The sequence below is a fragment of the Ahaetulla prasina genome, chromosome 1 (assembly GCF_028640845.1).
Source record: "Ahaetulla prasina isolate Xishuangbanna chromosome 1, ASM2864084v1, whole genome shotgun sequence".
NCBI lineage: Eukaryota > Metazoa > Chordata > Lepidosauria > Squamata > Colubridae > Ahaetulla > Ahaetulla prasina.
In genome coordinates this window covers 281,087,357-281,231,535 of record NC_080539.1, presented here as the reverse complement: position 1 = coordinate 281,231,535, position 144,179 = coordinate 281,087,357, and the positions used below count along the sequence as shown (strand labels likewise).

Here is a 144,179-nt window from a genome sequence, read left to right as displayed (position 1 = left end):
TATACTATATATATATATATATATATATATATATGTAGGTCTTTGGTTCAGAAAACAAATATATATATATATATATATATATATATATATATATAAATAAAATAATAATGGGCGTGCATAAGAGCACCAGCGTGCCTACCATTCCTATCCTAATGTTCCCTTTGGTTGTATTCAATTTGTGTGGTTATTTCATGCTTATACTTATATATATATTGTTGTGTTTGACAAAATAAATAAATAAATAAAATAAAATAAATAGTACAGTACAGAACAATACATTACAAACATTTCTACTGTAAACTGGCTGGCTGGAGGGAGAGAATTTCTTGGGACATAATGGGGAGGTAGGCTTTAGATCAGGTGGATCTGGTCTGGATCAGGGCTTAGTGCTTTACTATCTGTTTGAAAAATAAAACTCATTTATCTAAAGCAGCTTTAAATAGGCTTTTGATTCAATACCTATGGAAATCCTTTGGAGACTCAATGTCTCCTCAATGGATTAGAGACTCAATGTCTCCTCAATGGATTGATCCTTCCAAAGACCTCACATGAGTTTCATACTCCATAGCAAAGTGCCTATCTGCACTTTGTAGAAGCCTTCACTGGCCCACCCATGCTCTTTAATGCCCACCTGCAGCCCTTGCTGGTCTCCCTATGACCATAGGTGGCTTGCGTTTAGCCTCCATCTCCCACCACACTCAGATGCAAGTAGTGGGCCAACTGTGATCCTCATCGACTCACCCACAGTTCCCACTAGTCCAGGGGTCTCCAATCTTGGCAATTTTAAGACTTGTGGATTCTGGGAGTTGAAGTCCACAAGTCTTAAAGTTGCCAAGGTTGGAGACCTCTGCACTAGCCCACCCACACTCAATGTTCTTTAATACAGGCAGTCTCTTTCAGCTGTTGAACTATTTCCAACAAAATGTAATAAGAACTTTTCTTCTTCCTCTCTTCCATGTTGTGGACGTGATGTATAATATGACTTCCTTTTGGTTTCTGCAGTGCTAAAACAGCTGTTGTCCCATTGGGGTTTGTATTTCACTACAGGGGCATTTTAAAACGTTCTGCTTGTAAATCTTGAATCAATGTGAAATAGTTTCATTGATTATTAGCTTACGGATTATGAGCTCTCAGACTGCTCATGAGAGTTTCATTCCCAGTTTGACCCAGTGATGCAGTTTAGGACTACTTTACCAAACAGGATCTGGTGGTAACTCAAACCTTGGAGACCACCCAAGGCACAGTATTCAGCTCCTGCTATATGCAGAAAGAACACACATCTGACATCTGCTAGCATATATTTTAGGGGACAGAAAATGTTCCTTAGCTTAAACATGGTCTCCACACCCCATTTCCGTTTCCTTCCACAGGAACCACAATAGCTAGTTTGGTTCAGACCTGGTTAAGATACTGTGCAGCTGCTTCAGCCATTTCAAGGTTGACCACAGCTTGAATGAGATATATTGATATCCATCTGATTATTTCCCGCATTAAACTATGTTGTAGATGGCACTCTCTCCAATTTTTCCCATTGTATCTCCCTAAAAAAAAATCCCTCTGAAATCTAGAAGGATTTGCTTCCCTTTCCACAGATCCATCTGTCTTCCACATTCCTCATCCCTGATCAAAATAGTCAAACCACAATGCTGTCCAAAGATTTTGGGAAGTCCAACCTTTTTTCAGGGCAACAGCTTGATGAAGAATTGATATAGAATATTACATGCTTACAAATATCTATGGTAGCGTCATGCAAGAACCACTGCTGCTGCTAATGCTGCTGTTTGTTTTTCTTTCCTCTTAATTCCAAAACGTTTCCTGCTTTTCCAATGACCACAGCGGAAAAGAAATTACAAAATAATTATGTCCTATAAATGCCAATGAGGCGGTGTACCCATTGCCTGGCTAAACTAAGAAAGTACCAGATGTTTGCCTAGCAATTTTGTACCTTGCCTATATTTATCCTGGACAATAAATTAGGTATCCTGATGGGACAAAGTAGTGGAAGGGATATTGTTGCAGATAATCTGTAGATTAAGAAAAAGGCCACCAAAAAAAGGAAGAAAATTTGTGAATTCTCTCTGGGTTTTGTGATGATAGATCTTCTCTTCCTAAGGGTTTGAAGGCCAAATCTGTAAAGTAAGAGGAGAACCTAATAAATAATAACAAAAAAAAAAGTCTAAGTTATTCATGGGTTATTCCACATTACAAATAATTGACTTGGGACATCTGTTTCCAGGCTCAAGGTTCAATTTACAGAAAATGAAATGAGAGGCAGTGATTATCACCCAAATGGCTAATAAAATCTGTGGTATAATTTGTGTAATGGTAGCACTTTAAGGGACATTCTGCTCTCTTTCCTTAGAGCTACATGTGAACTACTCATTGGCTTCTAAAAGGCTTGTAGTTGGCTTAAAGATGAGGAACAAATGAACCAGGTTAGCAATTGTTCAAGTTATAATGGACCCTGAAAAAGCTACTTATGACCCAGATTCAAAGTTCTGATGTGCACCTCCTCAGTCACACGACTGCACTAGTGCTGGGTTTCAAAAATATTTACTACTGAAAATAATGGAATGTGCAGAAATGAGTAAATTGACATTTGAAATTAGATAACAGGAAGATAAACAATAATATAGGATATGGGATTTATTTTAACAATGGCTAGATAAAAAATAGGTTGAAGTTTGACAGAGATATTTATAATGTAAGAATTGTTCAACCAAACAAAATATAACGTAATATCATTGGTTTGAATTAAGAAAAGGAAATGAATGATACAAATATAATTAATGTAAAATCTAGTACAACTTATATGAGGCAAGGGAAGAAACATACAGAATTAAACAAAAGATCAATCGATTAAAATATTTGGATGTATATTAGATTGGTAAAATGTAAAATAAGATAAATGACATTTTATGAATATGGTGAAATTGCACAAAAGCTTTGCAACCAACCAACCGATACATTGTCTATATTTTGAAGATGTTTTTATGTATGTCTGTCTAGAAAAACAATTTTTTTAAAAAAAAATGTTTACTACCAGTTCTGTGGGCGTGGCTTGGTGGGCGTTGCATGGCTTGGTGGGCATGGCTTGGTGGGCATGGCGGGGGAAGAATACTCCATTCCCACCCCACTCCAGGGGAAGGATACTGTAAAATCTCCATTGCCTCCCCAATCCAAGGGACGGTTACTGCAAAATCCCCATTTCCTCCCGATCAGCTGGGACTTGGGAGGCAGAGAATAGGTGGGGGCGGGGCCAGTCAGAATTTTTACTAACAGTTCTCCGAACTACTCAAAATTTCTGTTACCGGTTCTCCAGAACTGGTCAGAATCTGCTGAAAGCCATCTCCGGAGTGCACCAAAATAGCCTGCATTTATGGCTATATGTAACATCCCCCAATCATGAGACCACAATTTACATTTTTGCCAAAAATTGTGTTTAGTTTTGATTTCTGGCAAAACCCACCACATAATGAACTATGAGTTTACTTAAGAATGGTGGTGTTTGCTTAATCACTGTAACGTTCACATAATGATTGTGGCAAAAAGGATCATAAAATCGGGTCTGGTCATGTGGTGACTCAGTTTATGACTGTCATGACTTATGACCAAAATTGAGGGCTCAAACAAAAAAAAGGCAAGATGCCAGCTGCTATGGAACAATCAATTCTTTCCCTGCTTTTTTTTAAATCTCTGACACATATACAAGAGTTTTGACTGAACCTTCACGGCCACCATCTTTTTACTTCCTTATCCTGGGTATACACCTTGGGAAACAAAATTCAAGAGAAGACCAGAAAGAAGCCATGAGACCAGGTTTTGCAGACAATAGATTCAAACATTGCTGCTCACTGGAGGATTTCTAGATCTTAAAGATCAGACTGTCTTTGGAAATGATCCACAACAGGGGTGAAATCCAGCAGGTTCTGAGAACCGGTAGTGGAAATTTTGAGTAGTTCGGAGAACCGGAAAACGCCACCTCTGGCTGGCCCCAGAGTTGGGTGGGAATGGAGATTTTTCAGTATCCTTCCCCTGCCATGCCCACCAAGCCACGCCACGCCCACCAAGCCATGCCCACACAACCGGTAGTAAAAAAAATTGGATTTCACCACTGATCCACACTGTTCTTGAAAGTCCTGCCTATGGGAAAATCTTTTACCTTTAAATAGATTTTTATTTCTGTAGAAAACTCCCTCTGCATATGCATCCTTAAGTAGGGATGCAACACTAGGACTTCCATTCTCCGATAAGAACAACAAGGAAGTAAAAAAAAAAAAATTCAATATGGCAGACACAATGACATGAATTAAATGAATATCTGGACTTTTTTGATTCATAACCTGCAGACAGCTTTCAGACAGTCTGCTCTTTGATGCTAACACATCCACCCAGAAAGCAGACCCAAACCCACACTGATCAGGAAGCACGACCAAGGACCAGAAGCCAGACTGCAGCTGCAACATTAGCCATTTCAAACCTCTCCAATCCATACATACAGCAGACAGACACCCACTATGAAGATGTAGCACGACCACAAACACGAAGTCAAACAACAGCAGTGCAGCTCACCAACTCAAATCCCCCTGCAACTCAGACTAATCTGAGCACACCCAAACCTCCACCCAAACAGGGCACACCCCCAGCCAATCAGAGCACAAAAAAACTCCCATCCAATCAGAACACAGCCAAGCTCCCACCCAATCAGTTCAAACCCCCACTAGCAGTTAAAAAGGAAGAAACAGCTGCAATCACACATTGCTCCCAAAAGCACGAAGCTGAAGCCTGAAGATGACGAATGAGACTTCGTCGAAACGTCACCAAGACACTTCCAATTTTACGTGGGAGAAAACCCGAACAACCAAAGACCTATATATATATATATATATATATATATATATATATATATATATATATATATATATATATATACACACACACACACACACACACACACACACACACACACACACGGACTTGTTTTTACAGACAAATATATATTCATGATTTCAGCTACCTTATGAAAATATAAACATGGTAATAAATTTGGACAGTGTTTATTTGTTTGCTAATCTGCACATTAGAAAATGAGATAATTCATTAGCGCAAGGGAAAATGTTTCCATTTTGATATAATCCAACATACATAACCAAAAATTGTATGAAATTATTGCCTAGTTATGAAATTAGATTTGGAAGAACAGCAATTGAAGAAGAAAACAAGACATTGTCTGTTTATATGTTTTATAAAACTTTCCCAAATCTCTATATACTAAAGACGGGGGACAATAAAGTAGGGGAAAAACCTCAGAAAACATATATATATATATATATACACACACACACACACACACACACACACACACACACACACACACGGACTTGTTTTTACAGACAAATATATATTCATGATTTCAGCTACCTTATGAAAATATAAACATGGTAATAAATTTGGACAGTGTTTATTTGTTTGCTAATCTGCACATTAGAAAATGAGATAATTCATTAGCGCAAGGGAAAATGTTTCCATTTTGATATAATCCAACATACATAACCAAAAATTGTATGAAATTATTGCCTAGTTATGAAATTAGATTTGGAAGAACAGCAATTGAAGAAGAAAACAAGACATTGTCTGTTTATATGTTTTATAAAACTTTCCCAAATCTCTATATACTAAAGACGGGGGGGGGACAATAAAGTAGGGGGAAAAAACCCAGAAAACATATTATATATGGAGAAAATCTGTTAATCTCATTAATCAACATATAATTAAACTTGATAAAAAATATTTATCAGTCTTACCATTGCATGAATAAAACCAGAGTAAACCAGTAGTGGGTTCCACTTTCCTTCACTACTGGTTCGGAACTGTGAGCACGCGCATGTGCTTGCTTCACTCTTGCACAGCGCTTCTGCACATACACAGAGCATCCATGACGTCCGGGAATGTTTCATTTAATGAAACATTTAACTTGTTGAATACGTAATAGTATAACTTTCTGGTTATGGCCATGGTGGTATTTGTAATGGAACACTTGCATTCCATGGAGGAACTGAAAACAAACTATCTTAATAATACATCTGAAAATCATCTGAAAAACTTATTTCATCATAATCATAATTTGATGAAGAAAATCTAAAGCTCATCCTTCAATATCCTGATTTCTTTTCAATATATTTAAACCAGTTTAAATGAACGATTATAGCAATATAGCCATGCTAAAATATTAATCTTTTATAAGATTTATCTTCCCTCAACTCAACTCTTTTAAATATCTATATAAATATTTTTATATGAGAGCAGATAGTCAGGATATTTACATCCACAAATGAAAACAGTTTCCATGGAATAAGTATTACCCGATATTTAAAAGAATTCAAGCAAAAAGTAAAACAAATTTCCTTAAAAACATGAGAGTCTTTAGGAAGAATATGAGGCTATTCCAATTCATTGCTTGGCAAATTATCAAACTGTTGCACAGTCAATAATTTGATTTTTACTTAATATTTAATTTTCCATAAAACAAAATATAACATTGGCATATAATAATACTTTGCCTTCAACTCAACCCAAAGCATCCATTATTTATTTAATAAGGCAAAATATAGTTTTAACATGAAATTAGAAATAAGACATAAAGGACATCCTTGATAGCTTCTATTACATGTGATAGACAAAGGTGTATTCCTTTTATAATTATTATTATTATAATTGAATAATACATAAGTATTTTAAGTGCCTACTGTTGAAGAAATTAAGTTTCTGTGTAGCATTCCTAAAAAGTTTATATAATTCTGGTATAAGTTATCTTGCATATAGACCATAGATCACAGAATAATAGAGTTGGAAGGGACCTTATAGGTCTTCTAATCCAACCTTCTTGCTCAAGCAGGAGATCGTATACCATTCTGGACAAATGGTTGTCCAGTCTCTTCTTGAAAACCATCAGTGATGGAGCACCCACAAGTTTCAGAGGTAAGCCGTTTCCACTGTCAGAAAATTTGTCCTTATATCTAGGTTGTTTAATGATCTTCAACCTGTTACTTCTTCTCTTACCATCAGACTCTTTGGAGAATAAGTAGATTCCCTCTTCTCTGCAATAGCCCTTCAAAAAAAAATTACCATGTAAATTACAACTTCTCCACTGCAAAAACATATGGACTACTAACCTTGATCAAGGAAAAGCGATAGATGCAATTTACATAGATTTCTGCAAAGCTTTTGACTCAGTAGTACATGATAAACTTCTCCTAAAACTAAAATCCTACGGCATTTCAGGACCTCTTCACAATTGGATAAATGCCTTCCTGTCAAACAGACAACAAGTGGTCAAAATTGGTAACGCTTTATCAAATCCTGTTCCTGTCAAAAGTGGCGTTCCCCAAGGTAGTGTTCTTGGACCAACGCTCTTCATACTATACATAAATGATCTCTGTGACCTTATCTCAAGTTATTGTGTTCTCTTTGCTGATGATGTCAAACTACTTAATACCACTAACAATACCTTTACCCTCCAAGAAGACCTTGACTTTGTATCTGATTGGTCTAAAACTTGGCAACTCCAAATCTCAACCAGCAAATGCTCAGTCTTAGATATTGGAAAAAAGAATCCAAACAACAAGTACAAGCTTGATGGACATTACCTTACTGATGACCCCCACCCTGTCAAAGATCTTGGAGTTTTCATATCAAATGACCTAAATGCCAAAGCCCACTGCAACTACATAGCAATAAAGGCTCTAAGAGTTGTAAACCTAATCTTACGCAGCTTCTTTTCCAAAAACTCTACATTACTAACCAGAGCATACAAAACATTTGCCAGACCTATTCTTGAATACAGCTCATCTGTCTGGAACCCATACCACATCTCTGACATTAATACAATCGAACACGTCCAGAAATATTTTACTAGAAGAGTTATTCGCTCCTCCGAAAACAACAAAATACCTTATGCCACCAGACTTGAAATCCTGGGATTAGAAAATTTACAACTCCACCGACTTCAACATGACCTGTGTTTAACACACAGAATCATCTATTGCAATATCCTTCCTGTAAAAGACTACTTCAGCTTCAATCGCAATAATACAAGAGCAAACAATAGATTCAAACTTAATGTCAACTGCTTCAAACTTGATTGCAGAAAATATGACTTCTGTAACAGAGTTTTGTTAACGCTTGGAACTCATTACCAGACTCTATAGTCTCTACTCAAAATCCCAAAATCTTCAACCAAAAACTGTCTACTATTGACCTCACCCCATTCCTAAGAGGACAATAAGGGGCGTGCATAAGAGCACAAATGTGCCTACCGTTCCTGTCCTATTGTTCCCTTTCATTATAACAAATTAACATAGTTGTTGCATACTTTTGCTTATATATATATATTTTTCTTTTATAATGTGTTGATTTTCTTATATTAATGTTTGTGTATACTGTTGTGAAAAAATGAAATTAAAAAAAAAATATTGGAAGACTGCTGTCATGTCACCCCTAGTCCTTCTCTTTGTTAGGCTTGACATGCCTAGTTCCCTCAATTGTTCATCACATGATTTAGCCTCCGATGCCTTATCATCTTGGTTACTCTGTTCTAACAATTCTTTTTACTGCTTTTGAATGTTTTTTGTTGTTACTTTTTCACGGTTTTCCCATTAAGTGTTAGCAAAAATACAACTTCGTATATGATAAAGTAATGTATTAGCAGGTCCTTAAATTCATGTTCTCATATGTTCCCAGACCTGATTCCAGGTGTGAAATATAAAAATTTTCCCTACCAGTTCTGTGGGCATGGCTTAATTGATGGGTGTGGTTTGGTGGTCAGGTGACCGGGTGGGCATGGCCAATAACAATAAATAATAAAAATAATAAACAAAGTACAGAAAACAATAAGAGGTACCAAAAATCAACTTTCACACTTTACACACACACAACACAACACAACATAACGCAACTGACTCACACACAATGTAAAAGCAGCTGCACTTCACCCAAAATGGCCCCTGCAACAAGCAGGAACCTCACACAGCCACAAAAAGCTCAAAAACCAACTTTCACACTTTACACACACACAACACAACACAACTGACTCACACACAATGTAAAGGCAGCTGCACACTTCACCCAAAATGGCCCCTACAACAAGCAGGAACCTCACACAGCCACAAAAAGCTCAAAAACCAACTTTCACACTTTACACACACATAACACAACACAACTGATTCACACACATACACAAAATGCCACATACAGCTTTGTGAGATTTTGTGTGTTTGTGTAGTTAGAGTGAAACACTACAGAAAGACACCAAATCTCAGAAAGCTGCACAAATATTTTATTTCATTATTTTATTCATATTTTTAAATAAAAGCAGCTAAATTCAAAACTTCTTTAACTTTAAATTGCTATGTCTAAAAAAAAAAATCTCCTAAAAAATCCTGATTAACTATTTTTTAAAGCTTCCCCCCACCCCAGTTACTTACCCAATTGAAGGGACAAGGCAGGCAGATTGAGCTGCTCACCAATGAGATGGATTGCAGGCAGGCAGATTGAGTTGCTAGCTGATGCAATTGATTGCAGCAGCCGAACCAAAGCAAGGCAGCGAGCAAGCCCGAAAGAAGCAGCAAGCTGCCAAGTAGTCAAGTGGGGACTGGGCGATTGGGTGGGCATGGGTAAGGGTCCCAGGGATTTTTCCTACTGGTTCTCTGAACTACCCGCCCCCATTGCTACCAGATCGTCTGATCCAGTCCTAACCAGGAGCATTTCACTCCTGCCTGATTCCCAGAAATAGGAAGTCATTTAAACTTAGAGTCTTCTTCAGGGGTAAAAACAGCTACTACTGCTACTGCTGCTGCTACTACTACTATTACTATTACTACTATTTACTACTATTACAATACATAAGAATGGGACAAAGTTAATGCAAGTTCAAATTTCTTGATCTTATTGGAAGAAAGACAGGATATTGGAAGGAGGGGGTTAAACTGCTAAAATTAAGTTGCTCAAATTCTGATATAATATCTGAACCCCCATTTCCCAGGAGTTCTGCACATGCTTTGCTACTTTTGTCGGAGACAATAAAGAATAAATTTCCACCCTCCCTTCCCCCAAAAAAACAATTTTCTTCCATATCTATGATTTTTATCCAGGAAGTCCAGCCCTTTGTGCACAATAGTTCATGTGCTCCTATGCTCCATAGAGGTCTGCTAGCAGCACATAATAAAATATTTCATCTGCACTCTTCCTGGACTTTTTAAACTCCAGGTGACCCAGAATGAAATCTGTTTTAATGGGGCCTCCATGAAAAGAGTTATTTGAGTTTTTATTTAGCTAGGCAGCAGAATGCTGCAGATTTTATTTTTTTTAAGGACATATTTATATTTTTCTTTGAGCTTTAACAGATTAACAGAGTTGGAAGGGATCTTTGCAGGTCATCTAGTCCAACCCCCCTGCCCAAGCAGGAGACCCTACATCAGAGGTGGGTTTCAGCAGGTTCTGACCAGTTCTGGAGAACCAGTAGCGGAAATTTTGAGTAGTTCGGAGAAGCGGTAGTAAAAATTCTGACTGGCCCCACCCCCATCTGTTCCCTGCCTCCCAAGTGCCAGCTGATCGGGAGGAAATGGGGATTTTGCAGTAACCTTCCCCTGGAATGGGGAGGGAATGGAGATTTTACAGTATCCTTCCCCTGGAGTGGGGTGGAAATGGAGTATTCTTCCCCTGCCATGCCCGCCAAGCTATGACACGCCCACCAAACAGGTAGTAAAAAATTTCGAAACCCACCACTGTTCTACATTTGCCTCTACCTAGGATTAAACTCATAACCTCCTGATTATGAGGAAAGAGCTCCACCTCTAGGCCACAGTAGCTGATGGCAAGCTTAGAGTCACAAGGCAACCCATGGGCTGTGAAAAAGAGGAAGCAATTCTTTTATCCTCAATGACTTAACAGGAGATCTTTTCAGGTTATTCTCTCTGAATAGTCACTGCCCAGTCAATAAGTCAGCAAAGACTCTCAGTTGTAAGAGCATTTATTTATTTATTTTTGCCAAAGTGATGCAAGCCGGATTGGCATCTTGCTTCACCCTTCTAAGCTTTTAGGAAAGGGCCACAGCAGAATATCAGACAGGCAAAAGAAGCACCACTTTGTTTTGGCTAAATCAAGGAAGTAACATTTTCTCAACTGCCTTCTTTCATAATTCAGAGTTATTTGGTTGCCAACTGATTAAAAAAATATATATTACATGCCGAAAAGGAGGTAAGCCCAAAACAGAGCTCACAGAACTTTTTAAATCAGGGATGTTCAAAACTTGGCAATTTTAAGACTTGTGGACTTCAGTTCCCACAATTCGCCAACCAGTATGGCAGCTTTTAAAACTGAGAACGCTGAACATTCCTGATTTTAAATCTTTGTCCAGGGCTACATCGAACATGAGGCTAAAACAAAAGTTGACCTTCATTCCTCCAGCACAGGTTATCTGCTCACTTGTTCAGAGCCAAGACTTGGTTTAGCTATAAAAAAATATATATTTGAAATGGCAAAATCTGAACAATGCGCAGAACACCTTTACAAATGGAAAGGACCAGCTGATTTTCATTCAGAAAAAAACTGATTTTTCACATAGCAGTGCAGTATGACAGTGCCACAGAGGTACTTTATTAGAAAAGATACTTTGGCACAGGCTCAGATGTTCTTACATGAAATAACTGATTATTTCTATTCCTGAATTCCATCTTGTTTCTAGACAAGTGCACATCTATACCCAAATATATGTTCTTTGCCACTTGGATGTAAATGGTAAACCCTGGACTACACAGGAAGTAAGGGGGTTGCTTTAGTCTGCTATCATCTGCTGTTCATGCTACTTTCTTCATTATCTTGTCTTCATCTTCCAGTAATTTTTTTAAAAATCATTTGGTTCAAAGCCACAGATTCAGATTTGTGTGTGTATTCAGCTTTGGAGTAATTCCATCTGCTATCCAGCACAGGTTGTTCAATCATATTTTATTTATTTATTATTTTGATTTATATACCGCCCTTCTCCCGAAGGACTCAGGGCGGTTTACAGCCAAGTAAAAACAAAAATACAAACATTAAAAAACATTTTTTGTATCAAGCAACTCAAAGATTACAAAATGAACTTTTCTCTTGACACTGAAATGATTCAAAAAAAGCTCTCATGAACCAGGTGCACTCCAATGGGTTAGCTTATAAATTCCAGTAAAATGTTGCTCAGAGTCACATTTTATAGCACAAATATTCTGAAGATTTTTACAGGTTGTGGAAGGCTAGTGTAATTTTAAATAAGACTATTACATGTGTTGTTGCTGTTTTTTGTACAACAGCAACATTATTTCATTCCCACAATGTTTATGCTTTGGAGTTACTACCAAAGTAGCCAGATGGTTTTCAAATTATATGCTGAGGTTCAAAAAGACATTCTTAATCCAGATAGCAATCATCATTCCTAATTAGCTTGTTTTTTTTGTAACCTAAGATCTTTTGAGTTAATGACAAAAAAGTGACACTCTGTTTTGTTGGGTGATGAAACCACTACACTACACAAACACATACAAAAGGGGAGAAGGTGTTTGCGAGATAAAGTCCTTTACACTTACTTGTGGCATTTGATTTTAAATTTATCTATATCTATATATCTCTATATCTATCTATCTATCTATCTATCTATCTATCTATCTATCTATCTATCCACACACACACTACTTTGTTTAATTATGCTGTATATTTAAAGTTCATTAAGTGGATTAATATTTTTGGATTGATTTATTCATTTAAAAAGTATAAATAATAGCTTAGATTATATTAGATCTTAAATTGACTTCACAGAAAGGTTTTGTTTATTTATTTGGTTAGTACATTTCTTTTCTGTTTCTTTTTTTCCTTTTGATAATCCAAACAACAACAACTAAACATTAAAAACTGTTGATAGATTTCTTACTGATTGTAGCCAGACAGGTAGACAGACTTAGATAAACAGGAAAAGGTTTGAGTATTTCCATACAGTGACAAATATGCTAGGAAATCACTGTAATGGAAAAACTAGCAAAAAAAAGTAGACAGCAATATCATAATAACTCAATAGCTGATTTTTTTTTTACTTCGATTTAAATGTTAATTATGTGCAAGAAAGGCACAATGATTTTTAGTAAGCATTTTGATGTTAATGCTCATTTAATTCTCTCTCTCCCCCGCCATTCCCACCTCTGTGCAATAATTTAGAAACAATATTTTTAGGATCAGCTGTGGAAATCTTTTAAAATCAGAGAAGAGCAGTATTTCCAGCTTGAAACCAACCCTGATCCTAAATTGCTCTGAAAGTTGGATTTTGCTTTTTCTATTCTTTTTTCTATGTTTTTCTATTCTTAAAAAACCAAATTCAAGAGGGGAAGAAAACCTGAAACCAAATGCCATGGAATTGGGTCCAAGCATAACATATGGAAATCCAAAAATAACAGCAGAGAGATTGTGGCAATGCCTGACCTTCTGAATCACACACTGTCTGCATCACATGCCACACAAGTGACTTTCCAAGCCTGTTTATTAGAGATGCAGAACTATTATATGAAAAAAAAGGTTTACTGGAATTATATTTTTTGGAAGTAAAAGCAAAGGCTCATATTTTGAACATTTGCAAGTGGGGGGAAAAAAAGAGAACCAACAGATCCTTCCAACCATATAGCATAACAATACTCCTGCAATTTTCATTAAGTTATTGTGAATGAGAACCATTATTTAACCATGTGTTACTCTTACTTGAAAGTAGTGTCGCCCACATACAAGGGCAACCATTTGATTTTATTGAGCAAAGGAACAAATCTGGACAAGTAGGAAATGCCATTTGTAGGTTTGGCATTCAAACGAGTTATGAAAAATTCCCAATCGAATCAAGGAAATAAATAGGCCTGTTGATTCACATCTAAAAACATCTTAAAAATTGGTTTGGATTTTTTTTATAAAGCCAAGTCTTGAAAATTTCAGGGAATTGCTTTCAGATGCCAGAAGTGACATAATTCTTTAAAATGAGTATAAATGTTGAATGTTTATGTATATGAAAAAAAAATGTGGATGTTATCAGCATCTATGTAGGCAGTTGTTTCCTTTCCAAATGTTCCTTTTGGTTGTTTCTTTTTGTATTGTTTCTGTAGAGTCTTAAATCCTGGATCAATTTTTTTTAATGTAGAATAGAATAGAATAGAATAGAATTTTATTGGCCAAGTGTGATTGGACACACAAGGAATTTGTCTTGGTGCATATGCTCTCAGTGTACATAAAAGAAAAGATACCTTCATCAAGTACAACACTTACAACACTTAATGATAGTCATAGGGTACAAATTTAACACTTAATGATACAACACTTAATGATAGTCATAAGCTACAATTAAGCAATCAAGAAACAATCAATATCAGTATAAATCATAAGGATACAAGCAACAAAGTTACAGTCATACAGTCGTAAGTGGAAGGAGATGGGTGATGGGAATGATGAGAAGATTAATACACTAAATACCCTGCTGCTCAGGAACTTTCCTAATTGAACTAATAGTGTAATAGAATAGAATAGAATAGAATAGAATAGAATAGAATAGAATAGAATAGAATAGAATAGAATAGAATAGAATAGAATAGAATTTATTGGCCAAGTGTGATTTGGACACACAAGGAATTTGTCTTGGTGCATATGCTCTCAGTGTACATAAAAGAAAAGTTACCTCCATCAAGGTACAACATTTACAACACAAATGATGGTCATAGGGTACAATTTAACACTTAATGATACAACACTTAATGATAATCACAGGGCACAAATAAGCAATCAGGGACAATCAATATCACTATAAATCACAAGGATTACCAGCAACAAAGTTACAGTCATACAGTCATAAGTGGAAGGAGATGGGTGATGGGAATGATGAGAAGATTAACAATAGTACAGATTTAGTAAATAGTTTGACAGTGTTGGGGGAATTATTTGTTTAGCAGAGTGAAGGCATTCGGGAAGAAACTGTTCTTGTGCCTAGCTGTTCTGATGTGCAGCGCTCTATAGAGTCGTTTTGAGGGTAGGAGTTGAAACAGTTTATGTCCAGAATGTGAGGGGTCTGTACATATTTTCACAGACCTCTTTTGATTCGTGCAGTATACAGGTCCTCAATGGAAGGCAGGTTGGTAGCAATTGTTTTTTCTGCAGTTCTAATTATCCTCTGAAGTCTGTGTCTGTCTTGTTGCAGACAGTTATAGAGGTGCATGTATGTATGAATTATTTGTGCAATATATGAATATGTGAGGAGAGAAAAAGAGAAAGAGAGGGAGTGAAACATCAGCTGATATCCTCTTTTCCTTGCTAAAAATATTTTTACTAGGTTTTTAAAGGATTAGCTAAACCTCAGCATTTCTAAAGCTATCATTTAAAACCTCAAGGCTAACCCAGGTCTAGAAAGATCCTTTTCTAGAAACAATGTCATTAAGTATTATAGCATCGATAGCAGTGACCAAAGCCTGCAATTCTTAGCTTTAGCTCAGGCATACTTCCACAGAAAGTCTTTTCACTGAAAACAATGGAAGGTGTCCTAAATATTTAAGATAGAATTGTGGAACTGTATTTTTATTTTTTGTTGTCATTGACATCTTGTCTCAAATTCAGCTCCCCATAGTGACTATTAATTTGTTGCTCCTGTTTTTGTTTCTCCAATCTATCCCAAGTAGATTGTTATTTTTGTAATAATTTTGTTTCGATTTAATAATAGCATTACATAAGTTTCCTTATGTAATGTGGTGGTTTTGAAATTGGGCAATCTGGCAATTATTTTACTCTCTTGTGATTCTGGGAGACCCAGTCATGTCTTTCACATATGAAGTGTATCCTCAGTATCTCTTGAACCAAAGATTTTGAATTTGATCTCTCCTGTATCACTGATTTTTCTCCCTCTGCCACAAAACTAAAGACATTTTAAATGTTAATGTATGAAAGCAATTTTTTAAAAAAATGTGATTATCCCAACTATTTCATATTCTTCAAAATATTAATTATAATTCAAAAAGACAAACATTGTTTAAAATACCAAAAACAGAAAAGTTCTACTTTGCCTTTAAAAAAAGCATTAATTTTCATCCACTATGCAGGAAAGTTTAGGTCATTTTAATTGTAATGTTTAAAAGAGGAAGAGTACAGAGAGCTTGCAACTCATGGTAATTTTGATCGACCGTTGCAGTCTGAGAAAACAGTCTCTAATTTTCTGCAAAATTATCAGTAAATGTATGTTGAAATATTGCATATAATTAGAAGAATGTGCAATTAGAAATCATAACTACAATGCACCATATAGACAATAGCTCATAATTTATGTAATGTAGCCTCAGTTAGTTGGACTCGTACTTTCGTTCCAGTAGTTAGTGGTAACAACAATACAATATTATCAGAGAATATAGCCACAGAATATCTCTGGAAATTAATCAAGAACTTGGCAAATGTTATTTTGTTTTGAGAAATAGATTCAAAGGAAAAGCAGCTTTAATCAAAACCCCTTGGAAATCCACAAATCTCAAGATCAGATAGCATAAACCCCTGCCTGTTTCTTTATTTTTTTCCCACTTGGATCTCTATGGAGATTTCTGTTTCTAACTATAGATCTTTTGTTTTAATTTCCTGTCTGAGCATAGTGCCATAATTAGTACATTTCTAGCAACTCTCTTCTTTACAGCATTTTCATTAAATAAGCAATTTGTTGTCCACTAATTCAACATTTCAAAAAATAGATTCAGTCTTTATACACACAGCAGATATTACATTGGGAAGGCAGTGGCATTAATTCTAAACCAGGGGTGTCAAACTCGCAGTGTCACATTGTCGTCACATGATGTATCACAACTTTTTTCCCCTTCCCTAAACCAGGCATGGGCGTGTCCAGCACATGATGCATCCGGCCCATGGCGCACGAGTTTGACACCTCTGCTCTACACATTTCAATATTTGGCACAAATTGAACGCTTTTTCACTGAAAAAGTTCTCATTAAAGGTGACAGCTTCCCCTAATGTATCTGGCAAGAATGTAGCACTGTGGCTTTTCCCACCAACTGTGTTATTTGTGTAAATAAAAAAGAGAGAGCCTAAACCAGGTAGCATAAGGAAGGTCCAGGAAAAGATACTTTCTGGGGAAAAGCACTCATACTCCCAGCTATTCCCCAGTCAATGCATTATTGTCTCTAAACCAGAGGTGAAATCCAGCAGGTTGTGACGGGTTCTGGAGAACTGGTAGCGGAAATTTCAAGCAGTTTGGAGAACCGGTAGTGGAAATTTTGAGTAGTTCAGAGAACTGGCAAATACCACCTCTGGCTAGAGTGGGGTGGGAATGGGGATTTTGCAGTATCCTTCCCCTGAGTGGGGTGGGAATGGGGATTTTGCAGTATCCTTCCCCTGCCACACCAACCAAGCCATGCCCACCAAGCCACACTACGCAGTATCCTTCCCCTGCCACACCAACCAAGCCATGCCCACCAAGCCAGACCGCGCCCACCAAGCCACACCCACAGAACCAGTAGTAAAAACTGTGGATTTCACCATTGCTCTAAACAAAGCCATGTTTTCATGTCACCACTTTTGGCCAATGCTTAATCAGTTATCTTAATGTCCAAAGTTTTTTCTTAACATTATGCTCTTTGGCTGATTCCAGGCAATGTCCCAAGCCAAAACATGTCAAACTACCTTGTGACTTCTGTTATCCCAGCCACTGTGGTTATATAAACCATGGTTTATTTATGCAAACCTAGCAATTTAATCAACATATTGAGTGTAAACAAACCATATTTTTTTTTTAAAAATTAAGAAGTCACAATTTGTTTATGTCTCTGGCTTGTTGTTTCAGACTGGAATCTAAGGACAAATGTAAAGGTATGTACCACTTGTCGATCTTGGGGCTGAAATCAAGTGTATCATACTGGTGTCCTTATTCCACTGTAAGAATGTGATGCTCTGATTCTGATCATAACCACTGTACATGAAGAATAGAAAGTTAACCCTTTCCTCATCTGTAATCATCTTCAAAACCAGTGTTTCTCACAACTTTAAGAAGTGTGGATGCCCAGCCACTTTACTTCTTCAGTTTCTTTAAACAAAATCCAAACTCCCTTGAGTTCCCTCAAATTGACATGAGTTGTTTTTTTTAAAAAAAAAAAGTTTGAGGCAAAGAGTAACATTTTGGTATTAAAAAGGATATAAAAGAAGCTTTCTTTGCTCTCCGAATGTGAGTATGTCATAATTAAAATAATAGAAATCAGTATGTCTATGTGTCTATGTTTGTATGTTTATGCATTGTAAGCAAAAACTTTTAGGCATTACACATTTTATGTATTTTGTAGCTTAATCTCAATTCTAGAGAAAAGGTTGATCAGGGATAGCTAAAACAAGTATCTGTGTGTGTGGTACACTGCAAGAGCTGAAGAGCTGTGTACATAACTTTAATTTTTTTCATATGAGAAAAAAAGAGTAAAACTTTGCCTAGCTTCAGCTCATGAGGCCAAATGGGAATTGCTGTGACAAACATAAGCAGCAATGAAGGTTTCAGCATAAGCACAAACTTTGGTCTGCAAGCTAACCATTGCTACATTTTTTTTAAAATGCTCTTTTGTATTCTTTAGATGTGTTTATCATCAAGTAGCCCAGCTTTGGAGCAACCTGTCTTCCCCTTTTTCATCCTTTTGTCAAGTGCAGGGGCCTAGATGCAGGTTCATTCCTCCTGCATGATCTGAATGGGATTCAGAGCGCAGCAATTTACGAAAGGTAGAAAGGATTTAAGAAGATAATGAAGGTTATAGCAACAACTTTGTAGTTTAAAAAAAGCCTGCATTCGGGAGCATGTGCAAGCTATTTGATAGAATATATGTGGACAGCTATTGTACTAGAGTTATAACAAGACTGGTCAAGCTTTAACCTTCCAAAAATTACGAGTTGTGATATCTTCCACCATGGTGCATTCTTGCAGGGGATGCTAAGGATTGAAGTTCTGCATTAAGTGAAGGATTCAGTTTCCGTTATTATATTGAGAGGAATTGAAACATTATCTCTGGGGCCCTGAAGTGCTTCTTCAAGAGGCAACTGGACTTTCTGGTTTTTCTTTGAAGACATTCACTTCTCATCCAAGAAGCTTCTTCAGTTCTTCTTGGACAAGAAGCGAAATATATTTTCCATATTTTCTTCAAAGAAAATATGGAAACCAGACAAAGAAAGTCCAGTTGCCTCTAGAAAAAGCACCTATGGGACAACTACGACCTGGATGACTGAGAATCTCCATAGACATTATCAATTTCTTCTATACCATTTTCCTGATTGTTCATCCATTTCAGGCTCTATTTAAGAGAAAGTCAACATAGGATAGACTTCCCCAGTCCAGGGTCCTCTAGATTTAATGAGAATGTTACCTGCTGAATTTTTTCTTTTCATTTTCTTCTTTCCTATTTGACTCCCCACATCACAATATTTTAAATTAACTCTCAAGCTGATTTTCTTCCTAACAACTGGAAGAAATTGTATAGTTTCATTCACAGAGAGAAAAAACAGGGGCAGAAGTATCTGTAATTAGTTGTATGAAGGTAAACAGCCATTATCTTGTTCATGCTGCACTACTTTTTGTGTTTCTTCTTTGCTTTTTTTTTTTAAGGACAAGGTTTTATGCAATTATATTTCACATGGGATCATTCCCAAAAGAAGCAGAAAAATGCAGTTCATTCTCCTGAACTAAGATGGATGCTATTTTTATAATATTGTTGAACTCTTTAATCCTGAAATATTATATCCCAAAGCAAAGCTGTTTTCAAGAGCTTTTCCAGTGTCATATTATATCAGCATTAATGGCCCCACCTGCAATAATAAAATTATTATTTTTAATAAAAAATGATACTTTTGCTTGGAATGTTCTCAAACACAGTTGCTAACTTGGAAGGCAGTTCTGTCTCAAATCATCCACTGAAACCATTTTCAAATCAGTAGGAGTTCATTTCAAAGCGGCACCAGATTCCAGTGGAACAAACAGAACAGAAAATGAAATAAAAAGCAGAACATGAGCTTCCTGCTGACATTTTAGAATCAACTCTTTGTTGAAGAGTAAGATCTCTTTCTTTCATCAGATCCTAAGTTTTGGATCAGATCCATCATCCCCAGTATATCTGTCATCTGAACAATAGTGATTATGTGTAGTTGTGTTCTATCAAAATGCAATTACCATCATTTTGAGACAGTTAAGACCCCACCCCAAAATAAAATCTGTATATGGTGGGAAGCAAGATAGTTCTTCAAAAATGGACCCATAGGTATTTTTACATAGCATGCTCACTCGTTTTCAGGTAAATCAGAGTTTACTCACTCCAATGTTCTGGATCAGGTGCCACATTGAACTATCAGTGGGATTATTCATATTATTCTGCATCTATCAGTAAAATATACATAAAAATGCATACATTGTTGTTGGCAATATCCCAGTATCTGAAATCTATTAAAAATTTAAGCTTTTTTCAAATATGAGGGCTGACTAAAAGAAATATATTGAAACCAAACACCAATACCTTGATTTGCAGTTATGGTTTTTTGTCAACATTTTAAATTAGGATTGAGCTGGATTTTTGTTTGTTGTTTTTTTGTTTCTTTACATTGGGATAAGGAAGTTTTTCAAAGTGTGGGAATTGTATCTATATCAGTTTTCTTGTTGGAGAATATTTCCTCACAATGGAGAAACAAGATATTTTCCCTTGTTTCTCCAGTGATATTTGAAACTTTATTACTCAACTAGTACTGCCATATTTAATCATATTTTACTTCTCTTAATTAATTTAGTGTACTAGAATTATATTAAAAATGACATATTGAACCATAAGCTAATCACATGGGTGAGACAAAATTATGGCTGAATACTTTGAGGTTTAGTGTGACATACAAGCCCACAATATGTCTCATTCTAATGACTATAAGGCAGTAGATACAGAACTATTTAACTTTGAGTATTCCCAAGTATGTACATGTCCTGACTGGTCTAATTATACAGTAGTAGCCAAAATTGTGGAAACCTTTTGGGAAAAGTGTATTTTCTAAAACTAGTTAATAACACCACACACAAAAAATGGTGTTATTAGCCATCAAACCTCAAAAATACACTTTTCCCAAAAGGTTTCCACAATTTTGGCCACTACTGTACAATGTGTTTCTCCTTTGTATGAGAAAGATGGTGGTTCCATTTCTTATTTATTCTTTCCAATTCAACAGAGAGTAAGGAAGAAATTATGTACGAGGGGGCTTAGATCTCTATCCATCTGTCTGCTAGAGGATTACTCTACAAAACCAGAACAGAGTAGGATTGAACATAATGTGTTGAGGGAAGCTAGCAAGAAAAAGTTGAGTTTTAAAAGAGCAGATCGGGCTGAGGGCTTCAGGAAAAAGAATCCAGGAAAAAGAATTCCCCAACATTGTGGGGGTAGTGGTAGTTGCTAACTTTTCCATTCCAAGCCCATTTTCTCCTCCCACTTAGTTGTAGAAGCTACAGTGGAGTGTATACAGCCTTCTTTACAATCCCAGCATACTTATACATATAAAGAGATACAGACACAGGGAAAAAACAGAAAGGCACACAGAGTAATGCAAAATGTTACTTTGTGACACAGAAGAAAATACTGATACTTTTTCTAACCTCTGATGGAAAAGGGCAGGGGTGAAATGCTCCCAGTTCGGATCAGATTGACCGATCCGGTAGCGATGGTGGTGGTTAGTTTGGAGAACCGGTAGCAAAAATCCCTGCCCCCCCGCCCCACCCCAGCTGAGCCACGCGATCATCAGAGGTTGTTTTTTTTTAGTTTTAAAAACATTTTTTCTTTAGCCAAAAAAATGCTTTTAAAAGTAAAAAAAAAGAAGCCTGTGATGATCATGTGGCTCAGCTGGGATCGTCAGAACCCGTTAAAAGCATTTTTTCTACAACCTCTTTGGCCAAAGAGGTTGTAGAAAAAATGTTTTTAAAAGTTAAAAAAAAAGTTGGCCACACTCACCCAGTCACAATACCCCACTATCTCCAAGCCATGCCCACAGAACCAGTAGTAACAAATTTTACATTTCACCCCTGGAAAATGGTTAGAAAAAATTCCAGAAGCATGCTTTCCCCCTTGTCAATCCTTAAAGCTTATTTTAAAACACTATGATTTTGTTAGACATATAAGATAGTTGATCGAATGGAATGCAGATCATGTAAGTAAATATATTTTCTAAAAGCTAATGTATATTTTTACAATGTTCGGCAGATCTCTAGGTCTACAATTCCTTCAGACCCCACCCACTGCCCAAATCCCTCTTGCTCGTTGTTTGTAATTAAGTCTTTATGATTTGATTGGAGAACACTGATTTATTATTATTATTATTCCACCATTGCAACTTTTTTTCTCAAGAAAGGTCTAAGGTCCCTCTCTTATGATTCTGTACCGAAAGCATACAAATAGTATTTGTCTTGACTGATTATTTACCACAGAGTCAGTGTCAATCCTTACTTGCTGCATAGATAAATATTTTTCAGGATGATCTGTCCCCAGTCTGTTCCATTAGGTCTTCCAATGATCCAGCATTGCCACAGTAACTGGGTGGAGTCCATCCACTTTCTACTAGTCATTTTCTTTCCTTTCCTTCTACCTTTCCCAGCATTACAGATTTCTCTAAAAAGCTAGGATTTTGCATTTGTGTCAGAGAAATTAGTGTCATACAGTATGTGTCCTGAATGAGAACTCTAGATTGATTTATTCAAGATTTATTTCGTCTTTTTTTTTCTTGGCTATTGGTAGTCTTCTCCAACACCAAATATGTAATGTATGTAAGGTAACATAACTTCAGATATGACTAAGGAGCTCTATTTTCCCAACACCACATGCAGAGAGATGTTTTTTTAATTGATAAATGGCCATTTCTGCTCTCTAATATCTTCCACAATCATTTGAGGTCAGGAGACATGGATGTAGCCCTGGAATATAAATTCTTGTGGTGAGAAATGAATTAAATAATGGCAGAAACTCAAAATCAGTTGAAGCTCAGTATCCCTTAATCCTTCTTTTGGAAGCATTTCAGCTGTCCTTAGAGAAGCTATACATCAGTCATTTAAGATCTCGTGTTAAGAGTTCTTCCTCCACTGCGAGTAAAATGAGTCAGTCAAGGTTATGGATGCTAAGGAATCTGAAGATAATGTTAAATCTACTCAATAATTATCGTGTAGATCCATGTCGTCTTAATTACAGTAGTATTAAATTTAGTTTGGAAAAAAAATATTGAAATGCCCTTAAAAATTGTTCTGTATCATCTCCACATATCAGTATATGGACAAGTTTGTACCCCATGTGTTTGCAGTGCAAACAAATAGGCTTTTATTTGAATTTTCTCTCTCTATAATCGAAGTATTTCTTGCTTAGTGATGGTAGGGCGCCACCCTCCTATTACCTCTGATTACCCAAGATAGTCTCTCAGTTATTTGCTTAGCATAATTTGCATGGCCTAAGTTCAAGCCTAACGATAGGTAATGATCATCACAGTCAGGAAATTGGCAAATAGATCTGGCGTGAAACGTTAGCTGATGAAGACTTGCTAGGACACACTGATCAGATGACGCTTGCTGCATCTCTTTTTTTGCTATATGTGCATGTTGACAGTTAAAATGCCAATTTACTAGTTTATCTGAAAATATATTATTTTTTTAGAAACAATATACCATACTTACTTTGGAAAGTAAAATTTAAATTGCTTAAGTTGCAGTAGTTGGCATCTCTTGCAGCCTCCTGGTTTGTTTGTTTTTTAAAATGTATTCTCTCAGCTCTGTCTCTTTTCATTTATTTATTTCATTGATTATTGCTCTGTTGGTGGGTCTTGTGGGTAAAATTATGTGCAATTGCTCTACAGTTGGGAGAAGCATATAAGCACACTTCAAATATTCCCCATAGTGAATATACATGCTCAGTCATTATTATGTAATGTACATGTGTATGCATTTATGTCATAGTATTTGCAAAGCACCAGTTGGGACCTTTTTCCTAATGACATATCTGGTCTATTCTGTTCACTCAATTTGATCAAAACAAAATAAATACTTCTGGAATACAATATTATGGAGATGACTCTTAATCTATCTTAATTCTGTTTAAAATTGTTCTTTCTACATTCTACAATGAGTGATAGAGCAATATTATTATTATATTATATTATATTATTATATTATATTATATTATATTATATAATATATAATATAATATTATATTATATTATATTATATTATTATTATACAGGGGGGTTCCGCGGACCTTATGGGCATTACGGAGACCTGGTTGGGCACTGAAGGGGGCGTGCCCCTTATTGAGATGTGCCCACCGGGTTTCCGTGCGTTCCATCAGCCGAGGCCCAGGGTAGGGGTGGGGGTGGCGGTTGTGATTAGAGAGAGTCTAGAGCCGAGGGAGACCACTGTACCTCAGATTGCCGGGTGCGAATCCTCTTGTGAGATGGGGTCGAGGTGTCAGATGGGTTTGCTGATCACGCACCTGGCTCCTTGCTGCGTGACAGCCGCCCTGCCAGAGCTTCTGGAGATGCTGGCTGGGGTGGCAGTTGAGACCCCCAGACTTCTAGTCATGGGGGACTTTAACTTGCCATCTTCCGCTCGCCATCGACGGCAGCTCGGGAGTTCATGGCTTCCATGACGGCCTTGGACCTGACTCAAGTAGTTGATGGCCCTACTCACATTGGGGTGGCACTCTGGATTTGATTTTTCTCTAGTCAGTGGTTGAGAGATCTGGACTTAAAGGAAATAGTCATTGAACCTTTGTCATGGTCAGATCACTCTTCTTCGCCTGGACTTTCTGACCGCCATTCACCACCGCAGGGAGGCGGAGCCGACACGCTGGTTCCGCCCAGGCGCCTGATGGACCCGGATGGGTTCCGGACGGAGCTTGGGCCATTTCCTGAGGGTCTGGCTCACGGCTCGGCTGAGGAACTTGTTGCGGCCTGGGAACGGGCCGCGCGGGGCCTTAGACCGTGTCGTGCCTTTGCGGCCTCTGACCCGCGCAGGTCCCAACCGCCCTTGGTTCTCCGAGGAGCTGAGAGGGATGAAACGCCGGAGAAGACGCCTAGAGAGTTCCTGGAGGTCTGGCCGTTCGGAAGCTGATCGACACTAGTGAAGTCCTATACTAGGACTTACCTAGTGGCATTGAGGAAGCGAGGCGTAGCTACGCCTCCTCCTCATTGCATCGGCAGATAACCGCCCAGCCGCCCTGTTTCGGGTGACTCGCTCCCTCCTACACCAGGGGAGCGGACGACCCGCTGCAGGGACGTGCTGAGGAGTTTAACGGTTATCTATACGATAAAATCGCTCAGCTTCGGGATGGTCTGGACCAAGATTGCGTGATGCGGGTGAGATGCTCGAGGCGGTCTTGGTGACATTGTTTGGGATGAGTTTGACCCTGTGGCTCCGAGGACATGGACAGGTTGTTGGGTAGGTTGAATGCCACCACGTGTTTACTGGACCCGTGCCCTCTTGGCTGGTGCTGGCCACCGAGAGGTGACACGAGGCTGGCTCCAGGCGATTACGACCGCTTCTTTGGTGGAGGGTGTCTTCCGCCTGCCTTGAAAGAGGCGGTGGTGAGGCCCTCCTCAAGAAGCCGCCCTGACCCGCTGTTTTAGGTAATTATCGTCCGGTCTCCAACCCGCTCATGGCGAAGGTTGTAGAGAGTATGGTGGCATATCAATTTCCCTTGCACCTGGATGAAACTGTCTATCTAGACCCGTTCCAGTCCGGTTTCGGCCCGGCTACAGCACGGAGACGGCTTTGGTCGCGTTGGTGGATGATCTCTGAGGGCCAGGGATAGGGGTTGCTCCTCTGCCCTGGTCCTATTAGACCTCTCAGCGGCTTCGATACCATCGACCATGGTATCCTGCTGCGCGGTTGGAGGGATTGGGAGTGGAGGCACCGCTTATCGGTGGTTCTCCTCCTATCTCTCCGACCGTCGCAGTCGGTGTTGACGGGGGCAGAGGTCGGCCCCGAGGCGCCTCACTTGTGGGGTGCCGCAGGGGTCGATCCTCTCGCCTCCTGTTCAACATCTACATGAAGCCGCTGGGTGAGATCATCAGTGGTTTCGTGTGAAGTACCAGCTGTATGCGGATGACACCCAGCTGTATTTTTCACACCGGACCACCCCAACGAAGCTTTCAAGTGCTGTCCCGTGCCTGGAGGCCGACGGGTCTGGATGGGGAGAAATAGGCTCAAGCTCAATCCTCCAAGACAGAGTGGCTGTGGATGCCGCATCCCGCACAGTCAGCTAACCGCTGCTGACCATCGGTGGCGAGTCATTGGCCCCGGCGGAAAGGGTCCGCAACTTAGGCGCCCTCCTGGATGAACGGCTGTCTCTAGAAGATCATTTGACGGCCGCCTCCAGGGGAGCGTTCTACCAGGTTCGCCTGGTACGCCAGTTGCGCCTTTCTGGACCGGGATGCCCTATGCACGGTCACCACGCACTCGTGACGCCGCGCCTGGATTACTGCAATGCTCTCTACATGGGGCTCCCTTGAAGGGCATCCGAGGCTGCAGTTAGTCCAGAATGCGGCTGCGCTGGTGATAGATGGAGCCCCGTGGCTCCCGTGATAACACCCATCCTGCGCAGGCTGCACTGGCTACCTGTGGCTTTCCGGGTGCGCTTCAAGGTGTTGGTGACCACCTTTAAAGCGCCCCATGGCATTGGGCCGGGTTACTTACGGGACCGCCTACTGCTACCGAATATCTCTCACCGACCCGTGCGCTCTCACAGAGAGGGTCTCCTCAGGGTGCCGTCAGCGCGGCAATGTCGTCTGGCGACGCCCAGGAAGGGCCTTCTGTGGGGCCCCACCCTCTGGAATGAACTACCCCGGTCTTCGCCAGCTGGACCTCCGGACCTTCCGCCGCGGGCTTAAAACACATTTATTTAATTGTGCAGGGCTGAGCTAAATTTTAAATTTTAAATTACTGGTTTTTAAATTGGCTTTTATTTTATATTTTTAATTTTAAATTAATAGGCGTTTAGAATAAGTTTTTTAACTGTTTTTATATTTCTTACATTGTATTTATGTGTTTTAAATGCCTGTACACCGCCCTGAGTCCTTCGGGAGATAGGGCGGTATATAAATTTGATAAATAAATAAATAAATAAATAAATTATTATTATTATTGCCATTGTCCTAACAGAGACCAATAAAGACACCAAGATTCTGATTTCTTTGTTTTACTATTATTTAAACTAAAAGAACTAGTTGTGGTTTTGAACTTTGGACTTTGACTGTGAAATCTAACCAAAGGGAAGCAACAACCAAAAATACATCAATTGACATTTAATTATATGTAGAAGAGGGACATTCATAAAGTAACTGTTTCATTAAAATATTAAATTAGATGATGAAGCAAAAGTTCTGCCTTTTCATAATTGTGTCACAAAGTGATTCACAAATAAATAAGAGGTGACATTTGTGCTGTGGTGCATGTTTTATCACTTGTACGATTTCTCAGGTCTATAGATGTCTATTGGTGTCTCCACTACTGATGAATATTTCTTATCACGAACAATATAGTCTCTTGACCATGGGAAGGAAGGCAAGGTTCAACTGGCAAGCAGAAAAGATAAGGTGTGTATTCACTACTTCTTGAAGACTGTTGGGCAAATGTTACACATTCTATAGCCAACCTTTGTTTAGAAGTTTTGATCATTACGCTACAATCTTTGGGACAACTTTCCCTTGTATCAACCCAAAATCTTTTGCTGTTTAAAAAACCAAGAAAAGCTATACTGGTCACCATCTCCAAATCTGGCAACAAAATCCTAAATGGGACGCTTGTCCACATCTTCAGTCTTTCTGTCTTGAAATGGGCAAGTATTTGCCAGACATGTTCAGTTAATTATAAGTTGGTTTTTCTTCCTCTAAACCATCTGGCAAACTTGTCTAGCAAAGGTCTAACAAACAACTTGCCAACAGTCAGTATACCTTCTCCTGCTTGCCACAATGCCAGTAATGTAAAAAACAAAACAAAATTCATCCAGTTGGTACAGCCCACATAGTAGCCTGGAGGAGTGTCAACATTAGGATGCAACAAGAGAGCTGCACTGTGATTTCTGGACTCTGTAGTGTTTTTCTGATCTTGGTTGTTTGCTTGCAGATGTTTCATTACTCAACTACATAACATCATCAGTGTGAGTGTAGGGTTTGCTCCTTGTTAATATACAGTACCTTGCCCAGCAAATATTGGTGGAGGTGTGCTTTTCTTTTTGGGAGTTCCTTGGCTAGGATATTATTTTCTGCTTGCTTGCTTGTCTAGTGTTAATCCCTGCTTATCTTGTTGGACGAGTTGTATTTGGGTCTGTTTCCTTCATAATTTATTTCTGTGTCTTATTGATGGCTGACTTGTCTGAATGCCAAACGTCCAAGAATTCGCTAGCATTTTTGGATTTGCTTGATCCAGAATGCCCAGTTTCCTAGTTGGAACAGTGGTTGATGGTTATTGTATCTTCTGACTGCTTATTGGTATTCATGGATGCACTCTGCTGGCCTTCTACCTGCCTGTCATACATAGTGGCGGGTTACAGCCTTACACAATATGTTGCAATTCTTCCACAGCACACTAATCAAGGAATTGCAAGGAGAAAATCACACCCTGCCATTAGCTGCAGGGCAATCTAATTTATATAAACAGGGAGAAAACCTCACACTCAAGTAGTATTGATGATGTTAACCTACTTGGATAATGAAACTTCTGCAAGCAAAAAACCAAGCACAGAGAGTATCAAAGACACCATTATTAAACTGTCTCTTTTATTTGGGACTTTGAATTGTTAAGAATACTTCAAAGACCTGGCTTGTAGCTGAATCTTTCTTGACATTTCCTCCCTCTTTAGAGACCACATCGAGAGCAAAAATAAAACCAGGAGAAAAAGCTCACTGAAAAAGCTGGGAGATATTGCCACTTGCATATGACAGTTAGTAATTACAACATTTCGTTTTTCCAGTCTTTAAAATGTGTTTAAGATTGAAGATTCTGAGCAAACAGGAAGACTTTCAACATCTCTTAGGATAGCATTACACCAATATCGCACTTCCAGAAGTATTGCCTATTTAGAATTAATTGGATTGTTTTATTTTAAACCAACCACACTTTTTTCAATATTCCATCTTAAAATAAAGTTTCAGATGTATTCTTTGTATCATTTTGGAAACCAACCAAGTAATGCTTTTCTTCTCCCCTATTCACCAGTACATTATATTGACTGAACTGAATCTAACATGTACACTCATGACCAATCTTGCTTAAAACCTTATTCAGGAGGGTAGAAAATCATATTTGTAATGCCGTAGATAAGATTGTTCAAGAGCTTTCATTCTGAAGCTGCTATTTTTAGAAAAAAATTTTAGCTGCAACACATTCTACAAGCAAAGCAGAATAATACCTCTCTCTCAAGGAAACATGAAGGCAAAGATAAAATTTAATATGTAGAAAAAGGCCAATTTTTAACTGGTCCTCATCAGTATAGAATTGTTGGAGCATTTCAGATGGTGTGGTATCTTAGTATTGTCTTCTCTAATTTTAGTGTGTTTACATGAACTCAGGGTTGTTTGTTTGTTTAAGAAACCTATTACGTTTTGGATAATACAAATTAAACTCTAAAGGCAAAATGTAAACAAGTATTTTTAAAGAATAGCATGAAGAGGTATTTCAAACCTTTCAATGGTAGATTTTATTAGGACCACACCTTTGCTATATTCAGTAATTTCTAAATAAATTACTGTAAGTTTAATTGTAAGTGGCCAATTCATGAGTTCCTTATATTTAAAAATATAGGAGTCTTGATTAATATGCTAAATATATTTAAGGTGGGTCATAATTAAATCTATTTACTATTAGAGATTGTGTATATAAATAAGTCTAGGGACTTTATGGTCATTTCTAGACAAGACTTGGTTGAAATTAAAGCAATCGAGGTTTTTTTCCAATGCTACCCCAGACACTTGGCAAAATAATGACGACTACATTCAGAGCACAGGACTGTTTTTTACTAATGACTTATAGCATCTCCATGACATCACCCAGCCATCATTGAAGTGATACAAGGTCTGTCTTTCATTAGTTATTTTACCACAGTGATAGTTGTGTGAGTGTAGAAGTCTCAGTTGTTTGTGGGTCAATGACATTAACCTGTGTATTGACTTGATCATATTTTCTGGGTTCTTGGAAATCTAGACCATATATTAGGTTGCCCACAAGATCGCTTGAGGAATATGGTGTAAAATGTGTGATTTCTAATTTATTTCTTGTTAGATATTTGGGAATTTGAAATAATGCATTTTTTATTTTAAATATGTATAACAATTTTATAGAACTTTGTACTATATACTACAATCTCTGAGTAGGTGATGTGGAAGAGTATCTTGAAAAAGCAAAGTGTAATCTTTTCTGTCTAAAATTCAGTTCCTACATAATTCATTTTACCAAATGAAATTCCCTGCACCATATCAAAATACCTTATTTTCTTCTACATTTCTTTTACAAGGTATTTTTCTTTTTTACTGTGCGGGTAAAATGTATTGGAATAAATCTGGGGAGATCTGTCTTATACTATGCAGACTATGTGACTTTGGGCTATTCGCTGTTCTTAACCCAACCTAGTCCACATTTGTGCCAAATAAAATAAAGCAGCTATAGCCATAAAAATTATACTATAAATCTGGTTTTACCTCCACCCAGAAGAAATTACCTGATGTTATAAGCCCTGTTTGAACATTCATGAATATTCAGTGTATAATAACCGTGTTGCCAAAAGCATTTTAAAACCACCAGCTGCTGCAGGCACCCATGTGTTGAATGTAAATATTTGTAGCAAAGACACTTATTCACTATTAGTTTTTATTTAAACAACAATCCTGCATTATAAGGATTTTTTAACTCGCATGTAAGCCAACCTAATTTGACTTTTGCATCTGCAGCATCTGATTTAATTTGGGTGACATTCATGGGGAATTATTGAGACTATTCCCTCGTTCAGCATTTTCCATAATGAAAATGGAACAGCACTACAGTGGAAGGATTACGTGCATTTATATGCTCAACAGAAACAGTATAGGAAAGTTAAAATTTTTCAGACTCTCAGAAATACTTCAGTTGCGGCATTCATTCTTCATAACACTATTTAATCAAATTCCATTGGTTTTTACAAGCCAAATATAATATTTTTCTTTAGCTCTTAATAACGTTTAATATAACTGACTAACTCAGCTGCTGTTTTAATCATTGATCTCTTATCTAAGATTATATTCTTCTTGATACCTCGTTTTAAATATGTTTTAGTCTAAAATAAATTATCACTAAAAGTGTGAAAAGTCGTTCATAGAATTAAATTTAGGCTACAATTTTATGATGCATTTTCTTAACTAAAGTCTCTGGCAACAGAATTAAAAATCTTTAATTAAAAAAATTCAATAACAAATTAACAGATAACTTTTAATCCTATACATAGGGTTTTTTTTAAAACAATTTCATTCTTATTAACTATGACATTTCACAACATTCTCCTAAGCCCTTCAGTGATTTGAATGGAAGCTTTAGAGAAAACTGCTAACCATGTTATGCAAACAGAAAATCCATCGCTTTGGCCACAATTAGTACCCAATGCAGATACATGCATATTTCGCACATATACTGATTGGTTAGATCACAGAGTTCATTGTATTTTGCTTCCTCTTAAGTCTCAATAATATTAAATAAAGAAGAGACTGTTTCATAGCTTCAGACATGGGGAAGAAATAACTTGGATGAACAAAGCATTTCCTTCTGAAATTGTATTCCTTTGAAAACATTTAAGCAATGTTGTCTCTAACCCTGCACCCTCCATCTACTTTCCCATCAATACTACCTCTCACAGTAATGCTGTACTATGCCTTCTGTTTATTTCATGCATTTCATGCATGCTAGGGAAGGAAAGCAGAGGAATTAATGACTAACAGCCTTAGGTTCATGGTTCTTGTCTTCATCATTCCCAAACAGACGGGCTTGGGTTGAGATTGAAACTCTGCAATTACAAAGACCAGATTCAGTGAGTAAGATAAGATAAGTATAACAATCTGCACTTAGCGTATATAAAAGTATTACTTAACGTTATTTTAAAATAATTACCAATAACCCCTATCTAAGCAAGCCTCATATCAATACACTGAGCTGGCCCTTGAAGATTTGCTGGAAGTGCTTATATTTCTGCCCAGTGTTTGGAAGCCTGATGTACAAGCTCTTTATGCCCACTTTTTTTTCCATAGCATGCTTCTATAGTAGAACGTCAGAGCACTATTGAGCTGAGTATGGTATGCTATATTGTCAGCATAATCATTCTCAGACTTCATGGGATTTAAGATGAAGAATGAGCTACAGCATTCCAATACGAAGAATCTAATAATTAGAGGATAAAAACATACATGGCAATTTCAGCTTAGTTTTTTTCTAAGCCAGGCCCTGAAAATAGGCATTTCATGTACAGCTATTTTTTTTTTTTAAAGCTTATAAATCTTGACATGTTTGAAATCATCCAGTATACATCAAGGAAAAACAATAAAAGATGTAGAGGTAATGCATATATTTAGGGCTGCTGCCAATATGAGGTACTCTTGAGCAATTGCTTAAGGGACATTTTCCATTGCCTATATTGAGTCCTGCAGCACTGAGATACTGCAGCATCTGATAGTTGAGCAATCTCCACAATAGCCTGAAGTTCTTTGATATTAGAGGCATTATGGGAAATCAAGTTTGACCCAACTGCCCAATGTCACTGGAATTACTACTCTATTTACAAAAGGCCAATTTATACACAGCTGTACATGTTCTGCAAGGCAGTTTAAAATTACCCATAGTGTTTGGAACTACAGAGCACCATCTTTTGTGAATAGATTAAATTCTGTCAATAGCGTTGACGTCTCATGCTATTAAAAAGAACTGGATATGCTAATGAGATTCAAACTGAATTCATCTATGATTCAATTTGTATGAGCCTTTTTTATAAATGACTGATGCAATTTCTTCTATAAGGACAGAAAATGTGTAGGAAAAGGATTATAGCATAGTAGTTTCAAAAATTAAGCCTCTTTGCCTGGTTACTGAAAATATTAAAAAATAAAGCTCTTATAGTTTATTAAGAAAAAAAAGAAAAAAGATTGCTAAAATTATTCTTCAAACATTATAAAAATGGCCTGGCTCTCCAAGGTTTCTTGAACATAATATAATATTCAGAATGTCCAAAATAGGATTTCCAGCTAATGGCAAATGGATTTCATTCTAATCAATTTTCTAATGTCAGCATCACCAAATTGTATTTCTTGCTGCTTAATGTTTGTATTTACTTCCATGTTTATGGGTTTTAAAAGTGTTTAAAAATGTTCTATCAAACAGTTTTCATTTTATTTTTCAGACAATGTTGCAGTGACTTATTTTCTATAGAAAGGTTGTAAAGCCTATCTGGATAAATAGCCAATGGTGGGTTGCCCCCGGTTTGGACCGGTTCTATAGAACTGGTAGTAAAACCGGCGGGAGGCTCCACCCACTGACCCGAATGTCATCAAAAGTGGCTTGCACATGCGCAGAAGCACACAGGCACAATGCAAACTGGTAGTAAAGGTTAGTAGAACCCACCTCTGTAAACAGCCCTTGTTTTTGAATTATGACCAAACCACAGTTTCTTCTCTTTAGTACAGGTAAGTGTATTGTAACAGAATACACTTTAGTTGTGCATTATTTTGTTAAACTTATATGAAAATATGGTTACTGCTTGTGTATAATCAACAACTTTATGCTTTAATGTGTATTATATTCTATAAACCATTAATGAAAATCATTAGTCTTGTAACAATTTGTTTTATTCCTTAAACAATTGTTTTTAAAACATAAAATGCAACAATTTCTTTAGAAATTACAAACTGTATTTACTGGCTGGTGCACTATATACTGTATAAAAATCCTATTTTTTCTGCTAGTTTAAGATTTAAAATAAATATTATTTATACATTTAGCTACCACAAACGAATAGCATTATCAGAAAAACTAAGATGAAGAGAAAATATACTACAAATATAGCATATATCAATTTTCATATTAAAGGGATGCATTTCACAAATCAATAAATAGGGTATTAAAATGTTCAACTCCACACTGCAAGTCAATTTAACAAGCATAGTTAGATAAAACCCAATTCAGTTAATTGACTTTATAGGCCCAAATGGATTAAAATCCAAAACCTTAATTTTAGCTTGCAGTCACAACTTTGATTTATTTTTCCACTGTATTGTGGTGATCTCGTAATATTAGCTAGCTCAAAAAAAGCACAAAAGCAATAGAAGTTGCATATGTAACTATAATACTTTAAGTATTTAACACAAAGATATGGCTCACAAGAGATCCTATATAAAATGAAAATATTATCATTTATTTTTCTACTAGGTGCTTTATTTTAACAATAAAAAATGAAACAGTATCAAAAGCCAAGAAATCATAGATGTTTACATGTCACACCTAATATAACACTTTAAACTTCACTAATATTATGTACAAAACCCCTATGCTATTTATGAAGTCTGTGTAATGATCCAAGATAAATATTACTCCTGGATTTTTGAAAAAGCACTGATGAAGATCTATGGGTGTGACTGGATAGAGGCCTCTTATTTTTCTTCACTGAAACATACTTCTCTTCCTTAGGAGGAGGCGCAGGGATTGGTTTCCAAGGTATGGGGTTGTAAAAGGCTGGAGCTGGATAGGCATTTCCATCTGGGTATGCTGAAAAGTTCAGAAAGCAATAGTTAAGAACTCGTATGCAGGCTAAATTTTACCTTCAAACTGAAGAAAGCAGTGGATTAATTATAAAGTATTTGATAACCTGATTTAGTCATGATAACATGAAGATTTAGAGAGCTTTTCTTGACTGATTCATCTGGCATAAAGTTGCACTTTTTAGCCTTATCTACCTAAAACCATTGATACTCTTTTCAGCTCTGGTCTACAATTTACATAGGTTCTTTCAAATATTAATCAGAATTTGCTTTAATGACAGCAAGCGCTTATGGTATTTTTATATTGTTTAGCAAACAAAAGACCATCATACCCCTAATCATATCTTCTTAAGCTGCATCTGTCCCTTCTCTGGAATTCTGTAGTGTACCTCCACTCCTAGCCTGGGTTGCTCTCAGACAATCCAGTAATCATTTAATTGTTAGGCTGTGCGATACTATCTTATGTTTATCTTCACTGGAAAGAAAAAGAAACCTCGGTGTCTTTCTCTCTTCTTAGGCCAGGAGGATTTTAAAAAATGGCTGTTGTCACTGGTAACAGCAATACAATGTGACACATTTTAATCTATTTTCTATATATAATGAAGTTGCTTATATTTGAAGGCATGTGCAGAGCTCTATGAGGTCATAGGTATGCTGCTAAGTATGCTCTGAAGGCCTGCCTTGGCACTTAATGACCCTTCACATCCAAAATATTTACCACCTGGTTCATTAATATTTTAAAGAAAACTTCTGAAAATCAACATTTCTATACAAGTTGAGGAGATATTGTATTGCAGTAGTTGTCTGACTACTGATACAAACTTGCAAGTTTCCCATTGACATAGGCATAGCCAGCAGAAGCTGGGCGGGGCTTGTTTTTAGAATTCTGCAGCCATTCTTTGAACATCCTTTCTGATTTTTCTTTTTTCTCTTGTAATTCAGCTTCCCGTAGCTTTTCCTTTTCCTGCAAAAGTAACAAGCATGTAACAATATCTAAATATAAAATGCCTTGCAACCTGTAAAAAATATATTTCATCATGATAATTGGCTGCTCTAGAAACAATCGAGTTATAGATTACATTTTTAAGTCACACTGACCTGAATTGGATTATTTAAGAACATGCTTAATTCTCACACCGAAAGAAAAAGTTTTAAAGGTGCTTGTAACTTATAATGAGTTTCAATTTTCCGAACCAGATCTAAAACCAGCAACATATTTACAATTTAATCATTATTCTGAGTAGATACAATATACAGCATCTAGGGTAGCAGTACACTGACTTGTAAAGTAATCTTTAGATTAGAGATGCTGGCTTACATAAAATGTCAGCAACCTTAGGATAAGATTGGGTTTAGCTGGCCTATAACGTGCTAATCAAATCTGCCAAAGCCTACTGGTATTTTGTCCTTATTTAGAAGCAAGGAATGCACTATGTGTGCCATGGGAGAAACTCAACCTAACAACATAATCTATTTTTTCCTTATTAAAAATAAATTGACTTTTGTTTTTATCTTGGAAATGTTTTCTAAGCTACCAGATCTGCACTGTTCAAGTCAGATAACCATATATATTTTATAAATAAACGAAGTTTTGTGAAAGCCTCAGTAGACAATGTTCATGGCTGCACGTATTTATGATTATGGCACATGAAATACTGCAATTGGCAATGTAAGAATGGAAGGTTAAAAAGCATAATTAATGAATGGAAGTTTTAAAAATATGATACTTTATTTGTAAAAATAACAGAATATGGAAAGACACACTAGATCTAAAAGGTAGTGTGATTTTCTGGAATGGAATTGACGAGTACATAAAACTTTGCAAACCATCCTTGTTTCTTCCATGGCCATATACTGCCTTATGTTCTTTAAACTACTTGTCCCTTTCTGAGAAATTCACCAATTCCACCAACCTATAAACTTTTTGGTCTTCCTTTTCACCAATTTCTCTAAGAGGGAAGAGCATAATGAGTGTGTGTACATGTATATAAAATTATTTCAGCTACTCTTTTACTTAACTGGTTAATCATTTTGTTCACAGTAACAGATATTTCAGGACAATATATACAATAATTTAAAATTCAACAATAAATGAATATAGCACCAAATAGATATGTCTCAAACAGAAGGCAGATTAGAAAGCCTAGATTAACATGTTTATAAAAAGAAACCCCTGTGCTGAAAGAAACTGTCAAATATGCAAAATGAATTATTGTGGAAAAATATTCTACAAGTGTAACTTCATCACTGGAAAAAAAAAACATCTTTCCCCATACCTCACAACTGTGGATTTTTTGTTCAGTCTTAAACCTAACAAACAAGATCCAATTGTCTTTAACCAGAAGAAACAGGAAGAAACACATTCTTTTTTTAAAGTTAGTAACTTACACCAAAAAAGAAAATTCAGTTATAGGTTTTCTCCAAATAAAAAGCTAAGTTAAACTTACTTTGTCATCTTTCTTTTTTTGAAGATCTTCAGAGTTCTTTTTCTTCAGCCATTCCTTATACATTTCTTTCGCTTTTTCCTTTGACTCTTTTTCCTCAAACTCTTTTATTTCCTTTTCTCTCATTTCTTTTTTGAGCTTACGTTGTCTTTCTTTTCTTTCCTGCAGACAGAATTATTTTAGAAAATATAGGTAGAAATATTATTACTCAGAAAATGTAAGTTATTGATATCCTGATTATTCAATAATACCTGCACCTGAAAGGTATGAGTCCCAATGCAGATTTACTACCTGGCTTATATACTATGGCTATTTATAAGGATACTATACTCTCCTTTTGCCAATTGTACCTGTCAAAGCCAATCTTGGACATGATCCAATGAAAGAAGGAATGTTTCGTTTCCACTGTCTTCTGGAAGAATATGGAACTTAATATAGCACTTTTTGATTTTGCTACTTACCAGGGTGGATTTGATTTAAATCAAGTCAATTTAAATCATGATTTAAATCACTAGTAAAAAGGCTTGATTTAAATCCACTCAATTTAAATCATAATTTTTAAAGAGCAACTGTCATCTCTGTCCCACAGCAACTCCTCTGACCCGCTGTTGACTCACCAACAGTCCAGTAGTGGGTTTCAATTTCATTTGCTACCAGTTTGCTCGAGGGCATGCGCTCATGCACGCAATGCTTCTGCGCATGTGCAGAGACGTCCGGGCGGGTGGGTGGAGCCTCCTGCTGCTGCCACTACTGGTTCGCCAGATCCAGGGCGAACCAATAGTAACTCACCACTGTAAAAGTCCCATTCACTTTAATGGGATGGCTGGTGATGCAGCAGTGACACAACAAAGTGAGGGACGTGGTAGGCAGCAGGTGAGTGGATGCCTGCTAATAGGCGCTGCCATGATGGATCTGAAATGACAGGTGCTCTTTAATATTATATTTATAAGCTGCTTAAACGTTTCACTTTCATTGTTATTGCTTGTCCTTCCTCAAACTTAGAGCCTGGTGGTACAGATGCCTTTCCCTTCAAACAATCATAAAGTTTGTAGTGTACATAGATTTGTAAAACAATAGGATGAGGGATTATTTCTGAACTTTGTTTTATAATTTACTGTGAAATTGCGTGAATGCATCAATTCAGTGCATGTTATCTCAGCTTGCAGAACTTGGATTCATTGAATGAGTTTACCAAAAATGTAAATATTACAGAATATTTCATGCTATATAACTAAGCTCCATTTCATGCTGAATAAACTAAATTTTCAATATATCTTAAATAGAAAACTATCTTTAGATAAAAGTTTTACTCCAAAAGCATTTTATTAAAATAAATTTGATAAAAATAAAAAAATCCGATTTAAATTTTTTAAAAAATCCAATTTTTAATTTTTTTAAAAAAATCAATTTTTATCTACTCTGCTACTTACTGGCTTTATTACAGTTATTTACCAGTTTAATCAAGAAACTTTGGTTATGTATGTGTTGCTACTAAAACTGTATCAGGTACACTGGTAATGTACAACTTAAGCTTCTTTTAATTGAGCATGTAAAAAAAAGACTATTTTCATATTTGTAGGCTGACTAGGTAATACCTGGATGAGATTACTCAGTGGGTCATCAACGAAGAATTTCAAAAAAATGCATTTGACCATCTCCATTTTAAAGACCATCTTCAGACTCAGTGGATTTATATGTTTTGTCACTTTATGCTATGATTTTTTTTCATGTTTTTCTTAATAAATACATTTGTGAAGTAAGAGTCTGCCCATAAATATTAATATTACAATTGTGTTTCGTGTACAAGACAATTGTGATTGGTTTATGTCATGCCCAAATTAGCCAAGGTAAGACCAAAATTAGTCTGAAACAGAAAATAATGGGTAGTCCCTAACCAAATTCATGCCACTGTTCAAACCTTCAGAATGGCTGACATTAAGAACTATTCTTAATTTTTTCCATTTATTGTTGTTGCTGGGGAGGTGGCATTATTGTTTTTTATTTTCTATAATCTGTTTTCACTGCTTGTGAACCACTAGAGTCACTGTGAGTGAGTAGGTGTCCATAAAAATTTCCCAAATAAATAAATAAATAAATAGATTTGTATATCACAGCTGGCGGCCCCCAGGAGTAGGGCCTTCTCTGTGGGAGCACCAACACTCTGGAACGAACTCCCCCCTGGCTTACGTCAACTGCCTGATCTTCGGACCTTCCGTCGTGAGCTTAAAACATATTTATTCATTCAAGCAGGACTGGCATAAATAGTTGATTTTAAATTGGGGTTTTAATAATATTTTAAATTTTTAATTGTTTTAATTATCGGCCGTATAGTAATATTTCATTTTAAATTCTTTTAATTGTATATATTCTGTGTTTTTATTCTGGCTGTACACCGCCCTGAGTCCTTTGGGAGAAGGGCGGTATAGAAATTTAATAAAATAAATAAATAAATAAATAAATATTATTTTTATAACTAACTCAAGGCAGTGAACATACCTAATATATCTTCCTTCTCCTATTTTCCTCACAACTACAATCCTGTGAGACTGAGCTGAGACTGGCCCAAAGTCACCCAGCTAATATTTCATACCTAAGGCAGGGCTATAACTTACAATATCACGATTTCTAGTCTAATCATTAACCACTAGGTAATATTGAGCGAAATGCAGGGGTGAAATGTAAAATTTGTTACTACAGATTCTGTGGGTGTGGATTGGTGGTGGTGGGGGTAATGGGGGGGCGTGGCCAACTTTTTTTTTACTTTTAAAAGCATTTTTTCTACAACCTCTTCAGCCGAAGAGGTTGTAAAAAATGCTTTTAAAAGGTTCTGGTGATCAGGCAACTCATCTGGGATCACCAGCTGAAAAAAAGCTTTTAAAGGGTTCTGACGATCCCAGCTGAGCCGTGCAATCATCAGAGGCTTTTTTTTTTTTTGCTTTAAAAACATTTTTTTGGGCGAAGGGATTTTTGCTACCGGTTTTCTGAACCACTTGCCGCCATTGCTACCGGATCAGGCGATCCGGTCCGAACTGGGAGCCTTTCACCCCTGGCATAAGCCAAATATTTCTAGAATTAACCGTAAAAGCAATTTATATGCAATATTATGATGTACAGTATAATGTGTATCTAAGTTCTTAAGCAGATAAAGAGATTAAAAACAGCGTAGTGTGTTTTATTGAACCCATTGAGCCAACACTCACTGTCCTTTTGGGAAAAGATATGAAGATTTAGATTTAGTAAGGGGGCACCTGCATTAGCAGCAACTTAAATCAAATGTTTATTTTATGGGTTAATTAATTCTGCATATTGAGTTCAAAGTGTTCTGCTCCATTCCTCTTTATAGAACTGTTTCAGCTCATTAATACTCCCTCATTGACTGTAGGATGTCCAGATCTCAAAGTTGCAGAACAACTCTATACCAAGATATTGCCATTGCCATACTCCACAGAACTTCATACAGTTGGTTATAATTAGGCAAATGCAAAGAATGGAAGACAAATTTTCTTTTGAGTTGGAATCAAGTAGTTCACTTGGATAGCCAGAACATTTTAAATTTTATTCATTTTGGCAGACCAAAATTGAAAATGCCTCAAGTATTACAAAGGGAACAAGCACTCAAGCCATTTTAATGACTCTACCATAACAAATAATGGCAAATAACTCAAAATAAATCCTGTGTCTTTATCAAACTGCAGCATACAGTAATTGCCCTAACTGATGATTCTTTTTAAAAAAAGGAAAACATAAATTTCCACTTGAAGTAATTAAGACATGGTATTTGCAACACATTATTATGCTAAGCAAAGCAACTGCTGCTGGATTGATACCAATAGAGCCCAGAAGATAATAACAATAGTATCAGCCAGAGACTGCTGCAAGACTTGTTCCTTATTAAAATGTATATATACTTTTTAGTTTATGAACCTGGTCTGCTGGCATCAGCCGAAAACAACCTATGTACCATTGGAGGTTAACTATCTCTAAAGCAAATCACCAAGCAGCAGCACCACGTATCAAAACATCAACTCTGCACATCTGAACATGCCAAAACTAGTATACTTTGTGCTTTGTATTTAGCAAAAGCAGCCTGAAACTTCAGTCAACAAAACTAGTTTTTCCATTTGTCTACAGTGCCTCCACAGGAAAAAAATATAGCAAGACACAAGTGGCAAACAAAATATTACAACATAACAGTGAATAGAACTTATTTTATTAATTTCCCTAAAATAGTTAGAATTTTAGCCTAGCTGCTAAATCTCCTTTGGACCATGCCATTCTTGGATGATTTGGCAGCTTCTGGAAGATAATCCTGTGAGCCAGGAATGAATGGAGATGTCCCAAGAGTGATTGAGCCCTGAAACAGGTCTGTTTTGTCTGGAAAGTCATGTCTGGAGTGCTTTAAACTGCATCAGCTTTGGACAATAAACTGCCAAGCTGCCCACCTGGAAAAGGGCTGGCATTTTACATATCTGTAATTGATTATTTTGGAATCTTTCTGGGTATAATATATATAGGTCTTAATCTCAGTGTATGTCTTTGGGGCTCCTAAACTGTGTGGACAATTTCTATGGCCAGTACTCAAAGGTTAAGATGAATTATCATCAGATGAAATAGAAAGTAAAGTTTGATTCTATAATCGTGCTAAGTTATTATAGCGGTAAAATTTGAGAACAGAAGGGAAAGTGTTTTTGTTGGAGAACCTGGGTAGAATGTGGAATGCAGAGTTAACAGATAATTTTTTATTTTTTATGTATTATTTGAGAAGTTGCAATATTAGTCTTTTGCTGAAACCTAATATAGGTTGGTAGTACTAAATAGCATAGAATGTGATTGAACATGATAGTTGAAAATAATATGTATTCTTAATGACATAAAATTATAATATTTATAAAGTGTTAAAATAATTAGATGTTAAAACTAATACTAAGGTATTGAATAAGAAACAGGAATAATGATTAATTAACATAGATGAAACAGCATTTTGGTATCTTATGTGTTTCATTTTTACATATTTAAAATATAATTCAACAAAATATTTCATGCCTATGGGAAATTATGTAAGATGTTAGACAGCAACTGGTGTCTTTAGCTAATTATTGACAATATGATGCTCTAAGTATGTTATTTCATTAAAAGTGTCTGCATGCTAACCCTCTTGTTTTGACAATGTACTTCATATATTAATTTTATTCTACAAGGCTTACTAATTTTTATAGATATAATATTCTTTTTGTATAAGCATGGTTTATAAACTACTGTAGTTTATATATACAGGACTACTGTAATTAATATAACATTTGTATCGTTGCAAAGCAGCTGATGCTGCAAGACTGAAGGATCAATTATTCTCTATCAATTATGTAATATTCTAAAGAACTCACCTTTCTAAATCTGAACCAGAATTGTTTTGTTATGAATTCCATTTAAAAAAAATAATACATTTTAAAAGTTTATATCCTTAATATTTTACTATAAGCCAACAGACTTAAAATTTAATTATAAAATATAAAATTTGGAGAAAAATCAGTGTAATATTTTTTTCTGAAAAATCCAAAACATTTTGAATAATTTAATGTTATTTTTTAGGATGTACAAAATGTTGAGAATGTGTTTATCCCTCAATGATTTCTAATACACATTAAATAGGAATAAGATTGATAGTAGATGACCATTTATTTTTGTTTTTGTACATTGAACATAACTTAATGCCAAAGCAAGATGCAACTATGATCTAAAAGAGGCACCACTCTCACCAAATGGAAGCCGTATTTTTTTTTCAACTTTTTTCTTTTGTTGCGATTTTATTTTCTTTTTTCTGTTACATTATACATTTTTTTAGTTTTTAATCTTTTTGTTGAAAAGTTTTAGCAAACATAAAAATAAGTTTCAAATATTCTGAATAATCTAAATTTTTACATTTAAAGCAAAACCTGTTGATTTGATTAGCAAAGTATACTATGTGTAATAGAATTTGTGCTTCTAAATCAACAAAATTGATTTAAACATTAAAATTGCCATTTAAGCACTAAAATAGGGATCACAAATAATAAAAACCTGTTACTCCTATACTTTCTAAATGTTGATAATTTCGCATCATGGGTTATCAAAATAGATTAATTCCATTATATAGTTTGAATAAAAATATGTTTCAGACAACTAGAGAAAAGTTGGCCTGTTTTTAATTCTATCTGGTATCAAATAGTGCATATTTCCCAAATTTGCAATTTCTACATATCCCAAAATTCTTAGCAATAGCCAAGTTGGCTGGGAAATTCTATAATCTGAAATTCCACTTGTCTGAAAATTGCCAAGAATGAGGAAACACTGCTTGCTATATAGCAAAGAGTATTCTGAACTACTTGCAATGTATATAAAAATCATCATAAATAATATAAGTATAAGCCAAATTATTATTATTTGGTTTTGAATTATATAATTTGTGTTTAAGTCTATCTATTTTCTTGCCTGAAACTCAAATCAATAGAAAACAGAATTTAAACAATCTTTAATATTAAATCAGCAGAAAGCAGGTATTTTTACGAGAATAATTTACAAAAAATTCACAGGAATTTCTATTTAACTATGAGGAATTTACTTCATTAGTGGCACTGAAACTGAGCAAACTGCTACCCAGAAAAAGAAGTCTTCAGTATACTATATGGAACCTAATTCTGAGAATATACATATGTTTGCCTGTTATTAATTAATTGATCTTAATCACTGTTATTAACAGAATAAGAAAGGTCATGTTTTCATCCTATGGGGAAGGAAGTACCTTAATTCCTGCTGAATCACCAAAATAAAATCTAACTAAAAATCTACAGTGGATTTTAAAAGTTTAGGAACTAAAATATTATTTTGGTTCACATTAAAACAGATACTAAATGTCATGTCACTAATATAATTTATAGCTGAAAGAGAAAAGCAGTTCTTCACCCTTTTCACCTCTTCATTTTTTTTCTGGACCCACTCTTTGTGTTTCTCTTCAGCAATTAATTTTTTTCTTTCTCGTTCTTGTTTTTCCTTTGTTTCCTCTATTTGCTGATTCATTTCCTATTGAAAGAGATGGAAATTACTCTTTACTTCTTGATTACTTTGCATACACCACAGCAACTTTGAATCCAAATAGAGTTCTCACTGCAAAGTACGTGTCAAATTTGTTTTATTTTAAAGTAATGAAAGGAATAACTTCCAGAAATCTTTTAAGATGTTTCATTATGATGTGTGTGTTTAACTTATCATGAAGTTTTCTCTAATGAACGAGTATGCAGTTGTATAAGGGGCTATATGTGTTAAGTATTTTGGATGTCTTGTCCTTCCAAAACCTGTAATTTAAGTTTGCCTTGATGAAAACAATAAACATTGAAGCAAGTCATTTCTAGATAAGAATCACAGGCTGAAATTCATGTTTTGAGGCATATGTCCAAATGCTTCTTCTCTTCAGAACACTAACTGTAAGGTGCCATTCTCCAAGTCACCCCAAAATGTATTCAGCAGAAAAGGATTAACCCTATTTTCTTGACAAAGGCAGGGCAAACTGTGGAATTGCCCTGACTTTCTTTCTCAACCATCCCACTGACTTAAGCTGCAAAATACAACGTGCTCGTGCATTTATTGAAAGTGCCAAACATATTAATTTTACTTCTTACTGACTTGGGGCAATGATTCATATTTGAATATGATATATATTCATATATATGAATGTATGATTCATATTGGCATCAATGCCCCTTGTTGAGAAAGATGAATTTTCCTCTGAGAATTAAAAACCCCAGTTAGTGCAGGCAATGAACTTAAATCAAACTCCAGATTGCTCTTCACTCAAAAAAAGCTAATGAACAGACTATCACGGTAAACATAGGTAAGGATCCCACAAGGGACTCAAATGTCTGACCATTTTTGCAATTACATTTGTGAACACTGTGGATATTGTACTGATGTTTCATCAAATGTAAAAGCCTAGAATTCTCTCGCTCAAGTTCCCTGTGTGGAGGAAACCAAGACTGTGCAGGTCTGTTCTACTAACCTAATCTTTCTGCTTTTCTCATGTTTCTGCTCAGGATACATGAATGAGGCATCCATGCATAATATCCAACATATATCAACTAATGAAAAAGAATAATCTATTTAGTGATATCAACATCTCTGTATAATTATTGACTACAATCAAACATTATGATCTAATGAAGCTCTCACTAACACTGATTGGGCTACATAATGTTCTAATGTTCTTGTGGGGTGCCGCAGGGGTCAATTCTCTCGCCCCTTCTGTTCAACATCTATATGAAGCCACTGGGTGAGATCATCAGTGGCTTCGGTGTGAGGTACCAGCTGTACGCGGATGACACCCAGCTGTACTTTTCCACACCGGGCCACCCCAACGAAGCTATCGAAGTGCTGTCCCGGTGTCTGGAAGCCGTACGGGTCTGGATGGGGAGAAACAGGCTCAAGCTCAATCCCTCCAAGACAGAGTGGCTGTGGATGCCGGCATCCCGGTACAGTCAGCTGAGTCCACGGCTGACTGTTGGAGGCGAGTCATTGGCCCCGATGGAGAGGGTGCGCAACTTGGGCGTCCTCCTGGATGAACGGCTGTCTTTTGAAGATCATTTGACGGCCGTCTCCAGGAGAGCTTTTTACCAGGTTCGCCTGGTGCGCCAGTTGCGCCCCTTTCTAGACCGGGATGCCCTATGCACGGTCACTCACGCCCTCGTGACGTCTCGCCTGGATTACTGCAATGCTCTCTACATGGGGCTCCCCTTGAAGGGCATCCGGAGACTGCAGTTAGTTCAGAATGCGGCTGCGCGGGTGATAGAGGGAGCCCCCCGTGGCTCCCGTGTGACACCTATCCTGCGCAGACTGCACTGGCTACCTGTGGCCTTCCGGGTGCGCTTCAAGGTTTTGGTAACCATCTTTAAAGCGCTCCATGGCATAGGGCCGGGTTACTTACGGGACCGTCTACTGCTACCGAATACCTCTCACCGACCCGTGCGCTCTCACAGAGAGGGACTCCTCAGGGTGCCGTCAGCTAGGCAGTGTCGTCTGGCGACACCCAGGGGAAGGGCCTTCTCTGTGGGGGCTCCCACCCGCTGGAACGAACTCCCCCCAGGACTTCGTCAACTTCCGGACCTCCGAACCTTCCGTCGTGAGCTTAAAACACATTTATTCATTTGCGCAGGACTGGACTAGATTTTAAATTTAGGTTGATTTTAATTGGTTTTAGTATTTATATCATTTTTAATTAATTTGGCTTTAGAATAAGTTTTTTAATTGTGATCTTAATTTGTATTTATATGTTTTTATTTGCCTGTGAACCGCCCTGAGTCTCTTGGGAGATAGGGCGGTATACAAATTTGATTAAATAAATAAATAAATAATAAATAAGCCATAATGTAATTGGTTTTTTGTTTAGCATATTGTGTAAATCCAGCTCTTAAGATTTGTAAACATTATTTATGTAATGTAAATATGTTTATTTTTGTAACCATAGTTCACAACATATGAAGATGCCATAAAATACAATAAACTAACCATAATGAAACTATAAAACAGAGTAACAGAGGTTAGAAGTGAAAAGGTTACAATAAAGTCAAAGCTACAACTAAGATCTTAAGTATTTCTAAGTGTACATGCCAACAACTTATTTGCTGTTGGAAACAATTTAATTTTGCAAGGCTGGAGGCTTTGAGTTCATCTGTCATTAATAATTTGGGCCTGATCCCATTGTAAACAAAGCAGTGGAGGATATAATGGATAACATATTCCACTTGATCAGCACCACCACCAGCACTAGGACAGAGGCATTGTTCATTAGGGAACCTACAAAACTTACAAAAACTCCTTTGTGATATACAGAGGGCAGGGCTTGCAGGCAAGGGATGCTAGTTATTTCTCAGTGAAGAAACTGGTTATTTTAAACAGGTGCTGGGAGAGGTTTCCATATTTTTTATAATAATGACACCCACATGAAAATTTGGATGATTTTACTATTAAAACATGCTTTGTGGCTTACTGCAATGTTTCATCTCAGCAACTGTTGCTTAATTAATATAGCATGTTTAATAAAATTGAAGAACACACACGAACCACTTGGTACCCTCATTTCTTTACTTAACGACGGTTTGGACTTAAGAGAAAATTATTTCTTGAGTCTAGGCCAAAGTGACTTCCTAAAGATTGCTCAGAATATTTTACAATAAATCAAAAGTTTAAAGCAACAAGTTTTCTTCTTTGTCAAAAGTCCCATTTGTTTCTTCAGTTACTAGGATTCATACCTGGCAAACTGCAGGAGGTTTACATTAATAGAATAGAATTATTTTTTTTTATTGGCCAAGTGTGATTGGACACACAAGGAATTTGTCTTGGTGCAGATGCTCTCAGTACATAAAAGAAAAGATACGTTCATCAAGGTACAACATTTACAACACAATTGATGATCAATATATCAATATAAATCATAAGGATTGCCAGCAACAAGTTATAGTCATACAGTCATAAGTGGAAACAGATTGGCGATGGGAACTATGAAACGATTAATAGTAGTGCAGATTCAGTAAATAGTCTGACAGTGTTGAGGGAATTATTTGTTTAGCAGAGTGATGGCCTTCGGGAAAAAACTGTTCTTGTGTCTAGTTGTTCTGGTGTGCAGTGCTCTATAGCGTCGTTTTGAGGGTAGGAGTTGAAACAGTTTATGTCCAGGATGCGAGGGATCTGCAAATATTTTCACGGACCTCTTCTTGATTCGTGCAGTATACAGGTCCTCAATGGAAGGCAAGTTGGTAGCAATTATTTTTTCTGCAGTTCTAATTATCCTCTGAAGTCTGTGTTTTTCTTGTTGGGTTGCAGAACCGAACCAGACAGTTATAGAGGTGCAAATGACAGACTCAATAATTCCTCTGTAGAATTGGATCAGCAGCTCCTTGGGCAGTTTGAGCTTACTGAGTTGGCGCAGAAAGAACATTCTTTGTTGTCCTTTTTAATGATGTTTTGGATGTTAGCTGTCCATTTGAGATCTTGCGATATGATAGAACCCAGAAATTTGAAGGTTTCTACTGTTGATACTGTGTTGTCAAGTATTGTGAGAGGTGGAAGTATGGAAGGTTTTTTCTAAAGTCTACCACCATTTCTACGGTTTTGAGTGTGTTCAGTTCCAGATTGTTTTGGTTGCACCACAAGGCTAGTCGTTTGACCTCTCGTCTATATGCGGATTCGTCATTGTCTCGAATGAGACCAATCACTGTTGTGTCATCTGTGAACTTCAGTAGCTTAACTGATGGATCATTGGAGATGCAGTCATTGGTATACAGAGAGAAGAGAAGTGGGGAGAGCACACAGCCTTGGGGGGCCCCTGTGCTAATTGTACAGGTATTTGATGTGATCTTGCTTAGCTTCACCTGCTGCTTCCTGTTTGTTAGGAAGCTTGTGATCCACTTACAAGCCTGTTCCGGTACCTGTAGCTGGTTTAGCTTAGTTAGGAGAATGTCTGGAATGATGGTATTGAATGCTGAACTAAAGTCTACAAAAAGGACCCTTGCATAGGTCTTTGGAGACTCAAGATGTTGTAGGATGTAGTGCAGAGCCATATTAACAGCATTATCTGTTGATCTATTTGCTCGGTATGCAAATTGCAAGGGGTCTAACAGCGGATCCGTGATGGTTTTCAGGTAGGAAAGCACTAGCCTTTCAAAGGTTTTCATGACTACAGATGTTAAAGCAACTGGTCTGTAGTCATTCAGTCATTTATCTACTTTAAGTAGATAAAGTAATAGTTATGACATTAAACTCTTTCACCAGTCATTCAAAAATTGAATTATAGTCTATTGAATTATAGTAAAAAATGGCCATCAGCATAGATAGCTTTGGGATGACAAAATTTTTCATAACATGCAAGTAGTGCAAACAATATTAAGACTGCATCATCTCAAAAAATGAAATGAGACTATTCTGAATATCACTAGAAAATTATATAAGTTAATGAGCAAAAAGGGAACTATTATAAAACTTTAGAAATAAATTTAATTTTGAAAGGGACAAAAGCTCAATAGTCTACCTCTAACAGTGATGTAACATACTACAGTTTATCACAACATATGTCACCATAATAAACTTTTACAGCCAACCGTCTCTTATCATATAACTTCACTTACCCATGAACAGCACACATTTTTTATGTGTTAAAGCTTCAATACATAAGTAGATAATTTTTTTAAAAAGCATCACATGTTAAATTTAAATGTTTAGGAGGGAGTTGATTAAGTAAAATGCAAGTAATAGCTTCTATCAAGCATAACATAAATACAACAGAGTAAAAATATGCACAACTAGTAATGAATCAGGACATAATCAGCAAATAAAAAGCAGGGCAAATATGATCAAAATATAAAAACCAATCTGTATTTTAAAAAATAATCAGGAAAGTATGCATTTTGATGTCTCATAGTCTATTGTTAACTATAAAGATAATAAACTATGTATTCACCTCCAAAGCTTTTGCTTGTAAACGAGCACGTAGTTCTCTCTCTTTGCAAAGGAACCATTCTTCCCATGGTGAAAGATTACTGTGAGCAGGTGAATGTTTATTTATATCAATTTGTTCCAGACTGTGAATTGACAAATAAGAAATCAGATGCAATAGTGTTTCATGAATACCATTTTAAAACAAATCTTTGTTTTCAAATAAAATGAGAAACAAATAATATTATGAACTGTTCTTTAGAATATTACTATAATTATGGGACTTTACCCCAAAATTTCTGTTTGCTACCGTATAGGCTTCTCTCCCTTTAACTCTCTCCATGCAATTCTACAAATCTGCTTCTGTAGAAAAACAGAACTTGGTCATAGGAGAGAAAAATGGTATTATAATGAAAGTCAGTATAAACTTAGTAGATTTCATCCAATGTTATACAGAGTTCCATTCATATAACACAATGTCTCTCTCCTCCTGTATACAGAAATATGTAGCAATAATTACTAAATTCAATTAAAATGAAAGTGTTTTCTTTCAATAAATTTCTTTTTCAATGTATACTGGTCACAGAAGTTATGGCTTTTCTGTATTGCATTTGTATAATGTAAACACTCATTCAGAGTGTAATCAACGCATACATAGAATATTGTACTCAGATATATGCCAAAGACTATCAAAAGCCCCAAACCCATGTATTTCAGAATTGCAATTTTTTCATAATTACATTGGGTAGAGGGAAAAAGTGATATTATTAAATTCATGATTTGATCTAAATATGTATTTTCAATATATGTGAAAATGATTGTCTCTAAATTCAATTTTAGTTAAAAAAGTACATTATCATAAAAATGATAACCAGGATATTTCATCTGACTCACTAAGGTCTTTATGATACAGTAGGATACAATCCTACCATATCACATTGTTTGCTAGCATATCAGTATGCAATTGTTACCATAGTACCCTGGATTTTTTGAAACAACCACAGTATTCAAATGCATGTTTTTGATTTTTAGAGGTACAACTAAGTATGGATTAAGTTAATTATACTATGGGTTTGGAATTAACTCAAAAGATGAGGCCTTGTGATAGGATACCAATATTTGTTTCCCTAAAATATTACAATAATGTATAATAATGGTTATCAATTTAAAGGTGCAGGGGAAAGGTGAGTGAAGTTTCTGTCCAGATTTTTTTGGTTGGGAAATGATCTTTAATGAATGTTAATAAATAACTTTAATTCCTCAAACACATTAAACATAAATACAAAATGATACTTAAAATATATTGTAATCCAAGGACATTCCTTTTTCAATTATTTTTTAATACACATACACTTGCTACAAGAACTACCGGTAGGAATATGTATCAAGCTCCTTCCTGTCATGGTAAAGATAAGTCTTGCCAAATACTAATATTTGTAGGCTTCATTTCTTCAGCCTTCCAAACCTGGTCTCTTTCAGAGATACATTGGTCCAGTCAGGACTACCATTTTTACAGTTTACCTCCGATTACTTTAACAGCTTTGATTTCCTTGCCTTTAACATAAAGTGACCAGATTTCAGTGATGGCAAAGCGGGACACCATTGATGGGGGGGAGGGGGGGCTGCACATGCGCGCTGAGTCTTGCCACCTGCCTGAAGGAGGAGGAGCGGCTGCTGCTTCTCCACTCTTCCAGGCAGGCTCGGCTCTCCTCTTGGGTCTTCTCTTCCTCTCGGGTGAAGTTAAGCGGCGTCTCTCCTCCCTCTCGCGCTCTCTTCTCCGCCACTCCCCCTTCTCCGCCTCCTCCTCTTGCGTTGCCGCCTCCCATTTTCAGAATGGGAGTGAAACAAAAAAAAATCGGGACTTTTTGGAATTGCCGCGGGACGCAGGACAAATTATTAAAAAGCGGGACTGTCCTGCCAAAAGCGGGACGCCTGGTCACTATACTTTAACACTTCATGTTTAACCAAGGCAATGTCTTTATAATAGTGTTTATTTAATCCAGGGTCATTTGATTTACTAAGCGTCCCAAACATGGATATTTGAAAAGTAACTAAAATAGGCAAAATTAACTTTATAAAATTATTTTTGATGTTATATAAGCCATTCATGCAATGTACTCTGATTTTGTTCAATTTATGTGTCTCTATCTAATTTGGAGGATATTCAACCCTCCAGACCAATTTACAAAAAGCTGATGTTTGTGCCTCTTCTTGGATGTAAAGTATTTGAATATTTAGCTTATTTCTTAAAATATTCCGTAATCACTAAGTTTGTTTTCAGTTAATTTATTGATATGACCATTTTAACTTTTTAACTTGACACACATACACCTTCCTCTATGGGAAAGGAATATCCAATAAATCTCTGATAAAACACAAAATAGAAATAAATTTCTAGGAAAGAAATTGAATTTCTAAGTTTTATATATCTACAAGATGTATAAGCTGCTTTAGTCTAATATGGCTCTATGCAGTACATAAAGCAGAAGCTATTTTCTCTTATCAGTTAGTTTAGAAAATAGTGTGTAAATAGCGAAGATTACCCTTTGGGGCAAATATGCCATTAACCAAGCTAAAGTATTTAAAAATGCCAAAGATGCACTTTCCTGTATAGTAGATGCCACTTCCAGTGCTTTGGGGTAACTTTGATGACACTTTATTCACTTTTATGAATGCTCCAACACTGAAAATTTTTAAGATGATGTTGGATAACCATTTATCTGAAGTGGTGTAGGGTTTCCTGCCTAAGCAGGGGGTTGGACTAGAAGATCTCCAAGGTCCCTTCCAACTCTGTTATTCTATTCTATTCTATTCTATTCTATTCTATTCTATTCTATTCTTATTGGGGCACTAACAAACAGGAACACTGCACAATAGAACAAAGGGGGAATTTTTTGCCATTTTGCAGATTATCTAGATTCTGTCCAGTAGTGATATAATAATTCCTTGTTTCAGTTTGTGGCACCTCAGGGTAGAGGTGTTTGGATAAACGAAATGCTTTCCAACCAATATTAAATATAGCTTTCCAATGCGACTTCCGAACTATCTGGGGCCCCCTTAGCTTACATATATATTTATTAAATGTTAAAAATGTAGAAAGTTGCACTGCGAGCGACACATTACCTATGGTGGTGTTTCATCTTCTGAGGGATGCTCGATCCCCTGCTAGTTATTGTTGTTGTTTCTCCCTCTCCCCCATGGTGGAAATCTGATAACTCTGGATGATAACTGTCAGAGATCAGGGAGAAGGTGGAAGACTTGCCGGCCCCCTCGTCGTCAGAACTAGCAGGGGAGGAATAGACTGCCTCCCGCCTGCTTTTGGGGGGCTCGGAAGTAGGCATGATGGTGACTAGTACCTGCGAAGAAAGGAGCGAATGGAGCACCAGGTCTTCCCGGACCCCCCTTTTTTCCCGCCTCTCCGCCTCGAATGACGCTCGACTCTCTCCACCCTAGCACCCGGGGCTACCGCCTCAGCCCCTCTCGCTTCCATTTCTCTCCTTTCACCCATCAACACCCCCAAGCCTTCGCGCCTCCCCTTTTTCCCCCTCAACGGTCCAGGGACCGCCACGCTACCTGAGGCCGCCGCTTCTAAACCCGCAGCGCCCACTCGGCTCCCACTCGTCCCTGCGGCACAGCCGACTCCACCAATCACTATGCGCTATGGATACCATAGCAACAGAGACGCCTCCCTGCCATCTTTCTCTCTCAGGAAGCCCGCCTTAGAGCGTCTCGGTCCCCGCTCCGCTTTAGCGGTGCGTGGGATTAGACTCCTCCTCCTCCTCCTCTTCTACTTCTCCCGAGAGCTAGCCTTCATTTTTAACCTTTTCCTTCCCTTGGTGACTTACAGCGGTTTAATAAATGCTCAGAGCCCACAAATGCATGTGTGGGTCTGTTATAATCCTCCCAGCTCTTTCTCTCGCCGTCCAGTTATCTCTGGCTGAGTTACTTCAACAATGCATCGCCTCCGTCACTATTGCAGGCGAATCTTCATTTCACTACTGGGCATCAAGCTGGCGGGAGTGTTTTTGCGCGACATGTCAAAGCTTAGCCAAAGGGCTTAAGTTCCCCGTGAGGCTGAGGTTTGGAATGAGGAAACCATAGTGGAGTTCGAGCGCTGCTTGAATGTTTCTCTCTCAATTTCTCCCACCCCCCCCATCCACCCCCCAACGTCTGCTGTAATGTGAATTAGGAAGCTTTTCAGGCAAACAAATCCGTTCCCGAACCCCTTCAGGTTCTGAATTAAGATCCCCCCCCCCGCTGCTTTAATTTTCCTGCTAACATGAGGCAAGTTACATTAAAAAAAAAAAGATGTTGAAACTTTGGGGAAAAAGTGCAAAGAGGAGCAACTAAAGTGATTAGAATAGAATAGCATAGCATAGCATTTTTTATTGGCCAAGTGTGATTGGACACACAAGGATTTTGTCTTGGTGCATAAAGCCTGGAGACTAAAACAAATGAAGCACCGTTGCAGGATTTGGGTTTGGCTAGTCTACTCTAGAGAAAAGAAGGACTAGGGGGGCTACGATAGCAGTGTTCCAGTATTTGAGAGGCTTTATTTTCCAAAGGATCAGAGGGCAGGATAAGAAACGGTGAATGGAAATTAATCAAGGAGAAAAGCAACCTGGCGTTAAAGGAAAACTTCCTAACAGTGAGGACAATTACCCAGTGGAGCAGCTGCCTTCAGAAGTTGTGGGTACTTCATCATTGGAGGTTTTTAAGAAGACTGCTTGGTCACTTGTCAGAAATGGTATAGGATCTCCTGTTTGAGCAGGGGTTGGATTAGAAGACCTCCACTATTCTAATTTAAGTGGCAGCCACTATTGTACCCCCAACCATCACTCTTCTCTGCAACCTTAGAAAATTAAAAGCTCCCAGACAGGTTTCAAAAATCCAGATGACAGGGGATGGCATTTTTTGCTTCCTTCTAGTGATTGTTTGAATCTTTTTGCAATACATATATGGTAGCCAGAGGTGGGTTTCAGTAGGTTCTGACCAGTTCTTATTCCATAGGTTCCTCACTATCAAGATAGCCAAGCTCTCAATTTCTGCCCTAGATGAACCACATTTTGATTCAACTGGATGCCTGCTCTGTCCTTTGACTCCAGAGTGCTGCTGTTCACACTATCCTAGACTTTTTTGCCAACTGCTGTATTGGTTGGGAAGGCAGAAAGATAGCAATACCAACTGACAGTGTTGACATATCATGCCCCAGATGTGGACACACCCAGTAAGGTGGATCTGGTAGTTCATGAACCTCAGGGCACAACCCAAATACTAAAATTGCCACATTAGGGTTAGGAGCTTCTTTTAAACTGGTTTCATCCTTTTGAAGAAATGGATTTAGAATTGAAATCATTTTAAAAAGCAGTAAAAATGCTTTTTCAGTATTTTTCTTTTGGGACTGAAATATTTTGTTATGTTGGGACTTGGAGATACTGAGGTATTTTGAGTCTTGAGAGATTCTTAATACCTCGAGAACTGAATTTCTACCTTGATTCAGGGTTTCACTAAACATTTCAAGGAGGCAAAATCCACTAAACATTTCGAGGGAGCATATCAGTAGAAATCTCAGCATGCCATGGCTGAAAGCTAGCTCTTAAAACCTTGTTATATTCACCTTGTTATATGTTAAATTGTAACATCCAGACTCTGTGCAAAGGAAGCAATCATGCCTCACAAATTTCTGCTTCACCCTGAAATCCAACAAATACAGGAACAGTACAAAGAAATGAGCCATAAATCAAGTGTAAGACAGCTTAGACTTTTTGGCCTTGTCCCATGAAATAACATCTATAAGTCAATATTCCTGATGGGACTTATTTTGGATTTAGTCTTATCATGGAAGTAAAATTACATTTATTGATTTGTATCCAATTGTGTTAATAGCAGGAAAACAAATGTGCTAGGAGTTCTGTTTGAGCGAACACAACAGGGCAATAAATCTAAGAATGTGCAAGAAGAATAAAAGTGTTGATCTGATGACAGTGACTTAGTGAATGTTCATGACTACAATATTGCATGTAATACTATATGTAAAGTTACATGGCACTGGCCTGCAGCATTAGGTATGTTTTGGTATGTTCGGGTCTTTTCCTGTGTAAGATTGAAAGTATTTAGGCAATGTTTCAATGAGATCTCACTCATCATCTTCAGGCTGGAGTTTTTTTGGCTTTGTTCTTAAAGTTTTGCTCACATAAGAACAAAGCCAAAAAAACTCCAGCCTGAAGATGATGAGTGAGATCTCATCGAAACGTTGCCTAAATACTTTCAATCTTACATGGAAGAAAAGACCCAAACATACCAAAACCTGCATACATATACCCGTGAAAACCTACGAAAACATATATACATATACATACACATACATACATACACACACACACACACATACATATATATATATACATACATATATATATAAATCTAAGAGATGTAGTAAGCATAATAACAGAACATATTAGGATACTTTCTTGTTTTCATTTTTCTATGATTTTACTAAGAACAATTTAGGCTTACAAAATTATAGTATACAAGAATGATAATAGCTCATATTTTGTACAAGTTAAGTAATTTTGGTACACAAAGCTTCTGGCTTTTATTACAGTAACAATATACAACTGAAGTTTATCTACAATGGAAAAAAATATAAACCACAATTTAAACATTCTGCTACTGGCAGCTTCTATATTTCAGGAGGTAGCTTTAATTAACAAAAGGTACTGAAGCCACATTTCCCATCAAGTGTTCTATCAAATAATTTACAAACCAAGAAAAATTCTTTTTATGCACACTATGTACAGTTTAACTTTCCTAACTGCAATTCTAATGTTATTTAATAAAAATATGTGCCAGAATTTCTGGTTTGGCAGTAGAATTGCTCTCATTTAACATGTTGTTCGAAAAGATGTAGCTTATATGCATTGATAACTAAAGAAAAAGGTTAATTCTAAAATGCAATGATATGTGTATCTCCTTGCTTGCCCTTTTAAGGAAAGCCAGCCTGGTTTCACATTACTGTAACATAACAATGAAATAAAAGATCCCAAGTATAGGTACTTTATGTTGTTCTGTCTCAGCCGTTTTAGCAATAGCACTTAGACTTATATACCACTTCACAGCCCTCTCCAAGCGGTTTTACAGAGTCAGCATATTGCCCCCAACATTCTGGGTCCTCATTTTATTCATCTCAGAAGAATGGAAGGCTGTGTCAACTTTGAGCCCGGTGAGATTCGAACTGCAAATTGCAGGCAGCCAGCAGTCAGCAGAAATAGCCTGCAATACTGCATTCTAACCACTGTGCCACCACGGCTTTTACTCCTATAAAACCTATTCTGTTAATATATTCTACCTCAGATTTTGCTGTGTACCTTCCAGATATATAGGATCACCTATTAACTAATCTGCATCTGGAGAGCACCAGTTGGGGAAGATTGTAGTATGTGCTGTAGCTTCACTGAAAATGATACTTTAAAATGATTTTCATCTACACAAAGTAGAGTTAATTTTTTTTGCTGTCAAAATAACATATAACCCAACATGCACATTTAAGATTATAGAATGATGGAGTATTCTGTTGCCTTTGTGAAAATTGCTTAAACAGCCATTAGAATACCCACAATATGTCTGCAGCCCATTTTCCAATGTATGTAATAAGAACAATTTAGGCTTACAAAATTATAGTATACAAGAATGATAATAGCTCATATTTTGTACAAGTTAAGTAATTTTGGTACACAAAGCTTCTGGCTTTTATTACAGTAACAATATACAACTGAAGTTTATCTACAATGGAAAAAAATATAAACCACAATTTAAACATTCTGCTACTGGCAGCTTCTATATTTCAGGAGGTAGCTTTAATTAACAAAAGGTACTGAAGCCACATTTCCCATCAAGTGTTCTATCAAATAATTTACAAACCAAGAAAAATTCTTTTTATGCACACTATGTACAGTTTAACTTTCCTAACTGCAATTCTAATGTTATTTAATAAAAATATGTGCCAGAATTTCTGGTTTGGCAGTAGAATTGCTCTCATTTAACATGTTGTTCGAAAAGATGTAGCTTATATGCATTGATAACTAAAGAAAAAGGTTAATTCTAAAATGCAATGATATGTGTATCTCCTTGCTTGCCCTTTTAAGGAAAGCCAGCCTGGTTTCACATTACTGTAACATAACAATGAAATAAAAGATCCCAAGTATAGGTACTTTATGTTGTTCTGTCTCAGCCGTTTTAGCAATAGCACTTAGACTTATATACCACTTCACAGCCCTCTCCAAGCGGTTTTACAGAGTCAGCATATTGCCCCCAACATTCTGGGTCCTCATTTTATTCATCTCAGAAGAATGGAAGGCTGTGTCAACTTTGAGCCCGGTGAGATTCGAACTGCAAATTGCAGGCAGCCAGCAGTCAGCAGAAATAGCCTGCAATACTGCATTCTAACCACTGTGCCACCACGGCTTTTACTCCTATAAAACCTATTCTGTTAATATATTCTACCTCAGATTTTGCTGTGTACCTTCCAGATATATAGGATCACCTATTAACTAATCTGCATCTGGAGAGCACCAGTTGGGGAAGATTGTAGTATGTGCTGTAGCTTCACTGAAAATGATACTTTAAAATGATTTTCATCTACACAAAGTAGAGTTAATTTTTTTTGCTGTCAAAATAACATATAACCCAACATGCACATTTAAGATTATAGAATGATGGAGTATTCTGTTGCCTTTGTGAAAATTGCTTACACAGCAATTAGAATACCCACAATATGTCTGCAGCCCATTTTCCAATGTATGTAATAAGAACATCCCCATTTTAGAGACAAGAAACAACTATTATGGCAGAACTCCAAAGTGAATCTCAAGACTGTAGGAATGTTCTAATAGTATATATTTTCATCAGAGGTTAAATATTAGTGCAGCAAACCTGAGTTTGATGTCCATTTAAGTATGCAAAAGATCAGTTTCAAATTGTTTTCAAGCAGTACTCTCAAAATAAAAATTACTATGCCAAACTACTCAGAATATATTATAGGGGTGATAGGTATTTGGCTGAAATAAATAGTTTTAATTATAGACAAATTAATCCATAATTTGACCTAAGAAAAAATGTTTTTTGCCTGTATTTATCTCACAGTTGCATATGGGAAAAATATTCCCATCTTTTGGCCCTGCAGTAAATTGTCCTGAGATTCAGTCAAAAATGCTATACAAAAGTTAGCAACCGCCCCCACCAGCTCTCCCCCCCCCAAAAAAATCTATAATATTCTGCTTTTTTGTGCTTATTTATAAAAGTTATCAGGATCAATATCACAACAAAAAAAATGAAATTAAAATTGTGTAACATGGAAATAAGCTTCGAATATATAGTTGCTTGGGGAAAAAAAGTTTTTAAAAATGGATTACAAATTTTGGTGTTCTAATTATTTACAGAAGGAGCGACAGCTCTTATTTAAAATGTATAGCTCACAATACTCAGGCATACAATCCCTTATTTATAATTAATATCATACAATGATTAATAAAAGTGCTTTCAGATGAAAGAATGAAACAGGCATGGTCTATATGAAGCATCATGCTTCCTCCTTTTTAGCATATCGACTGCTTGCAGTAAAGCCTTTCAGTCTTTAATCCTCGGGGTGTTGTAGGCATAACGAACTAACGGAAAGCCTCTGCTCTGATAAAAGCAAGCACGTCCACAAGCCTGCACCTGATCTGAACTATCCGATACAAATGAGTCCTCTTCGTCAGCGTAATCCGAATGGGCAGACTGTGTACCACAATCTGACCAACAGCCGTCAGGCCTTTGACAAGGCACTACAGTCAGAGCAGGACAACTGTGAGATTTTACTAAATGTTTACATGGTGCAGGCTTGGATATAAGAAGTGACTCACAACATTCGCACATGGTTAAGCTACCCTGCAGATGGGTATACATGCTGCAGTCGTAGTAGAAATCCTGAGTCCTACAGCCAGTTTGTGTATTGACTGCAACTGTTCCAGTCCCATTCCTCTTGGTGATGTGCCATCTCAGTAACTTCCAATCTTCCTTGAATTTGGGGTTGAAGAACACATATAAAACTGGGTTCAAACAAGCGGGCAGTGGGAAAAATATCAGAGTGACAGACTTCATAATTTCAGGGCTGATGGCAATAGCAGTGATGAGTGGAGCAAAAGAGAAAAATGCAACAGGGCAAAAAAAGATGCAGTTGGTGAAGATGAGCCAAGCAACATGTTTAATCATGCTAGCTTGATTGTTCTTGGAGAGATCTTCCTTTTCTAGCTTGCAGTAAAGTTTTGTATAAATAACAGCCATTAGCAAAAAGGCTAATGAGTTAAGGAGCACGAGGGTAACCGTGAAGCCCAAAGAAGGGGATTCTCCAGTTGGAAAGGGTAAGCAAAGGGGTGACCCAGAATATTCTCCTTTATGGAAGACTGGAAAGCATGCTGCTATCAATGTGAACAAAAGTGCAAACACGGCTGCAATTCGAAATTGTTTTTGATGGCTGTTTTTACCCTTTTTAATGATTTCCTTGGCAGACAAGCTCCGTTCAATAGTAGCCAACAAAAGGAAAAAAATTGCCCCTTCCGAAGAGAATATTGCCAGAAATTGAGCCACTTTACACCCATTGCCAGTCTCCCACCAAATACCAAATTCAGCAAACCGTCCCCAGGAAACTGCATCCAGGAAAGTTAATATACCGGTGTAGATCCCCATCAATAAATTAGAGATAGAGATCAAGCCAATGAACAATTTGATCGAAGGAAGTGAAGTAGAAGAAACAAATATACTTAAGATGACAAGTATATTGAAGAGTAAGGCCACCAAAAAAATAAACCAGACTGTAAGACGAATCATCCAGCTTCCCAGTAGATATTCGCATGGCTTGAAAGCACCTAAAACAGTAGGGGGAAAAAAATGTGCTAAGAGAAAAAGGTTGCTAGTTGCAGCATATTATATAACAGACTATTTTTTTCTGAAAACAACATAAGAACATTTATATTCAAGGTTAGATTAATGGAAAAGATAGGTATGTGGAGCAATTGGGTAAGAAAATATTTTTGAAATAATAACAATCAAATGAAGACATACTTGAGAAGCACTTTCATAATCTATGTGAAATAAATCAAAATTCAATTAAGCTTCACTTAATCAACTGACTTGCACTTATATACAAATAGGTGTTTGATTGGATGCAATTTCCAGATGGCACTTGGGGAATTTCCCAATGATCTAGAGGGCAGTTGAATCCTTTGTTGACCTAGTTGAAGATATAAATAAGAAGAACGCTAGACAGGACATCTCCCAAGTATCTCTAGGCCCGCAGATGCCAGGAAGCTCCTTGGCATACTGAAGAATTTCGGGAAATTCATGTTGCAGAGCTACTGCTACTGGTATATATATATTTATCAGTTATACTCAGTATTTCTGATATTGTGCAATATGACTGCATTGGTTGAAACTGTTGTTTTTGTGCCCTTTTTACAGAAGCCTTGACTGAAGCAATTTATAAATTCATAAATGAATATGTGTAAAACAGAAGTAATGATGCAGTTGGTATTTTGAGAAAAGGAAAAGGAAGAGAATACGTTTTTTTGGGGGGGGTGGGGGGAATTAGAAAACAAGCTGCTTGCCAACTGTTCATAACTTTTTAGCTCTGCTCTTCCACTTAGCAAAACTGGGAAGAAAGTGGGACGATACTTCACTTATTCATACTTCTATGCAAAATCTATTTTGCATCTGCTTTATTTAGAATTATTTGGCTATCCAACTTGCTATAGCAACTCTGGACAGCTAATAGATAAAAACACAAACAAGAAAACAAAACAACAAATATATAAAACCTATAAGGCTTTGCATATATAGGAATCTAAGCAATATATATAGAAGAAGAGATATAGTTCAAAGATGTAAAAAGGACCCCATTATTTTAGCTTATCAAAAGCTGCATGTGATGCAGCTACTTACAAAATCAATTTTATACTGTATAAACTTGCAGTGTCTGCATCAGTAGACATAATTACTCTATCCTATTATATCCTTGAGCATTAAGGCCATCATGTCTATGTGCTATATTTTAATAAGGTCATTAATTAATCAGAGTTGGAAAATTAAATTCTATCAGATTAATTGAATACATTGAATAAGCTTAGGTTGCAAAAGAGAAAATTAAAACTAGTCACAAAGCACTATCTGCAAACATCTCATGATGTCATGCAGAAGGCATGAGAAGTAGCCTCAGATGCAAACTGGAAAGGAAGCAGACTTTGCAAAAACATTAGTTATTAACAGTGTCAGGCAGTGGAACAGATTGCTTTAAGAAGTAAAAGGTCTCTGAGAGAATGTTTAAACAGATGCTGTATGCTGTAGATCAGGGGTGTCAAACTCATGTAGTCACAGCAGTGTCACATGTATTGGGACTTTTTCCCCCTTTGCTAAACCGGGCGTGGGTATGGCCAGTGCCTGACACATCCGGCCCACAGGCCAGGAGTTTGACAGCCCTACTGTAGATGCCTCCTCTATTGCACATCCTTTATTACGTTGAAGAGCAGGCAAAATGTTATCTGACAAAAGGCGGACAGCCAAGAAAAATACCTGTAACCTTTATCACACAATTAATTATATAAATGAATAAAGTAAATCTATAATGTGAGATAAATTTATCTGAATTAGAAAGGGAAGCGGACACAGTACATGTACCTGTGGTGGGAGTACAGTGGATTACTGTTTGACCTGATTCTTTCACTTCAGCGCTGCTTAAGTCATCTACATCTGGTGCACCTAGATTAAAAGGACCAAAAATCAGATTTATAGAAATATTAAATTCTGCTTCATATATTTTATTTTTAAAAAATACAACTCAAGAAGCTAACTCCCCCCCCCCCTTTAAGTCAATCTTGGCTCTGAGTGACTGCCTGGACAATCTCTGCAGTTTTCTGGGCAAGATTTTTGGAAGTTAATTGCTATTGCTTTTTTACTAGGATTGAAAGAGAGGGGGACTGGCCCCAAGGTCATCCAACTGGCTTTGTGCCCAAGGCAGGATTAGAATGCATGGTGTCCTAGCTTCTAGACCTGTGCTTTGACCACTATACCAAACAGATTCTTTTACATTAAATTAGAATTACTTAAAACAGGGGTAAGCAATGGATTCCTCAGGGGCATTGCCATAAACCCCCATCAAGACTTTTATTAAAAATTTGTAAAAAGGTAAAAAATTATTAAATGAGAAGGTAACATCCAGTAAAATGTAATATCAGGCTCCATCATATTATTTATTTACAAGAATGTGTTTGAATCCCTTAGATTATACAAGTATACAAAAAAATTAATATGATGCGTGCTACAACCTATGGCCCCTGCTCTGTTTGAAATCATAGGTTCCTGCCATACATGTTTGGAGGAAGCCAGGTTGGGAAAAGCTAGGAGACAGTAAATCACAACACAACAGACCAGTAGTAATTATATCCCAAATTCCAAGGACAGAATGTCTCAATTTATGATAAAAGCCTCTAGCCATGATTGGGATAGAAAAATGGGAAGTCTTTGTTTTCTATCCCAATTCATGAAGTCAGTAGCTAAGCACAGATATGAAGTAGTTTCTCTGTGATTCAGTATTATTTATTATCCATGTTTTCTGGAATATTGCTTAACCCAAATCTGCTCTTTCTCCCTATATCTTAAAATACTGAAATTTTTGTCTCTATAAATCATTTTTCTGTGTTTTTATTTTCATTTTGAAAATTGTGAATTGTATTTAGAGCTCCAATAGCTATGCACTCTTTTCCTTTTAATTGTGATTTTTAATACAAAATCACAATTAATACAATCACAAAATTGTATTAAATAAAATTTAATACAATTTTATGACATAGAGGGTGGAAAATTCTCACTGCTGTACAATCTCATTTTTTTCCAGTCACTATCTACAGTGCATCTTTATGGAAATCATGCAGTACCATCTGATATTTCTCAAAATTCATGAACACAAAGAGAAAAGGTGCACACATACGTGTTGCTTTCACTGGATTTGACAAAAATATTTTGTAATACAACTCTTGAATTTGCAATGGATTATTCATAAACCATTATCAAATTAAAATATATATTCATGCCTCTAGAGCAAATAGATAAAAATCCCATATCTTACTCTTATGAGACAAAGACCTTTATGGATGTTCCTATAAATCCAACCACATTTAATCAGAAAAGGTACCATTTCTGTGAATTCAGAGGTGAACTATGTTTATACTTTGAGGAAAATAAAGAGAAAATGTTTTTGAATTATTATAGATAACTTTTTACCATTTTGCAAATGGTATGCCTTCATGACAAATATTTTGTGGAGACCCACACCACATTTTTAAAGTTCCAAATGAATAAACACTAGGCAATAAACAATCCAACAAAGATAGTTTTAGAAATTCTTTTAGATAGGGCAGCTTTTCAGGGAAATAGCATTTTTACACGGAAATATATTCAAGCAGAACCATATTGTTACGCAGTTACCCTTCTTCAAAGATATAATTCCATGTAATAAAAATGATTTGGACCAGGCCCTAATATGCCATTGCTTTGGAATTTCTTGACCAGAAATATTATACACGACTATACTCAAATCATGGCAAGCAAACATATGGATTACACAGCCACAGCTGATCTCAATCATGAAATGATATACTGTAGAAACAAAATATTCTGCATGACTGTTTAAATAGATTAAAATAGGATAGTGTGTTCAAAGTATAAACACAGTTAACATCTGAATACATTAGCACATACACTATTAACATTGGATTAAAAGGTCCTTTTAAATCTTAAATAACCTGCATATATTATGATTGTATCAGAGCACTCACCTTGATCATTTATGATTTCTCGACTCTGATTTTGGAGGCTGGGATCTTCAGGATTAGAATTCAAATAAGAGTCACAACCCCAGAAAGGACAACATTGGTAGGCATAAGGAACAGAGAGAGATCTGAAAGTTTGAAGAGAATAATGGGGGGAAGGGATTATTCATTTTACTTAATGTATTTATTTGTATTTTGGTACAATGTGATCATGTAACATAGCAATAAATTTACAACAATAATGTATTAATAAATAAAATAGACCAATAAGGAAGACATCTTAAAAAAGCATAACTTTTTATATAATATCTGACCAGGACTTAGCTGCCCCATTCTAAACCTCCTGCATTTCTTGAGGTTGCTTTGGGGACATCCCCATTTACAGTATATTATAGTAACTTATCAGGAAAGAGGTCACTGATGGTAATACTGGCTGGGCCAGAAATGTAGTTGGTAAATCCATCACTGATAAAAATAGGGGCTGTTCACAATCACGCTAATACACCCAGAGACATTCCTGACCTCGTGCCTCCATTACTCATATTGCCAAACTGCTGGCAGATCTGAATAACTTTCTCAAAGAAAACAAAAACAAAAACACAAGGTTTTCACGGTTTGCCCTCACAGACTAACAGACCTTCCCAGAACTTTCTAGAGTTATATAGCATCCATACTACCAAAAGAGCTTCCTTGGGTGATTTTCCACAATTCAGTGGTAGCAAAGGAAAAGCTTTTCTCCCTGGTATAGGCCTTCTAAAACATGATATGGTCACATTAGCTTTTAGATTTCTGCCACTGACAGTCTAGCCATCAATATGACTGCTTCATCACTCAAATTTTTCACTAAACCAAGGAGATCAGCTGTTTTGATGAAGAGTCAAAAATGTTTAGGAATCAATTAATCAATAGCTTTAGTTAGTTTTTCCATTCCGCCATACCAAAGGCCTCAACTGAAATATAGAATAACAAGCAAATTCTGGAAGTCACAGGATCCCAAAGCCATAACTGATGGGCCTTTATTAACTGATCCATCCATGATAAAAGGTTTCATGACAAGGGAGTAACTACAGGTTCTTCCACTCATGGAATACTTTCCTCAGTGCAGAAGATATAGTCCAAAGTGTTCCCTGATCGAGAAGTGGAGGTAGATACTAACTGAAATAGGCTAAAGAAAGTCACAATGACCATGAATTAAAGCTTGAAAATATCAAGCACTAAGATAAGACTCAACACCATCTCTAAGACTAGTTACAGATCCCTCACATCCTGGACATAAACTGTTTCAACTCCTACCCTCAAAACGACGCTATAGAGCACTGCACACCAGAACAACTACACACAAGAATAGTTTCTTCCCGAATGCCATCACTCTGCTAAACAAATAATTCCCTCAACACTGTCAAACTATTTACTAAATCTGCACTACTATTAATCTTCTCATCGTTTCCATCATCATCTCCTTCTACTTATGACTGTATGACTATAACTTTGTTGCTGGTAATCCTTGTGATTTATTGTGATATTGATTGTCCCTGATTGCTTATTTGTGCCCTGTGATTATCATTAAGTGTTGTATCATTAAGTGTTAAATTGTACCCTATGACCATCATTTGTGTTATAAATGTTGTACCTTGATGGAGGTAACTTTTCTTTTATGTACACTGAGAGCATATGCACCAAGACAAATTCCTTGTGTGTCCAATCACACTTGGCCAATAAATTCTATTCTATTCTATTCTATTCTATTCTATTCTATTCTATTCTATTCTATTCTATTCTATTCTATTCTATTCTATTCTACTCTACTCTACTCTACTCTACTCTACTCTACTCTACTATTAGTTCAATTAGGAAAGTTCCTGAGCAGCAGGGTATTTAGTGTACCATCAGGATTCCTGTCTTAATTTTCTCACTCTGCTCTAGATACGCACACTAAGAACCCTTAGTCATATCATTTTAGGCTTTGTCATGAGAATGGAATGGGAATCCTTTACAATGATGGGACCTCTTTCCTCTCAGAGTCCCACTTCATAGCTCTACTTCAGATCACAGAAACCAGGTAGGACCCAACCATGTGTCTGTCACATATATCATCTTTTCATTCCAAATCAGATCATTTATGAAGTGGGTCTCGTTCATGTCTCATTTGGTATTCAATGGGAGAATTGATAAGCTTTTCTGCCCTCCCTTCTTTAAGCAGCAGCATTTTTTGAAACAGATTTTTTTCTCTCCAAAAATATGTTCTGAGAAAACCTTGAAGAAGTAGTAGTAATAATAATAATAATAATAATAATAATAATAATAATAATAATAATAATAATAATAATAATAATAATAATAATAATAATTTAATTTAATTTCTATACCGCCCTTCTCCCGAAGGACTCAGGGCAGTTTACAGCCAGATAAAAATAACAATCATAAATACAATAAAATAAAATCAGAATTATAAAAACTTATTCAATTTGGCTGATAATTCAAATATGAAATACCGTATATACTCGAGTATAAGCCGAGTTTTTCAGCACGTTTTTTGTGCTGAAAAACGTCCCCTCGGCTTATACTCGAGTCTACGTCTTCGGGAACCCCGCACAGGAGGGGGTACGAGCGGACTCCATGGGAGGGACGGGAGGCGGGCCCGCCGAGGTCTCGCGGGATTTGTCGCCCCAGGCGGCCCCATTCCCGTGTCTGGTGGGCGGACGGCGCAAACTTGGCGGACTGTGCATTGGCGCGGGAAGCCCTGGTGGTGCAGTGAGAGGGCTGGGCAGGGGCCGCCAGCCTTCTCGGCTGAGGAGGAGGTTTCCCGACCGCGAGCTCGCCGCGAGAGCCACCCAAAGGCCAGAAGAAAGGTCATTCCATCGGAGTAATGGGCGAAGGCTCCTTCCTCTCCCGCCTTACCCATGCTGTGCGAGCCCGGCTGGGCTGCAACCCCGCCGCGCGCTCCTTCCTCAGCCTCCCGGGGCTCGCGCTCTAGCAGCCGCCAAGCTCAGGCGGACTCAGCAGCTCCCCATCAGCACTCGCGCGGCGCGATTCGGGCAGGAGGTCGGGCTCGCTCTGTGGCGGTGGCGGGAAGCCCTGGTGGTGCAGTGAGAGGGCTGGGCAGGGGCCGCCAGCCTTCTCGGCTGAGGGAGGGCCCCCCTCTTCTCTCTCCCGTTGCGCCTGAACATCTGCCTAGCAACAATGACGCCGAGAACCTTTTTCTACTGGTTGAGCTTGGAGCCGCGGCTGCTCTGAGTTGCTGCATTGTTTGTTCACCGGGCGTCTCAATTTACCAGAAGCGGAGGTTTGAGGTAGTGAGGCGGGATGGCGCTGCGCTCGCGCGCGGAGCCACCCAAAGGCCAGAAGAAAGGTCATTCCATCGGAGTAATGGGCGAAGGCTCCTTCCGGGAGAGGAAGGAGCCCGGCTCCATTACTCGATGGAATGACCTTTCTTCTGGCCTTTGGGTGGCTCTCGCGGCGCAGAGCGCAGCGCCATCCCGCCAGCGACCCTCAAACTCGCCCCGCTTGGTAAATTGAGACGCCCGGTGAACAAACAATGCAGCAACTCAGAGCAAGCGGCGAGCTCAACCAGTAGAAAAAGGTTCTCCCGTCGTCATTGTTGCTAGGCAGATGTTCAGGCGCAACGGGAGAGAGAAGAGGGGGAAAACCTCCTCCCTCAGCCGAGAAGGACTGCACCGCCAGGGCTTCCCGCCAATGCATAGCCTGGCGGGAGTTACTGCAGCTCACCCGGCTCCGCCCCAACTGGTGGTGTTGGGGCAGCAGCTGCCGCTTTCTAGCAAAAGGTCGCTCGCCCAAAACTCCTCGCCTTCTCCTGGGAAGGGCTGGATGGCTAGCCGGGAAGGGTTGAATAAGCAAGCCAACCTCCTCCCTCCTCCCTCCTCTCCCCATAGCGAAGGCGTTTTCCCGTTGGAAGAGAGAGAGAAAGGAGGGCCGTTCCTCCTTCTTTCATTCTTTCTTCTCCTCCGTGCTTCAGAAGCTGGGCGTGTGTGTGCGCGCCTAGTCCCCTTCTGTTCCGTGGCGCTGGAAGAGAGAGAGAGAGAAAGGAGGGCCGTTCCTCCTTCTTTCATTCTTTCTTCTCCTCCGTGCTTCACCGTGCTGGGCGACCTGGAGCAGCTGCTCTTCAGCCAGATGCTCGGTGAGTCAGCCCGTCCCTTCCTTCCGTGGGGTCTGCCTTGCTGGTGAAGGTTATTGGGGCTTTTGAGCAAGGGAGGAGGAACGCGAGCACCGCCTTCGCTGGCATTCCGGGATTTCCCTTTGTTTAGAGCTGGAATCCTCCTTCCCCTTTGCACTCCCTCCTCCCTCCCTCTCTCTCTCTCTCTCACACACACACACACACACACAGACTTCTAAAGTCGATTGGCACAATGCTAAGCAAACACAGCAGTGGGTCAAGGGTGAAGAGCTAGGAACCTGGCAGGTGAAAGGTTGAGCGACATGAAGGCAAAGACCACATTTTTTTTAAGAAAGAAGCTTTAGGGGGGGGGGGGGGAGGGGAGGGTGTTTTAAGTTTTGGCAAACAGCCAGGCCAACTGTATTGGAGAAGGTCACACAACTGGCCTTAACATTTTAGCTGCTGTCTTTTTCCTCACACTTGGGTTTAATGATATTAGAGATCCTTATTGCCCTGCCAAAAAAAAAAAAAAGAGCCACTAGCGTCTATGAAAATTAACCTTCTCTGCCAAGAGACACTGTGCAGGGTATTTTCACTATTGGTGTGCATACAGGCTTAGATTTGTGCTGGGTTCTTAGTGCTTAGAGCACTGACCTTCAGAGCACCCTGGTCCCTTGGAAGCTAAAGGAGGACTCATTTTCATGCTTGCAGTTGTATTGTCAATTTCTGTGAGACAATGTTGTTGAAGTAACTCACTCACTCATTCATTCATTCATTCATTCATTCCTTGTGTGTCCAATCACACTTAGCCAATAAAAATTCTATTCTATTCTATTCTATTCATTCATTCATTTTATTTTGTCAAATACATATTAAATAATTATATAAATATAAGCATGAATTGAATACATAAAAGGAATACAACTAAAGGGAACATTAGGACAGGGACGGTAGGCACGCTGGTGCTCTTATGCACGCCCCTTACAGACCTCTTAGGAATGGGGTGAGGTCAATACTAGATAGTCTTTGGTTAAGGCTTTGGGGATTTTGGGAAGAGACCAGAGTCAGGTAGCACATTCCAGGCATTAACAACTCTGTTACTGAAGTCACATTTTCTGCAATCTAGATTGGAGAGGTTCACTTTTAAGTTTGAATCTATTGTGTTCTCGTGTATTGTTGTGGTTGAAGCTGAAGTAGTCATTGATAGGAAGTACATTGTAGCAGATAATTTTATGAGCTATGCTCAGGTCATACCAAAGGTGGCGTAGTTCTAAATTTTCTAAAGCTGGGAATCCTCCTTCCCCCTTTTGCACTTTTATTGTTTTTTGTTCAAATAAATATTCATGTTATTTTACTTGGCTCTATCTTTATTTTTTACATTGACCAGTAGCTGCCTCATTTCCCACCCTCGGCTTATACTCGAGTCAATAGTTTTTCCCAGTTTTTGTGGTAAAATTAGGTGCCTCGGCTTATATTCGGATCGGCTTATACTCGAGTATATACGGTACATAGCATCATAAAAACCCCATTAAAATCCTAATAAAACCCATTTTATGCCAGTCCTGTTAAGTTAAAATCAATGTTGAGATTTTCTAAACTTCTTGGCTTTATTTTAGGGAAAAAGGATAGAGACTAGATTGATACAAGCTGAAAATTAAGAAAAACTCATCCAAATGTAATCCAACATTATTATGTTATAGTGTTGTTATCTTTAGGAAAGCAAGATGTTTTGTGAAATCATGTTGTTACCTGTGCATATTGAAACGAACATTCATCAAGTTGGCTGGAGAGCAACACCCTTGCGTAAGTGAATTCCCAGGAAAGCACAGCATTAAGCTCACACCTGTCATCCTTATTGTTCTCTCGGGTTACATGAAATTCTACATGCTGCAAGTCTGGATTTCCTGCACTGTGCCTCTCTCTTAATTCAAGGAATGCCAGAACTATTTATGCATTCAGAACGGGTCAGATCCAGAGTTTATATTATTTTTAATTATATTCTGTCACATTGCTTTTGGTTATTAAAAAAACTAATAATCTCAATTAACCTTAAACATATAAAAAAACGAAAAATACCACCATTAGAACAGTAAGAAGCTATCGCTGCTAATGGAAATAGGATACTAGATCAGCTTTTCTCTCTCCCCCCCCATCAACCAATTTCCAAGTAGCAGGAATACATCTGGCCTGCTGGGCTTATTCAAAATGAAGTTTCCATAGGAGACGTGTAAGGAGCAAGAAGAAAAGCCATAGCCAAGAAAGCAGTCAGATAAAAGAAATCTAAGTCTGGAACAGAAATGTAATTTGAGAAAGTGATTCAGACATGATCTTCCCTAGATCTTCTGAAGATATAAAAAGAGGAAAGGGGGAAGTACATTCAGACTTGCAAGATTCTGTTACTATAACCTTGTAATAAAAGTATTAAGTTGTGTGTTTCTGGGTTTTGTGTACCTTGGAAGACTGTCAAAAGTTATTAACAAACAACAGAGCCTTGTCCTTTATTTCTTCTGAACTAGCTTTAATCAAGGAAATAATTCAAGTTGACTTCTCCAAATATTTGTGTATTTGGTATACTCTACTTGTGTATACTTGTCATACTATTTTCTTGCCATTGTAGACTGAGCAGAAACAATGGATGTTGTTGCTCTTTCAAGAGTATACTACTGTGGGCAAATACATTCCATCCAGTAATTATGCTGACAATGTCAGTGTTAAAAGATTTACAATGATCCACTATTCTTTCTTACCCTGGGTAAGAAATGAGAGGGAAAAAGATAAGGAAAAGATTAATTAAAGTATGATTAAAATACATTACTTGCTGCTCTAAAATAATGAACATTTGGATTGGATGCTGAAGAATCCTAACAGTTGGGATCTCTTACCTCCAGACACTGTACTGTATTAACATTCCTATTCTACACATCAAATGAGAAATTTACTCGCCGCCCCCCATTTTCTTTATGATGAACACACAGGACAAAAGCTTAACTGTATCCAAGTCAATATGCATGTCATATTGCATATGCATATCTACTCACTACAATATACTGATGCTAATACTTTATAATGTCTGGTGCTACTATTTATTTATTTATCAACCAGAACCCAGTTTAGAGTATTATTTGTTCTATAAGTACAGATTACAAAATTACCTAAAAGTATGCTGGGATTTTTATTTTATTTTTTACAGATACTTGATTTGATTTGATTTATTAGGTTTTTATACTGCCCTTCTCCCGAAGGACTCAGGTTTGCTTGCTCCCTCTATATCTGGAGGTTAAAACTGATAAATATTATCTCAATATTTTCAATATGAAACCCAATTATATATACCAGTTATGTTTTAAGCCTTGATGATACAGCTAAACCATTTAAGTCTATATATTAGTTACCGTATATACTCGAGTATAAGCCGATCCGAATATAAGCCGAGGCACCTAATTTTACCACAAAAACTGGGAAAAACTATTGACTCGAGTATAAGCCGAGGGTGGGAAATGAGGCAGCTACTGGTCAATGTAAAAAATAAAGATAGAGCCAAGTAAAATAACATGAATATTTATTTGAACGAAAAACAATAAAAGTGCAAAAGGGGGAAGGAGGATTCCCAGCTTTAGAAAATTTAGAACTACGCTGCCTTTGGTATGACCTGAGCATAGCTCATAAAATTATCTGCTACAATGTACTTCCTATCAATGACTACTTCAGCTTCAACCACAACAATACACGAGAACACAATAGATTCAAACTTAAAAGTGAACCTCTCCAATCTAGATTGCAGAAAATGTGACTTCAGTAACAGAGTTGTTAATGCCTGGAATGTGCTACCTGACTCTGGTCTCTTCCCAAAATCCCCAAAGCCTTAACCAAAGACTATCTAGTATTGACCTCACCCCATTCCTAAGAGGTCTGTAAGGCGTGCATAAGAGCACCAGCGTGCCTACCGTCCCTGTCCTAATGTTCCCTTTAGTTGTATTCCTTTTATGTATTCAATTCATGCTTATATTTATATAATTATTTAATATGTATTTGACAAAATAAAATGAATGAATGAATGAATAGAATAGAATAGAATAGAATTTTTATTGGCTAAGTGTGATTGGACACACAAGGAATGAATGAATGAATGAATGAATGAGTGAGTGAGTTACTTCAACAACATTGTCTCACAGAAATTGACAATACAACTGCAAGCATGAAAATGAGTCCTCCTTTAGCTTCCAAGGGACCAGGGTGCCTCTGAAGGTCAGTGCTCTAAGCACTAAGAACCCAGCACAAATCTAAGCCTGTATGCACACCAATAGTGAAAATACCCTGCACAGTGTCTCTTGGCAGAGAAGGTTAATTTTCATAGGCGTTGGGGTGGCTCTTTTTTTTTTGGCAGGGCAATAAGGATCTCTAATATCATTAAACCCAAGTGTGAGGAAAAGACAGCAGCTAAAATGTTAAGGCCAGTTGTGTGACCTTCTCCAATACAGTTGGCCTGGCTGTTTGCCAAAACTTAAAACACCCTCCATCCCCCTCCCTGCTAAAGCTTCTTTCTTAAAACAATTGTGGTCTTTGCCTTTCATGTCGCTCAACCTTTCACCTGCCAGGTTCCTAGCCCTTCACCCTTGACCCACTGCTGTGTTTGCTTAGCATTGTGCCAATCGACTTTAGAAGTCTTGTGTGTGTGTGTGTGTGTGTGTGAGAGAGAGAGAGAGAGAGAGGAGGGAGGAGGAGTGCAAAGGGAAGGAGGATTCCCAGCTCTAAACAAAGGAAATCCCGGAATGCCAGCGAAAGGCGGTGCTCGCGTTCCTCCTCCCTTGCTCAAAAGCCCCAATAACCTTCACCAGCAAGGCAGACCCCCACGGGAAGGAAGGGGCAGGCTGACTCACCGAGCATCTGGCTGAAGAGCAGCTGCTCCAGGTCGCCCAACACGGTGAAGCACGGAGGAGAAGAAAGAATGAAAGAAGGAGGAACGGCCCTCCTTCTCTCTCTCTCTCTCTTCCAGCGCCACGGAACAGAAGGGACTAGGCGCGCACACACGCCCAGCTTCTGAAGCACGGAGGAGAAGAAAGAATGAAAGAAGGGAGGCGGCCCTCCTTTCTCTCTCTCTCTCTCTTCCAGCGCGCTCTTTGCTTGCGGGGAGAGGAGGGAGGAGGAGGGAGGTTGGCTTGCTTATTCAACCCTTCGGCTAGCCATCCAGCCCTTCCCAGGAGAAGGCGAGGAGTTTTGGGCGGCGACCTTTTTGCTAAGCGGCAGCTGCTGCCCCAACACCACCAGTTGGGCGGGGCAGGTGAGCTGCAGTAACTCCCGCCAGGCTATGCATTGGCGCGGGGAAGCCCTGGCGGTGCAGTCCTTCTCGGCTGAGGAGGAGGTTTCCCCCTCTTCTCTCTCCCGTTGCGCCTGAACATCTGCCTAGCAACAATGGCGACAGGGAGAACCTTTTTCTACTGGTTGAGCTTGGCCAACGCGCTTGCTCTGAGTTGCTGCATTGTTTGTTCACCAGGCGTCTCAATTTACCAAGCGGGCGAGTTTGAGGGGCGGGATGGCGCTGCGCTCTGCGCCGCCCGCGAAACCACCCAAGGCCAGAAGAAAAGGTCATTCCATCCAGTAATGGAAGGCTCCTTCCTCTCCCGCCTTACCCATGCTGTGCGAGCCCGGCTGGGCTGCAACCCCGCCGCCGCTCCTTCCTCAGCCTCCCGGGGCTCGCGCTCTAGCAGCCGCCAAGCTCAGGCGGACTCGGCAGCTCCCCATCAGCACTTTTCGCCGCGGCGCGATTCGGGCAGGAGGTCGGGCTCGCTCCGTGGCGGTGGCGGCGGCGGCGGCGGCGGCGGCGGCGCCACCGCCACAAGCGAGCCCGACTCCTCCTGCCGAATCGCGCCGTGCAGTGCTGATGGGGAGCTGCCTTACCCATGCTGTGCGAGCCCGGCTGGGCTGCAACCCCGCCGCCGCCGCTCCTTCCTCAGCCTCCCGGGGCTCGCGCTCTAGCAGCCGCCAAGCTCAGGCCGGACTCGGCAGCTCCCCATCAGCACTCGCCGGCGCGGTCGGGCAGGAGGTCGGGCTCGCTCCGTGGCGGTGGCGGCGGCGGCGGCGGCGCCACCGCCACAGGCGAGCCCGACTCCTCCTGCCGAATCGCGCGTGCGAGTGCTGATGGGGAGCTGCGAGTCCGGCCTGAGCTTGGCGGCTGCTAGGCGCGAGCCCGGGAGGCTGAGGAAGGGCGGCGGGGTTGCAGCCCAGCCGGGCTCGCACAGCATGGGTAAGGCGGAGAGGAAGGAGCCTTCGCTCCATTACTCGATGGAATGACCTTTTCTTCTGGCCTTTGGGGTGGCTCGCGGTGGCGGTCGCGATGAAACCCTCTCTCCCTCAGCCGAGAAGGCTGGCGGCTCCCCTGCCCAGCCCTCTCACTGCACCACCAGGGCTTCCCCGCGCCAATGCACAGCCCGCCAAGTTTGCGCCGTCCGCCCACCCGCCACGGGAATGGGGGCCGGCCTGCGGGCGGCAAATCCCGAGACCTCGGCGGGCCCGCTCCCGTCCTCCATGGGAGTCCGTTCGGTACCCCCTCCTGTGCGGGGTTCCCGAAGACGTAGACTCGAGTATAAGCCGAGGGGACGTTTTTCAGCACAAAAAACGTGCTGAAAAACTCGGCTTATACTCGAGTATATACGGTATGTTGGTTTGGCACCACCTCTCTATGTCCAAGATAAAAGTCTTAATTGATATTATTAAAATAGAAATGCCAAAGATTGGATGAGGTATATTATTAATGTAAAATGTGGGTTTTATAATTTATTAGAAATTGGAGAACTTGACTAAGAAGTTAAAAAATTTATAAAAGAAAAAAAAATACAAAAGAAACTGTTTTCTTGTAATTCATCTCAGTGTTGTCTATAATCAGCTACTTCATTATAGTATAGTCATTGGCATGAACTCCCAAAAATTTCATACAGAGATCTTTTGCAGCCCAATTTGGAAATGAGATGAATTGAATATACAGACTTACAAGTGCAAAGCAAGCATGGTACCTCTGAGATACAGTCCTTTTCATAAAGGGCACTGAGTATATAAAATATTGTGCATCTATAATCAATGTGAAACAAGAACAAGAATGCAAAATCTATTTGCAATATTCCTCACTGGATAGTTTTCCAACAGCGTCTCTTTTTTTGCAACTAAACAGATGGTGAATTCTCCAAGTTAAAATATTTTACGGCTTATCAGATTTATTTGGAAATTTTTAGCCTTTCATCCCCCAGATAAGCTTTGGAGCAGGGGTGTCCAAACTTGGCTGGCTGGCTGAGGAACTCTGGGAGTTGAAGTCCACAAGTCTTAAAGGGACCAAGTTTGGACACCCCTGCTTTGGAGAAAGGCAAAGCTACCAAAATTTGATTTGAAAAAGGCAGAAACAGAATGAGTCCATATTTAAATTTTTGACATACACATGAAAAAATAAATAATTTTGTCCCAATTCTTCATAACAGATTGAGCATTGGACTAGTTTCCTACTAGTAAGGAAAATATGAGAAGCTTTATAATGATACATTACTAAAAAAAGAAGAATTGTTTGGGGGCGATTCTGAATTCAGTAGGGCTTTTAAGTGTAGACTCAGAGGGCTGGAAGTGACTTTGGAGGTCTTTTAATCCAACTGCCTGCCCAAGGCAGGAGAATTTATACTATCTCAGACAAATGGTTGTCCAACCTCTTCTTAAAAACCTCCAGCAAAGAAATATCCACAACTCCAGGAGGCAAGCTGTTCCATTGATTGTTATCACTGCTTGCAAGGGATGTCATTTCTGACTACACAACAGCTCTTGCCAACCTGACAAAGTACAACTGTTCTATTCAGCCAGTCAGCTAAATATAGCAGTAATTAAATGGGGATGGAAGGAGTATGAAAGACTGTAAGAGGACACAACACATTTAGAGAAATTGGGAAATTAGAGCATTATATCTCCTGGATGGCTTGCATTTCCACCATCACCTTATTTTTTCATTTTTTTTAAAGACCAAACCTGTGCTATCCAAATTTGCCCATTTCTTATTTCCTAATATCAACAGCATGATTTTAGGATGCGATAGCAGCCCCAGAAAGATGCTGGGGACTTTAAGTGGCCCCCATGTTGTTAAATCTATGTTAAGTTGCCAGGGTGGCAGTTCAATTCATTTGCTTGTACACGTTCATTTGCTTGCACATTAAAAATGTAAGAAGAGTGCTTGCTAAGATACAAGGCTGTCTTAATTGAACTGTCACTCTTTGGGGCAAGCAAGTGTAATCTGAAAAGAACAACTGTATAGTTAAAATATGAGGTACCAACTTAATTATTGACTTACCTGAGTTTCGTGAAGTCCTTTGGTGATAATGTTTCTTTCAGTTCAATATTGCCTATCAGCTTAAGTTGCTTTAATCTACTCAGACCTCCAGTTGGAAATGAAGTCAATGTATTAAAGCTTAAGTCGCTAAAGGGATGGCAAGAAAAAAAAATAAGTATGAGAAAACAAAAATACTAAATACTTGAATTTGCAAAACAAAAACAGAAGAAATACCAAGTAATTCTACAATAAGAAGATTCGACTAAAAAGCTGCAATCTAATTTTTTTTGTTTACAAAAAAGCCCTCCAAAAACTTACAAAAGCATATGCTTAACAAAAGCAAAAAAAAAACCTTAGCTGAGGGATGAAGGCCAGCACAAAAATGAAATTGGGACCTAACCACTTTTACTGCATTTCACTGTTTCCTGTTGCCATTAAAACGAATACATTTATTTTGTCTGACAAGCATCTTATCCAATAGGAAAAGCCAGATAATATTTACCAGTCTCTTTTGCTTTCCCATGCTTGCAAGGATTGTCATTTCTGACAACACAGCAGCTTTTCCCACCTTGACAAAGTATAAGTATCCCATGCTGCCCTGGGAGCTAATGACTGGGCAGAAGTCGTTAAGTGGGGATGGAAGGAGTATTGAAAGACTGTCAGAGGATATGATATAGATCAGGGGTCTCCAACCTTGGTCCCTTTAAGACTTGTGGACTTCAACTGGCTGAGGAACTCTGGAAGTTGAAGTCCACAAGTCTTAAAGGGACCAAGGTTGGAGACCCCTGATATAGATATTTTAGAAAAATTGGGAAAATCTATTTTGTATGAGCTGATTAAAATTCCCTATTAGAAAGAACATTAAAATTCTCCATTAGAAAACTTATAACTTCTTGTCCCATATGCAGATCCATCCATATGCTGGATAGCTCTAGAAATTCTCTGGGGGAACCTATTGAAAAAGCATGCTTCCTAGGCCCCAGGAGATGCCAACATTTAAGGGGAGGGACCTGGAGATGCACACTGTATCTGGAATGGGCAGATAACTTTAAGGAAAGATGACTCCATAATAACCTGGTCTCTGTCATGTACAGATGTAAAAGTGATAACCAGCACTTTGAATTGCACCTGGAAAGAAACTGTGAGCCAGTGCAGTTTGAACAGCAATGGTGTAACAGGGCAAACTAAGAGGTGCCTGATTCTGCATAAGCTGCTGCATTTTGGCTGCCTTGTTATAACTTGAAGCCCTATGTAAAGCTTGTTGCAATAGTCCAACTAGGAAGTGACAAGGCATGAGTCACTGTGAGCAAGATCTTCGGATTCAGGAATGGGTTCAGTTGGTACTTAACATGTTCCTTATCACCCAGACCTTCATGGAATCCAACACTGGGGGAACTTCTAAAAGGCATCTTGTTCCTGGCCAGGGATGGAGATGTACAATCCATCCCAGATGTATTGATGGTATCAAACCTTTTGCCGTCAGATTACCTCACCCAACGCAGAGTGTTGAGAGATCTGCACTCTCAGGTATCTCACATGGTAAATGCCATGGGTTGGACTTCTCTTTCCATCTCCAACACCTAGTGCTATTAGTTGTGGAGAAAGGATAAAAAACACTGGAAAACAGTGCCTTTCTCAACCATTCCCCACAGCCTGTCCAGAAGGATACCATGGTCGATCGTATTGAAAGGCACCAAGCGATCCAGATTCCCTTTGCATGAGATCAGGAAATAGGGATTTGGCAGAAAATCAGTATCAATCTAGGTTTCCACAGACTTTTTCATTAAAGTACAATAAAGTATGTGATTTTCACATTATTTTTGATTCTTTTTAAGTATAGGATGAATGGTTTTAACACATTGTGTAAAAGAGAATTTTCTGAGAAGAAGTTATAATATTTTAAGATTGGAAATGTGCACTATGCTAAACGGCCTACTCACAGGTTGGTAATAGCACCAAGCGTAGTAAATGCTTCCTTGTTAACCTGGTGGATCAAGTTTCTGCTGAGATCACTGCAATTTTAAAAAGAACTATTGTGTTAGTGATTTACAATGACACTTTCAAATGGTCATTGCTTGCAGTTCAGTGATTACATTATGTTTTAGGTCACACTAAGTTTCTAACAGATAAATAACTTGAGTTTATCGGTATTTTACAATGTCATCTTGACAATTTTCTTTATCCAATTCTTTTAAAAACACTTAATTCAATGGAAAGCTTTACAGTTTGGGGACGATAAAGGTCTAAGCTCCACACAGTATTAAATTGTAATATTCTGTTTGTTCTTTGTTCTCTAGGGCACTAGCCCACCTAAATCAGAATGCAATTACATCTTGAAACCTGGGACGTGAACACCTGCTTTGTTGCTAGAAAAGGACACAAGACTCTACTCCATCTATGAAAATGCCTTTACGGACACCAGAATGGAAACTAATGTTAAAAATGGTTTATCTTTGTATTTAAATTCTCTTTTGCATGACAAAAAAAATAATTTAATTTAACCAGTTGCTTCCCATCATTGGGTTGAGCCATATGCTATCAGTTTAATGCAGGGGTCTCCAACCTTGGTCCCTTTAAAACTTGTGGACTTCAACTCCCAGAGTCCCTCAGCCAGCAAAGCTGGCTGAGGAACTCTGGCAGTTGAAGTCCACAAATCTTAAAGGGACCAAGATTGGAGACCCCTGGTTTAATGGAACAATTTCCCTATAGTATCTGCATGTTATTTCAGCCTATACTACTTTAGGGAAATTGATATCGAAGAGCTGATTACCAAGTGTATGTGTATGTGTGTATTATTAATTTCTTAAAGCCTATCACTGTCAACTCTTCTGCTATAAACTTGCACTAAAAACTGGGACTGTCTGTAGCCGCTCAGTGAAGGAATCTGTAATTCAAATGCATTAAGAATCATTTTCATTTAAATCTTTGTCAAGAACAAATGACTATTTACTAATCCCATCAGAAGTCAGTATAGGTTTATGTGCATTTAGAAAACCAAATCATGGAACATCAAGACTAATATGCTGCACAAGATATATCTTTAGGATTCGACTTGTCCAAGAAAATATTTCACAATATCATATCTGTTTACTTATCAATTTGGTGAAACTTTTAAATGAGCAAAATGTGTGAGGAGGAGGTTGTATTTAGACAGATTAAATACATAGTCAGGAGAAGTGGTTTGGATTTAGACTGATTCTGAATGAGGATTTATTAGTGTTCTGTCTTATTTACAAAATTTGGTAGATCCAGGTGACAGTATCTAATCTGAATTTTTTCTATTGGTATCTTCATCTTGTTTTCTTCATCCAAATGCACATACATACACACCAACAAATTTAAAATATTAAGGAGGAAAAGGGAGAGGGTTTATGTAATAAATGTTACTTGGTGTACCACCCCAAGTCTGAGATAAGGGAGTCAATAAATATTTTACTTATTTTTGTTTTGCTTTGGATAACCAGCTTGTCTTCCAAAACTGAATACAACAATTCACTTTCAAACTTCTCTTAACTTAAAGACATTTGTAAAGAGAAAGTATACTTACAGAGTATGCAAAGATGTTAGTCCCTGGAATGTATCTTCTTTGATTTCCTCAATTTGATTATGCTGCAAATATCTGAAATGCAGTAATTAGTTATGTAGGAATATTTTCACCAAGAAAAGTTATACATCTGATGCTTTATTATATTCTGATGAAATAGAGTCCCATTGAATATGTCACAACACTAATTATTGCTTATAAAATAGTGTGAAAAACCAAAAGACTCTTTTGAGAGAGGAAGAAGAAATAAAATCCTTTTATCTGATGCTTTTGTAACATAACTGAAAATGAATGGAAATGATTCTGAGTCATGACCTGCAGTGCTTTTGGCAAATTTCTGTTCTTGTCTGAAAACAACTTGGCATACATTTGCATCCAGTATAAGCTTGTAGCACTGTCTAAAAACAAAGACTGGAGCACTGAGAGGTTAATATTTCACCTCCTAAGAGAATATGAACAATCATTAGATCACAGAAGGTATGTGCTATATCAGGAACTAACAGAGGAAGTAACTCTCCAAAGAGAAGAGACTCAAACAAAGAAGAACATGAAGCGAATAATGACAACCAGAAGTAAGAAATATATAAAATATCCTGTACTGCTACAACTCAGGAACATCTATCTTTGAGACCTTGCTGAAGCTAAAGAAAGAGGCTAAAAATGAAAGAATTAAATTTAACAGAGACAGGAAGGAAACAGAATTAATTTCGCAGTATTGTATGCTTCCAAAACTAATTACAACAGATCATCTTCCACAAGAAGAATAGAGGTTTAAGCACAATCACTTGCTATGAATTATAAACTAATTAAACTTTTTTTATTTGTTTACTTTATTTTAAAAGCTCTGGGCAACTAACAATCAGAAATATCACTAAGTCTCCCTCCACCCTAATAATAAATACCCTTCAAAAATAAACCATCCATAAAATAAATCAAATATACAATCAGAATTACACAAAAGCGAACAAAGAAAACAATTTGACTGGATAATGTGGTCACGTTTGTGTTGATAAATCTTCTCCCAGAATACATAAATTCTCAAGATTCAAATTAACAATCATAGTTCATAGTGCACTTTTCCCCTCATTTGTTACAATAACCCAGAGGTCTTCAAACTTGCAGCTTTAAGACTTGTAGACTTCCACTCCCAGAATTCTCCAGCCAGCATAGCATAGTCTTAAAGCTGCCAAGTTTGAAGACCTCTGCAATAACCAGATCTTAACTGGTCTCCTGAATCCCTGAAGGGAAGGAACAAACTAAATCTCTGTGGGGAAGCAATTCCAGAGTTTGGGAGCATTTATCCAAAAATACCACTTCAGATGGACTGTCATATAGAAATGACTTGGACAGTGTTGATACTATTCAACCTGACTGGACATGCAGGTATAGTAAAAGGCTGGTCCTGAGAATTACAGGCCCTGAATCACAAATCAGAAGCCAACCAACAACCAGTGCAACACCTAAAGCAGAATGTTTTTCTGAGTATATAAGGATATACTTTATATCCTTATATACTACGTAAATGCATGGGCCACACTTTGTATTAGCTGAACCTTTTGAATGCTTTCCAAGGGCAGCCCCCCTTGTAATCCAAGTGGGAGATGCCTCTGAACAGTGTTATCTGACCCAGAATTAGTCAAAATAATCAGGCCAAAAAAAGATTCTGTACATCAGCTTATTCCAGATATAATGGAAATATCCCCCCACTCAAAGAAGTATAGATTGCTGCTTGAATCCATTCTCCTGCCATTTCACAAGAGGCCTTAATCAGCCATGAGAGATGGCAGAACTGCATTGGATTTCCTTATGACTCAGACTGATTTCAGATCCCCATTGGTACTGTCCAGGTAGAAGTATGATGCTCTTTGAATCTGAAAAGTTCTATTGATCAAATGCTATGACAATCCTTCATAATGGCTTTTCAGATCTTCTTGGCAATCACCTCTCCTTAAAAGGGAACAAATTGACTTAGAAAGGGCCACTGGGCAGCATTCAGCAGACACAATGAGAATGCTACCTTTTTGCCATTCTAATTCCCACTTATAGGCTCAAACATGTGCTGTTACTGCTGTCTGACTAGATTCAAACTTGGCAGTTCCTTTTCCTGCCCTAGGCATCCTCTGTAATGTCTATGGAGATTCTCAGTCATCCAGGTCATGGTGGTCCCAAAGATGTTTTTCAAGAGGCAACTGGATTTCCTTGGTTGTTGTTGTTGTTTGGAGACGTTTCATTTCTCACCCAAGAAGCTTTTTCAGCTCCGACTGGATGGTGGGGAATGGAAGGATTTATATTCCTTGCAGACAGCTGGCCATTTGCATTCTTTTAGAGAGTCATTGAAGCCACAACAGAGGGGGAGGGATAAGACTTCATCTATCTCCAGTCTATAACACAATCCTTTCACCTGTTCCAAGAAGGCTCCATATCCATTTGCACTATTCAGGTGATCCTGAGGACACAAATAAACCTCCAAATGTCCTCTAATGCTTCTTCCCAAACTCCTCAGTGTACTGAAGAGCTGGACTTTATCCGTGAGGGAGCAGCTGCTTTGGTGCAGTCTGGTCAAGCACTATATTTGCTATCTTATTCTCAGCCAAAAAGATATTAAGACACTGGACAGTCACTTGTCTGAAATGATATAGGTTCTCCTGCTTGAATATGGGGTTTGACTAGAAGACCCCCAAGGTCCCTTCCAGCTCTATTCTGATTGATTGAAATATGGAAACCAAACAAAACAGAAATCACTAATAAATTAGATCCAGTGTGTTCTTTACTTACATTTCTTCTAGAGAACTGCAACCTTTAAAATGTGGAAGTTCTTTTATATTGTTGTAAGACAAATCCCTTAAAAGATAGGAAAAGAAAAAGAAAGAAAACAAGCAATCTTAATTTATACAAAATTGTTTGGTTTTTCCTTGAGCTTTGTCAGCAAATCATCCTCTTATAATACTGCTATAACAATTTTTCCTAGTTTTTTTCTTAAGAAACTGACATTATATCCATTTAACCTAATTCAGAAGAACAGAACAGATATAGAGCACTTAAATTCAGCAGTAGTTCATACAATTAGTGCAGTAAAGAAGTATTTATAACAGTGTATTCTCTGTAGGAATATATTAAATAATAAATTGATGTACTACATTAAAGATTTCAGGATTAGCTATTTTCTTAAAAGCTCTCTTTATTCAGCAATTGCAAGCCTCACAATTTTAATCAAATTTGGAAATAAACAACAATAATTTATTAGAAGTTACTATCTATTAATTAACTAGATATTTACTGTTTCCTAACATACCTAATGTCATTTGGACAGGACTTGCTATAAACTACAATTTATAAGCTAACCCTATAATAATGAACTGAATAAAAATGTGTAACACACCTGGCTTTTAATTAAGGTTTGCTTATTTTTTAAGTAGTCAACTAACTTGTAAGCTGCCTAGAATTGACTTTGGCAAGCTGAGTAGCATAATGTTAATAAATAGAATAGAATAGAATAGAATTTTATTGGCCAAGTGTGATTGGACACACAAGGAATTTGTCACACTTGGCCAATAAAATTCTATTCTATTCTATTCTTCTTTATTTATAGTTCTAAATAAACTATACACACATTTGTTTTGATCTGTTTTTTTGTACCGCCAAAAATCAAACTATTACCAAACTTACCAATATTATTTTCTGATACTATGATCCTACTTATAAAAATAGACTAGAATAAAAAGTTATGTACTTACAAAGTCCGAAGTATCTTTTGCTCTTGGCATAGACCAGTGGGAATATTACTTATTTTGGCTCCTGTAAAAGTTCTGTTGAATAAAATATCAATATCTGTAAGAATACTGGAAACAGAATTTTAAAAGTAGCAGATTTTCTAGAATGCTATAAATCATGAACCTAGCTTAACCAGGTATCAGTATACATCAGTATCCACTTAAGCTATTTCATAATAATATGCTTCTTATTTAGAACAATAGGTTTAAAAATGGTTCTGTTAACACAAACAGTAAGCTAACATTTCTGGCTTATCGATAGCAAAGGACAGGGTTGGTACACATATTACTTCATGGATTTTCCAGTTACTTTTGCTTGGAGGTATTAATTGTATGCATCTCATCATTATCTTAAAGATAGACAACAACCCTTCTTTAAAATATCCTGAGTCAACAATTTGGATATAATGCTAAGCCATCCATCATTATCAAGTTCCAGCTGTTGTTATTTACTTTTTCTTTCATGAGAAACAATTGGGAAGCATACACTAGCAAGTCTGTTAGCATACTTAGAAATTCTGGACTCCCATTTTTGTGCCAATACAATCAAGCACCAAAACTGCTTTAAAGCAAATCTCCAATATTAAGTGATATATTAAACTTGCTTGTCTTTGTTTAATCTCTATTCACTGAATCCAAATACAGTGTGTGTTTTAAAAGTATTTTGTGTATGCGAAAAAAGGCACCACAAACATGTCTTTGCCTTCCAAATTTTTTGAGCTATGATTTTAATAAATCAAACGCTCTCTACATGGGGCTGCCCTTGAGGTGCACCCGGAGGCTACAGTTAGTCCAGAATGCGGCTGCGCGAGTAGTAACGGGAGCCGCTCGTGGCTCCCATGTGACATCACTACTCCGTAGTCTGCACTGGCTTCCTGTGGTTTTTCGGGTGCGCTTCAAGATTTTGGTTACCACCTTTAAAGCGCTCCATGGCTTAGGACCCGGGTACTTACGGGACCGCCTGCTGTTACCCTTTGCCTCCCACCGACCCGTACGCTCTCACAGAGAGGGTCTTCTCAGGGTGTTGTCCGCCAAACAGTGTCGGCTGGCGGCCTCCAGGAGTAGGGCCTTCTCTGTGGGGGCAGCGACGCTCTGGAATGAACTTCCCCCTGGCCTACGTCAAGTGCCTGATCTTCGGACCTTCCGTCGTGAGCTTAAAACACACCTATTTATTCAAGCGGGACTGGCATAATAATGTAGAATTTTAAATTTGGGGTTTATTAATATTTTAAAATTTTAAAATCTAAATTTTAATTTATCAGCCTTTATAATTTGCTTTGTTTTAAATGTTGTTTTAATTGTATATATTTTGTTTTATCGCTGGCTGTACACCGCCCTGAGTCCTTCGGGAGAAGGGCGGTATAAAAATTTAATTAATTAATTAATTAATTAATTAATTAATTAATTAATTAATTAATAAATAAATAAATAAATAAATAAATAAATAAATAAATAAATAAATAAATAAATAAATAAATAAATAAATATAGCTGCCCATCACACTGAAGGTGACTCTGGACAGTGCATAACAAACAGGTAAAATCACATATAAAAGCCCCATAGGTATAAAAATTACACAAATCACAATAACAGTAAATACTATAAAAACAGAAATATAAACCTTAGGTAAAGAGGGAATAAAATTAGCCAGCTCATCAATGGAGTCATCTAAGCAATGGAGCCATCTAAGTATATCTCCAATTCCCTGGAAGCTCCAGGCCTGATAATATAATCAAGTCTTGAGGGGCTTCTGGAATATCAAAAGGGATGGAGCTAAACTAATTTTGATGGGCAGAATGTTCTATAAAGTGGACATGACGGCAGAAAAGGCATGTCTCGCAAGACCCATAAAATGTAGGTTCATAGCTGATGGATTGCTTTTACTAGTTATTTCATTTTTGAAATCTGACACTAAAATACTTACAGACTCTCCAGATTGATTGTTCCTGTTAAATTAGGAAACCATTGCACCATGTTGGCCCCACGAATGACTCTGAAGAAAAACAGAAATGTAATACATCGCAGCTACACTCTTCAACAGAAAAATCAACCCTACGGGAACAGAAGTGTTTTGTACTGAGATGTCTTTGTCTTTCTCAGTAACATTTACTAATGCCAAATTTAAGCCATGGGGGGAGGATGGAGATATATATATATATGCGCAGGTTTTGGTATGTTCAAGTCTTTTCCCGTGTAAGATCTTACACGGGAAAAGACCCAAACATACCAAAACCTGCATACATATACCCGTGAAAACCTACGAAAACAAATATATATATATATGTAGGTCTTTGGTTATTCGGGTTTTCTCCCGCGTAAAATTGGAAGTGTCTTGGCGACGTTTCGACGAAGTCTCATTCGTCATCTTCAGGCTTCAGCTTCGTGCTTCTGGGAGCAATGTGTGATTGCAGCTGTTTCTTCCTTTTTAACTGCTAGTGGGGGTTTGAACTGATTGGGTGGGAGCTTGGCTGTGCTCTGATTGGATGGGGGTTTTTTTGTGCTCTGATTGGCTGGGGGGGTGTCCTGTTTGGGTGGGGGCTTGGTTGTGCTCAGATTAGTCTGAGTTGCAGGGGGATTTGAGCTGGTGAGCTGCACTGCTGCTGTTTGGCTTCGTGGTCGTGTTCGTGCTACATCTTCGTAGTGGGTGTCAGTCTGCTGCATGTATGGATTGGAGGGGTTTGAAATGGCTGATGTTGCAGCTGTGGTCTGGCTTCTGGTCCTTGGTTGTGCTTCCTGATCAGTGTGGGTTTGGGTCTGCTTTCTGGGTGGATGTGTGGTGGTGACATCCTGTGTGGACCTCGTGAGTGTGGGTCTGGTGTCATTCCTCGTGTTAAGGACTTGTTTGTCAATAAGGGCGGGTTTCCAAATGGCTGGTAGGTGGGAGGTATCATCTCGTTTTTTCATGCTGTGTGGGCATTTTTCTATCTCGAGAAAACCCCCATCCAATCAGAGCACAGCCAAGCTCCCACCCAATCAGTTCAAACCCCCACTAGCAGTTAAAAAGGAAGAAACAGCTGCAATCACACATTGCTCCCAGAAGCACGAAGCCGAAGCCTGAAGATGACGAATGAGACTTCGTCGAAACGTCGCCAAGACACTTCCAATTTTACGTGGGAGAAAACCCGAATAACCAAAGACCTACATATATATATGTGTGTGTGTGTGTGTGTGTGTGTGTGTGTGTGTGTACACCCATATGAAAAAAATGAACTTTCTTTGTACTGAACTATAATGAACTATGATGAAAATATGAAATATTTATGTTTGCCAGAATTTGGATTTCTGAGAATGCACTAATATCCTGCAGATGATACCGTAGTCAGTTCTGAAACCAGCTCTATTGCGAAACTGAATGTATGATGTAACTGTTAAACCATTCATTTTATTGTTAAGTATATCTTACTCTAAGTTTTATGAGACCATCAATAAAATTAAAAATACACATTTATCTGCTTATCACATTTATGGGATAGAGAACAACTTATAAAAGAAACGTAGTGATCCTTAAAACGATCACATTTTATTTTAGAAGTTCAAGGAACAGATCGAAATAGTTCTGAAATTAAATGAAGATGCATTTAACTTGAGCAGTAATATAAAACACACACTCAAAATTAAGCAGATTTTAATATAGTAAGAATTACAAGCATTTGCTTGTATTAAACCTCGTAATCTTCTGTTTCTATAGGGTGTAACCACTAAGATTAGCTTTAGCAAACATACCAAAATATATATAACTCATCAGCTTTTGTGCAATTTTGCCAGATTAAACATCTCCACCCAGCAAGAATAGAAGAGAAAAATAATAACAAATATGCCTCCCTACTTTTGTAATAATTAACGATGGTCAGTAATACCACCATTGAGAAATTAATACATAATTACAAAGGTTCAATGAAAACTGCATAATTCAAATATATGTTTACCCAGCCTACTTCATGAAGACTTACTCTGAAAGTAACTAGTACCTGAAAGCTTTATGATATGTATTGAATACGGAAAGATTTTTTAAAAATTAAATCTTAATAGTAATCAATAACTATTTGGAATTTTGTAACATTTTGGAAGACTGCTTTGGTACTTGTAGTATTTCTGAAATGTCTCAACTATAATTAAACGGAATTATTTTGACAGTCAGAACATACATCTATTCATAGTACAATTAAGTAAAATGCACAATATAAATAAAATATTCTAGGTTGAACTCCATATAGTATGTTGATCCGCACCTCCAACTTTTCTCTGCTGAGTTGGGAAGCTGGCAAAGATTTATTTAGACCTGCCTATATGTGAGCAAAATCCTTGAGATGAATAAAAACTGCAAATATATGGTTCATAGTATGTGAATTTCTACTGGAGCTCACCTGAGCATAAGATGATACTGAAAAGTTTCCTATTCAGTATTAGAAAGTTTAAAGTGGGTTAGCAGATACAATGCTGATACACCTTGTGTTAACATCTTAACAAGGCTTAGATCTTCATAAAACTGGCAAGAAAACTTTTCATCAGTCATTATGTCTTAAGTATAGAAATTCTGTTGCGGATCTTCTGCAATAATGTTTATTTTTCACTGTCCAGCAATAAAATGGCTATTCTTCACTATTTCTTTCCTGCAAGACTTTATAACTGCAACTCCACTTACAATAAACTATCCATTATCAGCTTGCATAATACATTTTATTGATCTGCATTTATTATAATTATGAGGTTGAATGTTTTCATTTCTTTGCAATATTGCAACATTAACCAAAGGTTTTAAAAAGTTTATTTCTTCTTTTAAAATGTTTTCCTTTGTTTACTAAACAAGCTAATACAACTGGACACTGTAACAGTCTGTAATACACTTATTGTTCCAGGTTTACTTATTTCAAAAAGTAACTATATATTTATGCAAACAAAATCTAAAGCAAAGATTCTGGGAATTCCACTGAATATATGTACTTAGGATTAGAAGACTAATTAGCGCAAGTGCATTGTAAATTAACTGCAAGAGTACTTACAAAGAATGCAAATCTGATAAATTTTGAAAGGCTGAGTTCCCAACAAAGGATAAAGGGTTATCATATAGATGTCTGAGGAGGAAAAAAAGAGGCAAGCTTTATCATTCATGCATTTATTTTTTAATCCATTAAACCCCAAAATTTATTTTTTAAATTAAAAACTTACATTGTTCTTAACAGCGGATTTCCTATAAATGCATTATCAGGGATCATGGAAATAGAATTGCTGTGAAATCCCCTAAAAACAAATTGAAATTACTGGATTAATAATTTATTATCTGGGGATCATATATAAAATCTTAGTAATTTTTTCAAAATGTGTAAAAGGGAACAAAGTAAAAACACATTTTCTGTAAGAAGGAACAGCTTCTTCTCTACGATTTCAAAAATTCTTTATATACAAGTTCTGTGTACTGGAAGATAATCTTTCTAGAAGTTATTTCAATACTTACACCAGGAAGTACAAGTATATCTTCCATGCAAACATGGACAACAGATATTATAGTCAGGCAACTCAAGCTGAACTTATCCAGAATTATCTTTAAACAAACCTATCAGCAAATAGAATTAAACCAATTGGAAGCCAGATTTGACCTATTAGAAACCAACTAATCAGTAAAAATGATCTGAATTTTAGAGGCATACTGGAAGAGTTTGGTAAGAAAGAACTGAAAAAGGATATAGAGAAGACTTAACCTGATACAACATGATCAAGATAACTATAACTATTATAAAAATTTATATATTTCAAAACTAAAGAGGCAATTTTAAAGCTATAAGGAAATAAAATCTCTTTGAAAATGAAAGTTATTGTAATAGTCATTTTAATTCATTAAAAAATAACCTATATTGCACTCATCTAAACAATACCAAATACAACAGACCCAAAAGCCAGATCACTTATTATTTTAATTTGATCCTCCCATTTGAACTTAATTTATTTTAGTTTATCAAAGGAAAAACATAGCCGTCCTAAAACTAAACATTTTTTGTTGGAAAAAAAATAAAGAATATGTAGTAATACTCACAATTCTTTAATGCTTGGAAGTGATTTAATTGCTTCTGGAAATTCCACCATGTTGTTATAATTTAAATCCCTTGAAAGAACATAAACGATGGCATTATGTGGTATATTATGAAAAAAATAACAAAATTTTAAAATAATTAATAATTAATTTGTTTAAATCCTCTTGGTTTAAGCTTGCTATGAGCCTCCTACTATGCTATAAATGCATGAACACACATACACTGGACACACATTTATTTCAAATATTTTATCCTCCCTTAGGATACTGTTAATTTTTCACTTATTCTGGGTGTCCAACCTAGCTCATTAATTTTAATAGATTTTAGAATCTGGATATGGAATCACTAGAATTACCTCCTTCCAATCTGTCTTTGATTACTGCAGTGCTTGCCTTACCCTCTTGCTGATATTCAACTATCAAATTACAAGTTCTTCTTGGTAGGAGCAAAGATCTTCTTGCTTCAGAGCAATGTCAGTTCCCTATTCTCAACCTATTCAGAAATCTGGGGTTATTGTTAGGAATGTTATTTCCTTTCACCTTACTGTGTGACTGACTGTAATGATTCCTTTAAGTTATTAAGATAGTTAAGATAGTCTATAATTTCTTTGTCTCTCTGATCTTTTTCAGTAATGCCAATTAATTATAGGTTGATATCAGCTTACTGGACCTTTCTAATATATGTATGTATGTATGTATGTATGTTTATATATATAACTTCTACTCATGCTAGCAGTCGCTAGATCAAATGTGTTGCATAAAAAAGCATATATGATATCTCAACTATTCCATAGTGCCATGCTTATACCCCCTAAAAGCAACAATGCTTTCCCTTTTCTCTTTTCAAGTATCATTCCTTCTTTGTCTGTTTTTGTATTGTCCATCTTTTTTGCAATCTAGCTGGAAAACTAGGAGGGAAAAGCTAAAACCAGCCCAGTTACCAAAATCAAAGCGATACCGTACACTGAAGGAACTGTGAAGTTTCCCCATTACTGCAACAAAATAATTTGGGAAAGAAAATCAAACCAAGTTGTGACCAGTTCTGTTTCATAACAAAGCATTAAGTATATTTGTAAATGTATGTAAATCTAGTTAATCACAGCATAATTGTGTTTAATTATAAGCCTGTTCATTTTTAAACCAAATAGTTTAAATTCCTAATGTTAATATTTCAAGGCATTAAGTCTTTTTAATGTATTTTGTTCTGTTATAGAACCTCAAAGTTAAGATACTCACAAAGTTTCTAGGTTGTTTAATCCATAAAAACAGTGTTGGCCCAATGTTTTTATTTTATTGTTATGGAGATGCCTGAAAAAGAAAAGGGAATGTAGAATCCATTACCTCATGAATCATTTCTTGCCACAGTTTCCCAAAATTAAGATTTATAGCAAAAAAGGCAACACACTTGAAAGATCACCCTGAGTAGTGAACTATTAACATATAAAATCCCTTTGGTTGTCAAGCAAGGTAATAGAAAAATAAATAAATTATATATTGAAATCTACTCTGCATTTTTTTGTTTTTAAGAATAAAGTTTCTAGGTGTGAAAAAAGCAATCCTCAGATTCTGACAAAATCTATGGAGGAATCCAGAATGGATTTTCACGGAAACTAACTTGATAATAAGATTGTCCTAAAGTCACAAGTATGACAGGAAAGATTATGTAAATCTTGCCTTCCAGAAGTATCTTGGAATAGATTTTTCCTTTGTAAAAATGTAATGAATTTCTAAATCCATTTGTCCCTTAAATTAAGTATTCTTTGAGATGACAGAATGCAAATACTTACAGGACTACAAGGCTTGACAGATTTCTGAATCCAAAATCAGGGATGTGGGTTATTTTATTGAGAGCCAAAGTTAAAGCTTGCAGTGAGAGAAGATTGCTAAGTGGAATAACAGGAACTTCAGTCAAACTATTATCATCCAGCCACAAGTGACGTAGTTGAACTAGACCCTCAAAACTGTCTTCTGGGACAACTGTAATATGGTTAGCATCTAAACGTCTGAAAAAAAGAATAGGAGCATTAAACAAAAGGTATATAACACGAGAAGCAAACTATTTTTAAAAAATGTAAATGATTAGAAAGAAGTAAATATTTGAAACTGGGCGAATGTAGCCCAGAAACTCAGACATGGATCATGCCAATATAGGCCAGACTATATAGTACAATATAGTCTAGACTAGAGGGAAGACACTAAGCTATACACACCGTACAGTACAATTTTTTTTAAATTATTATTATTATTATTATAATTATTGTTGTTGTTGTTGTTGTTTCGACTTCTATACCGCCCTTCTCCCAAAGGATTCAGGGCGGTTTACAGTCAAAGTAAAATCAATTAATACAAAGGAAAATTTAGAGTTGATTGAAGAACTTAAAACCAATAAAACCCCTTATTAAAACCCCACTAGGCCAGTCCTGCACGGTAAAACAGAAAAACAGAAACAGAAACAGAAAACAGAAATTTATCTATCAGAAGAACATAAAACAATTTACAAAAATAAATAATTGTTCAATTACTCATGGACTCAGTGAATATTCCTTTTAAGCACTACAAGGACACCTTCTTAATAATTGACATCCTGCAAAAGGAAAAACTGACCTGACCTAATACAACTCCTCTCTCAGCTACAAGGGATTCCTGGGAATTTATTATTGTAATCACCGGTAAAATATCCTTAAAGAGCTGGATTAGCTACTTATGAACAATTTACCCTAATTCAAGATGACAGCATTGATCTATAAGATAAACAGTTTAACAGTCAAATTCTGCAGTTTCTGTCAGCCCCCTGAATTGATGATAAGGCCTGCCTGTGCCTCCATCGTAGGAAGTCATCCAGAGTGTGACAATTCTTGTTTCCCGGAATTCTCAATGATGGCAACCCAATTACAGAACTCCTTCAGAAAATAATGCTATCAAATTTGAGATAATTTAAATCAGGTTTATTTTTATTCTTAGCATATACAAATACCAAAATGTTTCTATGCTACGTTTATCCATTTTCCAACAAACCTAAATATTTGTGAATGTTCTAGGCACTCTGATATTTTTGCTAATAAGAACCTCAGCTTATCAAGTGCCTGCTCAAACACTCTGATTTTCATGTTTCATTTCATGAATTTTAAATAATAGGTTCACAAATTAATTTGCAGAAATATAAAAGCATAATTGTATGCTGTATTATTATATAGACAGTACTTATGCTTTTTACTATACTTCTGAAAATGGCCTATATTCTGTTGATGAATTGTGGTTACAAAAATCTTAAGAAAAAAATAATTATTATAAAGTTAAACTACAATTTATGTAAGAGTTTCCTCTTACTAAGTTCCAGGTTTCTTTGAAACATTTGGTCATAAGCAACCTATTTAAATTCTAGTCAATAAAATTCTGGCTACTGGGCAGAAATATCAATTTCATTTTTTACCATCCTAACAGATCTCCCTCAAGCATAAGCAGATCTCCCTAAAGTATATAAAAGACAGATAGAAAAAGCAAAGGATCAATTATTTGTTATATAAATGTAGGATGCAAATGAATGAGTGATATGCAGGAACTTGCCAAATTGATAATTTATTCCCAAGAGCATACGTCAGAGGTGATGAGTAATGAACATGATAGAAGGCTATAACAACCTCCTTTGATAAAGTGCTTTTCTGGCAAGGTGAAGAAAGCAATACCAACCATGTAAATATATTTCTCTAAAGGATGACCAATTACTTCTGGTTAAGAGATTTAGATAGAACTTACAACCAGAACATAACTTACGTTTTAATAAAATCCAAGCACTAAATACTAATGAAAACTAAATCAGCAACAAGAATAAAGCAGTATGAATCAAGTACCTCTAAGAAGATTATGCTTTCGTTACCATTTTACATGTTATATCTCTGTACAATTACAGGCTCTACCATTTAGTAGTACAAAAATGATATAATGGAATATAGTGGAGAGAAAAGAAAAAGATCAGAATTTTAATTATACAGGGCATAAGCATAATAGCTTCCCCTGTTCTGCTCATGATAAGAAAAAAAATCATTTAATATTTCATTGCTTTTCAGTCATTTTACACCTTGTCCATGAAACCCAATTGGATTATTCTATTCTTGGTTGTGACATAGTCATACCTCAAATAAACCTAATTGTGGGCCTGAACGTTGATAGACCTTTCATATAACCACTCTTTGATCTAAAAAGCAGATTAGCATTATTTTTCATTTTTAAGAAAAAAATTAGTACTCGGAAAATGTGTATCTCAATAAATCAGAAGATATCAAACCATCCACTGAAGGCCGGGAATTAAACTATCCCAAACTAAAAAAAGTCAAAAGCTTCTGAGAAGGAAAAATATATTTTGTCATCAATTAAAAATTCCCCTAAAGCAGATGTCACCAACCGGTGGTCCGTGGACCACTGGTGGTCCATGAGAAAATGTTGGTAGTCCACGGCGCACCCGGGTGGAGGAGCTGCTCCCGGATAAGCAATGGCCAGTCCCGTGACTAAAGCTCTGGAAGATGGGACTGGCCAGGCAGCTGTAAATCTCCGCTGTTGAGGTAGGTTCGGGCAATTTGTAACTTTGCAGCAGAGCCCTCGCTGGCTGGAATGAGGTAATGGTGCAAGGGGTGGGAGGACGATGCAGGCGGACCGAAGCAACGGGTGATGGGAATCCCAGGCTGTTTCTTCCCCCTGCTTTAGTTTCCTATCGGCTAAACCCACCAGTGGCTGTCCCTGCCACTCGCCCTCCCTTCCCAGTCACTCTTCCCCTGGCAAGGGAAGGGGAGGGAGGGAGGGAAATGGAGATTTGCTCTATATTCCAGAGTGGGAGCTGGATCTCGTGGCTGTTTCTTCCAGCCCTTGTTGGTGCTCCTGCACGTCAGTCTCTCGGGGAGACGCTTGACTTCCTCTCAGCCCCAAGACTGGCTGGCCCATGAGATGACAGAGAGAAAGAGAATGAGAGAGAGAGAGAAAGAGAAAGAAAGAAAGAAAGGGGGAGAGAGAAAGAGAGAGAGAGAGAAAGAGAGGGGGGAGAGAGAGAATGAGAATCATAGAAAGAGAATGAGAGAGAATGAGAGCACTGCCTTCTTGGAAGAAGTGCGGGGGTGGGGCCAAAGGGGGATGTCTTGCATTAAGTATCAACCCTCCCCCACCTCAATTTCGCGAGGTGGGCACAGCAGGCAGCAGTTCTTCCCAGCGCTTTGCTCCCACAAGCATGAAGCCATAAATACCAGCCTGAAGGCGACGAGTGAGACCTTGTTGAAACGGCGCCAAGATACCCTCAACCTTACACAGGAAAAGACCTGAATATGAAACTTATTTCTATGCCACCATAATAAAAAAAAATATTCCCAGTGATTTAGTTTGTTCTAAACTAATTAAACTAAACTGGCCCCAATGGAAGGGGTGCGCAACTTGGGCGTTCTCCTGGATGAACGGCTGTCGTTTGAAGATCACTTGACGGCCGTCTCCAGGAGAGCTTTTTACCAGGTCCGCCTGGTCCGCCAGTTGCGCCCCTTTCTTGACCGGGATGCCTTATGCACGGTCACTCACGCTCTCGTCACTTCTCGACTGGATTATTGCAATGCTCTCTACATGGGGCTACCCCTGAAGTGTACCCGGAGACTGCAGTTAGTCCAGAATGCAGCTGCGTGGGTGATTGAGGGAGCACCGCGTTGCTCCCGGGTAACACCACTCCTGCGCAGTCTGCACTGGCTACCTGTGGTCTTCCGGGTGCGCTTCAAGGTTTTGGTTACCACCTTCAAAGCGCTCCATGGCTTAGGGCCCGGGTACTTACGGGACCGCCTGCTGTTCCACATGCCTCCCACCGACCCGTGCGCTCTCACAGAGGGTCTTCTCAGTGCCGTCCGCCAAGCAGTGTCGGCTGGCGGCCCCAGGAAGGTCCTTCTCTGTGGGAGCACCTACTCTCTGGAGCAGAACTTCCCCGGTTTGCGCCAATTGCCTGACCTTCGGACCTTCCGCCGGGAACTGAAAACTTATTTATTTATACAAGCGGGACTGGCCTGATTTTTAAATTTTAAATTTAAATTTTAAACTTTTAATGGTAATTTTATTGGGTATTTTTATGGTCAATCGACGGTTTTAATTTGGCCTTTTATTGAATAAGTTTTTTAATTGTTATTTTAATATGTATATTAATTGTTTTAAATGGAGGCTGTACACCGCCCTGAGTCGTTCGGGAGAAGGGCGGTATAGAAGTTTGATAAATAAATAAATAATAAATAAATAAATAAACTAAACTAAGAAAAATGAAAACATTAATATTCACATAAGAGGCAGCATTTTGAAACAGTTTTTATTACTTAAATTTATGTGCCTCTATCTAATTCTATCTTCAAGAATTACTGAAAGACTAACCAAGACCAACCCCTCTCATCCCCGCACTTGATAAATTCCTTTAAATATTTCTATTTATTTTATACATATTAAATCGCTTATAATTACTTGAATATAGTAGGGTATGTCTCCTGTAATAAAATGAATAAATCAATTAATTTTAAAAAAGAATCTATAATAAAGTCTCTGGAGCTTCCATAATTGAGCTGTGTATATCATTAGGCTTTTCTATTACATTTATTTGAGCTTTAATTTAAAAATTGTTGCATTTGCAACAATTAAGAGTGCTGTCTGAACAATCCGTTAATTTTGGTTTCCAAAATACAAAATAATTCATGAAATATAAAATATGAACCCAACTAACATGTGTTCAAGGCAATACTACTTACAAGGATTGTAATCCACTGAGTCCTCTGATGGCTTCTTTAGGAATAGTTTTCAACTGATTGTTCTGCAAAGTGCTGGAAAGAAAAAGAGAGAAAGAACTAAAAACTGATGTCCATTATTTAGCACAATTTCTTCCTGCTATATGTTTTATATACATGCCTCCTCCCTCATTTTGGTATTCTGAATCAAATGTAGTTGTGTATTATAATATAGTATATTATTATTATATTATAATTCTATATAGTAATATACTATAATAATAGCATACAGTATAACTATCATGTAATATAACTGAGTAGGGACCTGGTAGCTCAGTGGCTAAGATGCTAAGCTTGTCGATCAAAAGATCGGCAGTTCAGTGGTTCAAATCCCTAGTACTGCGTAATGGGGTGAGCTCCTGTTACTTGTCCTAGCTTCTGCCAACCTAGCAGTTCAAAAGCACATAAAAATGCAAGTAGAAAAATAGGGACCACTTTTGGTGGTATGATAAAAGCGTTACGTGCGCCTTTGGCATTTAGTCGTGCTGGCCACATGACCATGGAGACATCTTCGGACAGCGCTGGCTCTTCGGCTTTGAAACAGAGATGAGCACCATCCCCTAGAGTTGGGAATGACTTGCACATATCTGCGAGGGGAAACTTTACCTTAATATAACTAAGTAATATAACTGTGTCTCTTAAGAAAACCTTACTCTCCTTGTTATATCTGTTTTTCTTTTAATATAATAAAAAAGAAAACAAAAATAAAAGGAAACACTTTTAAGAAGAGAGGCAATCAGTCAGGGACTAGTTGTTGTTTCTTTATCCCAAAACTTTTTATCTAGTATCGTAATGAGGAACAATGGGGGGAATTGGTTCACTTGGATAGCATACTGGCTAATTTGTAGATACATTTTGCAAGAAAATCCTGCAAGAAACATGTTTGTAAATGGAAAGCATCTATAGGATTAGTTGACTTTCAGCTCTCCATCAGACACAATTTGAAGTAGTATGACAGAAGAAATAACCCCTGATAGCTTGCCTCAGCTATTTTGTCTAAGAGCCACGCTACAGCTGATTAGCGCTGTAGGTGGTGGCGGCCGGGAGGCGCGATTCCGGAGCTGCTGCCAGAATAAAAAGCTCCAATTCATTGGTGGTAGAGGATTAGGAGCTTCTGCCTCATTGAGGACTCAAAGGTACCTACCAGAGGCCCAAATGGCTGCGGCTAAGCCGCTGAAAATGGTGGCTGCCTGGAGTGAATTGGTAGACCGATGCCTCTATTTTCAGTGGAGGTAAACCGGTGTGCTCCAAAAGTCAGAAAGGTAGACCGGTACGGATCTGCTATGTTTTAAAGCAAGCCTGGCAGACTGGCATATTTCCTGACTAAAAAAAAACCTTTTGGTCAAAAAACTCACAGTGACTCTGAAAGAATCAAATAGAAATGGGCTGGAAGCCAGATCTGCTAGAGATGTTTCTCTCAGGCCAACTGAGTCAAAACTGGGCCCAACAGGAAGGAGGAAGGGGTGTGGTCAAAAAACTATAACTCAATCTCTAGGTGGATCCGGCTGTAGCAACCCATGTCTGACCGATGTCACAGTTTCACTGGAGAATATGGTATTCTGTGCAACAATCCTCAAAGAAAAATGGGGTACAAATACATATTTTTCTTTTTCTCAGCAACTAAAAGGTTGATGTTGCATCTGAATTATGAGAAAAATAAAACTTTTTTCCTCATTATTGGCTCTATACTGTATTAGAAACTAGAACAAAAACATATTGTTCTGCTCATTCTATCAGTGAACATGCTGACTGGACAAGAAAGAAAAATTATACTATGAAGCCCTGATTTTTGATTACTTACAGAACTTTGAGTTCCTTCAACCCAGACAAGGCCTTTGGATGAATAAAAGCAAGGTCATTGCCAGCTAGCCGTCTGGAAAAGATTGCAATAAAAATACATACATAGTATTTCTGTTTGTCTGATAGATAAATTATAAGTGCAAGTATAGAAATAAACTTTTACACACATTCCAGAAACTCTCTCCCAATGATTTTATATACAATTGTCATCAACAACACATTTCTTATTCAAAGCAACACAGTGAATATGCATTCTGCAAAATAGTCTGTTATAATTAAGCTTAGTTTTATATTTAATATGTATAGTACTTTATTATAATCAAAATTCTTACACACACACACACACACAAATAAATGGACAGGACCAATGGCCTTCCTAGTCTAACATTCTTTTTTTTTTTTTAACTGGTGGTGAGATGCTCAGAAATTAGGTACAGTATGAGATTTCAAAGGGAATCATATTCAATGTCTATACGGATGCTAACGATCCCAGCCATTATAAACAGGATTCTTAATGACAGTAAAATTTGTGTGGTGTAAGGCTAAGTCCCTTTTAAAGCCATCTACGTTAGTAACCACCACTACATTTTACAGCAGTGAATTTTATATACTTTAACCATGTTTTGTGCATAGATGATGTTCATCTTTTTGCCTGCTGGGAATCTCCTGTCATTTGATTTAACAGGATGTCTGGATTCTAGAATTACAAGAGGAAAAATGTAACTGTTGTTTCTTCTACAAGGCATTATTTTAAAGTTGTCTATCACTCACCTACACTTTTCCCTCAAAGGCAGGATCTAATAAATAAATGCATTTATTATATCAATAATATGGAATAGTTTAAACCATTTAATCCATAGTTTGTCAGTTTGTTTTTCAAATGAATTGTACAGGTTGTATGCTATATTCAAAGTGGAAAAAAATTTGGAAGTGATTTATCTTGGTCTGATTTTTTTACATCTCAAAAACCTGATATTTTAGAAGACGTGTTTGTAGACTTTCTATATCCACTGTACTGTAGGTCAGCAGTCACTAACTGGTGGTCCATGGACCACTGGTGGTCCATGAGAAAATTTTGGTGGTCCGCAGAAAAATTATTTGCATTTTTATATTGCATTAAATACTATTTCTCTTTTTTAAAAATTCATATTAGTGGTCCACGGGATTTAAAATTATGAATTTAGTGGTCCCTGAGGTCCGAAAGGTTGGTGACCCCTGCTGTAGGTGATCTGCTATAGGAACACAGTTATTTTAACATATGGTTAGCAATTACTTTTTTATTGTAAAATGTGTACGTGCACGTATGTGTGTCTGCATTATAGAACACTTTAAATTGAGATAAAGTTGAAATATTTTCCTGGATATTGCTAGTTGATTTATCTAATCTTTCTCTTTTATAATTCAATCCTGCTTTGATTAACTTTCAGTTCTTTAGCTTTTAGTTTCAGTTCTTTTATGCTTCTTTCAAGCAAATGTCATAGCTAAAGCTACATGATGGTAAACCTCAATCTGAAAATGTTTCCCCTGTCCTATCTACCAATTTAATGTTAAATAGTATGGGAGACAAAATGAAATCCTGTTAAAACTCCACACCACAGTTCAAAGACACAGGGAAGAACAGAATCATCATTCATTACTATTACTAAGGGAAATACAAGCACACCACAAAAACATGAATGATGTAATTTTGATTTCAGACAAGGAGCCCCTGATAATTTACATCCTCTGTTTCGCTCAACCCTCCCCCTGCCATCCTTTTCTCTGTTCCAGGGAGCATAACGTTTCCTTTCTATAACAGAGGTAATGACCATTCTCTATAGTTATATAAGCATCTGGGAGTTGTGCAGCTGTACAAATATCTTGCTTGAAGTTCAAGGAAAGGTTGCATAACATTTTATTCAGCTGATATTTATTGAAAAAAAAATCATTATATTTTTCCCCACAAAGAATGTATATCATGCAAAAATAGACAATCAGGTGATAAGCTAATCTTTTTTAAAAAGGCAGGGGGGAGTTTAGGTGTTATAATAATAATATCAGAGTTGGAAGGGACCTTGGAGGTCTTCTAGTCCAACCCCTGCTCAGGCAGGAAATAAAAATTGAAAAATTGTGTGTTATAAAATTGAAACTTATTTAAGTTGTTTACAGGTTACTTTGTAACAAGCTTCCAATCGATATCTTCAAACAAATAATTCATTCTAATGGTTGTTCCAAATTATGGGCAATTTCTATCTTCCAGGGTGTAAATTAAAAACAATTTAATCGGCCAAGTGTATCACTGTGAAAAGGTGAACACATACCTAAGACAATACAGATAATTTATTTTAAAAAAATGAGTTTAAAGAAACAGAGGTTGCCACTTTTTAGAGCATATTAAAATGAAGTGTATATATTTATTTTTCTAATATACTCTGCACCCAGTTAATAAGAAAGAATATATCATACATTGTCCTGATGGACTGTCAATCATATTAATTCAATGATAGGATCATCTTTAGTGAATTATGTTCTAGTGTGATATGAAAACCATATTTACTGAGGATATCATGTCTTCTTTATTAAAATGATATCCTCTTGGAGAAATATCTCTTCTCATAGACTAATATTTCTTGCTTTGAGAGATAGAGCAAAGCAGAAATGTGTGACTGCTTGATCAAAAATAATTACAATATGCTTTTTTTTCTGTCTCTGATCAACACAACATGTGGAGATAGTAGAATCAACAACTATACCATAAAAAGCCCTAAGAACCTATAAGCACAGTGACTATAGCCGTGATGGTGAACCTATGGCACATGTGCCACCGGTAGCACGCAGAGCCCTCTCTATGGGCACGCCAGCCATTTTCCCAGCCCAGCTCCACTGCACATGTGTGCACACCTCCCACAGGCCAGCTGGTCTTCGGGTCTCTGCTGCACATGCACGGGGAGGCAAAGCGCATGCATGGGGACACATGCAAATGCATGGGGAATGTGTGCGCATGCACAGGGTGCATACACGGGGTGCTTGCATTGCATTTTGGGGGTTTGGGGTGGCACATGTGCATTACTATAAAACTAAAAACTGAGTTGCAATATGGTTATATAACATTTAATTAAAATTCAAGACATATTATATGGTGCCACCTACAAAAATAAAATGAAACCCCAGTTAAAAATTAAGCTGCAGGCACAAGCCCAAGTAACTGGAGATTAGTGACAGCAGTACAATTATAGGAATTCTAGAATTCATATTTGCTTAGCCTATCCAGATGTGGGTTTTTGAAAAGGGAGCAGTTTGAAGAAGTACAATCCAATACTCTGTACCAAGAATCTGAAAGTGTTGGTTCCAAAGTAGACATAAAGCATTGCTTTGAAAGCGCTACAACAGATTTTGGAATGCTCACTTGGCTTTTTGCTTCATTTTCCCCAGATGTCTGAGTACACATACGTGTGCGCAGACAACTCTTCCTTCAAAACTGCCAGCAAAGCTGTCCACACTCACAAATCCATAGACAGTATGGGATGGGCTTTGAAGCTTCCAAAGAATGCAGTTACTTTAACAATCCAAGAAAGGGCTTTTCATTGCAAAATACTTTTAAATGCTCAGCACAGCTATAAAACATTAGATTAGATCCAGCTTCATATCATGAATTTTCTTGTTTTGTTCCCAGAAAAGCCTTTATATACAATCAGAGTCATCTGCCCCCTCCCTCGCTATACAGGAACACATCCTTAAGTACACACTCACTTCTTTGAGTGTCTTTTCATTACTAAGGATGATTTTTGTCTTTTCTTTCTGTTGTTACTAAAAGTGGTGCCATCTTGAACTTGAATAATCACTACTATTGCAACAGTTTGTGCACTTTTGAATGACAAAGAACTCCAAATTCTGGGATTTTAAATCCTTTAATGCTAATACATTTAGGCTAAGTAGAGGAGTAGCTACAACTGCTTTAAGTTTTTTAAAAATAATTTTGTGGAATACATTCATATATTTGTACAGAACTGTGGATATTTTACAGGGAAAGCAAGACAGCTGTCAAACTCTCCAGGAATTCTAGTCCCTATCTAATACCCAGGACAGCAACATATTAATTACAGCTGATTTATAGTTTGTAAAGGAATCTTGGTAGGTGCACATGTAACTTAAGTGCTCAGAACAGTAAAATGGGCCTTAAAATAGCTGTATCAAGCTTTCAAGAATTATTTTCACAGCCCTAATGCACTTGTTGACATTACATAGAGTACACTTATCATTAAAGGAAATGGCGAAGTCCTTGATAGTCTTCTGTAATGGTTTTTTATAAATTACTTTCAGAAGAGGAATTGCCACAAAAGAAAGAATTTCCATTATATTCATTAGCATGCTACAGATTATTAAATACTAATATTATTATGTAAATTGTATACACATATTTGGCCTGAACAGTGTATAAACTATAACTCTTTCATTTGATTACACTTATAATAATTAATGGTTAACATGAAGTAAACAAGTTCCTCATGAAGGAGAAAACAAACCAATATAACAAATGTGACAGGAGGAAAGCTACTATAATTAGTCAACTTGTATATCTGAATATAAGATAATTTTAATTTAATCGAATACATAAATAAATTTCTAAACTACTATAAAAAAAGAGAATGTGGATCACATTATAAGGGACCTTCATTTAGTTAGTTGGGCATAATTTTAACAATATTTGCAATATTCAGTAGAATTTGTTCTTGAGTTCTGATTCCCATAATATATTTTTATGAAGTTTACAACAGCAAATATTACAGGTAGTACAAGGGTTCTGAATGTCTGTCTTAAAGTGCAGACAAATGGCCCCAAATGATTACAGCTCTCACTTATAAAGTTCTCAACTACTAAGATGAAGTTCCCAAGTACTAATTGCTTTATTTATAAATAGTAAAGGATGTTTCAGGTTTGTCAGCCTATCCTACTCTGTGAACTACAGTGTGCAACAAAGGTCAGCAAAATATTTTCTAGAAATAAAGACAATTTGGATGGCTTTCCTTGAGGCTTTTGTCTTTTGGGTGGAGCCTTTTAATAGAAGAGACAATTTAGACTGAATAGCTAGGTGAGGCTTTTTTCAGTTTCTATGCTCCTGGGAATTTTAGAACTTTTCCTCTTAATTTCTGTGATTTAAAAACATTGTCCATTATATTATATATCTTATTTTCCTTCAACAAAAAGAGATCTGGAAATGTACAATTCCCCTCACAAACATCTAGTCCAATGCCATATATGAGAAAAGTATACATTGATCCTATTCATACCACTATATAGCCAGTATGTAGGCTATTCTATTAAAAGGTAGGTGTGTGTGTGTGTGTGTGTGTCTATCTATATTTTCTCCATGACTTTTTGAATTGGGCAATATGAACATTAAAAGAAACACATATTAAATTATTTCAAAATTTTAGAAAGTTGCGCCAGAAATTTAAAATGATTGAAGTTTACAACAAATTGTGTGCTATAGCCCCAGGATAAAGTGACTTGGCTAATCTTAACAATTTATTTTTAACTTTTTCTTAAGAATGAGACAAAATTTCATCATGTCCACCTAGTAACATCAGTGACAATCTGTAAATCTCTGAAGCAAAATGTGGCTCTTAACTACAGGAAAGTTCCCAACTTATCACATGCAGTAAGTAGCAATAATTTCTTAGTGGTTAGAACAGGACATTTTTGTAAAACAAAGAGTTGGTACTTTTTTCTTGTTCATGTGTCCAAAAATTAAGCAAACAAGTTAGTAAATGTTTGAAAACTGTGATCATGAATTGGATAAGATACCACATCTCCTTAGATATAGGTCTGCCCTGATAATTTTTGGGAATCTGTGCTTAGCTATTTTTAGGAATTCTGAAATATACCTCTTATATAGTGGCATGGACTGGAGAGATGAAAGGGTTTTTATTGTTTGTTTTTTTGGCTTTTCAGCTGTCAAATTAGACAAGGCAAAATATTTTCCCATATCATTCAGATGTTCCTGGCACATGGTAAGCACAAGAATTTGTCACATATTGTATATGTTATGCAATCAATATAGTACAGCTCCATTTAAAACTGTGGTAATTAGACACTCCCATATTGCCTTTGGGCAACACTGTAATTGCATTATGTCGTCACTGGAATCACAATTAAAATAATTACTATGAAAAGGTCTTGTGAATATTTGAAGAAATATATTTTGTCTCTCATTAGCACAGTATCATTACTCTTCATTATTTAGTTTTAAAGGAATTCTTCCGCCAATCTCCTTCACTCATTCACTTTCCATACCACAAAGTATGTTAGATTTAATACTCACAGCTCTTCAAGATAAGGGAAATTCTTGAAGGCATTTTCTGGTAATCTTGTTATATTGTTCATACTGATGTCCCTAAATGTGGAGAGCAAAAAACAAAACAAAAATTACAATTCTGTGATAGAAATTATTTTGATCAACTAAGTTACAAGTAGAGGTTGCTGGTGTTTTCTGAGCTTGGTTGTTTTCTTGCAGACATTTCATTACCAAGCTAGATAAGAATATTGTAACCTGGCATAATAATGAAAACATTAAATGGCAAACCCCAAAACCAAGTAAGCACAAATACATATTAAAAACCCTGAGTATTTTGACAATTCAAAGGCCTTTTAAGTGTCAATTCTATGAATCAACTATACACAAGAGGAAGACAGTACTGGGACTTGAGAACATACACATAAAACATTCTTTTCAGGCTAATTGGACAACTGAGCGTACCCTTGGCATGGAATAATAACTGAGTGTTATGTGCGGGTAGCTGAGGTGGAAAAACAGAACAAAGACAGGTGAACAGAATGAAAAATATGTCTGGGTAGAATAGGAAACAATGGTTTTGTAACAATCCATTTAGATTTCTTTCCTTTTATGGGTTTTACTTTAGATATTTACTGAACAGCCCAATAAGTTTCAGGTGAGCACCTATATCTTGTATCTTTCATATACAAATTTAACAAGCATCAAATATAACAAGAACGTAAAATATACATAAAATTATCTTTATTCTGGTAAGAGTACTAATTTAGGAACATAGTTGTACCTACTTCACCAACTCAGAGCTATAACTGCACTGCATTTCTTTGATTGTAGTTATCAGGACACATATGCAGACATGAACTACTGGAAGGTTTTGTTTTTTTTAAGTAAGCACCATAAATTTAAGCATTCATAACAATCTCTTCCTTTAAAAGAAAGCAGAAGCAAAAGCACAGATAAAAACACATTCAAACCTTAAAAATTAAGCCTATCAAGCTGATAAGTATATAGTAAGAACATGTCTCAGCTCTCTACCATGGTCATACTTTTCTGTAAAACATATTTTTTTTAAAAAAAGCTCCTCAAGATAATTGTTTTAAACAAACTTGAATTTCAGTCCACAAACATATGCAGACAAGTGCTTACATGACAGGTATGCAAAACAATTTGTTGGTTTCCTCTCACAGGAAGAGAGATCGAGTACGATAGTTTTCCTTGTGTGTGATCAATTACTTTTAATATTTGAAGTCACATCACTGGAAGGGAGGATGAAAAAGGAGGCTAATGACCCAGACTGTTACAACAGTATTTATTTAAATAGGTTCAAATCAATAAGTCTTTCTGTCTACCTACTTTAATGATCTGAACAAATTCTAGCTATCATACAAGTATTCTAGTCCCACTGTAGCCATGAAAGCCCGCTTCATGACTTTAGTCCAGTCACTCTCTTAGCCTAACTCACCTAACAACTTTGTCGCATGCGCATCAGAAACCCGGAAGAGGAACGGGTGATGCTGTGCATGCCAGGCAACATGGCTCGGCGTGCCAGTTTGGACACACATGCCATAGGTTCACCATCATGGGCATATAGGAACAACAAAGTGTGTTGGATATGTTTGCCACTTTGTTATTTGTAAAAATAATAAAGGTGAAATACAAATAAATAAAAATAAATACAACTTAATTTTTATTGCCTTTGGTATTATTATGTTCAGACACTCCATAATGTACTGGCATATTATTCTTGTCTTCCCCTTTTCTCAATCTCACCATAATAGATAACATCAATTAAAGCCATAAATTAAAATCACTGAAAATTCATATACTGTATGATCAGAATAGGGACCTTCAAATCTTCTAGAAAGATAAAAATAATAAATGCTGACAACAGATGGAATCAACATAAGGTATTCCCAGATTCCACCTTGTTTCATGCATGAAAGCAAGCAAGATAAACTCAACACTGAACCAAGATTGAAAAAGATCAATAGATCAAAGGTTTGAAAGATAACCTTCCCTTACGGGACACTGTGGTCTGTATACTCTTTGCCTCATATAAAACTGTACCGACCTTACCAAATTTTGTTCATTGTCAACTTTCAAATCCTCTACAACAGGGGTAGTCAACCTTTTTATACCTTACTCCCACTTTTGTATCTCTGTTAGTAGTAAAATTTTCTAATCGCCCACCAGTTCCACAGTAATGGTGATTTATAAAGTGTATCATCGTCTGCGCATGCCTCTCACACATCATGGATTGGGTTGTGGGGGGCGCCGGCTACCTGCTCTGCTTGTCTGTTACAGCTGGGTGGTGTGGGGGGAGATGCATGAACTATTCTGCGACGAGGCTCTTTTGTTTGTGGTTGAACTACAGCACCATTTAGTTTCACTTATGTAACATGAACTAAACTTATGCGTGGGCGATACAAATAGTATATTTTCAGAAATTTAAATTGTCACAGGGAATTTTATGAAAACTTAATGAAAATGTTTTTAAATAATGCTATGAATTTTTTTTTTAAAGTCAATTAAATTAAAAAAAAGGAAAGTGCTTCAGTATCGGACAAAACCAACTATTCTTCTGGGTTTCGCACGCAACATCAGCTGGACAGCGCACATGCTCATGCAGGAAAATGAAAGACCAGCTCTTCTAGTTTCCGGTACTGCTGTGCAAAAAGGCCAGCTGATCATTGCATGCGCATCAGAAACCCGGAAGAGGCAATCCTTATGATTTATATTGATATATTGATCATCAATTGTGTTGTAAATGTTGTACCTTGATGAACGTATCTTTTCTTTTATGTACACTGAGAGCATATGCACCAAGACAAATTCCTTGTGTGTCCAATCACACTTGGCCAATAAAATTCTATTCTATTCTAAAAATTCTATTCTATCAGAAACCCGGAAGAGGAACAGGCGATGCTGCGCATGCCAGGCAACATGGCTCGGTGTGCCATCATGGGCATATAGGAAAAACAATGACATTGTCCCAAATGGCAAGCCTAGATGTAGTCTTGAGACATATATTAAACAAATCACACAACTACTGTAGATGACCAGGCTGAGCCCGAGAGAGGAGTCAAACACATCATAAATCATGAGTCCCTGCATGCTCACAAGAGATCTAAGTCCAGTCTACATTGAATGCCTTCTTGTTCCCATTCATTTTCCTTGACGATTAGCAGCTCAGATTTTGTAGAGAGCTTAAGCTTGCAATATATCTTTATATTCCTGAATAACTACTTTCAATCGCCTGATTTTCCCAGAGCTTGACAACTATTCCATAAACCAAGCACAGCCTATTTTAACATTTCGATGTTGCACCACCAAATTCTGCATTTTAGCATTTAACTTTTCTCACAGCACTTATTAATTTCTTTGCATCATCTTTTAGCATTAATGTTCATTTCAATTCCATCTTTGTCATATCACTATCATTTCCATATAAATCTCTAACACCCTCCCTCCAGCATTTCTTTACTATGCTTTCACTGCAAATTATCTTCTACTGCCACCATTCATTGCAATACAACACTAAATATTCCAAAGGGAAAACCTTATTTAACACACGTTAATTAATGATTAAATGTAATCCCGTTCACAATACCACTTCTTTTTCCACTATGCTCATTTCTCAACTTTTCTAAAAGTAAAATTTAATTCAACCAGACCATATTGTTCATTTCAATTAAATGGCTCCCTTGAGGAATCCAAGTTGTAATGTATTCATGAAATAAGGCAAAAGGGGGGGGAAACGAAATCCCTTATGAATGGCAAAGTTCTAATATGCATGCAAACATTATTTGCTATTTTTCAATATTCAAATGTTTTACAATATGTATCATTACAACTAAAAATATTCATAGGTAACTAAAAAGAATTAGATTAAATTAAGTTTTATGTAATTCTCAAATGGAGTGGAATGCAGTGTCTGTCCCAGTGAAACAAGAATAGTTATTTTTCACTAAATATTCTAGCCTATGAACACAAAGGCCAAAAGATTAAGAAAACTAAGGTACAATTTTAAAGCTGTTTTATTCCTATATTAGCATATCTATAGATATAAAAGCAAAAACCACTCACACCGTAATCACGAAATCTCCAGAACCGTAAAACTTACAAACTTGAAATTTGCCACATATGTTCCTCTTGGCTTCTAGATGCTCACTAAGAAAGAATTTTTCAAAATGACCATCAGAGCATTAGTATTTCCTATATTATTATTAACATGCTTTGATGCTCATCAGTTCTACTCCCCCTCCCCACCTCAAAAGAAATCTGTTCCAAATGCAAAACACAGAGTAGAGGAGTTTCACTTTCAGTTTTACTTTTACAGCAGCAATAGGATAGGGGAGGCCTCAGTGCGGCAAGGTTGAGGGAGAAAAGGGGATAGGATAGGGGAGCTTTCTGTGGAGCAAGGCTGAGGGAGAGAAGGGGAGAGGAGAGACCGATCTCGTAATTACTCATTAATTTTCAAGCTGTGTCAATTTATCAAGCCCCATCACATAGTTCTGTAGCGAAGCACAGGTATCCAGCTAATATGAAATAAATGGTAGGTCCACAGTAGCAGAGGGCACTGAAATCAATTAAAAAGAACAATAAAACACCCCCCAAACCAGTATTTACAAACTATGGTGATTCCACCATTAGGAATGTATTGGCTAACTGATAGAAATGTGTGAAATGTCAAGCACAACCAACTGTTTTTGAAGATGGGAGAATTGTGATTAGCAAATGTACAGAAAAATGCATGGGCAGGACAGAGCAAGGAAAGTGTGGCTTCTCAAGTATTGCTCGGTTACAATTCTCACCACACCTGGCTGTGATCGTGCCAATGAGAACAGGAAACCTATGAGATACTGAAAAAGTGATACTGGCCCACTATTAAAAAAAACTATTAATAGCTTTTAGAATTAATAAAATTATCCAGATGGTAAAAGCCCAGGATTTTTAACACTGCTTAGTGATGAAAAGATCAGTCAAGCCTCCTTAGGAAAGAATTTCATAAACAGGGAGCCAGCAGAGTTTTGCATTCAATATATTTTCATCCCCAGTATCACCCTAAAATTTATATCCAGACAATTATTTGCTAAGTAAACTATTATTACAGCCCTGTATGCTTTGATTTGGAGAAGGGGAATCCTCATCTGCATGGATTATGCTGATGAAAGTTCTGTCACCTTACTCTCCCATTAATACGATAGTGTTGACAACTGCTAAGAAAGATGTGTTGGCTCTTCTAGCTGAAATTAGAGAAGATATAAACACCACTAAAGACTTTGTTAATCTATTCAGTGTGTTTCTGAATGGATGTTGCCATGATCAGAGTAATTCAGCTGGAAGAGTGTGGAAGGCAGCGACTATAACTGATGTATTAATGGTTGTAAAAAATATTTAAAATAAATGCATTAAATTAATTAAACAGGTTTTTATAACTTTACAGTCTAGCCTACTTTCCTTGCATTTTCCAGTGTTCTCATCTCATCTAATCTAAGCATTAATCAGGTTTGATTTTGCTTTTTTTAAAAAAATCATCCAATTTACTGAATTACTGCCATCTGCTACAAAGGATATTTAGAGAGAATTTTAAAAAGTTATATCTCCATCAGGTTTGTTATGAAAAGCTCTGGGCTATCAGATGGCTTTTCCTAGTAGTACTTGACATTTTTCTAAATTTTATGCAACCTACTGTCTTTGTTAATGAAGAACAAGAAAATCCTTTTTCTGCATACCTGGAAATCACCATTTCAAGCTACCCCTCTCTTTTTTGTAACTTATACTTAAACACTAAAAATATTAAATCTTGAAATTCAACCAATGTTTTTAGAGAGATCATATTAAAAGTGGGATTTTTAGAAAAAGCTTTACTGGCATGCACAACTGATACACTTCTAGAATTTCTGGTTTCACGCTTCCTCCTTTTTAGAAAAGGATTTCACTATGTCAAGATAATCTGACAGTCTTAAATTCACTGTATATAAAATGTAGCATAACGTTAAAAATACTTGAATGATTTATGTTTTATTTGCTTTTATGCTGAATAGGGATTCCAGTTAACCAAGGTGAAGCATCGGCAAGATTGATTTCACGTTACAACCTGGGAAAGTGCCAAGGATGCTCAATGGAATTTGCCACCAAAAAGACTTAAGCTGCAGTGTGAAAAGGGTTGGGAATGCAAGACTATACTTGAAAAGACATGCGTGATACCCATACCTAAATAATTCCACACCCTGGACTGAGGGTTTTTAAAGATTTGTTTTAATTAAAAGAAAATTAACAGAGTAATTGGTAAGTTGCAAGTGAAGCCTCTGCAAATCCATCTTTATTTTCACATTTTAAGAATGTATGTGGTTCCTTTGTAGAGTGCAAAGGCATTATTTTTTTAAAAAAGTGTCACAGTTTGCTGATAAAAGCAGGGAGAACAACTTAAAAGAGATTAGTTTCTGGAGTAGACAAATTAATGTGTATTATATGATTTTATTTAGTGTATGTGTTAATCTAGTTTATCTGAAACAGCTCTGTTTGCCAGATTTGTTCATACTCATTTCTCTCAGCATATGAAATTGGTATTTTGTTTTTCTCTGTGAGAAGCAAATATTTGGTATTCAGATTTTAGACCTACATATATATTTTGCATTTAACTTCTTGGCTAGGTATTTCCCTCTGAGCCTTGTCATTTTTATTTTATGAAAGAGAATCTTCAGCAGAAATTTGAAAATTCAAAACTATGGTTTGTGCTTTGGAATTCAAATTTTATCTCTGGTTTGTTCCTAATTCCTTGGGCAAATTACATTTATTTTAGACTTTTCAGTTTGATTCAAATGAAATGCATATTTTATAACTGTTTTATTTTTCACCATAACAACTATTTGTAATTACGCACATATGGTTATCAGATGGTTTATCTGTTGGTTTATTTGAATTACTGACTTCATAATTTTTCTTTCAAGAATTCATCCCGAACTTTTAGATAATAATAATTTATTAAACTTATTAAACTATGCTGCTCAACTCTCAATGATCCATAACAGATATTATATTTTTATTCAATAAAGACATTCAATATAATATTCTTGTATTCTAAAAAAATAGTGCAGACAAATTACTAATAAGGTTTATTAAAAAATAATGTTATAGATTATGAATATTTTATTTCCAAAACTATTCTGCTGTAATTACTTAGATTGTAATGTCATTTATATAGCAAAATTACAGATGGTTCAGAAGATGAAAGACACTAATACTTGAGTAAAACAATAAAAAGACATTAAAAACTAATCTCCTCCCTCCAGATCAAGAAAGAAAAACATCAGATACCATTTTGTATACTAGAATACATTCCAAAAATATTTTTACAAAAGCAATTAAATGCTAATTGTAACCACTGTTTGCTACAGGTGGTCCTTGCTTAATGATCATTTGTTAAGCGACCAGTCAAATTTGTGATGACATTGAATGAATACAAAATCATGGGGAAACTGGCAGGGAAAGTCACAAGTTGTGATCGCATGATGTTTTGCTTACCAACAACAGCAAAAAAGGTAATAAAACTTAATGGGATCATGTGATACTTTGCTTAAAGACAAATTTTCTGTTCATTATTGTGGTTGTAATTCAAAGATTAACTCTATAATCACTAAGAGTGCATATGAAATGAAAACAAAGCCTACAAAAGCATTATGTTCCATTGGAATGTGAGAGATCTTAAATGTTCTGATGAAAAGGCTCAAGAGAGTAATTTGTTTTATGTTCAGCACTTACAAAATTTTCCCTAAAATTGTCTTGTTAATGGTTGTAGAGAAAGCCTGAGCCTCACACTAGTGCTTAGGCCAAAGAAGCTGAGGATAATATGGCAGTTCATTAATAAATAATGGAGAAATCTTAATCTACATTTTATGATTTGGATTGTTGTGTCAGATCTTAGACTTATATACCGCTTCGCAGTGCTTTACAGTTCTCTCTAAGCAGTTTATGGAGTCAACATACGGCCCCCAACAATCTAGGTCCTCATTTTACCAACCTTTGGAAGGATAGACATTGGAAGGATAGTCAACATTGAGCTGGTGAGAATCAAAGTGCCGAAGTGCTAGCAGCCAGCAGTCAGAAAAATTAACTTGCAGTACTGCATTCTAACCACTGTGCCACCATGGCTGTATGGTTCCTCACCTACAGACAGAAATCTTGCTATAAACTAAAGCAATTACTTGCATTACTATAAATGTTCTCTGAAAATTGCTAGAGCAGAATCTTCTTAACTCTCTTTCTCCCAACCAAGGTATCTAAGCTTGACCAAGCTAACCAGCTTCGCTGTCTCTTTGCACTCTGGAAAGCAGCCTTTTCATTCTTGGAATCCAGATTACATTCTACCACATCTGAGTTTAAAGAAATTCTATGCATTTGTCTTAATATGGATTGTTTATATGAAAGAGTTTTGACTTTTTCAAGTGCTTCTCCTTTTCACCAAGTTGCATAATTCAATTCACAATAATTCACATTTCAGATAATGAAATGTGTATTGCTTTTCAAAATAGACATATTTAAAGAATATGAATTCAGAATTCTTACTGCAGTTTCTATGATTAGGGTTCTAATCAAAAATTAAAAACAGTGAAGTTATGTTAGTTTTATATCTTCAGATTTATTAAATTAAGTACACACATGCATATTTTCCTTTTGGCTCTCTAGAGCAAGTGCTGACAATTAAGACTCTGTCTAGCCAGAATTTGGACTGTTAGTTAACAGGTGCATTATATTATCTATGTTTCCACTTAAATGTGTGTGAGGACTTGATATCATTTGGGGGGTGGGGGGGAATGACAAAATTAAGTAGAAAATCTTGCTTGACTGATTCGGTATGGAAAATCCATGAAATCAAGCCAGGACATTAGGGAGGAAAAACACGGGCATTTACATATTTGAGGTTTGAGGATTTATACCACATTCCAAAACTTTTCAGTAGAATAGGCAGCCTTTCCACCATGCTAATTTTGAAATATAGGAACCACTTCTTCAATACATAAAGGTCTTTTAAAAAAACCCATGGAATACATCCAGATAAAATGTCATGTTAAGAATGTGATGGAGTTGCAGACTTCCAGATGAAAACATGGCAGTCTAGCACATCTCAGAAAACAGCAGAAATAATACAGAGGCAAAGATCGACAGCCAGGCTATATGCCCAAACTAACAGAGCTTCTCAGAAAAAAGATAAGCCATGAGATCGCCCACAGCAGTCAAACAAAGAAAACATCCTATGCTCACAACTTCTTGTGAAGCCTCCTTAAGAGACACTGGGTGTGCCCTATCCACTTTCTAAAGCAGGTTTAAATGGAGCAAAAGTGTAAAGAGACCTTCAGACTACCACAGCAGCTAAAGCCATCTGGAGGAGTGTACCTTCCATCCAAAAAAAATTAAAACAAAGAAACTAATTACAAAGGTTTTATTAAAAAAAAATTAAATGAAAAGTATTTTGGAATGAAAAATTAAAAAAAGCAGAATAAACAGAGTTAAATCTGGAATATTGCCTTAAAGATTTTTTTTGATTAAAGAAAGTACACAGACATTCTCATTGACTCTCTCTCTCTCCCTCTCCCTCTCTCTCTCTCTCTCCCTCTCTCTCTCTTTCTCACACACTCACCCATCCATCTATCCATCCGAAACAAGATTGTTTAAATTTGAAGCTGAATGGCTCACCTTGTTAAACAAAGAGGAAAGTTGAAAAAGAAGGGAAACATGAAATTCTGAGGCTGCCATATAATTACAAAGTATGAAGTGCTCAAAGGGACTAATGAACATGGGAAAAAACCTCTCTCTTATTTTTTACTCCCCTTTTTATGGATTAAAATTTCAGATTAAAAAGAATGATTATTACTAAAGGGAATCAAAGTTATAGAAGGGAGGGGAGAGTTTTCTGCCTAAGCAGGAGGTTGGACCAGAAGAACTTTAAGGTCCCTTCCAACTCTGTTATTCTAGTCTATTGTTAGACAACGCCAGAAGAATATATGACAAATACATTTATACATTTAAATCGTAGCAAAGAAAACTATTTTACTGACTAGTAAGATTATGTGTATAAAATGTAGATATGATGAAATACTGAACATGGAAGTTAAAATAACAAACACTGAAGCTTTGATGGATTTTTTTCCCCCTGAAAATGGAAAATGCTAAAATGATGCTCTTTAGATTGGATGATGGGGGAAAAGTATTGAATAAGGGACAAAGTAATGATGTTTATGTTTAAGCAGGAAGACGGATAATTTTGGTTGTGAAAGTTGGAAGTCACTTTCTTCATTGTTTTTTCTTTCTTTTACACAACACACACTTCCACGGTCCAACAGAATCAAACAGATAAATGGATAAGATAATTGGATGGTATTTTAATCTTACACATATACACATACTGATGCAGAATAATACTTTACTATTGCTACCTTTATTCTCCTTTTAGATAGCATAGAATAGTATTGTATTATATTTTACTTTTATATTAAATGTAACTATTTCCTTATACAGTAACTTTAATACTTTATATTTAATTATTCCTATATACCATATATGTTTCTAAGATATTTTAATTCTATAAATATCCCAAAATTCAGGGCTATAAATTTATTTTTTTAACTGTATCACTCACAGTCTGTATATATTCTTGTTATGATTGGCAGAATGCAAAACTCTGTAGAGTGAAATATTATCTGATGTTGATCTTGTATTACGGTAAATAAATCTGATTTCACATTTTATTTTCTAACTTGCTTCTGTTTGTATAATTTTTCTTACATTTTCTTTCAAAAGATACTAATGATCAATAAATTTAGCTATTGACAAAGAAAAGAATGCATTCCAGGCTTTGGAATTACTGCAACTGCTGTTATCAAAAAGACCACAGGCAGTCCTAGCCCTGAATTTAGGAACTTATGTGACGGAGGTATCATAATACAATGCTTCTGAAATATATGTCTAGCTTTATAATTATATAGATAAGCTCCCATTTATCAATTCTACATGTGAGTAAGCTACATGAGCATTCTGAAGTCAATGTTTAGGGATTTTGAAAACATACTTTTAAAAATATGTCATGTCTACAATCAAAGATTATATAATCTAACGTGTAATCTTCATATCCATTCAGAAGTCTGTTGAATTCAATGGGACTTATTCCTACATAAATTGAAACAAAAATATAACAAGGAAAAACTAGATTACATCATAATTGCCTTTTTTTCCTTAAAAAAAAACAGAATACCTAACAGCTACTCTCCATTCCTACTTTGCAATTTCAAATATCTTAACATTCCTTCAGTTTCACTTATTTTGGTCCTCCTTTACCCACACCCGGTGTTTAGAAAGCAACATGAGCCTCACATTTCAGAATAAGCCTGACATTTGGAAAGCTAATATTTAAGAAGTGCAATAAAACCGGAACAAAATTGAAAATATAAACATAGCTTAAGTTGTAACTATGCCAACTAGAATAGGATATTTTAAGCTACGGTACCTAACTACATAAATGCTAAGAACATAAATAGTGCCCTGCTGGATCTGATCCTTGGCTGCTAACCTTATTGAGAAGTCTTTGATTAGGAAATTTATCAAAGCCCTTTTGAAAATCTAAGCAGATGATGTCTATTGGTTCTATATAGTTTATTAACACCCTAAAAACATTCTGGTGGGTTATTTAAAAACATCCAACCTGTCCCTACACTTGGTCTCTGCAGCTGAAAACTGGAACGTGGTCAACGTAACTCCAATTTTTAACAAGGTTGATGTGGGGATCTTAGAATTTATAGGCCTGCTCAGTTTAAATCTGCTTCGGGAAGATACTTGGAAACTGTCCTTAAAGATAAAATTCTGAAACATTTGGCCATACAGAGTTAGGGATACTCAGCATGATTGCAGTAAGAAAATGTCTTTTTTAACCAACATATCAGAATGTTTTTAGAGTGTTAATAAACATGTAGAACCAAGACTTCTCAATAAGGTTAGCAGCCATGATAAAAGGGAAACCCATCTTGTGAATAAGCAGCTAGTTAAATAATAGAAAACAGGAATAAATAGACATTTTTCATAGGGATGTAACTAGTAGGATCCCCCAAGGTTCTGTCCTAGGGCCAGTGCTTTTTAACATTTACAAATGATATGGAATTGGGCATAAATAGTGAAATAGCCAAGTTTGTTGATGATTGTTCACAGTGGTAAAAAAAAAAGGGATTGTAAAGTGCTCTAAAGGAATCTCTGCAAATTAGGATAGGAAGAATTAAACTAGCAGATAACATACGATGCATTGTCTAGCAGTTTAGATGGTGTGTCATACCCACAACCTTTGGGAATGCATTCAACAACCCCACCCAGCTATCTATATTTCTAACGTTTGAATCATGTGCCACCAGAAGCCCCATGCCAGAAGAGGAGATTCCTCACAGTGAGAAAACACCAGTTTAGCCCTTAAGAAATCAGTCTTTTTTTAAGGGAGAACTTTTCCTTAATCCAATGTCCTCTTTCTCAAAGATCCTCATTCTCTGATACAGTCAAGTAGTTGCATGTGGGATTCTACTATCCACATCTCTGAGAGTCCCTTCCACCTGCTTGCTTTTCTCTTCCTCTCTTACTTAAACAAAACCAGTTAGCCTCAAAAGGGGCAAACTTGTTTTCTGAGCACCAGAAACTCCCTACACCAAGGACACATCCATGATCTCTGTCCAGCAGTTAGATAACCATACATGTGACACTCAAAGCAACATACCATGTATATTCCACATCCCTGCTATCTGCCTACTTTCACATATATTCTAGAAGACATATTTTTACATTTATTATTTATCCTTACTGTTCAGTATGTTTTACAAATCTTTTTCTTCTAACTTATTCCAAGAAACACTTATACCACATCAATCATTTTTGAATTTACTACACATAATTTAGAAATAAAATGTTGCTATTTACAGCAGCAATGATCTAAAAATAATTAGAAATTAGGTGCACTGATGCTGTGGAGCATCAATGGCCAGAATAATGTTGGTGAGACATGAGTCATGCCATGAAAGAGTCACTTGATAGTAAGATGAATGGCATATAAATATTAAAAAATTAATATATGTTCCATATATATAAACAAATTAGGTGAAGTCTGAAGCAAGGAAGGCAGAAAGATTATTAATGAATGGGCAAAGGTAGCAGAGAGTACAGTAAAGCCAAACAAATAATTAAAATGTCAGCATAATAAAATTAACATTTCATCATATATTAACTTTAGATTCATTGCATTTTGAAATAAATATTTTGATTACATTTTCTAATTAGAATTTGCTGGATTCATTTCAAGAAATGCTGTTTCATGATTTTTCCAGTCATTTCGAAGATATATGCCTTTCTTTCAGTTGCAGTAACAACATTAAGGGGGAAAAAAGTACTTCATGTTAAAACAACAATGTACATTAACTAATCTTAAAACAAATGGACAAACCAGACATAATAGGAGCAGTTACAGCTCATCATTAAAAAAGCATCTCTCTAAAACACCACTGAGATTCAACTACTAGGCAACAGTAGAGCCAGCCAAGTGGATCTATGAAGAAAGAAGGATCACTCAGTTATTCGATGCCAAGAATGTGGGTGGCAATCTCAGCCAGAATCCCAAGAACCATTTAACCAGTTCCACATGGTCAAGAAGACTTTGATTCATGCTACACTGCATGTAAACTGAGGAGAAACATCATTCCTACAATGACAGAGAGAGACAAACAGATAGTGTTCCAATGTTGCAATAGGAGAGGGGGGAAAATCATACAGTGCTTGCATTTAGTTAAATCAGTCTGCAACTACCCAGTGGAAAAGAGTGCCAATAATTGGCTTCTTTCACCTCTGTTAGCCATGAACAAAAGCATCATTTGATTTCACAAGGAGCAAAATGAACCAAAGGTAGTAAACTAGCTGAACCAATGGGGTGGAATAACAATAACCTGCAGCATTTTCTTTTTCTCTTTGTTCAAACTTTCAAAGTTGTTAATTAAGTCCTACACAAAGCAACCCCACTGGATTCTTTCAATAAGGCATTGCATGCCTCTTTACTTGTATTTAAAAAGAGAAAGGAACCTAAACTTCTGAAAGACAGTAACTAGTCCAATTATTGTGTATTTTTTAAAGGAAAATACAGTTACAATTTATCTCCTGAAAATTATTTTCAAGAAAATGCCGGGTATTCTGTGAAGTTTACTGTATCTTTTTTTAGTGTGATGTTTAAAAAAAAGTGATTTTTGATAAATGCCTCCTCTTCTCATTAAGAGGTTATTTCAGAATCAAAAGAAACACACACTATAGATAATCCTCGATTTACAACTACAATTGAGCCCAAAATTTCTGCTGCTAAGCAAGGCGATTGTTAAAGGAGCTTTTCCCATTTCTCGAACTTGCTTGCCAGAATTTTTAAGTGAATCACATGCTGTTAAGCCATTAAGTTAATAACATGATTATTAAATGAATCTGACTTTCATTGACTTTGATTGTCAGAAGGTTGCAAAAGGAGATCACATGACCTTGGGACACTGCAACGATCATAAATACATGCCCATTATTAAGTGTCCAAATTCTGATCATGTAACCACTGGGGTGCTACAATGATCCTAAGTGTGAAAACCAGAAATAAATCACTTTTTTGAGTGCCACTATAGCTTCAAACAGTCTTTAAATGAACGGTTGTAAAACTAGGACTATCTGTATTCTCTGGAATCATGCTAATGAAAATTCAAAAAAGCCTTTCTTGAAAAGTATACAAAACTTTGTTTTTAGAGATTCATGACAGAAACATGCCTGCATTTCTATCACAATAAAAAGCAATGATAACATTGCCTAAAAAAAACTTTATGTAAACTCAATGATTTCTTTTTAAAAATCCATTCAACAGATAACTTCCCAATATATTAGAACCATTTTTGAAATTCCCCCTTGGTTATGCAATGGATTAATACCAAAGCTAGACAACATAGGCTATTAAGCTAGCTTCAGTGGTAGTATTCAGCCAGTTCTATCTGGCTTGGGCGAACCGGTTGTGGCAGCTGGGAGAGGCTCCACCCACCAGCCCAGACATCATCACGTCCCATTTTTGACATTCTGCACATGCGTGCTCACATTTGGATTGTGATCTTGAGGTCCTCCGACACCCGGAGGTAAGAGGATGACTGGATTAGGATGTCATCCGGGTAGCACTGAACGCGTACTGGGATTGATCTGAGGGGCGCTGCTACTACTGCCAGGAGCTTGGTGAAGGTTCTGGGTGCTGATGACAGACCAAATGGAAGGGCCCTGTACTGGTAATGTTGACCAGCACAGGGAAAATGTAGGAACTCCCATTTTGATAGAAATATGGGCACATGAAGATATGCCTCCTTCAGGTCTATGGATGTCAGGGAATCGCCCTCATGAACGCTGTCTAGTATTGACTGCACAGAATGTATCTTGAATTTTTTGTACACTAAATGTTTGTTTAATAACTTTAGGTCCAGAATTGTCCTCCATCTCCCTGAGTTCTTTACTACTATGAATAGGATGGAGTAGAAGCCCTGCCCTTGCTATTCCTTTGGAACCAGCTTGATGGCCTGGATGTCCAGCAGGTGCTATTCTTTTTGCTTTGTCCCTTGATACCGGAAAACTTATGAAAAAACTCGGGGTGTGAGAGTTTTTCTTGAGAAAAAACTCGAGAAATTCTAGGGCCAGGACTAGGTTCACTGTATTTAGAACCCAGGCATCTGTGGTTGTTGTTTCCCATTGGTTGGCGAAGAGGCCTAGTCACCCACCAATGGGGGGTCCTGCTCTGCTGTCACTTATTACGATGGAAGGGACAGCTGCCTGAACCCCTGAATGACCACTTGCCCCACGCTTGCTGTCCATTCCTGTCTCTGAAACCTGACTTGTCCTAGTATCTGTCCTGTCTGTGGTTATATGATCTTTGGGATAGCGGGATGTTGAATCCCGTGTCTGTGGCCCAAAAGGATTGTTTCCTGAAGCAGGGTAAGTAGCGCTTGTCCGCTTGCCTATACCCTGAGGGTAATACTTTCCCTCTGTCCTTGGTCTCCTTGGTCTCTAGTAGGGGATCTAGAGCTTCTCCAAATAGCTTGCTACCCTTGAAGGGAGCAGAGGCTAGCTTCCATTTGTATTTCAGATCCACTTGCCAGTGGCGAAGCCACAGCATGCGGCGAGCCGTCACTGAGGAGGCTATGGCCTTGGAAGTGTACTTGGATGCATTCAAGGTGGCATCTGATGAGAATTCCAATGCTGCTATTAGTTTATTGAAATCCTGTTAAGAATGAGGATCGCCTGGAACAATCTTTTCCTGCATTTGCTGCAGCCATATGAGTGATGCTCTGTTGAAAAATGATGCAGCTATTGCTGCCTTGACTGCCCAGGAAGCTGCTTGATGCGCCCTGTGGAGTGCCATCTCTGTATTTTTATCCTCTGCCTTCAATGCATCTTCAGAATCATTGGACAGAATGGTGGAAGACATTAATGCTGCCATTGGAGCATCAATGGATGGCGATTGCAAGACCTCAGTAAAATCAGTTGCCACATAATAAAATCTTCTTTCGTTGCTACGAGGAGCAGTAAAGACTGCTGGTTGGTCCATTGTCCCTGAACTATGTTTCTAAATAATTCAGGTGAGGGTATTTCCTCGCACTCCTTGGTTGGTTTTGCAAAAAGCAGATCCCCTGGATCCTGGATATCAAGAGCAGCCTCTGTTGTCGACGGATCCTCACCCAGTCACGTAGCTGCCTTGGCCTTGAAAAGCAAGGATCAGAAAAGCGCAGGCCGGAAAAACCCTGCAAATACTGGGGTTTCCTGGGTCCTGCCCTCATTCTCTAAAAGTTCATTATCCTGTGCTGCATCATCTCCTGAAATTGAAGCCTCACTCTGCATGATGATAAATTTGACCCTGATCTCTGAAATGTCTCTTGCTGTGGGACTATGGTCTGCCCCATGTGCTGCCCCTGTTGTAAGTTGGCAGTGAATGCCCTAGATATGGCAGCAGAAATCATTCTCTCCATTTGCATCATCATTTCTGACCCTTGGGGTCCCACTGTCCGGAGGCCTGCGGCTGTTGAAGTAAATGTGGCTTCTGGAGCCAACCTCCCACTCTTCGCATGAGGTTCCCCTTGATCCTCTGCCTGCAACAGAGTTACAGCAGGAAAAACATCGCTGCTTGCCTTTTGCAACAGGCTTGAAGCAGCACAAACCTCATTGTTTCTTGCCACAGAGGTTCCCCTTGAAATTGATTCTTGACGCCCTCTAGTGGTACTACTTGAGGACAAAGGATATGTTGCTGCACCACCATCGGCTGGTTTTGGAGAGCCCAGATGAAGTGCGGGAAATTTCAATCCCTCCTTCCTCAGGGGAAACCATCCCCTTTCTTTGTTCCTCTTCCCTTTCGGCCCTCACGATCCTTTTACCAATGGCCTTGTGATGCCTTTGGACATCTCTTTCCTTGGCCCTTGTAGTCCTTTGGGAAGGAGGAACCTTTGTCTCTTTATTATTATTATTATTATTATTATTATTATTATTATTATTATTATTATTATTATTATTATTATTATTTATTTGATTTTTATACCGCCCTTCTCCCGAAGGACTCAGGGCGGTGTACAGGCAAAAGTAAAAAAAAATACAGACAATACAATATACAATTTAAAATGCAAGTTAAAAAACTTATTATAATTAGCCTAAAAACTTTAAAATATATAAAAAACTAAAACCCCATTTAAAATTAGTAATAAGAAATTTAAAATCGATAAAACTTAAGCCAGCCCTGCGCGAGTGAAAAGATGTGTCTTCAGTTCGCGGCGAAATTGGTATACTCAAGGTGAAAGGAACAAACCTTTTACTGCCTTTATGTCGTAATCCCTTAAAGAAAGGGAAGACCCTACTGAAATCCGGTTTGGTCATGTCCAGATAATTGTTTGCTGTGATAGAGGTAAAAAAAAAATCCAGGTTGAGAGCCACAAGCATGCAATGAACAGGAAAAAAGGGTGGGGCTTTGATCACATGCTTATGGCTGTCGACTTTTTTGACCTCTTCCCTATGGATGCATCTGTTCCGTTACATTTTACCAACTGCTATTGTGAATCCATCCTTCTAGGAAAGAATAAGACAGCCCCAGTTAACCATCCTGACCTTCCAATTATTGATTTATTTGTAAAATTTATTGGCTGCCCATCTTACCTGGGCAGGTAACTCTGGGCGGCTTACAATTATAAAAGATAAAAACTATATAAACTAAAAACATGAATAAGTTAACACAAATAGTCAAACACTGTGGCTCAATTAAAATATGGGGAGGGCAGGAGCAGGATCTTAGAAAAATCTTGATCTCTTGCCACTGTAGTGGCAAGTTTAGAGTTTTGGGACAACTTGGGGGTTGGTTCAGGAGACCCCTAATCCTCCCAGCTTGTCTCCGGTGATTCCGATCCCACATGGGCTGTCATTTTCCTCCCCTCAGGCTCTTCGCATCACTTCCCCATTGCTCCTGATGTTGCCCTCTGCTCCGTATATTCTGAACTCCTGCCTGAAATTCAGAACGGCAGCGCAGCTGCTATGCTGGGCTAAGGCGGGAAGTCAGCCTTAAGCCCCTGCACCTCGCCGTTGGGACCCCCCCTCCCGCAGGCATAATTGCTGGTGAATCCGAACCACCGCTGCTGTCCTTGCTGGGGAGGGGGGAGGGAACTGTGCCCTGGAATTGGAGTTGCTGCAGAGTTTCCTGCGCTCCGGGGAATGGAGTTGCTGCCCCCTAACAGGCCAGCCTAGATAGGTGAAACCTGAAGCCGCCTCTTTGTTGGCCTTCCAATGGCCATCTAATATCCCGGAGTCGATCTTACTGTTTGAAGTCCAATGGAATGCTTTTTTCTTTCCTCTCCAGCACTTTGCTCATACGTCCGCTCTCTTTGAAGACTGAGTCAAAACTGGGACATGCGCAGATGAAGGGGGCATCTCCAGGAAATTATTGACTCAGCCTCAAGAGGAAGTGAGGAGCAAAAACGCATTCCATTGGATTCTCTCCCCAACACAGTGGAGAATTAGTTGTGAACTACAACAGTTACTGGATTTCAATCCTATCTAAGCCCTGGTTCCCTAACAAAGTGCCTCTTAGTGTTGGTATAAGTCTCCTTGTTCTTCTAATTTAAAAAGAAAATTAAACAGGATGGTAGCATGCCTCAGACATTTTTTAATTTCCAACAATGCTTCTGGGCTCTCCAAAATCCCAAGGCATTATAAGAAAATCAATCTGACAAGAGGTGTTGGGCAGGAGTACAAAAAGAGCACATGAATGCCACATATGACACTGGGGCCTCAGATTTCCTAATCTTACCATTATTGTTTACAACAGCAGTGATTGGGTACACAGAACATTGTAAGCCAAACTCAAAATGCATTAATGTTTCTGGCAAATACAGCCACAAAATTTTAACTTCTAATTTCTTGCAATAAAAATTAAAGTACAGCAATATTTATCCCCAAAACGAATATTTTTACAGACCTCATTTCACCATCTCCTATGAATATTCAACATGGGTACATAGGCAGCTAAGGTCATGGTACAAACCTAACTCTTTCATAATGCTAGTTCTGTAAAATATTAACAAGTAGATAAACATTGGAACAAGGTCCTTAAAAAAATCAAACTTGTTAACATTAAGAGGATCAAGACCAAACAGAGATATAGGAAATACATCCCACTGCTCTTTGAAGTTATAACAGGTTTCTAACCCAAGTTCTAACACGAGGAATGTTATCCAAACCCTAAGTGACTTATGACTGTTTTTCAGACTTATGACTGTTGCAGCATCCCCATAATCACGTGATCAAAATTCAGACACTTTGCAACTGATATATATTTAGGACTGTTGCAGCCTCCTGGGTCTTATGACAACCTTTTGTGACCTTCTGACAAGCAAAGGCAATGGTGAACCGTGTTACCAACTTCATAACTGCAGTGATTCACTTAACTGTGGCAAGGAAGGATATAAAATGGGGTGAAACCTATTTAATAACTGTCTTGCTTAGCAATGGAAATTTTGGCCTTAATTACAATCATAAGACAAGGATTACCTATATAATGAATGTAGTATTAATTTACCCAATCTGAGTAATTAATTAGATCATGTTGTACTGCCAACTCCAAGGTATTATTTGATGATCCTGCATAGCACAATCATTAAATGTCTATATAGTAATCTGTTTTCTCAAATGATTTGCCAATGGTCATTACATTGCTGATGTGCCACTACATTGCTGATCAGATGTATGAGAGTGGATTTACTCCCAAAGCATTCTTACGTAACAAATAAAACTTTAACATGGCACATATAACCATGCACTTTTAATAACAGTAAGAATGGCAGTGCTGGGCTAAATCAGAAATGGTCTAGTTCCTAAATCTACATCTAGTTTTAAATCATATATATTGTATATTTTATACTATTTTACATATAACAATTCACAGAAGAAAAAAATAATTAAAATGTAACCATACAGTTACAATTGGTTAAAAATGTGCATTAAAATATTGATGGAACTTGTTTCCAAAATAGCCAATCAAGAGCTTATTCCAAGTCTGGATAGGAATACCCTTGGCAATCACACATCTGTTTAATATGAACTAAAAAATTCTGCTCATATTTTAGAAAACACATTTTTAACCTGTTAAATCAGTCCTAGAACTGGTCTACATTTCAATTTCCTATATGCATATACCTAAAAATATGGGCCACAAAGTTAAAAAAAACTGAAAAAGAATATTGTAAGGAAATATATATAACTGAATATAGAATATTGTAGGGGGAAAAACCGTCTGACAATCTGAAGCAGAATTTGCTAGAAGAGAGTTAAAGCTGTACTAAGAAACAGGGAAAAGAAAGAAGAGAAATAATTTATAAGATGTCATTGTACATCTTAGAACTCATTAAATGTTTACAATGAATGTTAAGTAACCTTAGCCTAATTAGATGATTAAAGCCTAAATAGGAATCCCTACAGAGTGTATGCTATTTAAAAAAAATTGCTTATAGTCTTTGGTAAAACAATTGTAGAAACAATTGTAAAAAGTCTCCTCCAAAACCTAAAAACAGAAAAATTCATCACCATATTTATCTTTTATTTATTTATCTTTTATTGATGTATCATTCCCTATTTAAAACATATCCTTTCTAATTTTTTGCTCCTTTAAATAAAGCTCTCACCTATATTTGTACAATCAATTTATATTATATAGTGCTATTACATGACAGCATACAACATTTATAAGCTACAATCAGAAACCGTCAGTATCTCTCTTTTGCCTCATTTAAAAACATTTTTTTTCATTTCCTAGACAACTGAAACAGGAAGAAAACAAAAGAAAAATAAATAAATGTTACACCTCCAAGAGCACAAATTAGACCAAGGGTGTGCCGTTTATCAGAGAAGAATTATCATTTTCAATTATTCTGCCTACCACTGGTCAAATATGTTTCTTTTGTGGAGTTTGTTATGGGATTTAAATACAGATAAAACATTATTAATTATTCTGTGTACATCACTGATCATCATAGCTTGTTTTAATTATTCCAGTGAGATGCAAATACACTTAATGAAAAATAATATAAACCACATAGTAATGATTAATGAATTTGTTAAATTATTCTTTTTAAAAAAAATTGATATAGCTAATAGGCAGTTTCACACATTTTTATAATAAAACTGTATTATTTTGAAAAATATTTCACGTCTTTTATTTTTTACTATATTTATATACCTATATAGCAAAAAACTATTATGTTTGTAGATGTTATGTACACCTCTAACTGCTATTTAGCTGGAATACCAGGATACATTTCCAGACACATGTATATGCCAAAAAGCATATGGATTGAACTAAGTTCTATAGAAATTAAAGCATTACTTTCAGAAAAACAATGAACCAGCTACATACAAATACAAGTTGTAATTTTTTTAAAAAAGCCTTTCTAAACTAGGGATTTTAACCTTTTCAGGTCACTGAACTGATTGTTTAAAAATTAAAACTATAATCCCTTGATCAAAAGGCAAAGGCTTAGTGGTAGAAAATTGGCTGTGCTCAATTTTGGGGGGGAAGATGGGAGGGGAAGATTTAGTCTCTCACAAAATTCTACCAAATTCTTACAACCGCCAGAGTTCTATGGAACCTGGTTTAAAACTCCTGCAATGTAGTATATTTCTTTGATATGTTTTAGGAAGGCATTTAATTCCAGAAGAACCTAAATTTTATCTGGTATTTTACCATAATTAGACATCTGCCTGGTTTTTATGGTATAATTCTTCCTTTAGTTTCACGGTATTTTAGGGAGTTTTACATGAAATGCTACTGATTTTAATTATTAGTCATTTTGAGCAGGATAAATAAAATAGCAATAATAATAATAATAATAATAATAATAATAATAATAATAATAATAATAATAATAATAATTAAAAAAAAACCACTTTACTCATGAACAAGACTGAAATATTTACAAATGTTTTTATTTACAATTTAAAATAGACATCACAATCCAAACCCTAGGGAATATGGAATGAATTATTTAGTTTTGAATACTACAAACAACTAAAATACATGAGTATTTTCATTCTGTACTGGTAGCAACGTGGCTGAGTTCAGAAGATAAAAACCAAGGCTCTCCAACCTTCTCTCTCAGAAACTTTCGGGGTTTACATATCTCTGTTTTGTCTCTTAAATCAAAGGTAACGATAAATCAAGCTGGTAGCTTTTTTGGGGGTGGGGTGGGGTTGTATCATCTTCTAGCATCCCTTATTTAGCCTCACTGTGTCTGAGAGGGTTCTCACAATTTATGCACCATACTAACAAGTGCAGGGTTAATTAATTTTTCTTTTTACTATTTAAGGCACTGTTTCTCAGTCTAAGCAAGTTTTAACACGTGTAGACTTCAACTCCCAGAATTCTCCCACCCAGCACCCAGCTGAGGAATTCTGGGAGATTAAGTCCACACCTTAAACTCTTGCTGAGATGGAGAAACACTGATTTCTTTAAGTAATGTCACACTGGCACATGTAGGCTTCAATAACTTCTTAAGTGTTAAGCATCTCCGGTTCCTTTCTTTCATTATTTCAGGAACTGTTATTGTTTAAAAAACTGGGAACCGATTAATACTTTGTATATTCATTTCCAAGGCATGTAAACATGTTCATACCCTTTCTCCAACAACTGCATCCAGAATTTGAATAAGCTTTTGTAGAATTATACAATAACAACATAAAAACACAATATAGAAATATCCTTAAATATTTGGATGAGATTCAGTCTGATTACAAATGCAGAACAATTTATTCTTGACAATATTGAGTGTTATTTAATTAATTCCTTAATAATTGATAATTTTAAAGCATTCCATTAAGAATATTAATTAAGAATATCTGCATAAAAAGTGAACATACAAACATGTTAAGTAAAACACAGTAGGAGAGATAGAGAGGTACTAGGGCATCATAATAGTGTTTCAGTTTTCTTACCCAAAAATAGAGATGTGCACATGCTGGAATGTTCCATATCCTGTCAGAACATGCTACTTGGAAGAGAGGAGGACCAATATGGTACTTTCCAGAAATAAATCTTCTGAACTGGAATCAGTTTAAAATGATTCAAGGGTGGCCCTGCCATAAAACAGGCCAGTTTCATCTGGAATACTTCAACCAACTTCTAATTTGGAGAATTTACTCCGGGAAACTGCTGAACCACCTCCAAAATGGCACAAACATCCATACATAAAAATATCTGACCAGTTTGTCAAGCATCTGTTAAGAAAGTATTCAATCAATGGTTCACAAGGCAGAAGAAATAACAAAATCATATAGAGAGCTATTCAAACACACAATATACTGTTGAATTCAGTAAGAGACATTTTCCCCTCAAAATAAGCACTACAAGGATGGCCGAAAATAGGCAAGGAATAAAACTGAAAACATGCATGTATCTACTGCTTAGTAAAGGAAACTTATAACCTGGTTTCAAATTTTTTTTTTTAATTACACTTATACCCCGCCCTTCTCCGAAGACTCAGGGCGGCTTACATTGTGTAAGGCAATAGTCTTATCCTATTTTTATATTTATATACAAAGTCAACTTATTGCTCCCCCAACAATCTGGGTCCTCATTTTACCTACCTTATAAAGGATGGAAGGCTGAGTCAACCTTGGGCCTGGTGGAACTCGAGCCTGCAGTAATTGCAAGCAGCTGTGTTTAATAACAGGCTATCTTACAGCCTGAGCCACCCACGGCTCAGGCTGTAAGATAGAAAAATAAAGATACTGCTCGACTTACGACCACAATTGAGCCCAAAATTTCCATTGCTAAGCAAGACAGTTGTTAAGTGAGTTTTGCCCTGTTTTACAACTTTTACAACTTTTCTTGCCACAGTTCTTAAGTGAATCACAACAGCTGTTAAGTTAGCAACATGTTTGCTAAGTGAATCTACTTTCTCCATTGACTTCGCTTGTCAGAAAGTTGATCACCTGACCCCAGGACAACTGCAACCGTCATAAATATGAGTCAGTTGCCATGTGTCTGAATTTTGATCACATGGCCATGGGGATGCTGTAATAGTAAGTATGAAAAACGATCATAAGTCATTTTTTTCATGCCATTGTACTTCAAACTGTCACTAAATGAACTGTATTAGTATCAAATAGCCTTTGGTAAGTTACAGTATCTTTAACCAACATCTTCAATCTGTCTCTCATTAATGTCTTTTCATAATTCTGTCAGCACATTTTTGTTTACTTATGAAGTCATTCCAATTCTCTTGCATGAGAATCATGAAGCCCTAAATTAGATCATCTGGTATTTTAAAAAGGTTGCTTCCCAGAAAAACCATGTTGCTTTATAAAATAATACACTGTCATGCATATGTTTAAAACCAAGTACCAACCATTCAAATGATTTACATAAAACTCTACAGAGAATAAGAATTTTATCTCTACAGAATCAACTCCCTGATAAATTAGATCTGTTCTTGTCTGCAGATAAAATACAGGTAGTCCTCAAGTTATGACCATTTGTTTATTGAGAGTTCAAAATAACAAGGACAATTATAACCAGTCCTTATAATTAAGACATAGTGTCCCCTCAGCCATGTGATCAAAATTCAGATGTTTGGCAAATGCCATGTATTTACAATGGTTGTAGGTCCCAGGATCATGTGATTGCCATTTGCAACCATCCCAGCTGACTTCTGATAACCAAAGACAATGGGACAAGCTGGAGTCACTTAATGACCACGTGATTCACTTAACAACCATGTCAAAAAAGGGAAGGACTCACTTAATCACCACCTCACTTAATGGTTTAAGTTCTAATCCCAATTGTAGCAATAAATCAAGGACTCCCTGTACTTATCTAGCTTTTCTTTGAAAACAGAAAACTTAAAACGTTTTAATGAACTTTTGTCTATATAAAAGTAGTCCTCGACTTATGACCTATCACTTAACAACCATTCAAAATTATGTCAGTCTTGGAACAGGGACTTCCTGACCTCTAAAGCACTTCTGGCCATTGTAAAATGCCCAGCACAATCAGTCCCTGCAATCATATGACCACATTTTGGTTGCTTGACAATCAGCTCATCTTTATGACCGGTTGCTATGTTCCACAGTCATGTAACCATGATTTTAACATCTTTTGTTAACCGCCCTGAGTCCTTCGAGAGAAGGGCAGTATAGAAATCGAAGAAATAAATAAATAAATAAATTTTTGCTGGTTTCTGACAAAAAACACACATTTCGAAGACATAACTGCAGTATTCACTTAATAATCACAGATTTGCTTAAAAACCACTGTAATTCACTTAACAACCACCACAAAATGTCATGACATCAGGCAAAATCACATGGATTGCTTGAATTATGACCTAACAACTTGCAACCAAAAATCTGGTCCCAATTGTGCTCGCAAGTTGAAAACTACCAGTACAGAATATTTCTTAAATACCATATATGTTGCTGAAAGACATTTTTAATAAGAGAACATTTAAATACCCTTAAAATTAAGAATGTGTGCATAATATTTATTTTTATTAAACTAATAAAATTAATTTAAGTCAAGTTTCTTCCAAGATGAGCCCCGAGATACCCATGTAGGTATTCTGGTAGCTATCTGGAACTCACTTGTATTAGTGCTTTCCAACATTTTTTTTTATTTCCCAAACTATTTTACACTCCTATTTTCTGAAAGTCATCCTTCTAACTGTTAAGTGATCTGATTCTGCTTAATTTGCATGTCCAGACAATGTCAGCAACGTGCTATTACCTTTTGAGACATAATCACTTATTCTTACTAAAAAAAATCTGCAGAACTTTCACTTCTATTCTTGGACAACATTAAGTATCTTATCAGTGTAAACAGTTATGTGTTGAAATGTAAACAGTACATTTTTACACACTCTACTTCAATGGGAAACAACAAAAATCCCTGACGAAAGATACTCTGTTAAAGCTACGACTGTATAACCTCTTTGAAATAAGTCCTACTGAATAGAGACTCACTTTTGATGAGATACATTTAACATTAGATTGTGTTTTAATTTGGTATTGTCAAATACAGTACACTCAAATTTATGCTTGCACAAACTGTACTGAAACAAGGATTACAACTACTCTTTACAGATAAATAATATTAAACATTTTACACATTTAAATCCATAGCCTATCTGAATAGACAGTGGCTAAATATCAGAATCAGGACCTTTTTGGCAAATAAACTTAGCTATAATAATGATGAAAAAGTCTTACTGCTTCTCAGCTGCTATTTAAGAAAAAAAGAGAGGAGTGAGTTCCAGTTTCTATTTAAATCTAAACACTTATACAATTTTCAGTAAGAAAATTATGGAGTTAAGAATTAGGGAGGCTAAATGAAGGCAAGTGGTATGAAAGAAGCAAACCAAATAGAACTCAGTAATTGTGGCTTTACTATACATAGGATGAAGAGACTGAAAGAGAAATAAACCAGTATAACTAAATTCAAGAGATTCTGTAGAACTGTTACGTATCATGCTGAAATTTTCATTTGACATGTTTCTTAAAAGAAAATGTTAAATTACTGCAATTTAGTACAATAATGCTTTTGTTAGAACTAATATTTTTCCTCCTCTACCCTATCCATGAATTTACCAAGCTATACTATACTATGCAATACAATACCCAGAAATGTCTAATTTAGTCTCTATAAACATTCAGAATTCAATAGATTTCTACAACGTTCCAAGAACCATTTTTTATTTTGAAACAAAGCCCTTTCATAAGGGGCATCTGAATTTAAAAATTGGATAAGTAAAAATTGGAATGGATTGCTCTTTCTTCCTATGGAAGCTACCATGCCTTTTTGAGTTCCTATGCCATGATCAAATATCCACCTATAATCAGAAGGAATGGCATAAAGTTGCGTCCTCCATGTTTGATGGAGAATAGAAGCCAGATATCCCCAATCCAATTTGAATACCTTAGCCGACATACCATACTGGAATTGCAAGTTGGCTAGCTGAAATAGAGTTTCTTCTTGGAAGATAGGAGGCTGAAGTATCCATATAGTAAGGTTTTCTTGAGCTTAGAAATGATAGAGATCCACTCAGCATAACAAGTCAATTAATACATTTGTGATATGGAACTATATTTGCATATCATATTAGACATCAACTGTCATGAAAGAATGAAAACAATTATTACGACATCTATATACTGGTAGAAAGCAATCATGAAATCAGATATTCAGCAATTAAGCACCAGAATTATGCAAGCCATAGCCTTCTTGACTACAGTACTTTTTACCCATGGTTATGACATCGATTATTTTCTACTTGCCATCAAAATTTTAACTGTTATAGTGCTATCAATCTATATTATTGTTACTTTTTTGCTATTAGGCCCTTTTCTAGTCAATTCCCCCTACCATTATTTATTATACAGATAGTCCTTGACTTACAATCATTTGTTTAGTGACTACACTACAGTACAACGGAACTGAAAAAAATGACTTATGATCATTTTTCACACTTATGACTGTTGCAGCTGTGATCTATGATCACGTGATAAAAATTTGAACAATGGCAATTGGGGTCATGTGATTGATCACCTTTTGTGATCAAGCAGATTCACTTAACAACTATGTTACTAACTTTAACGATAGTGATTCACTTAACAACTCTGGCAAGAAAGGTTATAAAATGGAGCAAAACTCACTTAAGAACTGTCTTGCTTAGCAATGAAAATTTCTCAATTATATGACTCAATTGTGGTCGTATGTTGAGGACTATCTGTACCTGAACTTTCAATAGAATAAAAAACATATAAATCAGGCTCGTAAACAGTTATTTGCCTGCAAGTTAAGAAGCCTTTTATAAAGCAGGAGAGAAAGATCTTTGTTGCTATTATAGCAGGTCAATGAGATACAAATAATTAGCATAAATACCTCAGAGGAAATGGCTAGTAAAACTGTACTTTATAAGATAGTGGATTGAATCCAATTTTGGTTTCATGTAGACATAATTGTTCCTATCAGCAAAAGCGGTATGAGGTAATTCTCTAGTCCTCTGAAGTTAATTTCAAATGATACTTGAGAATAATCTCTCCCTATGGCTCCCACTCATTGCAGGACCAGCATTAGTTTCTACCTATTTGCAAATCTTACATTATATTTAACAGCATCGATGTGGTCAATAATCTTCCTACGTATTATATATTCTAATTTATACTCCCAATGTATATGTTTGCTCCTTTAGAATATAAGGAATGTATTCAAAGCTTAGTAAACATGCTAGGCAAAAATAGATCATATGCTAGTGCTGGCATCTGAATTTTATGTGTTTTTCCTGATGATTTAGACTTCAAGCCTCAAAACACTGGACGTGCTAGTTGGGATTGATGGAGACCATACTTGAAAACATCTGGAGGAGATCAAATTGCTAAACCTTAATTTGAAGTTTGAATGTTCTGCAAGCTCTTACATTTTCCCTCTACATAATAGTTTTCTCTCGTATGACTTGGTTTTCTCTAAATACCACTTGCCACAACTTCTAGAATAGTAAACTGCCTAATGGTCTTTTCAAACATGGTTTATAAATCCACTGTAAACTATGGTTGGAAATGGCTATTATGTACAAAAATACAATAGAAAACCCAGGGGAGTATAAGACATAGGGAGAAAAGGATCAATATGTCCTCAATCAACAAACCATGTTGACAGATTTCATTTATAACACCTCAATTATGGTTAAGTAAATTGGTAGATTGTTGAAAATATACAAATAGCAATGCTTTCCTTTCAATATTCGTGTGCTATTTCTAACGACGAATGTATAAAAAACAGAAATATTTCATTCTTTTTAAGCAACTGAAAAATGAACTTAATTTCCTTTTAAATGTGTGATTTTAATTCTCAAACTGACTCATCTAATGGCCGCTATAGTCATTACATTAAGAATGGACTCATCAAGACAAGGTACATTTAAACAGACTACCACAAAGCTACATGCTCCTATACTTATAACTCAATCCTATACATGTTTGCAAGAAAAACATCACCCTCATATAATTGGGCTAAAAAAATCTGCACTGTGTACAGTGGTTGCCATGGACAGTAACAAGTCATAGAGAAAATACTGTTAATACAAGAAAATACAAGAAAAACAAGAAAAATTACGACTTAAACCACAGTTTTACCAAGTATATTGTATTCACTACAAAGTTCAGATCATATGTTTCTTTTTGTTTTATATAGGAATGTATTTTATTCTAAAAAGCCAGAGTTACCTTAGAAGTAAGTGACTGCATCTCATTATAAAATCACGTTATCGGTTTATAATTTTAAATTCTGCCAAAAAACAGAGCACACCCAATATGCCTTATTATAAAAGATTTGTGGGAAACTTTAATTAACAGTGACGAGTTTTTAATACCACCCATTTAAAATCTTAGTTGAGTAAATGGCATCAATGATGATACTATTATGTGATCTTGTGTAAAATTAGATGCAGGGTGGACACACATATGCGCCACATATGTAAAAGTTCCTGTATTGGGATTGGTACTAAAGACAATAGGTCCTAGGGAAAAAATATGTTCAGCAGTGGCTGATCCCTTAAGAAACTCCCAAGAGAGATAGTTCTTTCAGCTGTAGTATTCAATATTTTTTTAGAAACTTATACATTTCAAATGGGTATTTATTTTTTGCTGCTTTAGCTTTGGGAATTGTTTACACTTCTTGAATAACGTTAGTCTTATATTATTTGTTTGGTTATTTGCTCAAAAATAGATGTTTTATTCCAAGATTGCAAATAAATTGCTAATTACAAAATGAATATTGTAACATTGAGAGCAGACATCTCAACATATACACCTGCATCTTCTCTCAAAATATAAAACATATGATACTTTCAAATTCAGAGCCATGCTAGCATCTCAAGCAAGTTTGAACTCTCACACCTTAATTTTAAGGTTAGGGTTCATATCTCTGAGAGATATTAATTCTTCTATTTCTTGACCTTTAAGCAGTACCTCACTGTTCATAATTCTTTTGAAAATTAATAGTTTCTTACTGTCTGTCCTCTCTCAAAAGTTTCAGCTGAAATATTCTACAATATTTCTTCATCTGTCTTGGTAATTAAACAAGACTTTTGCTTCATTAGTCCCCAATATTTCACACCTGACTTTAAAACTATAGCTTCTCAAGTGAGCTCTAATTACTAATATTAAAACAAAAGCAATTTTTAGGAAATTCTCAAGACTTTTATGGTCTGCCGATTCAGCACAAAGAATGATTAACACCAACCACATACACACCTTGCAATACCACACCCTTGAAATCCTAGATGCAGTACACACCTAATTCTATAAGTTTATCCTTATAATGGTTTTGTTAAAGAGAAAAGCTGGGGTTAATTGTATTGGTGCCTTAGTTTTGCTGAATTTGCTTTCAAATTAAGCCTAAGTAATATTGCTTGGATTAAATGATTTGACACCTGCATTTCTGTACAAATATAAAGGGTATGTGTGTGCGCGCGCATATGATTGTGCCATAAGGAAGTCTTTTTGTGGACTGGAATCTATCTGTATATTCAGCCAAATAGTGCTATTATTCATCCAAGCTATCAGGTAAATTCTATTTTCAACTTGCTTTATACAGTATGCCGGCAGTTTATTACAGTTTTAGACCAGTACAAGAATGTGTCCATTGGTGCCTTGTGAGTACTTATAAATCTATCTTGAGACAGTAAATAAAGGTAAATTAAAATACATTTATAAAACAACCCAACTAAAATCCATGAGTGAAATCCAAAAGTAGCAATCTATATCTATGTTATAAAGTGGTATCTATAAATTGTGATTACATATAAAATTACAAAATTGTGGTCTCTAAAATTTACATAAAATATGGTGTGTAATATTATAAAAACTTGATAATGTCTAAGATTGCACAGAATATATCTGTTAAGCAGGAACTTGGTCCATCATCTGCAGCATTTTATGGAGTGTATTTCTTTAGAGTAGTATTTCCAAGAACCTTGGGAAAAACACCACTGGGATCCACCAACGTTTGTTCACTCGCATTTACCTGTTTGCATAGATCTCATCTCTCTAGGAGGAATGTACAGGGGTCATTCCTTTCTTCCCCACCTTTATTCATTATAAAAGCCCAAAACTAGAGAAATGGAAAAACCATAGACTTAAAAGGTGGCAAACAGTGAGAAAATGTCTGCCAATTTTTTGAAAAAATCATAGGCTATTTATTTGGAAATGCAAGTTATGAGGGTGTTTAAGGCTACCACAAATACTAAACACAAGATATATAGCCATTCTCCACCAGTGAATCCTACATTAGCCAATTACCATGTTTTAGTTCCTTTACAGTCCAAGTTCTTAACATATGTCCTACTTTCCATACTGAAAAAGACTTCAAAAAGACCAACAACCTTGGCACTTTAAGCGTTTTGAACAACAAAGTAGGAACAGGGCAATTAACAAAATTCCTAAACTCAGCCCTTAAGTTCAGATAACAAGGAAAGGTACCTTCACCCCTAACCTAAAACAAACACAAACACACACACACACACACCCTCACGTACGTTTTACTTACTCCCTGTAAGTGAGAATCCCACATCGGGCCGGGTAGTTAAGAATAGCTCAAGAATGCGCATTACGCACGGACAAACTCGAGCCTAGGCACTTTACGCGTTAGTAAATCGCCTCCCCCCCAAAAAAAAAAAAAATCAAAGGGGGAAGGTGCAAAGCGGCCGCCTTTCCCCGGCCGGGGAGGATTTCTCCCCACAGGTGAAGGGGCTGCAGCCAAAGCCAGGAGCTGGAAGAGAAGCGAAAAGAGAGGCGCCTTTCTCTCCCTTCCCTTGCTTTTTTAGGCCAGGTTATGAAGCACACACAACCTGTTTGGCAAGGTAAAGAGGAAGGGGGGAAAAAAGACGAGCGTGGCACCCACCCACCCCTTTCCCGTGCTCCCCACCGCTGCCCCCCCTACACACACTTTCTTCCCTACTTACAGTAAATGAGTGAAGGCGCTGAGTCCTTCGGGCACGGCGGTGAGCCCCCTCCCGGAGCAGTCAACTCCTCCGTCCCCATCGCAGCTACAGGAAGCCGGGCATGGAGAAAGGGAAGCTCTTTCGCTGGGCCCAGCCAAGCAGCCAAAGCCCCAGGCGAAGAAACCGAGCAGAGCAAGGCAGCGCATCGCCAGCCTCTTCGTCCTTGTCGCCGAGGCGGTCGAAAGCTCCCCACGGCGCGCACCGCCCGGCCGGGGGGACGATCCCTTTTCAGCAACGGGGGGCCAAGTGCTTTGCGCTCGCCCCGCCCGGGCCCTGGAGCTGCTCCCGAGTCCTTCGTCTGGCGCCGCTGGCTGGCTGGTTCACTGCCTCCCTTCCTTTCCCACCTCTCGGGCCGGAGCGAGCGTCCTTCTTTCGTTCCCTTTCCCAACAAACTCAGTCCCGCCGCGCGAAGAGCCGACGTTTCAGCGCCTCGCCTTCCTGTCTTCTGAGCCCATGGAAAAAGCGGCAGGCAGGCACAGCAGGCTGTCGTCGAGCCCTCTCAAGGCAGCAGGTAAAAACGTGCCCCGTTGGAATCTGCCATGACGCTCGTTTCCCGAGCTCTCCTTTTCTGCAACGCCGCCGCAGAGGTAAAGCGCAGCTCTTTTCTAAGAAGCGAAGCCTTCAACCATTCCAGCACACGCGCTCGCTCGCCAGTTCTTTCCTCGGCTGCGGCCGTTGCGCTTTGCCAGCAACTGCCTTGCCCGCCTGCCTGCCTGCCTGGTTGCTTTCCTTCGCCTTCTAGGGTTGCACACAATACGGGGACAGCGTGTGTGTGCTTAACTCGGCCGACTCCCGGTGCCTGCTGAAGCGATATGCAAAACAGCGAGGTGTGTATGCTAATGAGAGAATCGTGCTGCTCGTTCTCATTGGTCGAAGAGGAGCCTCAGCCTAGTAAATATATACAAATCTCGGAGCTTATTCCTCCCCCACACACACTCCCCGCAAACCTTCGGCAGTCCCGAACAGAAAGGAAAGAAACGGCCTCTCATTGGTTAATGGGGAGCTACGGGTAGGCGGGTCAACAAGCGATAAGTGACGGGAGGCGGAGGTTTCCTTCGATAACCGAGAGGGGTTGCGGGGTCGAGAGAGAGAGAGCGAGGGGGGTGGGAAGGTTTCTTCTAAGATGGAGCCTCTTATAGGATGCGACTTACCCCTGCACAGCGGCTTGTGGACGGTTCCTTTTCTCCTGGGATACCAGTCAAAGATCTCTACGCCCCCCCCCCCTTGCTAGGAAAACGGCCTGTTGGAATTGGTCTCGTCGAACAAAACAGCCGTTCAGACGTCAAGGAGGAGTCTGCAAAATTAAGCACGTGCTGGCAAATACTTCAACTAAGGGGACCTCAAGGCCTTAATTCATTTACTTTTGAAAGGAACTTATTTTTTTGGCTAGGTTGATAGTGTTGCAGCTGTCCTGCAACTGCAGTATTTGGGAGGAGGGGGGGGAAACATGGCCATAAATCTGGTGGCAGTTGTAGAACTGCCTAGCTAGACCCCTAGAAATGGACCCTAGGCGAAACAAGTTAAATTGCTACATTGGTTTTCCAAGTCTGCTGATCTGCAAACCACTGCAACTGATTTTTTTTTTTAAATGAAGTAATATTGCTGAAATAGAAAGCATTGAAAAGCCTCCTTGAACAGTGCTCACTATTTGGCTTTGACAGAACTGTTTATGATGAGAAAATCCAGTTATAGGTAGAGGCAGAAGGGAATTTCCAGAAACACCTTTGGAAGAATTTTAGGGCTATTATCCATCAGTACAGTCATATACCATCTGATGCCTTCCAGATGTGTTGAAAGTGCAATTCACGAAGAGCTAAAGAACACAGCTTGGAGAATGGACGTCCATACTTCATAGTTCTTTGTATATATCTTTGTATATATTTACTCTTTTAATCAATGAAGACTCTATGTAAGAATATTACACCTGCTAACAGTAATGGGTATTAAAGAATTTGATCAGTGCCATTTTCAGCTGCAGTCTAAATAACAAAACTAGCATCCATTACTGTTACGTCTTATCACTAGGTAGTGTGAATGGTTGGACTACGGGAGGGTACATATGTGACATCAATGCTCCTCCCTCCCAAGATAGAATTTAGGGGTTTCCAAACTGCTACCATATCTACTTCTGGATGCCTCAAAAGAAGTTTGAAAATGATACATAATCAACTATCTTGGCTCTATTAGCCTTTAAAAACTGAAAACAGCATTCAATCACAACCTTCTTGCAGCTGCCGCGGGTTGTGAAATAATAAATACCCCTATTCTATTGGCATCCTTCAGTCTCAAACGACTATGGTATCATGCACTGGAAACAGCATCTAGTGTGGCTAAAAAGGCCAATTCGAGAGTGACAATCCCTTCCACACTGAGGGCAGATACATTCTGTCCCCTGCCCATCCCCCAGATTTCGCTGGTTCCGGGACTGCCTCTGCCTCAGCCTGCCAAACAAATGTCTCTTGGAATTGGAGAAGGCCATGCTGCGTCTTTAGCCTCCAAGCTGAACGATCGGAGATCAAGGTTTCCCAGTTGTTAATGTCCATTCCCAGGACCTTTAGGTCCCTCTTGCAGATACCCTTATATCACAGCTGTGGTCTCCCTCTGAGGCACTTTCCCTGCACTAATTCTCCATACAGGACATCTTTCGGAATCCGACCATCAGTCATTCTCACGACATGCCCAAACCAACATAGATGTCGCTGTTCCAGTAGTGTATACATACCCTATAAATACCCCTACACACACACAAACAAACACAAGAAAAATTACAAGAACATTTCTTAACCACTGCGCTCCAAATATCCTTACTGAATGTTGCCATCCTTCATGCCTACTTTTATATTAAAAAAACAGTGATTTATCTGAACGAGAATTGCAAAGACATCAAAATACCTCTTTCTTGGAAAGACTGGCTGGGAAGCTAAAGCCTAAAAAACTCTGAGACAGGAGCAAGCTGCTCACAAGTTAAGTTACAGTGGTACTGTTTCAAAGAAAGCATTTTATTGCAGCTTCAAATACATGATAGCTAAGGCAGCTGAGTTCTTGAATATTATCAACACTGGATTCATAGGAGTCTAAAACTGTTTTTGAGTCAAATATTCATAAGGAAGGGTCCTTAAATGGCTATGGCTATTCATTCAGAGTCATAAAAGTAAAAACATTGAATTGTACTGAGCTGCCATCTGTATCCATATAGGAAAGCTAATTTTAAAAAGCATGTTCAAGAAAAACTGGATTTGTGTTTTTTCTTAAAAATACACTCATTTCCCCCCCACCACAAGTAATTTTCACATTCCTAAGCATTCTTTTTCAAAATATATTTCTAATAAAGTCAGTTGATAGTAGATGAACATATGTTCAAGGTCAAAGTTTTACAATGACTAAATCCCCATAATATTTCACTAAAGCTTTGCAAATAGTCCTGATACATTCACATTAATAAAAACTGCATCATTGTCCCCCGTCGAATTCAATGGAAAATAAAACTGCTTGGCTGGATTAGATGTACTATTGTCTAATAATTATAGGTACAGAACAACGTATTCGCATTTGTCTGTGGGAAACAGGTTAAGACATGATTCTTCTCCTTAATAGAAGCTTGTGTAAATCTGATGACATTATATTTTAACATGAATTCAGTAATAAGCAGTAATCACCTTAAATGGTGGGACTAAATGACTGACATTGAAAAGGCTGCTATTGTGTGCAATGTACCATGAAGGACTCCTTTGTGCAGGTTTGCATCATATAAGGAAACAACTTAAGAGAGTAAGTTAATGGGTATTGTGGTCATAGAGGTGGAATGACATAGCAGGTTTCAGCTTCGCTTTTCTGATTGTCAGGAACTTTGTCATATTTGGAAAATAACAGTTTCTTTCACTCCAAGCAATTTCTTACATTTTAAATGTGGCATGTAACTTTCTCATAGGGATTGTGTACTTTGGGGGGACAGGGGAAGAAACCCAGAAACCTTGCTGAGTTTGGATGCCTTGGAAAGGAAAAATATCAAGGAAAAAATTACAAAAATTTGCAAGTCAAAGTAATCTTCTCATACCACAAACTCTGTAGAAACAAACCACTTCCTGGACTTAGTCAAAACTTAACTTCATTCATTTGAAGTTAGTGGCAGCAGGAATGTCACTCTATAAGTAATTCATAGAACTTATAAGGAAAGGAGCAAAGATTTAAAAAAAAAAACACTCTATCCTTCTGAAGGTTGATTGATAAAGGTAGCAATGATTAATTATACTAATGTGCTTGTACTATTTAATATTGCTTGTCTCTTTTCAGATATTTTTTCTCTTTCTCCCTCCTGATCTTTTTCCCCAAAGTCCCCTGCTCCTGTCATAGATATACAACTATTACCAGTAAATTCAGAACAAGAAAACGGATTATCATTGTACTGTGATTTAGATATGTTAAGTTCCAGTGGATTGGATTGTTCTGGCTAGAGAAGGTAACTCGAGAATATCACATTAAAGTTCGTAGGATTTATTTCAGAGGAGATTTGCATTAGATGGTCTGTCATTGGCTTGTGAGACTAGTACATGCTGTATTCTAAGTTCCATTCTTCATGTAGTCAAAAGGATACTATCCACAAAAGGAAAATACTAATAAATTCAAATGAATCCATGGTTTGCAGAATAAAACAAAAATCTCTAGAAAAATAAACCAGAGGAAAAGTGACACCAGCTTAAAGAAATCATAAACAAGACATAGAAAACCAATGTCGCGGTGATTGCCTACAATCCACTCTATTACTTTATGTCAGGCATAACAATAGGTGCAACATTTGAGTTGTGCTGCAAGCTGCCATGGTCATAATTAATTGTGAAACAATTACAATGTGAAGATCTTTCTTGAGGCCCCCACTAACCAAGCCATACGTAGCCATAGATAGATATCCACAATTTGGTATTAATATATTTTTAATAGTTCAAAAGTGAAATGGGCTCTGTCTCTCTAAACTTGCCCTACCTTCTTGACTCACTGCATGACAAATCTTTTATTCTTTTTTTAATACTACCAGGTGCAGCTGCCCAGCATCTGAATATTTCATTATGAGAGTACAGAAATTACAGTAATTGTAGTACTTGTCTAATGTCTGAAAGAAAATTACCAGCCCAATTCTTTGACAGTGTTAGTATATAATATATAAACTATGCAGAGAGATGGATTAGTGAGCCATCTTGGTTGATACAATTTGTTCAGAAAGTGGTGGGGAGATGGATTGCAAAAATTGAGGCATAAAGTATTAGTAATACCTAGACACCTATTAGGAAAGAGGCAAGATGGCCCAGTGGCTTAATGGTGCTGGGAATGGTCTTTGGTCCAATTGTTTGAGTCCTAGTATTCCATGATGGGGTGAGCTCCCATCATTCACTTCAGCTTCTGCCCACCTAGCTGTTCAAAAGCATGTTCTATGCGAGCAGATAAATAGGAACCACTTCACCAGGGAGATGAGCTGCTTCTTCATGTGGACAATTAGATAGTATTAGTAATACTTTGACATCTATTAGGAGACAAACTCTGCCACACATGATCTTTCCAGGAAGCTCCTGATTTGCCTTTTTGACAATTTTTCTTTCTATTTGTGAAGGAAAGTACAAGGTGTTAAGCAACAAAGAAGCCTTGATTGAAAAAAGTAGAAGTAGCAAAAATATCAAGGGGAAATGACTCTGTAATGCTGAAATTCTTGATTTTAAAGGGAAACTAAAGCTCATTCATTGTACAGTTTTTATAACCTGCCCCGGGGTGCAAAACTTGGCAGCAGATAATAATATCTTGAATTTTTTAAAAAAGGCCTTTTATGTCAGAACAATGACAAGTAGAATTCCAGTGGAAGAAATAATTGAAAAAAGGTGTTCAAGCTAGGAGGGAATTTCTTTAAAAGAGAAATTAAAAGTACAAGTATAAACAATTTCAACCCAGAAAACATGGTGGAAAGCCAAAGAAGCCAATGTGGCCCCCACAAATCTTATTGAAAATCTAAAGAAAAGATACACACAGGAGGTAGAATCAACGAAAAACATCTTAACAAGTAGCTCTGGTAACAAAGGTGGCATCAGGAAAGCTAAAGCTCCAATTGAACTGAAGTTAGTAAAGTAAGCTGAAAGCAGAAAAAATATGTCTGTCTCGGTGTTGGATATCTTTAAAATAAAAGCAAAGGGACCATTATACCAGCAATGCAAATAATAAGAAGCAATGAAAAGGCAAACTGTTTTGATTCATTGTTGCACCAGGTGATTGTGAAGAGCAAAATGAAAATACAGAACTGATGCTTGAAATGAATAGAAATATGATCAGGGAATATGTCTTTTATTCCAATCATTGGTCCTATTTTCAAAATGGAAAAAAGACTGTTGAGGAAACCCCAGACCAGTTAGACTCACATTGAGGAAGATTTTAAAGCAGACAATAATGAGATA

At 37.2% G+C, this 144,179-nt stretch overlaps 2 protein-coding genes across 8 annotated transcripts; both read right to left on the bottom strand.

Annotated features, from left to right (window-relative positions):
• Nucleotides 1-31,220: 31,220 nt before the first annotated feature.
• CCDC34 (coiled-coil domain containing 34) lies at nucleotides 31,221-53,565 on the bottom strand. Of its 6 annotated transcripts, XM_058161123.1 has the most exons (8): nucleotides 53,286-53,565; nucleotides 52,836-53,068; nucleotides 49,738-49,858; nucleotides 44,199-44,315; nucleotides 37,266-37,424; nucleotides 35,641-35,782; nucleotides 34,735-34,825; nucleotides 31,221-32,081 (listed from the first exon to the last, which is right to left on the bottom strand). In XM_058161123.1, the coding sequence occupies exons 2-8, from the start codon at nucleotides 53,051-53,053 to the stop codon at nucleotides 32,003-32,005; spliced, it is 927 nt and encodes a 308-aa protein (XP_058017106.1). In that variant the 5' UTR covers nucleotides 53,054-53,068; nucleotides 53,286-53,565; the 3' UTR covers nucleotides 31,221-32,002. The 6 variants fall into 6 exon arrangements, with proteins under 6 accessions (XP_058017106.1, XP_058017079.1, XP_058017098.1 ...); XM_058161096.1 differs by lacking the exon at nucleotides 31,221-32,081 and having other exon boundaries at nucleotides 33,665-34,825; nucleotides 53,286-53,472; XM_058161115.1 differs by lacking the exon at nucleotides 31,221-32,081 and having other exon boundaries at nucleotides 33,665-34,825; nucleotides 44,208-44,315; nucleotides 53,286-53,472.
• Nucleotides 53,566-57,368: 3,803 nt separating this feature from the next.
• On the bottom strand, nucleotides 57,369-138,723 carry LGR4 (leucine rich repeat containing G protein-coupled receptor 4). Of its 2 annotated transcripts, XM_058161074.1 has the most exons (18): nucleotides 137,713-138,723; nucleotides 105,191-105,262; nucleotides 98,891-98,962; nucleotides 97,054-97,125; nucleotides 92,098-92,313; nucleotides 91,547-91,618; nucleotides 90,314-90,382; nucleotides 89,452-89,523; nucleotides 89,286-89,357; nucleotides 86,210-86,278; nucleotides 84,250-84,321; nucleotides 83,291-83,356; nucleotides 80,519-80,590; nucleotides 78,912-78,983; nucleotides 76,993-77,118; nucleotides 64,574-64,695; nucleotides 62,418-62,498; nucleotides 57,369-60,613 (listed from the first exon to the last, which is right to left on the bottom strand). In XM_058161074.1, the coding sequence occupies exons 1-18, from the start codon at nucleotides 137,895-137,897 to the stop codon at nucleotides 59,337-59,339; spliced, it is 2,859 nt and encodes a 952-aa protein (XP_058017057.1). In that variant the 5' UTR covers nucleotides 137,898-138,723; the 3' UTR covers nucleotides 57,369-59,336. The 2 variants fall into 2 exon arrangements, with proteins under 2 accessions (XP_058017057.1, XP_058017066.1); XM_058161083.1 differs by lacking the exon at nucleotides 78,912-78,983 and having other exon boundaries at nucleotides 137,713-138,721.
• Nucleotides 138,724-144,179: the final 5,456 nt, after the last annotated feature.

What these genes read in the sequence shown, in the direction of transcription:
- LGR4 (XM_058161074.1), bottom strand. Translation starts at nt 137,897, where the DNA reads ATGCGCTGCCTTGCTCTGCTCGGTTTCTTCGCCTGGGGCTTTGGCTGC. An exon ending in CAAAAGATACTTCGGACTTT is followed by an intron (nt 83,357 to 84,249) that starts GTAAGTACATAA and finishes CTATCTTTTAAG; the next exon opens with GGATTTGTCTTACAACAATA. An exon ending in AAGGACTTCACGAAACTCAG is followed by an intron (nt 64,696 to 76,992) that starts GTAAGTCAATAA and finishes TCAAACTTTCAG; the next exon opens with ATCTCTCTCTGTTCCTTATG.
- CCDC34 (XM_058161096.1), bottom strand. Translation starts at nt 53,053, where the DNA reads ATGCCTACTTCCGAGCCCCCCAAAAGCAGGCGGGAGGCAGTCTATTCC. An exon ending in AAAAAAAGAAAGATGACAAA is followed by an intron (nt 35,783 to 37,265) that starts GTAAGTTTAACT and finishes TTACTTTTGCAG; the next exon opens with GAAAAGGAAAAGCTACGGGA. An exon ending in TGTCAATGGGAAACTTGCAA is followed by an intron (nt 34,826 to 35,640) that starts GTTTGTATCAGT and finishes TGAACTTTTCAG; the next exon opens with CATACCCAGATGGAAATGCC.